This window comes from Uloborus diversus, chromosome 4 (genome assembly GCF_026930045.1).
Source record: "Uloborus diversus isolate 005 chromosome 4, Udiv.v.3.1, whole genome shotgun sequence".
In the NCBI taxonomy this organism is placed as follows: domain Eukaryota; kingdom Metazoa; phylum Arthropoda; class Arachnida; order Araneae; family Uloboridae; genus Uloborus; species Uloborus diversus.
Window position 1 is genome coordinate 81,650,147 of NC_072734.1, and position 144,179 is coordinate 81,794,325.

General features: G+C 33.4%; 2 protein-coding genes across 6 annotated transcripts in view; both read right to left on the reverse strand.

Annotated features, from left to right (window-relative positions):
- Nucleotides 1–13,716: 13,716 nt before the first annotated feature.
- Nucleotides 13,717–74,054, reverse strand: LOC129219761 (traB domain-containing protein-like). Of its 5 annotated transcripts, XM_054854055.1 has the most exons (10): nucleotides 73,957–74,054; nucleotides 73,800–73,877; nucleotides 48,376–48,798; nucleotides 41,778–42,007; nucleotides 32,185–32,325; nucleotides 24,309–24,419; nucleotides 22,621–22,760; nucleotides 18,728–18,900; nucleotides 16,045–16,150; nucleotides 13,717–14,115 (listed from the first exon to the last, which is right to left on the reverse strand). In XM_054854055.1, the coding sequence occupies exons 2-10, from the start codon at nucleotides 73,816–73,818 to the stop codon at nucleotides 13,950–13,952; spliced, it is 1,509 nt and encodes a 502-aa protein (XP_054710030.1). In that variant the 5' UTR covers nucleotides 73,819–73,877; nucleotides 73,957–74,054; the 3' UTR covers nucleotides 13,717–13,949. The 5 variants fall into 5 exon arrangements, with proteins under 5 accessions (XP_054710030.1, XP_054710033.1, XP_054710031.1 ...); XM_054854058.1 differs by lacking the exon at nucleotides 73,800–73,877 and having other exon boundaries at nucleotides 48,376–48,668; XM_054854056.1 differs by lacking the exon at nucleotides 73,800–73,877 and having other exon boundaries at nucleotides 73,937–74,053.
- Nucleotides 74,055–102,948: 28,894 nt separating this feature from the next.
- LOC129221501 (thioredoxin reductase 1, cytoplasmic-like) overlaps nucleotides 102,949–144,179 on the reverse strand; it is a 52,759-nt gene continuing 11,528 nt past the window's right edge. The window contains exons 7-16 of the mRNA XM_054855992.1: nucleotides 143,532–143,674; nucleotides 142,753–142,868; nucleotides 137,599–137,824; nucleotides 136,586–136,672; nucleotides 125,649–125,725; nucleotides 124,838–124,991; nucleotides 114,886–114,993; nucleotides 111,077–111,172; nucleotides 105,165–105,299; nucleotides 102,949–103,493 (exon numbers count right to left, since the gene is read on the reverse strand). Coding sequence (XP_054711967.1) covers nucleotides 103,431–103,493; nucleotides 105,165–105,299; nucleotides 111,077–111,172; nucleotides 114,886–114,993; nucleotides 124,838–124,991; nucleotides 125,649–125,725; nucleotides 136,586–136,672; nucleotides 137,599–137,824; nucleotides 142,753–142,868; nucleotides 143,532–143,674 — 1,205 coding nt within the window. The 3' untranslated portion in view covers nucleotides 102,949–103,430. The remainder of the gene's footprint in view (nucleotides 103,494–105,164; nucleotides 105,300–111,076; nucleotides 111,173–114,885; nucleotides 114,994–124,837; nucleotides 124,992–125,648; nucleotides 125,726–136,585; nucleotides 136,673–137,598; nucleotides 137,825–142,752; nucleotides 142,869–143,531; nucleotides 143,675–144,179) is intronic.

The window sequence follows — 144,179 nt, forward strand, 5'->3', positions numbered from 1 at the left end:
ATCACTGCAACACCTGACACTGCAACAGCTGACAAGCAATCAAAAAACTGAAGTTCTAGCAAGTACTCAATTTCGCTATTCTTGCTAAAATGAATATGTGACGCTATAGCATGATAATGAAAATTTTAATAACAGAAATAAGGTAAATGTAGCTGACCGGCAGCACCTTTTTGTAATTTTAGTTTTTATTACATTACTAATTATATTTTGAAATTGTTTATATGGAATATGGGACTCTGACAGTAACTAGAAAATGAAAAGAGGTCAACTTAGACAGGTGGTCAACTTACAAGGGTGGTCAACTTCACAGGTTTTACTGTATCATCTTTAAGGTGAGATTTTGGTTTTATTCTGAGGCGGAAGGGTTATGTCACCAGCAGAGGAAAAGTTATTCTAAGAAATTGGTAATGTTTTAATGTCATCGTCGTTCCTTCGTCCTGGATAAATAATTTGATTACGTTGTTGCAACTGCCTTTGCAATGCAAGCTTGCGACAGAGCAGTTTCAAGATGATTTTCTACAAGTGACCTTCCGGTCACTTGTAGAAAAGCAATCTGTCAAAATCATCTTCAAGATTCCGTCAGAAGCAACATCCGATTCCGAGAGTTTCGGCACGAGTTGGTCATTCCTCTTTTCCCAAACCCCAATCCGGTACTTCACCATTAAGTTCTTAAGCTACAGATATACCTGGTGGTACAGCAGAGTTAGAGATCCGTCTTGACGCTTGCTGCTTCTTTGATAAATGATCTGTAACGGAACTCGTTGAGGGACTTTTCTGTGGCTAGAGCACCATACCATGAGAGATACATATGATCCCAATAGCCTCAATGGATTCGGGAAGAAAAACTGTTGATATATACCTTCGATACATGTTTTATGATTTTAGATTTCTGGTACATTTTGACAGCAAAGTGGGTATCAAGAGAATAACCAGGAGGACTTCCTCTCAAATGATAGCTACCGAAGAATTTTGCCATCTGATGATAGCCGTCTTCGCAGTACCAACGTCAACATTACCTAAAGCTCGGAGCGTATTTGTCTTGTTTTTCAACAGCTTCATCATTAACGGATTTGCAAGCTGTTATTATGAAAGTTGGACAAACCTTTTTTTTGCTTAACTGTTTTGTAGACTAGATACCCTCAGTAACAACAAATTTAAATTAAATTAAATAAATGTCGTTATCAATTTTTTTAAAGAGTATGTATAGTGCTGACTTTCTGCACGTCCTCAGTCCACCAATTCATACCGCAAATACGTAATTTTGAAAATTTTCGTCCGATTCCTTGGTAAAGAGCTGTCTATATATAAATAATGTCGATATTTTTTTCAAACTTTTTTTTAACCACCCCCCCCCCTTTCCTTTGTTACAAAGTTCGTTTTACAAGCTACTTTTTATAAACATATTCGTATTAAAAAATGCTTGATGTCACACTTCTTACGCTTTCCTTCCCCCTTGTCACAAAGTCGCAATTTCACGACCCCCCTCCCCTCCCACACACCACACACACCTTAAACATCATTTGTGTTGTAGTAATCCACAAATCCGTCTTTATTGTCCGTCAGGGTTGTCGAATTGTATACCAGAAAAATTATTGGAAATCTGACAAATATGTGTAGAAACAATTTCGTAGGAAGTTTATTTAGCTTAAATTTTTTTTTAAACGCATTTTTTCCACCGTTTTCGACATTTTTTTGAAAAACCCAAAATTTGCTTCCCCCCTCCCTCCCACCTTTAGCTCACCCCCTAGGGGCGGGAACTTTTAGTATGTTTACTTATTAACTACTCCTAACAATATTGTGAAGTCAAAAATTATCGCATATTCCATGCACGCTACAATGTGTTCATTGACTGGACTATAAGTTTATCAAAAATATTGCCATGCAGCTGATTTATTTATTATTATTTATTTTTATTATTATTATTATTATTTTGCAGACCTGAGTTACTTTTATTATACAATCGGAACCCGATTTAACTAATTCATCGGGACCGAAACGTTTTTACGTTAAATCAGGGTTATTCGTAATATCGGGGTGCAATTTTTTTTTTAATCGCACTTTATCTAAAAGCATCAATAAGCAACTGCACAAAAATATCCATAATTAAAAAGTGTACACTTTTTATTTAGGATTCTACGATTTATTACAAACTGGTTAATTTGAAATTTTGTTGTACTGAGAATTTTTTTGATACTTGACTCGAAATAGCTCTCTTTCGACTTTATGGAGGGACATTTCATTTACAGTCTACTGACTGCATGAGATATGTTTTACAGTTTCAATTCCATGTATATCATTAGAAAAAGCAAGTTTTAATAACAGTTTCACTATCGCTTTCTGCAACAGAATGGCTATTCATTGGTTGCCCACTTGCCAGTCAAACACTGCTGCTTCGAAGAAAAATCTTTTTCTGCTTCGCACAATCATTTGGAAAATAATTCTATATATTTTCTAACTCAAATTAACAAAAAAAAAAAAAAAAAAAAAATCGGCTGTTATAATAATTAGTTAATTCGGGGTTTATTATTCGGTAAATAGGGGTTTTTGCCTTTTAGTTGGGGAAAAAGAAAAATTCCCGAAATTCGTTAAATAGAAGTTTGTTAAATCGGGGTCAGACTGTCTATATATATATTTTATTGCAGGTAGAAGATAATCTACTAAGATTTTAGCTGTATTGATGGAAACTTTTACTGCTAAGTTTAATCTAATTGGGACCTTAGTATACAAATTAATTATTTTAAATGTTTTTTTTTTAATGCATGAAATCAATATGAATTGTTTCATACTCTTTCTCTCCATTTTGTGTTGTAAAAAAGCAGCAAAAAAAAAAAAAGTTTAACATATTTTTGAATTATGTGCAAAATTGAAAGACTGACAATAAATAAAAACACCATATTTGCATTAACTCTGGTTTTAATTCTGGACAGGCCCCATATTGAGAAAGGACCCCAGACTCCTGTCCTTGTAGGTATCTTCAAAAGATTTCAAAATCTGATTATATATTTTAATTAACATTAATTAGGTGAAGCTTTTCTGAATGTTTTCCACAAAGCATTATTTAAATGGAAAGGTTATAATACCACAACTTGTTATTCATTGTCTCCCCCCCCCCCCCCCCGCAGGCCGCTTTTATTAAGTTCAGCTACGGTTATTAAGTCACTTCTACAGTATTGCTGCAGACTTTTCCAAAAAAATGCAGCATGAATATTAGAGAATTTTAGAGAAATTTTAAACAATACTGCCGTGCTAAGCGCAAAAGTTGTATCTGCAGCTGAGTTCAAAATGAGAAATTGCTGTTTAAAGTTTTGCACCTCCGTGTATTGGATTCTAATGCAACTTTTTCAGAATTTTTTAAAATATATTTCCCATTGACAAATGACCATAAAACATTGTATTTAGGTGAAATATGCGATAAAGAACCACCTGGTGGCCATAATTTAATTTTGATAAAAGGTGCAGATAGGACTTTTGTGCTTAGCGTGGAAGAATGGTGTTCAACCTTTTTTAACCCGATGGCCTCATTTTATGTTAAAATGAATGTCGCTGGTCAGAATACATAAAATTTAAACATATTTTAATTTGTTTCTGAAGAACATAGGTAAACACTAAAAAGAAAAGAAAATTACAAACCAAGAATTCTTGTTATTATTACTATTTGCTGTCTTTATCTATACAAAATTTCAATGTCTTTTAGAAATGAGTTTCTGAGCGTTTGGCTGCAAAATTAGCTGATCAGTCGTTCCGGAAGTTTCCATAACATACTTTTTGCTTCGTAACACTTAACATAATGGGGCACTTCCTTTGAGGGCTGCATATGGCACATGGGCAGTATCACTTTTGAAAAGATAGAAGATATATTAAATAGATTGAATACAGTGAAACCTGTGCATAACAATACTATCTATAACAACAAACCTGTCTATAACGATATTCCCTTTAGCCCGGACTGAATTCTCATTTATCTAATGCATTTTCAACCTGTCTATAGCAATGATTACATTTTAGGTGCACCGGCCTATAACGATAATATACACCTTTTTCTTCAAAACTTGGTCACTTCTAATTTATTTAACTATCATCACTTTTTAAGTATTAAAAACTGTCTCCCGAATTTGAGATAAGAAATGATGGAAGCACATTTATAAGAAATGATTTCAAGACAATTTGAACTAAATTGCACTGGCATCCAAGTGATAAAGGATCAAAACAAGCCAATACCGATGAAAAACTATGATTTTCTGTCAACCCTAGGTACTCTTTTTGAAAAAGATAAAATGGTATTAGGTAGGAAAAAGTAAAATGGTCAACAAACGAAAGCGACTAAGAGATGCTACTAGTGGCGATGTTGACCTATCTTTCATTGTGTAAAAATTTTCCTAATACTGATAGTAACGAAAAAAAAATCTAAGCTAAAATTACTAAAAGTTTAAATTACCTCTTATTGAATTATTAAGCATATTATATGGACACAGCATGTATGGGTGAAACTATCCAAACTGTCAATAACGATAACAGGTCAATAACAATATTTTTTTGTTGGGTCCCAGTGGCATCGCTATGTAGACAGGTTTTATTGTATCAATATTAATTCTTCTCTCCCTCATGCATGAAGTGATATGATACATTTTGCAAGGGTAAATAAGTAAAACAGAACTTGCAAAACTTTTACATGGCAAGAAGCAATGTCAGACTTGAGTGTAATTCAATAATTTTTCACAATAAATCAAAAATATATAATTTTATAAAGCTTTAATACACATAACAAAGCATGTACAATATTTGAAATACTAAATGAAATACATAATATCTCACTTTTTTACAAAATATTGAAAGAAATAATAAATAAAAATTCGGAATTTGGCTCGCTCAACAGGAGTACTCATTGATAATGAGCCATGTGTTGATGATTTTATCAATTTATCTCCCTCATCTCCCTACCTTTAGCACAAAGCCTTGGGATTGTTATAGAGAAATATAGGGCATGGCTTCATTTCCATGCCCAAAGCAGGGATTTAGCTCAGGTGGTCTTGGTGAAAGACAGGAGCCCTAACCACATGAGACTCGTTAATTTTTAAAACTGCTTTTGGTCAGTGCTAAACTAAGAGTTTCAGTATCTATGAACCATGGCCTTCTAGCACTAGAATACCTGATTAAAGAAAAAAATCTCATATGAAAAAAGAAAATCAATTAAAATTGTTCTTAAAATGATGGAACAGATTTTTTTTATTTACTTTTTAACTTTGGGAAATATAACAAAAATATTAATTAAATAATGATATTGTATATCCTAATTTTACTAAATGATGACTAATTGTATCACAAAAAATATTTTTCATGTAGTCATATTTACTAAAATCAAAATAGTAAATTTTGTTAAACTGTCGCATTTTTTATGCTTCTAATTTCTTTATAGTTTCCTTCCTATACTTGTTTATATATATAATTTTGCCATATACATGTACAACTTAATTTCAAAGAGGTTAATGACACAGAAATAATGCTCTTGTCCCAGAAAGCCATGCAAATACAAAAAATTATAATCGACTAATCAAGAAGCAAGGAACATTACTTAACTTTCATACAATGTCAGAAAAATAAAAAAATATGAAAATAAAAGTGAAGGAAACAAAACAATAACAGCATTCATTTAAAATAAATACAACACAGAAGCATTTCTCAACCTTTTTTTTTTACCCATGGACCAGTGAAAACTCGTGAAAACATTTTGCATACCAGTGAGTTTATAATACAAAAAAAAAAAACCCCTACTAGGTATGAAAGAACTGTCACCAGTATTGTATATAGACTTCAGCGTGCCTCCCCCCCCCCAAGCAATATTTAAAGATATGTCCCATGCCCATTGGATTTTTTTTTTTAATTTTAACAAAATGTTACTTTTTAGAGCCCCCCCCCCCCCCACACACACACAAAGGCGTCTATATTAGGCTGCAACCTTTCTTATCAATGGAGAAATAAGGTGAGAACAAATGAAGGAAGTAGAAGTGTGACATCAATGGCAAAAATTGATGTTAGACATTAAAACTGCGATGGTATTGATACATCAACCAAAAAACATCGATTTTTTAATCAATATATAACAGTTTTGAGTATATTACACTACAGACTTACATAGATGATAATCTATAACAAATGTCTCTTAGTGGATCAGTGAATTATTTTTTGGCATTACCCCAATTCGTTAAATTATAGCTATTATTTCAGAAATTTCTAAGTAAAGCCAATGTCAAATTATATATATGTATATACTCTCTAACTAATTACATACATTTCCCAAGACAACAGAAAAAAACAAACAAATCAGACCAGATGATACTTTGTTGTCACCGTTTATGCTTTTATGTTTATGTTGCACCATTGAAAAAAAAATCTCTATGTTTATTTTGAATGCATTCATTTTATACTTCATGGAAGCTTAAATGGTTTAGAAAAATCCAGATAATCTAAACTCCGGCAGCAGCGGATTTACTTTCTTTGATTCTTTTCTATGTTATTTTCCAAGCAATGAGAATTCAGTATATATCTGAGCCAACCTTGGAGAAACAATTGGAGGAGCAATTGTGGTGATTTTAAGAAGCATTTTGAAATTTTATGGAGCAGCTAGGTATTTTGCATAAAATTCAATTAAAAAAAAATGAGAACCACTAGCCTAAAACTGTTTTTGAGCTTTGAACATCATTTTAAGCACTAGCATAAAAATAAAAAACAACTTTAAATACTAAGTCATGCTTGAAAAGAAATGTGGAGCAAAATAACTTTTTGCGGAGCTCAGGAGCTCACAAATCCGCAAGATGCAGAGCAGTTGGCAACCCTGTTTGAGCTTATTTTGCACAGTAGCTAACAGGAGCTCAGCTCCGGCACTTGTCAAATTTAGGTGCCATCGTTTTTTTTTTCCCCCCCCCCATTTTGAAGATTAATGTTTTGAAACATTAATGTTTTTCAATCGATGTCGCTTCTCTGTGAGAAATTATTATCATTTTCAATTAAAATACAAAAACAGCAAAATCAAACCCAAAACATGGATGTTCCAAAACATCGACATTGATGTCGTACCCCTAGAAGGAAGTACTTTCCAGTGTGGTGTCCGAATTTTGGGTGAAATTCGGCATTTTGCTTTAGAAATCGGATGTTTGTTAAACTCGCGCATATATAACTTTTTTTTTTCATCATTTCTGTAAAGTGTTAAATATTTTCATTTTTAAGAACGGTGCAGCACAGGTTATCACATCTGTTTGAATCCAACGTGCACCAACCAATAACAACTCTAATTCGCCAGTAGGTTGCTAGAAAGGAGACCTTTTATCTCTTAACTCGGTTCTTCTTCCGAGCGTCAGGATGTCATTGCCAAGAAACTTTGCAACACAATTAAAACTATCACTTTATAAGTTTTGAACCTTTGATTCTAATTTTTAGTGAAATTTCTTAGCATAGTATGGATTTTTATTTCACATATTACATGTGCACAAAAGTAAACTTCTTATGCCATACCATCGAGAACTGACCTGTTATAGCATTTCTATGTAGCGTAAGGTTTGCTTATAGAATTTACTAATCAAGGAAATTCTATAACCCAAATTGGTTGTAAGCAATGCAAATAATCAGATTGCATGGACACTAGGGTGGGCCGAAATAAGCCGAAATTTTTTTTTTTTTTTTGAAATCAATTTTTGGATAGCATGCAAAAGTTGCGTAGTGAGCTAGTTAGCACTCAAAAAAAAAATTTCTTGGATATTAAAAAATATCTAGCCGGCGCTATTTGACACTGAAAAACCGAAAAAAGAGAAAAATGAATTTTTGTCAAATTTTTTTTAAAAACTAAATTTCAACTATTTTGCTGGAATGCACCGAAAATGTTATATAATAAGCCAGTTCGAGCCCATAAAATGTTTCATTGACTTTAATGAGCATTTAACCACTCCTTTCCGACATCAAAAATTGGAGAAAAATGAAAAGATATTGAATTTTTTTAAAAACCAATGTGAAAATTATTTTTCAAAATTAAATCATAGACAAATTAACTAAATAGCACTATTAATCATAGTAACTATTTTTGGAATAATATTGTCCCTTGTTATCAAATAATGGAAGTTCTTTCCTAGCTTGAAGTTTGGCACGAATGTATCCACCTCGTGCAGTTTCACTACGAACTTTTATTGCAGCTTCGGTTATTAGTTTCACACAACGTTTCACAGCTTGCGTGTGACAGGGAAATTTCTTGAAAGTAAACTCTGTAGAATGTTCTTCGCACATTTCTTTCCATTGTTGGTCTTTTAGATGCATTGTAAGAGGTGGCTCTGTTACAACACAGTTTGCCCAATCAACTAAATCAACGGCTTCAAAATTGAGTTTAGGATGCTCAAAAAATCGTATACCATCCAAGCTCTTCGTCTTCTTATTTCTAGGGTTCAGAATGCGCCTAACAGCTAATTCCGGAATGTATTTTCTTGAGTCAAACAACATTGTCAATAGTAGTTGTTCAGGATGAGCGAAATATGCATTATTTGAGAGAACTTTGAAAATTATCTCCTTAACGTCATCTGGAAACTGCCTTGCAAGAGAAATCATTTTCCAAAAATGTTGGGCGCCGTACTGGCAGTTTGGTTTCATTTTTATTTCAAACCACATTGGAGCATAAACTAACATTACATACTTTACAAGCATTGTAAGATTTTCTGATGGAGTTGGAGTGCCTATATACAAGCGTAACAAACGGTTTGCAGTTGTCAGCCAGACTGACTGAGTTTGCCTGGGCTACTGTCAGCCACGCTTGAAGGACAACTACCATCTTTTACGGCAAGACAGATTCTATACGAATATTGTTGTTCAATACTTGAATTTTTTATATCTTCCATGTCCAAAACCAGAAGATTGCAGTCAATTTTATCAAATTTGACCACCGGATTTTTTTCACAATCTCTAAGAAGTTGTTCGATAGAATACGAATGTGACCACTTTGTGCAACCGACCAATTCCAGTATAAGATGCCTCAGTGGCAACTCATTGTGGACATTGGACACAAGAGAGGACCCCTTTAATTGCTTAACTCCCAGCAGTGGAGGTGTAGAATTACAGCATTTCTTAAAGAAGAATACTTGCGTTCAATTCATTAATCAGTTTAAAGGACTTCAGAGGATTCACATTTTTTTAATACTCAAGGGCTCTATTTGTTAAATATATATAAAATAGTTATAAAATAATCTTAGGAATAATCGAAGTAGTTGAGCGCCGTTTATTATCCAGGAGAAACAATTGGAACCGAAGATTAAAAAATTAGCATCTTATGTAACTATTTTTTATTTGAGTGTGTGCATTTTTTAAAATTGGCGTACAAATGTCGCATGAAATTGATTGAATTTTCACTGTTTTTTCTAAGTAAAGTATTGCTAAACATTCAGTTTCAGTACTTACTTATTTCGAAACTACTTTTAATTTTTTTTTTTTTTTTTCATTTTTCCAATATTTCAGTCTTAAACAAGCGTAGCTAAATATTCTACGAAATGTATAAAAGTCTTTGAGGATTTCAACTAATTCACTGACAGATACTTCTAATGTTTGCTGAAACTACCTTCAAACTTTTATTTTTGACCCCCCCCCCCCCTCTCTTTTTTTTGAAAAAAGTGCATTTTTGCCTTTTTTTTTCAGTTTTTCAAGGTCAAATAGCGCCGGCTAAATATTAATCACATTTAGCGAAATTTTTTATGGGTAATAACGGCCCCATATAGCAACTTTTCTGCACTATCCAAAAACAGATTTCCAAAAAAAGTTTTTTCAGCCCACCCTAATGGACAGTTTCTATATGAAAATTAAGGAACTATTACAATCAACCTTGCATAAACAAGGCATTAAATATATAAATAAATTAATGTATCTTTGTTGAAATAGGAGGAAGAATTTTTTAAAAACTCAGCGATAAATTATGATTTTTCTTCTATTTATAAAAAAAAATAGTAATTCTTCTTGATGCACTTTCAATACTAAAAATTTTATTCACTTTCTAAAGAACTAGTGTTTTTTTACCCTTCTGTTTCTCTTGGAGATCACCTACACTATTGAATGCCATTTTGTCATTTTGGTATATTTTCCTAAATATGTTTATCATTATATGTAGATATGCGCCCGTTTATAACGCTAACATATACAGCGAATTTAAAACTTTAACGTAATAGTTTCCAATATGCTTTGTTTTTAAGAGAAAAATTGCAATAAACTGCTCATTTATGCCAAAGCGAAAATTTCTTTAACTTCTTCAACGCAATGTTATTACATTTGCAGAAATTATAAATAGAATAAAATTACGGAAAAAGTCGGAACAAAAATAACTACAACAAACTCCTGATTATCCACAATTCAATCAGAATTGCGAAATTGTACTTTTGCAGCAAGAATAAAAAACCAGTGATGTTCCTATCATTTTTTCTTAGGGTATACTCCCATTAATTTCCTGCTCACAATATGTGTATGCGATGATATACATAATATATCATACTATGAAAATTTTTGAAGCTTGAGGGTGTACGCTACATGTCTAAAAAATGTTTGAGAGTGTATGGCATTTATGAAGTATATGATGAACTATGGGAACATCCCTGGCAAAAACCAATGACTGATTTTTTTTCAAAAAAAATTTAAGTTAAAAGTTACTTGCTATGTTTCATTTTTTGTGCTTTCTTCCTCGTTCATACACTTGTTCTTTATTGAGAAAACTTGTTAAGTTCCATTCTCTATGAAATACGAAAAAAAAAATCAATGTAATGTATATATTTTTACTGTTTCTTTGACATATTATGTATCAATGCAGCCAAGGTTTTGAGCAAGAACAATTTTTACCTAATTTTTAGCTTTTTTATCAGCATTTTTCATTATCAGCGGTACACACGTTTGTGGACAATCGGGAATTTACTGTATTTTTGAAATGCCTATCGCATGCATTAGATTAACCTGTGTATTAGATTCATTCTTAAAAAGAGAAAAAATAGTTTTTTCTTGCTCAAATTAAATTATCCAGAACCCCGGCTGGGCTACGGATATTTTTGTTGCTTTTATCGTTATATAATCTATTAGTATACTATGCCATAGAAATCGTTCAAATGAACAAGTTCAGTGAACGGGTCTGAAGGAACGATCTTCTGATGAACGGATCATTAAAAAGAACGACATTGGCCATCTCTACAATTCTGACACAGATAAAAAGAAGTGCATCAAGTGAAATGATACCTACTTGATCAGTAATATCTCTGGCCATAACAAGAAATTTTCATCTCATAATGTGTAGTGGAAATGTGGGCTCATGTAGGTCACATGCGAACATGGTATGTTTTACTAAGATCACTTCAAGCAAAAAAATCTGGAAAAATTATCTATTAAGGACAGTACCAGTTGTACCTCTTGGACAAACATTTAGAGCACTGAGTCACTTTATGTTTCTGTGGTGACAACTACTTTGTTTTAACAGGTGTTTAAAAAATTTCATCACTTGTCTTCTTCGCGTGATAACATTTTAAAAACTAACTGCTAATCTAAATCTAAGTATAACGAACCATTGTACGAACATCAAGTAAATTTATGACGATGTTTGAATGTTTTTATTAAATTAAAAATTCTTTATTTTTGCAAGTTAGCTCAAAGTAGACCATGGGGCATTTGTGAACACTACATCTAGGGGCACATGTGAACAGTTCCCATAGCCGCCCTTTATATTATTATTATTAGGGTAGAAAATTGCAAGTGTTAAAAAATATGTAAATATTTATGATTTTTATTTTCCTATAATCAGTTTGTAAATTTATTGTTATTAATATTAATAAATATTTATGTTTATTTTTAAAAATTTTTACTACTAAATAGTCGATCAATAATTTCATTTTATAATACTTAAAGGAAATAAAAAGACATAAAATATTTTCATTTAATCAAAAACTGAAGTTCAAAAGCAAAATATATATAGAATAACCCTTACAGTACAAAAAAAATTCTTTGTATTGTGTGGTCATATAAGTTTTTTTCTCTTCTATTCAGTGATCAGAACAGGCTACAAGATTTTAGAATTTGACAGTGAGCAGTTATATTTTTGGGAAAAAATATTTTCTTACTGGAACAAATACTGTACAATTGAAACTGAAGCAGTATATGTTACAAAACCTTCAATATATTTGTTATATAGGTACATGTTTCATATTGAAGAATTTTCCTTTAAAATATGATGCTTCTCCTGCATTTTTTATCCATTTTTATATGTGCCTCAGGCCTGTGTTGACATGTGCCCCTAGAAGGGGGCACAGGTGAACAACTGCAAATGTTTAAAAAAAAAAAAATACCATGAAGTAAAAAAATAATTGTTTTTTAAAAAAACCATGACACAAAGAAAAGTTTATTCAATCATGGGGACTCTTTTGCGTTGAGAAATTGATAACATTTTTTTAAAAATAAAGAAATGAAAAAATTGTTCACATAAAAATTGTTCTTTTCCCCTATATGGTAAAAACTGTACAAAAAATTGATTGAAATGAAAAATAGAAATGATTTCCAGCAACACAATAAAGGAAAGTCTACAAGATTATTGGTTGATTTATAAAAAAAAAGTTTTGAAATTATATATATATATATTTTAAAGTGTTTATTGTTCACTATTTTTCACCCTTTACTGGGTACTATATACTACTATTATTTTATAACAAAATTACAGCTATGAGTAAATTTTCATTAGTTTCCTTCATATAAATGGACAATACATTTATGATTTCTGAAAAAAAAAAAGTAATTACTGAAAGGGGTATGCGTATACATTATCCCTTTATAATGCATTATCTTTTTAAAGATTGCTTTTTCTTACAGGTTTTTAATAAAAAATAATGGCTACATCAACATGATGTAATTTCTTTACTGTAATAGTTTTAGATAAAGATGTCTTTGGGAACAAAGTTTCTAGGACAACTCAACTAAGGTAAGAATAATGCATGAAATTAATTATAGAAATTGAAATATCAGTTCACAAATCGTAAGGATTTTTTCAGCACTTATGATCGAATTGTGTACACAAAATTCTAAGTTTTAATGCTCTGACAACTCTTCTAGAAAGACATGTAACATGTTTTCAGATGTTACATTTTTTAGATTTAAGACTATTTCTATTTTCCTCTAGCTTTGACTTATTCAAAATCAAATTCATTTCTCCTATACTTTCATCAACAACTTTACTGGAACTAATCAGTGTGCTGAAAAATCAATATCAGAACATATTCCTTAACTGGGGTGCCCACCCCTAGAATCAAGGGCACACCCCTTAAATATTGCAAAGATCCCCCCCCCCCCCCCCAGTGAATAATATCCCTCCAAACCACGCCCTTCTTCCCTTAAAATTTCAATGGCACAGTCTGCGCCATGACCGTCCTTAGGTGGGCACCCCTGCCTTAACAGTTCATATTGCATAAATTTAGCTAAGCTGAACCACAATAAATGGCATTCACATAATTTTAAGGACAGTTTGTCGATAAAATATTATGATCCTTTAATGTATGTGAAAGGATTTATAAGGAGCACATTTATACAGTAATGACTAAAATTCATAGTACAGATGACATCAATGTGAATTTAAAAAAAAAAAACACTTTTAAAACATAGCACGATAAAAGCAATTGGAAACAGAAAAATAACAAAACTTGTTTATATGATTCATAAAAACTCATTGTTTATTCCATTTTTGGCATGGTTCAAATTATGAATAAAATAAATAAACTCAGTTTGCATTGATAGCAGCAGCATTAAATAAAATGTACATCTAGATTATATTTATTTCTATTGAACATTAATGATTTTTTCAAAATGTAAAAAGTTAACAACAAGCAACAGAAAAATACTATTACTTACATAAATATATATATATAAAAATATGCTTACATACAACAGTATTGTCACCTCCCCCTTTAAAGAAAAGTTCATTTTTTAAAAAAAGGCAATGACTTAACAAAAGAGTAATCTAACATGCTTTGAGGAAGCAATGATCTAGGGAAAAGTTTATATATGCCATAAACACCCAGCCCATAAAGAGAGTAGCGGACTGTTTTCTTAAGAACCCTGCTATATAATGATGGTTCTGGAATCCTGAAAAGAAAAGAATATATTTTAGGGAAAAATTTACTGAATGAACTAGGAATGCACCGAGCAAGAGAAGTATTATCTTTGGATTGAAAGAAGTTAATTCAAATGAATTCAGGTTTTTAAAATTTAACGGAAAATCTGCATAGGGTTACAAAATTTTGTTGCTACCTTTTTCCAAAATACGTTTATTTTGTGACAATCAATATGCTTTTCATTTTTTCCTTTTTTATAGGATAACCAACAATTACTCTTGAACTAATGCAAGTTTCATGTCTTGCAAGTGCATAATTCACTGAACATTTTTTGCATAAATGTTTTATCATTGTTATGATGTTTTCAAACATCCTGTTTGAGTTTGAAAACATTAAGTCTATTACTATTCTTTTAAATCTTCTATTTTATTCTCCCAGCTACAGAAACTTGTCAAATAACAATGTCATTTTCAGTAAGTTACCGTCCTATAGCCAGGGCTATGGCAGAAATACATGAAATACACTGCCAGCTCAGTCAAATCCAGCTGAGGACTGCAGTTTCGTGCTAATTAGCACTCATCAGCCCGGCATAGGTGTGACGGAGCTGGAGGTGGAAAACCTCTTAAGGAAGCCTTGAGTACCAAACAAACTGGTAGCTAATACAGAACTGACCAGACGAGTGACCGAAGCAATGGTTCGGTTCAACTCTAATTTTGAAGGCAAGGCAGGTACATTCAGTAAGTTACCGCCCTATAGCCAGGGCTAAGGCATAAATACAAGAAATACACTGCCAGCTCAGTCAAATCTAGCCGAGGACTGTAGTTTCGTGCTTATTAGCACTCGTCATATCTTATTAGCACTTATCAGCCCCGCTATGCTGGGCTGATGAGTGCTAATAAGCACGAAACTGCAGTCTGAGATTTGACTGAGCTGGCGGTGTATTTCATGTATTTATGCCTTAGCCCTGGCTATAGGGCGGTAACTTACTGAATGTACCTGTCTTGCCTTCAAAATTAGAGTTGAACGGAACCATTGCTTCGGTCACTCGTCTGGTCAGTGCTAATTCTGTATTAGCTACCAGTTTGTTTGGCACTCTTGGCTTACTTAAGCAGTTTTCCCACCTCCAGCTCAGTCACTCCTATGCCGGGCTGATGAGTGAAAATGCACGAAACTGCAGTCCTCGGCTGCATTTGACTGAGCTGGCGGTGTATTTCAACAATGTCATTGACAAATTTCTCTTTCAAGAACTAAATAGCCCTGGGAACCACTTTTTACAGAAAGGAGTCTAGTTCCTTGTGGCATTTTAGATGGGATAGGACCGGATAGCCAATCAAAGAAACATTTTATTCCCTGCTCACTGCATGTGGACCAATTCTTTCAACTCTCCTAACACCCAACCCCTGATGCATTTTACAGATTTTGATAAGATTATAGCTAAAAGCCAACTAAGATTATGATTAGCATCTTTTGTACTTTGTTAAAAGTGATCTTTTGCAAGAAAGAGACAAAAAATTAGTTTTGCTCAAGAAACATTGAATATGTATGCAGTTGAGCGGGGTATAGATAAAAAAAATATTGCTTAAAGAAGGGAAATTTAAAATTATTGCTATATTATTTTTTTTTCCCATGGATTTATATTCCTATAAGCAGGGTATTCAATTATCTGTTACCTGATTAAGTGGAGACGACTGTATTAATAAGAATGAGTTTATCAAAACATTAGTCCACTTAAAATTTCATCTATTTTTTTTTCCTATCCACTTTGTTTGAAAAAATATGTTGTAGACTACAAATACTCGTCTTTACTTCATTGTGGTAGCTCATGTGTATGTTTGTTCTAGATAAAAGTTTGTTTACTTAAATTCTTTAACTTAACTATCTTCCATGGTGATAAAAATTAACTCTACTCTCTTAACATGTTACACAAAAGCAAACATATGTACTTAAAAAAAAATCTTGCCTTAGAATAGCAGCTACATCTTTTTCAGTAACTTTTCCCCAATGTTCTATAATGCCAGGAACATGACCAATTCCGACAACGCCAACAACATAAGAAGGAACACAAACTGCAAGAAAAGTAAATTTTGAGTTAATTCAAGCTTTATAAAACATTATTACTGCAATTAAAAACTCACCAAATAAGCATTGCATGGATAAAATTATACATGAATATGGGAAATCGGCAATATAATTACCAACATATTTCACTCTTTTAAAATTATTCACACTATACAATCATTTTATCAATTATTTCTTCAACAGCTCTTTTACACAATTTATAATATCAATATAAATTAAGAATATTATCAGTAGGACGCAGCGAAAAAAATATTTTTTTAATTTTTTTTTTTGTCCTTGTGCGTAAAAAATAGGTGCTTTTGTTATGTGTGCAATGTTTCGGAAGAAACAAAAAATATTTATACCTCCATTTTACAGGTAATTTTTGGATCATGCCATGTCAAATCAATCAAAAAATATTTTTCTCAACACTAACCATCTCAAAATTTTATGAAACTTTTCAACGGGTTAGGAACCAATGTTCAAAAAAGAAGCCTAAAAATTTTAACGGCAGTCTGTGCCATAACCGCCCTAATGGCCCACCTGTTTAATTCAAATACAATTTTGAAACATGCAAGCTGAAGCTAAAATCAACAAGACACTCAACCTAACCATCTGAATTTTTTTTTCAAATATTGATCTTTGACAGCTTAAATTCATATACAATTTTTTAAATCAATCATTTATAATTAATGAGCACCCAGCATCTCTTTTTTTTATCTCTTTGACAAATTGCTGACATCAATGGACAGAGAAGAAGAGCGAGGGAGGAGAAAAGATGATGCAGTCACTTGCTTGGATTGCCTTTCAGTATAGTTTGTTTTGAAGAATTCCCGAACCTATCAACAAACGCAACACTGAATTAAACAAAGAGTGATCAATAGTACAAAAAGTTTTAGAAGAGAGAGAGAGAGAGAGAGAAATAGTGTAAAGATTTGGAAATTAGGTAATGAGAGAGTATGAACGAATGAAATGAAAGAAGGGGCTCAACTGAATTAAGCACTGCAACCAGAGGTCTATTGTACTAGGAAGAGAGAGTAACATCTGGGTCATTCGGACACTTCACAGTTTATGCACTTGATAAGAAATGAAATTAAAGCACTTTTCAAGGAGTTTCAAAGACTTATTTGTTTTCAAGGGCTCTAGAAGAATTAAAATTATTTTAAGCACTTTATTTGCACTTTCCAATCTCTGATATTTTAATACTTGATTGTATGGTTTTACAGAAAAATTGTTCTAACTTTGTAAGAAGCACATATTTTAGGTTTAAAATGAAAAATAAACAATAGATTTCTCATAATAACTTTTTTTTCAGTTACAAATAGAGCTAAAAATGAAAAATTATAGAGGTACTGCAATATTTTTTCTTTTACCAAACAGATTGGCAGTAAGCAGTAGAAGATAAAAGTAAACAATAATAAAAGAATTTGCAAAACATTGAATTCAGGATTTAGAAAATTGCAAGATATGAAATAAGTGAGTCACAAAAATTAATCTCACACAGTATGTTACAGAAACACGAGAAACACTATCTTTACCTTTGTGGTGAAGGATTTAGCAAGGAGATGAATTTGGCACATTTTATCCCCCTTCCCCTCTCATACCCATGCAGATGTGAGAAGTTTTAATACTGAAGGTTTACAACTTAATTTTTCAAATTTTCAAGCACTTGGATATGAATTTTTTTTTCTCCCCTACTTTTAAATTTTGAGGAATAAATTTTGAAAGTGAGGGTCCCCCAAGAAAGTGCAGGACTTAAGCTATAGCTTGTTTAGCTTATAGGTGAACCCGATACTGTGTGAGAGAAAAATCAATCAAAACACAGACCAAAATAAAAAAACATTAATTTGAATTCTGAAATTTTGAATTCAAATTATGTTTTTCGCAATCACTAGTTGCGACACGACCTTACTTATTGGCGTTATTGTTTCTAGAGACAGCTCCTGTCCCTCCAAACCTGCCCCTCCTCCTGGGCGGTTACGTGTGTATATTAGTGTGATAAGGCATGTGTGTGTGCCTGTGTATGTTTGTGTGTCTGCGTAGACCTGTGTGTATGCATGTAGGCGTGTGTGAGAGTCTGCATGTGTATAAGCGTGCGTGTTTGTAGGACCTGGGCACCACGGGCCAGGAGCAGCGGATTCCGGGAGACAGTGCTCAGAACCGGAGGCCGGTGGTGCTGCAGAGGCCCATGGTCCAAGCTGAAAATGGAACCAAACGCCAAGGACAGTGAAATGAAAACAATAAACAATGGTGACTGCTCAAAAATAAAATTTAGAAAATGAGGAATTCAGAAGATACTGAAAAGTATGCAAAGTTAAATTTCAGTGAAAGTGTAAATAGAATGTTGAATCTAGCCTTTATGCTGAATGTAGAATAGAATTTCTAACAGGAACTTAGTATTAGAACGGTTGAAAACTAAAACTTAGCACTTTGCTCACACTAAGTCTTAGCACGTTGCTCAGACTAAAACTTACAAATTCTTTCCAGATTGATTACAAAACTATTTCCCTTTTTTATTTTCTGAAATACTTGGTATTTCTGTAGAAATCAATATCATTAGATTCAAAAGAGCGAAAATACTTTACCATCAGGAGAATGTGGAGATGGCACTGGTGTTGCAGACATCTGTAATGAGTATGCAAGATAAATATCACGTTCCTTTACAAAAACACGGCTGAGTTCGGGAAATTCTCCAGTCATTTCAGCCAGCATTTCTTCCAGCAAATCTTTTTGCTTACACCGCTCTATTTCCTCCTTACTGTAAAAAGTCATTAAAAAACATTAAATAAAAAGTCATAGTAACAATTATATTGAAAACAGTTTCACCAGAACCTTGCCAATTCTGCAGATTAAAGCGATCAATTCACAAAATATAATACTTTTTTGAAAATATAAGACAAAAAATGTAGAGTTCAATGTAAATAGCAATCCTTAAATTTTGCATGCACAATATAAAAAAATTGACCTTTTTGTATTACTTTTAAACACAGAATTAATGTGCAGTATTTACCCACCAATGTTTTTGCTGTCACAATAAAGTAAATTAAAATCCACCCCCCCCCCCCAAAAAAAAAAACACAAACACACTCACACACAAAATAATAATTTTTTTTTTTTGGGGGGGGGGGGGGCAAAAACATACAAATTTCACAAAACTGTTTATAGCCTTTTGAAGCATCTGCCTTAATATCAGTCATGTAGTTATATTTCGGTCCTAAATTCAATCTGCTATTCACTCACCTATCATTGCCAGAGTTGATGAAATGCCGGCCCGTCATTTATGGGGTCTATTTATCCCCCCCCCCCTTCCCCAAGCTTTGAAAAATGAATCTTACACATAAGTGGGCATGGTTTTGCCGCTTTCGGAAAAAAATTTGCCCTCTGCTATAAAAAAATGACGTCTGATGAAATGTTTCCTTAAAGCCTTTCAGCTTACCTTCAAATGTTTTTTTTTTTTTTTTTTTGTTATAACTGGATCACATTTAAGGGGATTTTTTCTTAATTTCTTTTATACTTCCTTTTTTTTTTTTTTTTGTCCTCAGGAAAGTACTAGTTTGTAACAACGAGTGATTTTTCGATTTACATCAATATTTTCTGCTTACTCTTTCACTCTAAGAGCAACAATAGGCTGGTATATTGTAGGAGTGCCCACATAGAAAGGGTCATGATGCAGACTGCAACACTGAAAATTTTAGTGGGGTGTTTTGAGGGGTACTTTTCGGGGGGCTCTCGATTTGGGGGTGATCTTTACGATTTTTAGGGGGGTGCACCCTTGCCCTTAGGGGGTGAGCACCCCTGTATATTGCATGCAATAGTGTCCCAACACATGCTTGGCTTATCATTTCTTTGTTGCAATTCTCTTGAACACCTCTTTCCACATAGGCTTGGCAATGGGGGGGGGGGGGAATAGGTTGGAACAACTTTACAAGTTTTGTCAAATGAAGATGTGCAGCTTTATTTATTTATTTTAAAATTGATGGGGTTATTTGCCATTGATTAATATATCAATAATGAAAATTTAGGTTCTTGATATGTTTAAACCATTCACAATAGCAACCAATGGCAGCATTGGATTGTCGTAAAATTGAGGGTTTGGAAAATAGTTTTTAGGGTATTCAAGTCTTCTTTTTTTTCTTTCTTTTTTTTTTAAATATAGGACTTTTTAAAACTAGGACTTATAGGAAATATAAGATCGCCATTTTTTTACTTCTTGCAATTCAAATTGCCAAACAATTCAAACTGATGTAGACACAAAAAAATTATAAATAAGAATTCCTTTTTCAACTCAAAACTTAGAACTACTTGTGCATGACTTTTATTCTTATTATAAACATGAGATGACATTCTGTGTCTTCAAACCATGAAGATGTATGTGCAATATTGCTTGCAGAGATAAATGGTATTTCCTGACTATAGAATGTGACACAAACAAAATATCAGATACGGAGAATGCATAAAAAATTAATGGACTACTGGAGTGGAAATCACTTTTATAGGAGATGCTGCACCAAAGCATAAAATTGCAAATCAAATTCTAATAAGTGTTAACACAGCTTTTATTTATTTACAAACGTGATTGAGTTAATTGATCAATTTTTTCGGATACTTATTTACAAGTTAATAATATCACTTTTAAGATCTAATGCATATTAACTTAATGAAATTAACATAAAAGACTTTAAATATGCACCTTAAGAAGCAATTAACCTTATGAAATTAATATAAAAGACTTCAAATATTAAATTTTAATTTTCATAATGTAATAAGCTTTTATTTTAAAAAAAAAATATTTCAAATTCGTTGGAAAACCCCAGAAATGTGTTACAAAATGTAATTGTATAAATAATTAAGTTAAGACTTAAATTAAAATATGTGTTACAATTAGAATAAAATGTGCTCCCAAATGAAGACATACTGAACCGCCTTCTACCACAAAACCATCACCCTTTCATCAAGATCCAAGCTAAATTGTACAAACTAGCACAGCTAAAGGTGCTGAGAGGATCCTCAGCAAACCCAATTTGCAATTCTAAGTTTTGGACTAGCAGTTTTGTACGTTTGAAAAGTAGTTTTCAAATAGGTCTCTAGTAACATTTTGCACTCTAGTTCCATGCTTGAATTGTGTTTAAGCCTATGGCTTTTGCTACAATAAAAACCCTTTATTATATTTAGCTGCAACATTATCACAAAACATAATGGTATTCATTTCACTACAATGATATTTCATGCACAAAATTTCTATATTTAAGAATTTGTACATAAGTGGATTGACTTTTTCAATGGATTGAAATAATGCAGGGTGGGAGATGTACAACAGACCCTTGTTTCACGCAGGTTTATTTTATATGGTTTTGATTATATGCGATTTAAGATTTGACACCTCTATTTTATTTTACGCCAATGAGTTTTAGTGTTATGCGGATGCGGCAATGCAAACAAGTAAAATTTTCCCCTCTCTGAAAATCCAAACTCCTAAAGATTGCAGATTACTTGTAATCAACTGCATTTTGGCTTGCTAATAATCGAGCTTGGGCCACTGGAGACATATTATGAATTGGTTCCAGAGCTCTTTCCAGAAGTAAAGTTATTAAACTCATTCCATTCAGAACTCAATGGAAGAAGAGCATTTAGGAATGACAAAGGAAGCAAAAACCAATGAGAATACCAATGTCGGTGAAACACAACCAAAGACGTTCACAATGAAATTTTTGAGCCATTCCTAGACAATAGAAATTATCTTTCTGCTTTGTTAGTGAAGGAAGATTCTATCATGGAAATGACGCGAGTGGTCATGGATGCGTTAATGCTCTGCAAAGAACTACAGAGAAAAATTCTTAATGACTGCAAGAAGACTATCATGGTCAGCTCCTTTTTATAAACAGAACACGAAATTAGTTTATGTTTTTTTTATGCATGTTACGCATAGAAATAGATATAAGTACACATCAAACTTATTATACAATTAGTCATCAATGGAATGAAGTATTTTTTTTTATCTACGGAACTTAACCCCTATTTTAACACTACTTATGCGGTTTTTATTTACGCGGCATTAGTGTGGAACGCAACCCCTGTGCAAAACAAGGGTTTACTGTATTCACCACAATGCAGAGAAATTAGTGTAATAGAGTAATAGTGTGTAGCTGAACATAATTAACCATAGTTTCTTTTCCTACTTCGAAATTAGAAAAAATAGGATATTTGCAAATTTCCCTTTCCAAGTTCTATGACACATACCCTCACAAGGCTACAATGAAAAACCCACTTGTCAAGATTTTGTCATTTTTCCTATGACATTTTGAGCATTAGAAATTCATGACTTTTTAAAATTTTCCAAGTGTTAGGAAATAACATGGTTGATGAAATATTCAATAATTTACCTCACCAATACAGCACTGCTTTAAAATAAACATGGCACTCTTTGTCCCCATTTAAATATCATAAAGAATAAAAGTAACTATCTATAAAATGAAATTACCTTATTGGATCTTTAGATCTAAGTATATGCCAAGCAATCCGCAACTTTTGCCACCAATTTAAAGTTGCTAAAGCTCTTTGTAAAGTGATATGAATAGGACGATCTCCCAAATGAACTAAACAACCAGGTATTTGTTTTGCCTAAAAAAACAGAAGATAAACATAAGTTCTAAAATATGTTTCTTTGTAAGCGTTCTTGAAAAACTAAGAGTATTTTTTCACATTTTTATAATTATAAATATTATAAATACGCATTTTATTAGAAAATTTACACCAAAGACAATTTTATATGTCGCAGTGAAAAGCAAAGGGATATACAATGATGAGCCAAAACATTATGAACACCCAGTCAAAAACATGTTGAGCCACCTTTGGCCTGCAAAATAGCTGCCACTCGCCTTGTCATGGATGCTAGAAGCTCTTGGTAGACATCTGGAGATAGATTGTACCAAATGTTAAAGCAGAGTTCACGCAAAGTTGAGATTTCTTGACATGGGGGTGTTTCAACTCTGAGCTGCATTTCCATGAAATCCCGAATGTGCTCTAGGATTTATATCCGGTGAATTTGGTGGCCAGGGCATTAACTGGAACACTTCATCATGCTCCTGGAATCACTCCAGCACATTATAGCCTTTTGCCATGGGACATTGTCCTGCTGGAAGATGCAATTCCCAGTAAGGACCGACGCTATCTAGGGTGCACCTGATCTGCCATAACGTTCAGATAGTCTACAGCCTTCATGGTATGTTCTACCACTACTAAGGGTCCCAGAGCTTGCCAGAAAAAAGTTCCCCAAACCATAATACTGCCACCACTAGCCTGTTTACGACCAACAGTACAAGACGGGAACAACTGTTCGCCCGCAGGGTGTGCGGGGTAGTACACGCACAGCGATGCCTGCGTTAAAAATTTAATGGAAGTCCGTTGAATAAAAAAAAATCGACTTGATTTGGGCTTTGAGGTGCAGACCCCAGGGGTAATTTTGAATTTGTGCCAAGTTTCAGGGCTGAATGTGCTATGTGGTCTTCTGGCCATTGGATACAAACAAACAAAGAAACCCTGTCTGCTTCAGACAGTTTGATTGCAAATTCTAGAATGTTAATACATACGCCATTAGGAAGAGCAGTACTTAGGGGGAGAGATAAATCTTTCTCTAAAATAAGTAGTTTATTATTGGAAAAATAATGCATACTTAATGCGAATTGGTATCAAACCACCTTTTTCAAAAACAGAAAATTTTCTGCTTTTCAACTTAAAGCTGGCTAAGTAATCTAAACAGACCTTTTTTAGACCTAACAAAATCCCGTCAATTATGCCTTCTAGTGACGGATTTACAAAGTTGCAAAATGTGAGGGACCCCCCCCCCCACAACCATAGATCTCCAGGGAGGGATTTAAACATACACTTGATAAAGGCTTTACATAGTTCTGTGATAAGACAAAGGGGCAACCAAAAATGTACTAAAATGGTGCTCAAACCTTGAAAGCTGCCACTGATAACATCTGTGTAAAATGCCAAGTTCCCTGAATATTTTTTCTCACAACAATACTGTCATGTGTAATAGGACACATATATGAGGACTGTTAGGACCAAAGGTGAGAAAATTCAGGCTCATTATGACCAAAAAACCATCGGGGATAGAATTTGACTTGGCTATATATAGTGTTGAAATTTGCAAAACATTCATACTTCTGTAAAAGCTCTTCTAAATTCACCACCAGGTGCCATTCCTAGCTGTCTTGTTAAATAAGCTGACATGCTTAATAAAAGGAGATGCACAACACTCTGAAGCATTCCATTCTAGAAAGAAAGAAAAAACTGAATCAAAGAAGGATATCTATTCTATAAAAAGTTTAGTTTGAATCATAGCTACTCAGTAAAAAGGTACTCTTTACTCAAGGTAATAAAATAAAATAATAGTTTCAAAAACCAAAAAAAAAAAAAAAAAAAAAAACACGCTTTTATAGCAATATGAACTAGAAAGTAAAAACTAACCTTTCAATATAAAGTATGTTCAGCAGCTAGAGGACATCCCACAGCTAAGTATAACTTTATTTTTGAGTTAGTTTAAAATAATAATAATAACAAATGACCAAACACATAATTTTTTGGCAAGTACTCTGCATTATTGCAAAACATTAACGACAAGCTAGCAATGAGACGCAGGACTTCCTCTCACTACTGAACATACTTTGCATAAAAGATTTTTCTTACTTTTTAGTTCACATTCCTACAAAATTTGTTTTTTCAGTTTTAAAAACTATTATTTTTCTTTTGTAGTCTTGTCTTAACAGAACTGAAGATTTTTTCATAAACTCATGAAATTTCAGCAAAAACCACTAAAGGGCTCAGACTATTGAGGCTCAATAGGGCTCAGATTAACTACACATATTACAGGATTTAAACAAAATTGTTGATTAATATTGAATAAACTAATATTAATGGTTAATTTATTACTTTGATTATAGAATTGTATGGTTGTCAAGTCTGAGGTTGCATACCAAATTTCAAATGAATATTCCATTGCACAGATAGATACATACAGGTGAAGCTAATAAAAGCATATTAAAAAATGAGAAAATTGGGAAGGGGAGAGGGATTAAACATATTTCAACATTTAAATTTAAGTCTTTTTTATTTTCTCTGCATTAAAATGATCCTTCATGATCCAATTTTGCAATGAATTGTACTTGCACAGGATTACAGAACTCAAAATCCTTATTTTTGCTAGTAATGTTCTAAGTTTCAAAACAACTTTTTACATAAAACTAAGACCATGTAAATAAAATTCTCAAACTACACAAGATAGTTAATCCCCTACCGGTTAAGAATTAAAGAAATGTACTTATATCATAAAAGTTTTTTTTTCAGCATATCAGCTTTACAAATAACACTGTACAAAACTAGAGCTAAGAAAATCCCAAAATAAAAATATAACATATTGTCTCAAAAAATAATATCATCCATAAGTTGTGCAGTTTATGCTTCAATCCTATCTCGGAAAGAAAATGTAAAAAAATTCAAATATTCCAAAATTCTAATCAACACACAAACATGCATTTTTGCAGAAATACAACAAATATACAGTATGACCACCGATTACGTGGACTCTGACAAGCGGCCAAATTAAGACGATTCCATTTGAATGAATCTCAGGGGAGAAGGAAAATTAGTGTAGGGATTTTGCTGTATGGGTTTAATAATGTCACCAGGGTTTTATTAATTTATTGCATTCCCTAAGTTGATAATGAGAAGAAGCAAAAAGACTTTTTATAGAAACAAGGAAAAGAAAAAATGTTTTATTTTGTTAGAAGATGTAAAAACAAAATGATGAGCTTAAATTATGTTGAAAATAAAATAAATTAATTTTTGTAGTGAGAATTCAGATCGAATATATTTTACATTAAAAAAATTATTGCAGTGAACAGATTTTCAACAACAGTTTAACAAAACTGGGTCTAGATAATTAAGACACAAAAGCGTACATCGGTAACCAACAAACTACCACCCCTGTAAACTAATAGATATGTCCATTTCCGCCTCTAAACTGGATGTTTGGCTTTCCATATCATTGGTAGTCAGACTGTAAGGTATGTTTGAATAGAGCAACCGGTTAACCTAGTCAACTGATTTGATGATGTCAGTGATTAGTGCAGTGAGTGTCCACAGAATTTATTTATATACCAACAGCTAACCGGTAACTATGGCTATGTTTGCATAGAGCTACAGGTTGACCACAGTTGATTGATTACATGACAACTAATGATACCAGTTGTTATTGACCGGTTGTTCACCAACCGATGCTCCATCAAACGCTTTTGGTTAATAGATTGGTTACTTGCACAGATGAGTAATGAAAATGATTTGAAGATGAGTTGAAAAATATTTATTATTGGTCATAAATGTCACAAGGTTTAATGAACAAGGTTTAAATTGCGGTCAACAGGTAGATCTACCGGTGAAGCAATTGGAACGACTTCGGCAACAACCAGTTAACCAGTAGTTCTATTGAAACACTACTTGTTAGTCACAGGTTGACTGCAGTCAACCGGTAGCTTCATGCGAACACAGCCTATTAGAATGCACCTGATTAGTCAACGGCACAACCGGGTTAACTGGATGCTCTATTCAAACATACCCAGGGTAAAGGTTTATTTTATATGTAGATTTTTCTCAACTCTGCTCGATTGACAAGTATTAAGGCACACGTTTGTGATAAGTAAATTCTACATGGAATTATTTTTAAAAAGTGTACAATAGCGGTTTATTTCAATCAGAGGTCACCAATAGCATAACACAACTTAAAAAATAAAAAAATGCTGCAAAGCCTTTTCTCTTATAGCATTACCAGAAATGCGCTGGAGTTAATATATCTCACTTATCTCAAACATGACAAATTATACAATTTTTGCTGTCTAAAGATACTGTATTTTAAAACATATTTTTGTGCAAACTTCAAGTTACAGTTTTTTTATTTACAATAAAATTTTTACTGAATTCAAAAATTCAGTTATAAACAACAAAACAATGCAATATCACATATGAATACAATTTTAAAAAATTCATTTTGAAGTTAGTAAGTGTATGAGTGAGAGGAAATGAAGTGATGGAGTTAAAATTGGTACCGGGCCTTATTGCTGGCCCTAACAGCAGCAAATAATCTCTCAAATTCACCAAACTCATTAAGGAGTTATAGACCAAGAGCCCAGGGCTGCCAGACCTTACTTATTTTTTAAGTAACAATATGTATAGGACAAAATAGAGTTAGCATGTACTTTGAACATATGCGTGTTTAACTTGGACCGAGGGTCAATTTGCAGGTACTGGGTACTGAATGTATGCAAAAACAGTGATAACCTTACTTATTTTCTAAGCGTCAATTTTTATATAATGATACTTGGGGAGCTATTCCAAACATTTTGTAAGTTGCCAGACCAATCGTATGGGTAAAACATCCCGCCAGACACAATTGAATGTACGCAAAAAACAGTGATAACCTAACTTATTTTCTAAGTCTTAACTGTTATATTATGATACTCAAGAAACTATGTCGTATTTTGTAAGCAGTCAAACCAGTTGTATGGGCCAAACATTCCACCAGAAACAGTTAAAATGTTGCTGTGAGTACGAGCGCAATGTTATTATTCTTGCGCTTAAGCACTGAAAAATATTGTCTGCATTCAAAAAACAATATTGTTAGAGCAGAAAACCTAGTAAAAAGAAGATGAAATGGGATTTCAGTGAAATCTCGATTTTACGTCTCCCAAATTTCCGTTTTCCCCACATTTCACGTTTTTTCATCAGGTCCCCCAGTTATGCCTGCTGCCTGTTAACTTAGACCGAGGGTCAATTTTCAGGTTTTGGACACTGAATGTATGCAAAAACAGTGATAACTTTACTTATTTTCTGATTGTTGATTTTTTCTCGTATGTTATACAGAATATTTTTAAGCCAAACTGCCAGACACGTGCCATGGGCACTAATGGCTGCAAGTGGCACAACCTAACATATTTTCCAAGACTCAATTTTTATACTATGATACTCAGGAAACTATTTCAATGCATTTTGTTAGTGTTTTGTATATCTAGAATGAAGAGCAGGAAATAAAAGATGCATCATTTATTATGTACTTTAAAATCATCCAAAGAAAATGGCAACTTTTGCCTAAGCATTTTAACGAAACTAAAACGACATCCAAGTATCAAAGCACAATCTCCTATGCCCCACCACATGCGAGGCACACGTGTCTTATACCGAGACCAACGCCTTCCAAGCGAGAGCCGCTGCGATCCTAGCTATGACGCACCCTCGCGGTCTGCCAATCTGTCAAAATATTTGAAAATTTTATTTATTTTTCTTGACTTTCCGGTGCTAGGGAAATGATATTAATAATACTTACCTATTTTTATGTGAGGGGACTCTCCATATCTTGATACTGCACTAGTTAAATGCAGTCCCAAGACTTTCGTTCATTCCTGCATGCGTAGTTAAAAAAAAATGTAAACAAACCACACGGTGCACGATTAATGGTTCAGTTAAAACTCACAGTGAAAAGAATCTTTTTCGTCAATGTAACGGTTTCAACGAAATTAAGTGTTGCTAATAATATTTTTGAGTTTCTTTGGAGGATTTCATCGAACTTTCAAGAAAGAATATGTAAATTGTGTGGAACGTCATCGAGGTGATATTTAAGCGGTGGACATCCGTCCATCGATCTCTCTTTCCCCTGCTTCCACAGCAAAGATGTCTCCTCCTGTATAAGCTCCGGTAGTGGGCTAGCTGCCCAGGGCTTTGTCATCCTGCTGATGATGGAATAGTGCTTGAGCTGATCCACCTGCCGAATGAATTAGGCCGGCCGGCCTTGCATGAACTTTTCTCAAGACTTCGATTGGAAATTACCTGGCTAAAGACGGTTCAAGACTACTGGACTATTTTTGTTATCAAGATGAACTTTTAGGAGCACTTGTGGTATAATTGTTTGTTTTTCTTGTTCTTGTTCGCTGCAATACTTTTTATTGCTGGATAGGATTCTACACGAATACTTTATTTTTAAGAAGCTTTTTGCTAACATGTTTTATTTTTACGGTAACAATAAATGTTAATGATTTACTTAAATATGCTTCCTAATTTGACTCAACCAAGACACATTTGTGAGGTCCACTAAAAACTTTAATTAGTTTTTCCTCCTGACACAATCACCGAGAGGCGCAAGTGCGTCAGCTATGCCGAAGGAGCGCTCCGATGACGTAATGCACCTCCATTAGGAGCAATGCAAGCGGCAATCAGCCGAAACGGTGCATTCTGTGAAAGCGGGAGAACTTACCGATCTTTGTGTAACAGTTAGCAGCCAGACCAGTTGTATGGGTCAAACATCCCGCCTGACACAGTTAAAACGTCGCTGTGTGTACGAGTGCGACATTATTATTCTTGTGCTTAACCCATTAAGCGCCAAGTCTCCCATTTTGGGAACCTTCAACTAAGATTTTTTTCTTCATCAAGTAATTAAGATATCATTTTGAAATTTTTTTAAATGAATGATAGAAAACCAAACTTTACTGGTAATTTTTTCAAAAAGGTTTGGAATGTAAATTTTTTTTTGAAAAAATTTTTAATTTTGCGAAAATTTCTTGTTTTTGCATTACACGGGGAAAAAATTCCCTAAAAATAATAAATGCAAATGCAGGAAATTAGGAACATGGAATATGAAGCTCAATAGACCTTTTTTCAAATCACAACAAACAGGGGTCAAGAAAAATAATTTAAAGGAGTTTTAGAGGACTTTATTTACTGAAGTCCCAAAATGGGAGACTTGGCGTGTTCTGATTAGCAGAGCAAGTCATGCCCAGTAGAAATCGTCTTCACCCATTTTGCAGGAATGAACTCTCCCCTTTTTTCCCACAGCCCCCTTTGTAGTTTCTCATTGTAAACACTCTTTTGTTGTTCAAGGTCAAGAGCAGGTGCTTTTATCAAAACAAGTAACATTCCATTTGTCTAATTCCTTTAGAAGAAAGTTCTCGAAAAACAGGGGTGCCAATCCTCCCTAAGCAGGATGACGCATCTCTTTGAATTTCTACAGATCACGAAAGAGATTTCCGTAAAAGGAGTTCAAATTCCCTTTAAAACTATTCCTCCCCCCTCTATAAAAATATTTTGTATCTCAGTCAGCTCCATGCTCCCCTCCCCCTTGAGGGCGCTCCCCCTTCAATTAGGGAAGTTGAATTTCAATAGAGAAATTTCTTCACCTTTTTTTTTTTTTTGAAATCAAAAATGTAGTAAGAACTTTTGACTTTGCTACGAGCTTCAAACACTATTAAAATAATATATTTTAGTTCAAAACAAGAAGATGAGTGCAGTATCACTTGTTTGTGAATCGCCAAATTCTTTTCAGATAGTTGAGAGAAAAAAAAACTGTAATAGAAATCGTTTAGATCACAGATAATGCGATAACTGTCTCGCTCTACATTTTTACCATTTATCGTAATTTGTTTGATGAAATCGGAGAAACTATGACCGTTGATAATTCCTCAATGCGAAGCATGCTAGATATTTATCTCTAAAAACATTATGATGATGAATAAATCATGTCATCAAACATGTTGTGAAGCAACCGAAATGTTGACTGCAAAAAAACCCTTGCTTATAATAACACAATTACACCATCAGGGAGCCCAAAAATATCTTAGTTCCATTTTATAAGATACAATTTATATAGTGCTTCATGTCATTGTCATTTACCATTGCTCGATCCCCCTACATGGTTAATAGAAAAAAGCTAGCTCTTTTTTTGTGTATGAAAATCCTAAGGCTTTTTGCTAAAAGGTAGTAAAATGTGTGGGAAAAGTTCCATTTTGTACAAAAATGTATAAGAAAAAGGAATGCAACAAGAATGGAAACCAGACACAGAGTGATGTACGGGCAGAGGGAGGGGGGGGGAGACGTTCTTAAGGGCCCCAACGGCTCAAGAAATTGAAAATAACTAGCATACTATTGCTTATTAATAATGAAAATATACACTGCTAGTCTCTGGGGCTGGCCTCCACAGCTTTTGTTGCAAGGGGGCCCAAAATGTATAGCTTTGGGTGTCATGAAAACTTAAAAGTTCTACATTTTAAAGCTTAAATATGTTAAATATGTACATAAAGTACCAATACCTAGCCATATTAATTACATAAAAACGATTTTAGGGCTTTCTATTTGGATTTAGCCAGAAATTATTCAAGTATCAACATAGTGGCAGGGATATGTATGTTGTCCCCATTAAACGCCAAGTCTCCCATTTTGGGACCATACCATATCTCCTAACCTAATAAATATTTTTGCGAAATTTCAGCTACATATGATTAGAGATGTGTATTGAATATCAAAACAAAAAAATAAGTAAAGTTATCGCTGTTTTGCGTACATTCAGTACCCAGTACCTGAAAATTGATCCTTGGTCTAAGTTAGCAGGCATAACTGAAGGACCTGATAACTGGGACCTTATGAAAAAATGCAGATTCGGGGGACCTAAAATCAGGGTTTCACTGAAATCCTATTTCATGTTCTTTTTACCAGGTTTACTGCTTTAACAATATTGCTTTTTGAAAGCAGACGATATTTTTCAGTGCTTAAGCGTAAGAATAATAATGTCGCACTCGTACTCAAGCAATGTTTTAACCGTGTCTGGTGGGATGTTTGGCCCATACAATTGGTCTGGCAGCTTACAAAATGTTTTGGAATAGCTCCCTGAGTCTCATAATATGAAAATTGAGACTTAGAAAATAGGTTATCACTGTTTTTGAGTACAATAAGTACGCAGTACCTGCAAATTGATCCTCGGTCCAAGTTAATAGACACGCGTATGTTCAAAGTACATGCTATTCTGTCCTACACATTTTGTTACTTAGAAAATAAGTAAGGTCTGGCGGCCCTGGGCTCTCCGACTATTAAGAAAACTCATAACTTTACTAGCACGAAATTTACAAGAGTGTAGGAATAAAAAATATTCACTCATAGAATGTATTGCAAAAAAAAAAATTTTTAATAAAGATTAAGAATTAATAATTTGATTTTATTTTCTACATACCTGCTCTATTGCAGCTCTAATTTTCTGAAAATTGATATTTTTAGTCTCTTCCAGTATAGTTTCCTCATCTAAAGTCAAAATATTAACCCTGCTTTTACACAATTCTATCATTACAACATCTGGTTGGACAGCTCGAATGGTCTAGAAAATGAAAAAATAATTGAATTAAAAGAAAGCCCAAAATTTTAAAGCTGAAACTTTAAGCAAAATTCAAGTTTCAAGTGCAAAATAAGTTGATTATAAACAAATTATAAAATTTAAAGCACAGTAAATACATATTTTGAGTTAAATTAGGATGATTGCACCACTTTGTGACCATTTTCTGCCAAAATAATTGTAAAAAAAAACTTTTTATTTATTATTTTTTTAAAAGATTTTTTTATGCATTGACAAAAACGATAAAATAGTTTCATGCAGTGGTTGGAAGTAGTGACGATACCATAGTAGCTACATTTTTTAGTAGTTTGTAGTGTGGCGCACTACTTTTCAAAAAAAAGTAGTGTAGTTCGATGCAAAAAAATAGTAGTTTGTAGCAATTTCTGGAAACCACTTTTGTATTAACTTTTAAAAAAAGAAAAAAAGAATCAAGGTTCAAGCAAATTTGACTGGAGCAAATTTTACACAAGTACATGAGCGGATGCAGTAAGAAATAAGACTCACAAAAATAGGAGCTGACCTCAGGCATTTGATTTTGACGCCATACGTTCTGTTTGACGTCATTCGTTCATTTGCTGTCGTAATTATCATATTTCGCCAATATTTGTATTGAATAGAGCTTGACTTAAAAAGAAAAATATATGAATTAGCAATAACCGCCTATTTAGTAACTCCATTGCTTTTTCTCGCTGCCGAGAATGTCCCGTGGATTAACGTTTTACATTTCAAAGAGATTATTGTTCCAATGCTATGAAAGCACTTATTTTTTCGAAAATGAAGATATCGGTGATTTCACAAGTTGAAAATTTCGTGAAATTTATATGAACAGACCGAAAGTTTAAAAACAAAAATATTTTGCGAAGCTACTGTAAATGTTATAGAAGAGAATGATGCTGAACTGCCTTGGCCGACTTACAATAAATACGAGCATTACAGTGTATAAAGAGCATATGAGAGTATGATAACGGACATTTCTGAAAAAAAAAGGAAAAAGAAATAACCGATAATTCTTTGCCATACTCCATGTTCAGATGAGCTAATTTATCAATATAAACCTCTTTTCATTAAATCCTCTTACGGAGTGTGTGTGTATTAGGGTGGCCCTAAAAAATCGAAACTTGATTTTTCGAATCGAACACTCTCTTATATTTTTAACTACATATGTAACAAAGTTGTTCGCTACAAAAAAATGTAGTTTTTTCCAACAACTGATTTCATGCATTTCTTAATCTGAAAAAGATATGGTCCTAAAGTTTATTAAATCTAATTGTAATACATTCACAGTAAAATTTTAACTAAAAAACAACAGCCAAAGAATAAAGTTCAAGAATTAAGGTCGCCTCTTGACACATCGCGACTCAAAAAATCGGCGACCCCAAAAAATTTCTAGTCTAACTTTTTTGGGGGGGTTATTTTTATTTTATACAAATACAAAAGTTACGACCAGCAACAGGCTCTAGGCCCAGCTAGACTGGTCCTAGTCAATTTACAATCCCCAGTGGAAATCAACGGCCCTCTTAACCCTAGAGAAGTCGTACTTCGGTCGATTCCCCGCCTGTTGTTAGATATTTCACTCTATCCCACCACCCCTTATTCTAATAATGGGACCCATCTGTGTAGCTGAAAGTCAGACTCTCCCCAGCCCACACACTTAGTTCTGAGAATTTTCTTCGGTATTTCAAGGTTGCATAGCTTTTGGAAATGTATGTCGGTCATTTAGACCAATAGCGCGGCATCCTAGTTAGGTGTCATTTTCTCCCCGGCACTTGCTTTCTTCTGCTTTCGTCTCACAGATCGCTATGGAGGGGAAAAGACCGAAGCGTGAGCTCTAGCGTAACAAAAGGAAACGCGACTTCTCTAGGGTTAAAACTATCTATGTAAATTGACTAAGCTAGTCCTAGTCAATTAACAATCCCAGTGGAAATAAATGGCCTTCTTAAAACTATCTACTCCCTTGCTCATTACCACCTCTTTCGGTAAGCTGTTCCAAGGTTCCACTACCCTGCTAAAATAATTATTTTTCCTAATATCCATGTTAGCCTGAGACTTAAAACAATGACCCCTTGTCCTGTTTTCAGTGCTAAACTTTAGCCCTGTAACATCTTTCATTTTAATAAATTTAAACAACTGAATCATGTCCCCTCGGTTTCTTCTTTGCTCAAGACTACAGTTTTAGCGTCCTAAGCTTGGAATCGTAGTCTAAATGAGAAAGTCCGTTTATTAGTCTTGTAGTCCGCCTTTGAAACACTTCCCAATACATTAATATTTTTCTTAAGATAAGGAAACCAAAACTGGACAGCATACTCCAAATGAGGTCTTACCAAACTTTTATATAAGGGCAAAAGAACTTCTTTAGATTTGTTTGAAATAGATCTATTGATAAACCCAAGCATCTTATTGGCTTTGTTACTAGCTATGCTGCACTGTTGACTAAACTTTAAATCCTGACTTATTAAGACGCCCAAATCAGTAACTTTTTCTGTCTGACTAATGACTGAACCTTGCAAATAATACCTTGTACACTTATTTCCATGCCCTAAATGTAGCACTTGACATTTCCCAACATTAACAGCCATACCCCATTTATCAGCCCACTCCGTAATATGATCTAGATCCTCTTGCAGCTGATTTGCTTGTTCTTCATTTTCTACAGTCCTCATAACTTAGACATCATCAGCAAAACAATTCATGTTCCCAGAAATATTTTTATGAATATAGATCCCAAGAAAAGAATTCAACATGACTTCAGAGATGCATCAGTACAATACAGCTGCGGGAAGAAATACAACACATTGCTTTGGAAGAACCCCTGGGGATTAACACTTCGCCTCAGCAAAGAAAGGGGCAAAGCTGCGAAAAAAAAAAAGTGGACTAACTGTAGTAGCTGTGGGAGGGTACAAACAAAGTTTCTATTCCTCCCCGCACTGGGAGGGGGGAACAGGCGCCGGAAGTTCGCATATTTCCTCTCAACAGACAATCCACCACGAAAGAAGTTTGAGGGGGGGGGGAGGGATTGGGAATCAAAGAAGATTGTTTTTTGAGCCAGAAATACGAGTGAACAGTGGGTAACCACCTGGTAGCCACGACAGTGGACCACGGAGTTAGTACCTTTCAACTAGAGTCCCTCACAACGTTTCTGTCTGGCGCCTTCATTTTTTTAATCAGAAAGAATTTTTTTTTTTTTTTACATTGATGCATTAAAAGAAAGAAAAACGGCGAGCAAAAAAGAAATTCACAGACAATGATTGTTCAACTCGAAAAATAACTTTGTTTTTTGTAGATAAAGACATAAGCGATAAACCACGTCGTCAGCAAAATGGCGAGAGTAATTCTGAAAGGCAAGTCAATCTAGTATTTTCTGATAACTTACGATGTTTAAACGAAAAGCCTAAGGGCTAAATTTCGTAAGTCAGTCAACAATGTTACATGCTTATACAAGCAGAGATAATACCACACAGTGGAAGGTGCAGAATCAGATGTTAATGTGAAGAAATGAACATTGGAAACTTGTTTAAAATCTTACCAAAAATTTATTGGTCCATAGAAACTAAAATAAATAAACTAACAAAATAAGTTTATAAGAATAAACCCTGGCCATAAGTGGAGGCAGAGTTCGCAACTCCCCAACACCTATCGGACCTAACTCACAAGAGGCTGATAAACACAAAAGAAGAGAGAGAGAGAGAACGATTGGAATCATTCACTATTTATACTTGCCTCATTTGCATATGATTGGGCATCAAAGGATGCCAACCTAAAACTGAAACTTTACACGTGCCGAAAGAGTTGAGAAGTTAATCTAATTTGAATAAAGTAAATTTTATATTACATTACATTAGGAATGAGAACGCGGATAAATATCGTTTACCGATGTCTATCATTTTCCTGCGTATAATCTGTGGATTATCTATTAAAAAAAGCAAAGTTTATGAGGTGTGAGTTATACGCTGCCGTGGTTTATCTGTGTTTTTTTTCCCTCAACACCAACATATTCACCGATAGAGACCGAACGTACGCCGACTGAGTGTACAGGTTTTAAACCTTGCGTGTTCTTTCTCACTGCCTGCCTGTACGTTGGTTATTTTACGTTGCTTGAACGTTCCTCTTATGCGATTCAGGTCATGTAAAATAAACAAGAATACAGTGAAGGAGGAAGCCATTTGCTTCTTTCTTGACTCTTTGTTTTTCAAGTAATTAGTGTACTATAATCATGATTCCAAGAAGAAATCCTTACATTTTAGATTATATTTCAGATTAATTTTGATTATGCCTTCAAAGTAATTACCTTTTCACATTATTAGTTTAGCTGCTCAAATGGTACATTAAATTCAAACTTGATTTTTTTACATCATATTATATGCCGCTGCGGATTATACGAAGCTTTTTCTTCTTTAGGTAGATTTTAGGACCTGCGGATTATAGGTCGCCCGTGGATAATATGCAGCAAAATACGGATTACTTTTTTTGCCTTCTTTTACTGAAAATCATCAAAATAGGCAGACAAATTAATTGAAAACTTGAAAAGGCAACTTGTTATGACTGCGCAAAGCCCCCCCCCCCCCCCCCACGCTCTTTTTTATCATTTCTTTGCAACAATCAATGTTCCATGTTATCCCATAAATCCTGTATTTCATTAAAAATCCTATACATCATTGAAAACAGAAAGAAAAAAAAACGTTTCTACAAACTATATTCTATGTTTCTGCTGTGATGTGGACCCTAATACTCGAGATCGATTATGAATATGTTCCACTGAAAATAGACTGTAGTAATTTTTTTTATCCTCAATCGCATCAGATTAAAATATAAGCCAAATAGCCAGTTCTTCGGTTGTTTTCCCTTCATAATCATCCTAACATGGCGGCTGCAAGCAGGAATGTAGTTGCCATGTTTGGTCATACTCTTAGTTCAAATAATTCAAAAAGAAGAGGTTTTTTTTTTTTTTGGAAATATTTTCTTAGTAAATGCCAAACTGAATTTAACTGGGAGGGGGGGGGGGGTCTTGAGGGGGGTTTGTAGTTAATTTTTATGCCAGAAAAAACACAATAATCTTAATTATTGAAGAAATTCAAATTATATGTTTATGTAATATTTTTCTCTTCCCTTTGTGCGAATTTTCTTTAATTCTTTTCATTAAACTAGTTAGATGAGAAAATCCATGCTGATTTTTACTGCCATTGCATTTGCAATGATTTACAAAAAGGTTTTAAAGAAATTAAATGTTGTTTTTTTAGGAAATACTTTTTATTTTTTTCTTTCACTGTGGGACATTGGTATTGTGTACATGACTTTATTTTTGGTTTAATGATTTTTTTTTTCTCATGAAACTTTAAAATGTGTGGAATGAATCATTTGCTTCAGGAGGTCCAACCTTCACCCCAACCGCCTCTTAAATTTTCAGGATTAATTTAATTTAAATTTCTTGTTAGCATTCCTTTAACACCACTTTCATAATATTTGTTAGTTCCCATCAAGAATTTTAAGTAAAAAATTCAAATTTAAATACCCCCCCCCCACACACACACATTCTCGTACTAGAGTGCTGTTTTCGAAACTCTAAAACTGGTGGCCACCAAGTTTTTTGAGTCTAGTGGCCATTGGATACTTGAAAATTTTCTCAATCTTGAGGTCTACCAAAGAAACGATATTAAAAAAAGAAAAGTCTGGGAACAACTTTGGATTTTTAATTTGAGAATCATGATAATTAGATCACGTAATTTTATCAACAATTAACTTCGAATATTACCAAAGCAGGAGCTGAATCTAATATAGAAATGGATCAAGAAATTAAGACTAAATGCTTAAAAAAATAATAAAATTAATGCCAAAAAAAAAATTGAAAACATGCTACTAAAAGATCCTCCAGATATTTTCAAGCAAATAGGCATTTACTGTTAAAGAGGTATTCTAGTATAGAGGCTTGATTTTAAGGTGATTTCACGGGCATAATAGAAAAATAAACAGCTATTTTCACTATCCATTTTTATCAGTTTTTTTTTATATACTTAAAAGTATAAAACCCATAATACAGTCAGATTCCGCTATAACGTGATCCGACTTGCGCAAAATGGCTATAACGCGAGTTTTTCATGAGTAATGATTTTTTTTTATTGCTAACGCAAATTACTCGCTTGCAACATGAAATTTTTTGGAAAGGAGCGGCGGAGCATCAGAATAGGCTTTGTTGACTCTAAATATTGGTTTCATGCATGGACTTTCATCCCTTTAACATCACTGACAGCGGAAGTTCACACACTGTATTAGTCTAAACAACGCTTTGCTTCAGTTTATACAAATTACTGCTCCGATTCTTAACGTTTTTTTTTCCTTCTTATGAATGTTGATAAAACAGAATGGTTCCCAAACATGGACTTTTATTTAAAATTAGCAAAAGTGGAAAGAAAAATAGAAAATTTCTGACAGTGCAAGAAAGGGTAAAGATTATCGATGCTTGAACAATTATAAAGTGCCTCGAAGGTAGCACGACAATTAGGTATGAGTTAATCTTCGATAAGTACAAATAAAGTTCAAGAAAGGGAAATCTGCAAAAGTTCAGAACTTAATTTTAATAATGAAGCTCGCAGAGTAATGTCTGAGCAAAATACAAACAGCATGAAAATGGAAGCCAAGCCAAAAAAAGTGGTGTTCCCACACTGCATAAACTTCATAATTTCTTAAATTATAATTAAAATTATGATATCTACTGTTCAGAACTATTATAATGCAGTAATGTTCTTTATGTAAGTACACTACTGTTTAAGTACACGTATCTTATTGACGATTGATTTTGTGCTTTATAACAGAGTAATCATGTTAAATAGAAACGCTTTTTCTAAAATACAGTAAAAAGTAGATTCTTCATAAAAGATACGGTAATATATGGTTAAGAAATGGTCTGAAACAATTTGAGGGGTGTCACACATGTCTGAAATAATTGAGTATGCTTATAAAAAATTTCCAAACATACGTTGCTCCACAACGCGAAATTCCGACTTACGCGAGGGGTCTTGGAACGCATCCCTCGCATAAGTCGGGATCCGACTGTAGTTGCAAAACAAAATTCAAAATTGAAGTTGGTGGAGGCTGGCAAAGTGAGGACTCTAAAAAAAAGAGGGTCTTCTGGTTGAAGTGATTCCAATCCTCCAGGTGATTGAAACGTAAAGTTAAGAATCTTATAAACAAGTTAATTCTTATCAAACAAGGATGTAGAATTGTCTGGACGTAGCCGATTTGAAAATAAAAAAAAATTCACACAATAATTTTTTTTTAAAAAAGCTTTTTTTTTTTTTTAATAATAAAAATTACAAAACAGCTACGTGGAGACAATTTTAATAGTACTACAAAAGTCTGTACCAAATTTCAAGTAAATCGGTGCATTAGAACTTGAGATATCTTGTCAACCATATCGACAAAACTACTTTCCAGAAAAATGCTTTTAAAGTTTGCAGTCTCATTTCAGCAAAAGAGATTATTTTAACAAATTAACTGTAACTCCAAAAATAATTTGAATTTCCATAAATCCTCTTAGAACCTTATTCTTAAAGGTCTAAACTTTGAGAATATGAAGGGGAAAAGAATAGATTTTTTTGAATATTTTCTTAGTAGCCACGAGTAAAGCTAGTTAAACAGTACGAAAACTATTGCTAAGGTAATAAATATGTGCCAAAGAAATGGCAAGCGTTAGGGTAAAGGGTGAGCAAAACATTTTAAATCATCCTACTTAGGATAGCAAATTATTTGACAACCAAATGCTAATTTCATACATTAGCAAGCAGCAGCGCCTCATATGATGATGCCATTATATCTGCTTGGAGACTGAGCTTGGCACGAAATTGCAATATTGCTAAGTTGGCACCTTTTTTGGTGCCAAATTCGGCAAGAAGTCAAAACGTGGCGGAAGTTTGAACCTTATGAGTCACCACTGTCAGATCACTTTGATGGTTATGTGACACCTGAGATGATGTTTTCAACTCAACAGTCTATTGGAGAAACAACCTTTAAGTGGACATACATGCATGCATACTGTCTATTCTCGAAAGCGAAGACTAGCACTGGGTATAGATTCCATTTTAAAAAGGGACGACAGGTTGAAGATGGGCCCTTTCCGCTCACTTTTGTTATATGTCTTTTTCGACGCGTCTTTGGAAGAACTGCTGAACATTTTATTTTGCATTTTTTTATTTCCACATTTCCATCCCTATTTCGATAAAATCAGAGCAGATCTGACGCATGTGCACAAATTCCTGGGAGGTTTTGGCAAAAGAAAACAGACAGTACATAGCTTAGATTGGTACTTTCTTAAGCAGACTAATAAAGAAAAAAATAACTTGACACATAAAACATACATTTTAATTTGCATCATTATACAAAAGTTTTGACACTTTTTTTTCATGAACATTATCTTTTTGAAATTTTAAAAGTGTGTTAAAACCAAGGTTTTGCTTTAAAATTTAAAAAAGGCATAAAAAAGCACACATTCGGTCTTTTTTTTTTGTGCTAGAATATTTTTTAAGAACATGATATTAAAAAAAGAGAGAAATTTGAAGAAAAAAGAAAAAAATCTGAGAGAATGCATTGAAATTATTTGCTTCATATAAAAAAAAAAAACATATTGTATCAATACTCTAGTTTGATATTAGTAATTTCCTACTCCTGTATTTCTAACTTGTTACAAAATTCAACCCTTTAAATGGGTACACTGATGCCAATCATGTTTAAATTGCTTAAAATGTTCATGTTGACACTGAAAAGAGAGAAATAATTTCAAAACCTGAAATTGACAGTTCAGGGTTAAAATATTATGTACATAAATTACTCAATATATCTTTAGCAAAAACAAATTTTAAAACAAGATGCAACATCCCCATTAACAAATTCAATACATTTTATTACGGAGTACATATACAAGATGTCCAAATTAAAAGTGGTCAGGAAAGTATTCGATTTAAGGTACACAGAAAAACTAGAAATTTCATCATTGTATGCAAAAATGAATGGATCTTTCCAGCAAGACAGAACAACCTTTTGTACGAGGTGTTTGGAGAGGAGAGAACAAACAAGAGGTAGTTAAATCTCCTGATTGAATAGATCATCTATTCACTCTACCTGTCATTTTTACCTATGGTTAAACTGAAGAGTTGAGTACACAAGTAATCTTAACACAGTTGACCAATTTCAGCAGAACACTGAAAACACTACAGCTGCTCCTCTCATAATTTGAAAACAAACTCAAGAACAGCACACATTAACATGGGTCATTTTCTGTGCTGGACAGTTCTGTATACGAACACCAAAATACCCCATGCCAAAGCCAAGATTTGGCATGGGATATTTTGGGTCACTTTTATTCTAGCCACCCTGTATAAAGCTGTATGTTTTAATTCAAGCAGCCAAATCCAAACTATGAAAAAAAAAGTTAAATAAATAAATAAACTCACTCTTGAAACATCTTCTTGACTCTCTGTACTAAAGTGGGCAGTTCCAACCACATAAACCTTTGAACCTTCATTTGTGGTTAAAACTGTGACAGTTTCTGGTAGATCTTGCTCCGAGATTTTAGAGCGAAATTGCCATTTTATAGCCGATGGATATAATTCAGGTTGTCCCAGTTCATCTGTTTCATCTTCTAAGTCTGATTCTTCTTCACTTTCACTGCCACTGAACCCATCTAACAGAAATAGAAAAACTATCAAATATATCTCTAAATTATATTTAAGAAATAATATTAGGTGTATTTAGAGCTAGTAATATTTTTTTCAATATTGATTATGAAAGAATAAGCTACTATTTTATGTACACTAACACAAGTGAAAAAAAAGCTGCTGAGTTCACCTATTTTCCCCCCTTAACCTAAATTTGAAAATTTTTAACCATGACAGGACTGCTACTAAGTTCTGCGACAAAAAAATAATAGCTTTAGTAGCCTGAAATATAAAAAAAAGTCTCCAAATTAGTCGCCAGATGCTAAAAATATTTTCTAAAATAGTCTTTTTTTTCCAAAAAAAAAAAAGCATTTATGTCATATTAATGCAGTGATGCCCAAGAGCCACATTAAAATGATTCTGATGGGCCAGAATACATGTACAATTTCAAAATATATTATAGCAGCATGGAAAACCATGGAAAAGGAAAGAAAATTGCAAACCAAGAATTGTTGTCATCATTACTTGATGTTTATTTTATTTATTACATTTGATCTCCAGAAACCAATTTCAGAATATTTGGCTGCCAATTTGTGACATTGGTGGTTTTTACTTTGAAACTGACTTTTGATTTTCGATCTATAACACTGAACAAAACAACGGGCTGCAGGTGTCAGCTTCGGAGGGTCGCATGTGGCCCACAGGCTGTAGGTTGGGCCACATGCGACCCTCCGAAGTATTAATGCAATCCGATGTATTAATGCAATGATACTTCAATAAATAGACATATCTTGGTTTCATGGTATCTAAGCATCTAAACATAATCACTCACAGCTGTGGGCTAGACACGGGAGGGGGGGCATGCCCGGGTTACCTAATAGGCCACTCTAGGCAGTGGCCTAGGGTTGCAAGCCGAGAAGGGCGCACATCACAGAGAAAAAATAATAAATAGCTTGTTGAAAAAAAAAATGTGGCGCAATAAGCAAAATTCAACTAGAACAGATTGCAACCAGCCGGTTAGGCAGAAAAATAAGAATTGGAGGATAGGCAAGGGGCGTAATGATTGAGTCAAGTTCCTTTTCTGGTCAAAGCAGATAATTTTCAATATCTTTGATTTGAACAATAATTTGTTTAAAATATAGCTTTGCCCAGGAGCAGACTGGGTCCTTCAAGAGAGCGTCAACCTTGACTTCCAAACGGTGCAATTGTTTGAAGATGCAAAAAAAAAAAAAAAAAAAAACGCATAGGTTCGAGGGCTGGTGGGCGCCTTTGGCGTTGCAAAGGGGAAAAAACTTATTAGAAGTAAATCACACACGGGAAAACTAGTAAACACCATGACCTAGAAAAGGTTCAGTTATAAAACTCCCCCCTTGTTACTGAAACTATTTTTTTGTTGATGTCTTTAAAATACATCAGTATGTGTTTCGCAATTAATAATTTATTAATTCATACTTGTTTATAACTGCCAACCATCAAGAGTGCCCAAAGTTAAAATTTTTGGGAGAGGGGAAATTATCAATTTACCGAATAAAACTTCAAATCTCAAAAACTTCAATCGAATGACAAAATACGAGCACGAACACGTACCAACATCTAACGAAAAGAAAATTTAGAAATCCTATTTTGCACAAAATATTCAATGTAGACTGCTTTAATTTTCCCCAAACCCCATCCAGTCACCCAGTATTAGAGGTCCTACAAATGCATAGAGTTTTCATTTCGATTTTTTTTAGGGGAAAAATCTCTATAACGCCCCCCCTCCCCTTCACATTGTATCATATAGTCTAAATCTTTGTTTTTAGGAACATAAATTCACAAAGTTGCCTAGAGAGTGATCCTAATTTCAGCCCTCCTCCTACCTTATTGAAAATTGTCTAAGATTTTGTTTTTAGGACCTAAATTTTGAAATTCTTTCCTGAGAGTGCCCCCAATTTCAGCCCTTCTCCAACCTTATTAACATGGTCCTAAATTTTGTTTTTACAACTTTAATTTCGAAACAACTGTGGAAGAGAGTAACCGAACCCTATTCCTTCTCGTAATGTCATCAGAGATGGTTTCCAATTGTGTATTTATGTTCTCAATTTCGATATCTTTCCAGGGAAGAATAGTTAAACCCCATCTATGTCTGGCCGTCATAAAGATGTCCTACAATTTTTTGGTTTTCAGTTTCGAAATGTTTCCTTGCTCGAGTCACCAATCACCCTGTATCAAAATAAAAAAAAGAGTGATAAAAGTTGTACTTTAGCACCTCAATTTCAATAAAAATTCAGGCCAGCTCTCAGGACTCCCACTGTTCCCAGCATCTTCGAAGATTTTGTTTCAAAAACTAATTTCTATGAAGGGAGGGAAAGGGGGGGGTGAGTTCCTGAATTCATCCCTTTCTCTAACATCATCAAAGATAACATACAATTACGTATGTAGGACCTCAGTTACGAAAACTTTCTGGGGCGAGTTCCGAATGCCAGTTTTTGTGAAAAAGCTTTAGATGGATTAAAATTGTATTTCTAAAACTTCAATTTGAAAAAAAATTTCAAGGGAAGACCCCCCAACCCCACCCCTTTCTTTTGAACATCATCGAAAGAAAACAAAGAAAGAAAAACAGCCCTCATTTTGTAAAACGGGGGGGGGGGGGAGCACAAAACCTTTAACTGTCACTGAACGCAACTACGTCTCTGGTAATGGCCGGGGGGGGGGGGATACGATTTCGTTAGACTTCGGATATGTGAGGTGGGGCGTAATCTCTAAGTTTGGCCTAGGGTGTAAATAGATGTTAATCCGGCCCTGGGGGGGAGGGTCTGAAAAGTTTAGCAAAACAACCCTAGAAAAAAAAACTTGAAGAAACATTTTCCAGACTTCAGTACACTCTTGTAAAGCAACACTAAAAAAACAAATCCCGGTCATTTTCTGGTATAATTTCTCATTGTCTGATTATAAATTAAAAACAGTAAAAGACTAACTGTTTGAAAAAAAAAAAAAAATACAAACGCTGCATTTGCAATATTTCCGATCGCGTGAAAATTAGAGCTTGTTTTCAAAAAATAAATGTAATATAAGGCAATATGATAGTAAAAAGCAACATTTTACTGACATTCATATGGAATGCAAACAACAGTTAATAAAAATAATAGTAGTGGAAATCAAAAAAGGGTTCGAAAATATCATAATATTTTCGAAAATATCTAATATTTCGATATATATCGGATATTTTGATATACGTCCGATATTTTCAATCCGCACAAACTCAAATCTTCAAAACACTCTTTATTTTCTAATATTGTAATTAGAATATGTAGACTTAAAAAATCAAGGTTTCTTTTATTATTTATATCTGACATTTGATTTCACATTTCAATCAATTTTAATGGAATTAATTTAGCATTAGCTGTTTTACTCGCTTTTTTTTTTCTGTTAGCTAATTTTACAGTTATATGATACAGAAATAAAAAATATGTATTAGTTGGTGCACAGTCATAAGACATTTTCTTTTTTTCTTTGTTATTTCCATTTTCTTTTATACTTCTATATTACTTTGTTATATTAATGATGTATTACATGATTAAAATGTACATAACTTCTTGGTTATTTTCAAAAATAAATGAACAGTATGATTGATGAAATCATATGATATGATTTAATTGATTAACATAATTTTTGTATTGAAAATTCAATGGTTGAAAAAATAAATATAAAATATATCAAAATATCATGATATTTTCAGAATATATATCAGATATATCTCGTGATATATATTGACTAATATATATCGGCGAACCCTGGTGGAAACTAAGTTTTTGCCAAAACAGCATTTGCAAAAACTAACCCTTTAAAAAAAAAACTGATCACAAAAACTATACTTTTCGTGAAAAATATGAACATCACATTTAGTTGCCTTTTCTCTAAAATAGTCACCAATTTTTGCAATTGATTGCAAAATAGCACTTTTTGACCATATTTAAGCTAAAGTAGTCGCCTTTGCTTCAAAATAGTAGCAATAGTCGCTTTTTTTGTCACCAGTGGCAGCCCTGCAATAATTAAATGAAATGTAATAAAACTGTGTTGTGACTATTCTCCATTCTCCTCAGTAGATACCATAGCAAACAGGGCCAAGGGACACAGAATCAAAGAAAAATACGATTAAAATTTAGATGTGTACCATCAACAAAAATGGAAGGAGTCTGTGATTGACAATTTGACAAGGAAGAAGGGGACGTAATAAATAATGGGATCCTGTATGCTCAAAATCTTTTGTATTAGATCAATATACTCTTCTAATGTCTTTTTATTTCTATACTTGAACAGCTCAGCATTCAACTCGTCTGCAAAACAGATTATACTTCCTTATTAGAGATTAATTACACGGTAACCATGATTTTGATGCAATAACCAAATTATTGTTTAAATTATTCATTATTTTTAAGAAAGCCGATGAGATTTTTTTAGGAATGAAAAATTTGATGTTATCATCATGCTATCAAAATAACTAAAAATGTATATCCAGAATCAATTTCATACAAAACTCTTAAAAAAATTTAATGTGTGAAGCAATAATAAATGACTAAAATATTTTACTTTCAATATTTCATTACTCTACAACAGGTAGGGTCAGACGGGGGAAATATGGGTCAGAAACCATAACATCTAAATATTTTCTTAAGTATAAAAGATAAAATGTTTTAATTGGCATGGAGTAAGCTTAAATAATTTAGAAATTATTCAAACAATCCCTTTACCTAAATTTGCATTATTGCTTATTTTATTTAAATTAAATGAGTGACCAAGAATTAACCTTGATCTATTCTACCCCAATTATGAGTCACACATGGGGTAAATATGGGTCACCCACATTTTTTAAAGTAATCCTTGTCAAAAGCAATTTACCATTCTAAATTATTGTTTCTTAGCCCATAAAGAGATTTTTTGAGGATAAGAAATTTTATATTTAAGAAATAATTTATTTTAATTGAAATAATTTGATGTTACTCTTACTAGCCGACTACAATTAGTTGTTGCTCTTTGCTCTAAGCCCACAATTCCGTGAAGAAATTTCTTTAATATTTGTATGCTACCTTCAACAATCATGTTTCTCTCAACTGCAAGGTTTTTTCTTTACAATCTCAATTCACTAGACTGAAAAAATGCACTTATTAGATTTCAAATTACTTCTACAAATGTTTCACTAGGACAAATAAAATTTCCAACACCTTGTTCCAGAAAATTCAATTTCTGCTTTTTCCTTGTTCAAATTTTGAGTTAGTTTGCCATAGTAGAATATGTGGCTATCATCATTCATTACAAACTCTATCTGATGTTCAAGTACAGAATGAATTCTGTTGTTGCACCATCTTTTAACATTTTAAAAGAATGAATATTTTTACAATTGCGTTATTACAGATTCTTCCCGCTTTTTCTAGTTGTAATAAACAATTCCAAAATAAGCTCATTTGGCATTTGGGAGTCTATATCCGCTTGTTAAGGTTTTTTTTTTTTTTTTTTTGCAAGCAGAGTTTTTCTTGATGACTACATCCGTGCTTTGCATTTGATTTCTCTTCTGCTTATTTTCCTCTTGCAGTTCCAAGATACAAGATTTGTTATAACTATTGAATTTATCCCCTTACTTGGTACTACTCCAGGGACTCATTAATTTGTTTCTTATTTTGGTACTTGATGTGTGCGATTATTGCATGCTGAAATTATTTATCTTCAAAACTGGAATTGATTTGCTAGCCAAAAGGGCATATTCAGCAGCAATTGAAGATAATATATCATCCAATGTTGCACTTGAAGCATTAAAATTTCTTTTTGAGAGAAAGTTTGGCACAGAAAAGGATAAGTTAAAGTTAATACTGATATTATTCACATAGAAATAAATAAGGAAACCATTTAAAATGTCAGAAAATATACTGACCAAGAATTACTCTGGTGACCCAGAATTACTCCACTAAACTGCAGTATAAATCAGTATACTTTTAATACTCATTATTTTTAAAAAGAAGAAAAAATGTATGTTTGTATGAAAAGCTTAGACTATTTGCTATTAAAAAACAGCACCAACAAAATTGTTCCTTCAAAAGTGTTTCACATACATGAATCTTCAAAAAAAATCACGATTTTCAAAGACAATCTTTTTTGAAGATGTTTTTATAGAAGTGTGAAAACTATTTTTTTTTCTATTATTTACTTCACTGTTGCATTGTTTTTGACTTTGATTGTAGGAAAATTTAATGCACCATGATGATTTAGCATAATTTAGTTTTTTTTATAAAAATATTTAACAGTAAAAAATTGGTGACCATTATTAACCCCGGAAAAAGAGTGACCCAGATTTCCCCCGGGTGACCCTAGTCCTTAAAGACAGTACATTAAAAACTAAAAGAAAAATATTGAACATATTTACCAGGGAGTTGAACTTTCACACTATGTTGAGAATCAGATTTGCATTCAGAAGTATTCATAGTTGCTATGGATGCAGAAGAATCATCGGCAGAAGACGTCTTCAAACCATTTTTATCCATAACATACACAGAATTGTCACTAGGTGGGCTCTCTTCAAAACTGCTACTTTGAGATTGCTCAGAAGAATCAAGTTCCTGTGCCCCAACAGTATCTACAATTTCATTTGGAACATTCGGTTCAGTATTGAAATTGTTGTCTGACACTGGTCTGCCTTTTGATAATACTGCTGCATAACTATTAAGAGTAGAGGAGTTAGAATTCTGAATATCAACTAGGTCATTATTTTCAACTCGAGTGCCCATGATATATTTTATTTCATTGAAGTTACGACTAGAAAAATGTCTTGATTTCAGGTTAAAAATTCCTGGAAAATATTAAATTATTAATAATAATAACAATAAACTAATTAATTGAAACATCATTCCTAACACATTTAAGAGGTAAAAATTAGCTCTTTAAATTATGAGGCACATTAAACAATTTTGCTTGTGCTGCCATATTTGCCCGAAATTACATAGAAACTACTTGTTTGATGATGTCAATGGTGGCTCAGGTTCATGGGTCATTTAAATGGAGGTTCTCATAACAAACTTTGAAATTTAAATATGCAGTACCTGAGTGACCAAGCTTCGCTCGGTTTTAAAAGAATTATTTTTTGTCAACTCGTGTTTTTCTAAGGTTCAATACTTTTTCAAATATACTTGAAAAGCATTACGTTAATGAAATATTAAGGTTCTTGCCAGTCGTTAGAAATGCCTCTGAGAAACGAGAGATATACATGTGTGTAAACTCTTCATTAGTATTATAATTATTTCAGCTATAAGAAGCCGACCGACATCCATCTAGGGAAGCTCTGAGCTGATTGCGTATAAACATTTAACGCACAGTGTTGCCAAAAAAGTAGTTTCTAAGACCAAACATGGCAACAATAAATATGAAAAAATTGTTGGGACTAAAAATGCACCGCGACCATCTCATAACACTAAAGTACCAAACAAAGAAGATCCTGAATGCAATTAAGTCAACATCTTGCTTTAAAATATCTGTTACATTTTTGTTTCTACTACACAACTTTCTTGTCATTAAATAAAAGATTTTGAACTTGGAGCCAATTTTACTATTGTGAAATCGGTTTTTAACCCAATACTTCCTTCCATACAATGTTGCGATTCACGATTTTATCCCAATTATGATTTTCATTTGGAATAAGTAATCGCAGAGTAGTTGGTGACTTTACCCCAGAAAATACCACGTACAGCATGCTATCCATAAAAACTGATGATCCACAAACCACTCCGACAAATTATAACAACAGTAGACTTTAAAAAATATTAACAGTCTCAAGACATATGTTTTTTAGAAATAAAATTTAGACGAGTGATTGAAAAACATATAAAACTATTTGAAGTGTAAAAAAGAAAATAAATAAATAATAAAATAAGACATTCAAGCAATAGTTTTGCTTAAAAAAAAGCCTATTAGCCTAAAAAGCTAATTTCAGCCAAGCCTGGCAACTCTTAGTGAGTTTAAAATTTTAAGCCAGAAGGGACAAACTTTTATTGTTATGGCTGCCTTATGTGTCAGTTCAGTTTTTTTCAAGGCTTAACTTACTTTATATATTTTTTTATGTAAAAATATTGCCTTTTTAGAGAAAAAAATACTGATGTAGATGAACTTAGAATACAAAACTACAATTAAATCCAAAATTTCATCCAAATCATTAGAGCAGTTTCCGAGATACGAATTATATATGTATATACAGTCAAACCTCCCAATAGCGGACACCGTCAGGACCAAAGTTTTTGTCCCTTAACGGGGAGTGCAGGATTCATACACTTTTGGTTAAAAAAAGTTCCCTGACTTTTCCAGGTTTTCCAGGTTGTTTTTTAGAAAACTCCAGGTTACTCGCTTCATTCAAAATTTAAGTTTAAATAGTAATATTTTCAAAATAATTAAAATTGTTTAAACTAGCAATGCAGAAGAACTGAAACTTCTCCCCTTAGATGTAAAAAAAAAGGATTTTTTTTTCCTTTGTTTTCTCTGTCAAAATTTTAAGTTTTTTTTTTCAACATTTTGTTCAAAATTGTTTTAATTTGTTTACTATTTATTGAAAACAGAGTACTTTCACCATATTTTAGCGTTTCTTTGATGTCATGCGTAATATTATAGCGTTTTGCTGTAGTCTTGCAGCAACCTTTTAGTATCCGCTTTTGGTTTACAATACTGCTTTTTATTTTCTTATTAGTAGGTTACACAAAACATACTGAGCAAAATGCAAAGCTAAATTTCAGTATAAATATGATTAACTTGTTGCATCGATCGGCATACCATGTAATGCATAGTAACAAAAATCAACATCCGCCAATCATAGGCCAATGCCAATAATCTTTTTTTTTTTTCACATATTAAAGGACACTTACATTAAAATTTCAAATTTTCTTCTCCAGAAAGTAACAGTTAATTTTCAAAAATTCATAACTTTTTGCACATTTAATGTTATTTTCAATAGTTCACATTAATGTTCACATCCAATTCTGTTTCTGGAAGTTTAAGTCTACTTCCATTGTGCAAACGATCAAATATGGCGACAAAGTGAAAAATTTAAAATAATAAGTAGATTTTTGGCTTTGCAGTATAAAAGTAGTTATAAATAATTAATAATCCTTAAAAAACTACAATAAAAGCAAAATAGTCAGTATTTAACACATAAGAGTCTAAATTAATTAAAACAAAAAAATGTTATGAAGATTAAATTTTGCATTTTTCCAGAAAATAATTACAAATTATCCGGAAAAAAAGGCACAATTTGTGTTGTTTTCAATAGTTTGCATTGCAATTAACATCCAATGCCGTTTTCGGGAACTTAGGCACTTAAAAAGTCTTGTGTACTTCCATCTTGGGAATGACCAAATATGGCGGCTATGCCCAAAAATAATAAATAACTTTTTTAATTTGTCGCATGAAGACAATAAAAAAATAATAAATCTTCATGAAACTACAATTCATTGAAAAGTTTTTTATCACATTTGCGTCCAAGGCAGTGAGGATATAATCTTATCCTTCTGTTTTAAGAACAAAATTTTTCATTTCTCAAGAAAATTATTTTAAATACTAATAATAATAGAAAAACAATTTGCAAAAATTTTTTTGTTATTTTCATCAGTTTTCAATTAAAGAAAACATCCAATTCTGCTTTGTTTTTAAAAACTTAGGCATTTTAGGATCGTATCTACTTTCATCTTGTGAATGACCAAAGATGGCGACTACGTTTCACACGTAGCTAAAATGATTTTCCGATCAAAAAAAAAAAAAAAAAAAAACGATTTTCCCCGATCGACCCTCCCATCTACAGGTTGTGCTTCCGAAGCAGTAAATTGTCTTCTCTCCTGTTGAGTTTGTGCAAAATTCCTGTTCACTTGATTTTTTTTTCCCTTGGGAACTACTGAGAGCCAAAAATGGCGGCTGCTGAAGATTTTTTTTTGGGTCGCCACTTTTTTCATTGCTATAAAATTGTTACAATTTTTTTTAAATACATCGATAAAAATGAAGATTAGATCTCATAAAACAAAATTCCCTGGGAAAAAATTGGGAAAAGAAAAACTTTGGGGACACATTTGGAAAATTCCCTGACATTTTTGACTATGTCATTTTCCCTGATAATTCCGGGTTTTCCCGGAGCGTACGAACCCTGAAACGAACAGAATGTTGTGGCAACCCATCTAAAACTTTAGGCAGTAGAAAGAAATGCGTTCCCCTCACTGACTCCATGCAAGAAAATCTTCGCTCTTTTGGCGCATTTTTCGTTGTGAAAAAAAAAAAAAACGTTCGTTTTTCCATTGCTGTTTTTAAGTGCCAGAGTCAGTTTAGATAAAAATTTACAATTTTTTTCGTGAAATCACAATAAAAAGGAAGACTAGATCTCATGGTACTTAATTCCTTGGGAAAAAAATGGAAAAAATTTTTGGAGGACAAAATTTGAAAACTCCCTGACTTTTCCCTGACATTTTCGACAGTGTCATTTTCCCTGACAATTCCCGGTTTTCCCGGAATTCCCGGAGCGTACGAACCCTGGGAGTGTCTGCTATTGGGAGTCTGAATTTACGATGGCATTTTAATTTTGCATTTTAAACCTACATGTACAGTGTATATTCTTATTTAAATTAATGAGTATTGCTTATATAAGTGAACTTAACTAATAAGTAAATAATCCGCTGAATCTTTCAGGAAAATAAAATAGGAAGGCATTTGTAAATTGTTTCCTCTAGCTGAACAAAACCAGTCAAGCACAATGGAATCAATGTCCTTGATTTTTAGCACCTTTTTTGTTTTAGATTGTAGCAAAATCTGCTACTTTTCACTTAATCTGGCAATACTGTGCCGATTCCTCATCAGCGTCAGGTGGGAACAGAGCCGGCCTTAAGCCGATTAGACCAAAAACTCCCAATAGGGCCCCACGCTTAAAGGGGCCCTGCGGTTAAGTGGCCTGAGCTTTTTCTTTTTTACAAAAAAAAAAAAAAAAAATGGAGTAAGAAAAAAAAAAGAGAGAACAAATTTTGTAACGGAAACATCAGTGAATTGAATCAAGTCCTTTCCTGCATGTCTCATGTCTCCAAATATATTTCTTTCTTTACGCCATAATACAAGACAAAGTCAAAACAAGTAAACAAGATTTCGCGCTTTACAATCGATAAGGCCGAGGGGTCCTTTTTTCCTTATACCCTAACCTTTTATTGTCCCGTAATTGCTGTCGCCGACGTCAAAGGTCAACCCTTCTTACGGAACTATGGGAGTATCTAGTTGCAAAGCGAAACAAATTGTGTGGGGTCTGATTACCATCAGAATCCTTCGCCCGATTCTGGGCTTTAGGCCATTAAGATTTATAGCCCCTATATTCCCGGCTCTGTCCTCTTGTCAACTGCTTCCTTGATTCTGATACTACGGCCGGGCACTTTCTTTCATCATGGGCTATCTCTTACGTTGTTTCGGAAGAGAGCCTATTATTTTACACTTTCGCTTCTCTTTTGTACCAATAAAAAAGTGCGCCGTTGAGATTGGCGTGGCGCTCCTTCAACAAAATGTCTGGAAACGCCCCGCTATTTTCGCTTTCAAATGATTGTGTGCAACAATAATTTTACCATTCACACGTGTAAGGAATTTCCAACCAATTAAATGATTACAAGAAGTCCTCATGTATCTATCGAGTCGAAGTACTGAATCATTTGTCACCTATTACAATTTAGTTCAACTGTCGTCAGTTTCACGCTTATCTTCAAGCAAGCGAAAAATTTAAGGATTATTATTTCTTCAGCGAAGGAATCTTTCCGAGAGAGAGAAGTAAGTTTTATATTTTTCAAAATTTATTCATTCGTTTTTTGTGTAGTACTTATTGATTTGCAAATTACTATGATTTAAAAACAAACCTGCTTTTAAACTTGGTATAAAAACTGGAGGCTAAAACTAAAAATATATTCCGTGTCAAATCAACAAATGTGCAGTGCCAATATGGGGTAGTTCCCAGGAGCGTATTTTTTTTTGGGGGGGGGGGGCTCTCCCAAAGGGGGGGATAAATTAATTTAACTACTTCATTCATTAGTTTTTAATTGAATTCTCTATAACATAAAGAAATGTTTTTGTAATGATTTAAAAAGAACATAAAGCGAGCGACAGAATACATTGAACTCACTGGTTTCGAATACAAGGGACCGATGGAACGTAATACGCGATTCGTTTATTGATTCTTCTTTGATGAAATCAATCAACATTCTTAAAAAAAATGTGTTGACATACGTAGAAGAGTCATTTCAATCCAGGAAACTTTTTGCGATTTTTTAACTTAAAAAAATGCAAAGTGAGAGAAATCACATGGTAGTTTCACCACATGGTAGTTTCAATCACATGGTAGGAAAAACCATAATATTAATAAAAACAGCATGTAGCATCAAAATATTATCTGAACTAAAACTATATTATGGTTTTAAAGTAAATCAGCAACTGCTTTAAAATTCGCAAGTAAAAAAAAAAAAAACCTACACGTTATAAAGCTATGATCTTCTTAGTTACTTATTATTTTATAGTTAAAATATAAATTAATTTATAAAAATTCAAATGTGGTAGGGATTTATTTAACATTGCCATCGTGTTATAATCATCATGAAAATGTTCCTAATTAAAACCGCTAATTTTGTTGCATCTTGTTTGGAGAATAAGACAAATAAATTTATGAAGAAAAGAGTTTTCAAAACGTCTGAAAAGATTATCTGCAATATAAAGTTTTCAAAAAATATGAAAAATGTAGGGACATTTGAATATTCTTGCAGCGGATGATCACAACTCTGTACCTCAGAGCCAGACAGACGTAAGCCCAAAAACTGCGATTTTCCGTTTATTAGTGCATTGTATGTAGATGCCTATTCCGCATCGAGCCGTATGAACGGAATTATTATTATTTTTTTTTTAAAATCTTTTTCCATTTTTTACCAGGGTTAAAAGAGCGCGCGTCCCATCCTTTGCATTCTCCGGAAAAAAACTTTTTCCTCTCCCCTGCAAAATTATCATAATGTCACTTACGTCCTTCAGACTCTGAGATACAAAACTTATGATTGCATTAAAATTTTGCATCAAACATTCTAAAAAAAAACATGCAAATAATACGGCAGATTTTTTATAATATCATTAAAAACGGGATAGTTGTTTTAATTTTTTAACCTGTAATTACAATCTATAACTTCTTTTTCCATCAAAAATTTCACTATGACACTATCTTTCAATTAAGTTTGGAAATGTGTATATTTTATGAAAATATTGTATGTTGTATGTGTATTTGAAAATATAATTTATTTACTTGATAGTTTATTATATATATATATATATTAGTTTTCAAACGTTGAGTCAAGAATGCTCGGGTCAGGGGGAGGGCTAGTTACAAAGTGCAAAGTGGGGGTCTTTTTGGAGGCTAGTCTGTTTGAGGGGTGCGTTATCGCTTTGGGGATGGTACCCCTGGTTGTGGCGATACTTTTAATTGCCAGTTATGTTAATCAAAACATTAGGCAATTCTCGAGAAAAGTGTTATTACTTGTTCCACGTCCCGATTCTTGTTTATTTGTCACCTTCTAAAAGTCCGGATCCCCTAAAAAACAAACTAATCGGCATTTAACACGGCTAAGTAATATTTATTTATGTGGAAACTGAATATTAGTACTAAAATATCATTAAAATCCCCTGTCCTAGTCAATTTCTGTCTTTAATGGCCAGAAAAAGAAAAAAAAATAAGTAAAAACAAAAATAAAATATAAAAAAAACTTTTAAATAGATTTTTACAATCTTCAAGAATCCTAAATTGAAATCTAGCTTTTTTTTATTTTTATTACACGCTGATGCTCACCAAACCCCCCGAAGATTGCTGTGCAATATTATTTGATTTGCAAAGAATTAAATCGTCAATGAAAAGAAACAGATTAAAAACGCGTTATGAGCTAGCTCCCTTTGGGACAAAAAGCACCCCTTCCCCGGGTTTCAAAATAATTTGTACCAACTTACAGGAAGATAAGGGCTAGGAGGCTTCCGAGCATTGCAAAACTGCAGTTGTGTACGTTTGAAAAGACGTTTCTATATTCGTGGTCTTTAGTAATATATTTTGCTCTTTATCTCGGGGCTTGAATTGAGTTGAGCCTAAGATTTTCCGTTAAAATCGAAACCCTTAAAATTTGTGAATAAGATAGAATAAACAAACGAATCGAAAGGACGTAACTATGGCAACGGCAGATAAAGCATCAATAATTTGAATTGAAATGACATTTTACAGGCTTTTGTGATCACTAGGTGCAATGGCAGTTCAAATAACTTTCAGTTTTAGTAGCGCCATCATAACTTTGTTAATAAAATAAGAATTTTGTGTTTAGAAATTTCTATGCTTCCTGATTGGGGGTATTTAACATCAAAGTAAATAGAAAGAAAAATGTACGACAGTAATAAGCATCCTTACTCATTATGCGTTACTTTCAACGTTATTGTGCAATTATGCTCTTTTAATGCTGATATTAAGTGAACCATTTTTTGTTCATAACATATGTAAATTTTCAACAAAGATAGCCAATTTTTTTTGTCAGGTGAAATACACCAAAATATCATTACCATCCAGCGCAAAATTTAGAACATGTAGTGGGTAATGATAAACTGAGGATGAAATGATATTAAGTGTGGTATCTTTATCTTTACTAATAATAAAGCTGAAAGTCTCTCTGTCCGGATATATGTCTGGATGCTTGTGACGCACATAGCGCCTAGACCGTTCGGCCGATTTTCATGAAACTTGGCACAAAATCAGTTTGTAGCAATGGGGTGTTCACCTCGAAGCGATTTTTCAAAAATTCGATTTTGTTCTTTTCTATTCCAATTTTAAGAACACTTTCTCGAGCAAACTTATCATAAAATAGACGAATAAATTACCAAGTTATCATAACGTGGAACCGTAACATGGGCAAGCCAATTGGCGAGAAATTCACCATACATTATTTGTAAATATACGGGCAAACCAAAAGACCTTTTAATTTTCTACTACGGGCAAAGCCGTGCGGGTACCATTAGTTTCTAATATTTCAGATGATTGATTTCTTTGAAAGGTTATTTTTAAACTTATGATGTTTTATGCTGTAAGTCGAATCAGAATTCTTTTAAAAAAGTAACTGATGAGTATCTTTAAAATTTTTGAATACCTTACACCTTTAATGTTCTTGCTTTGACTTTAGATGATGATTTTAATGAAGCATTGATTAATCAATTGATAAATTAAAACCAAAATTCAAGAAAACGAAGCAAAAAGTTGCAGAATGGCAATTGTTTTTTAATTTAGAAATTTAACCTTCAATATCTCTAAAATACCTGAAGATGTTTTATGAACTTCTGCAGTTTACAAAATTACTGTTTGACCACGGATTGTTTGGAATTGGCAAACATCCAGTTAAGGCGACTCCATCTGAATAAGGGGGAAAATAAAAACTTGATGCGCATATTCCGCTCATTTGAATGTGACTCTGCTTAATTTAGAGGCTAACATACATCTGCAAAAGCTGGCACCCCTGAAAACTAATAGATGTGTCCATTTCCGCGTGTAAACCGGATGTTTGCCTTTCCATACAATCCGTGGTTAGACAGTATATGTCTTGTCTTTCCAAAAAATGCCAAACTGCATCCCTTGTGAAAATTTTTAAAAAAAATGAAATTTTTCGAATGCGAAATACTTTTTTTGAAAAACTGCCAATTTATATATATGCACTTTAAAATCATCTTCCAAATAATTAAGACAATATTTTGTTCCGGTTAATATGTGGAGCTTTGCGTCCTCTAATTATCACTCTTAAACTCATTAGCATATTTTGTTTTCACGGTGAGTTATTTAGTTTTTTTGCATCTCGGCACATATATCTATTTTATTTTGAACATTTACTTTCTTTCACGGCAGCAGTAGCCTGTGCTGAAGTATACAATACATTTGTTTAAATTTGTTCTAAAAAGGTTCCATATTTGTTGATTTTTAAGGATTCTGTGGCTGCTGTAGCTATGAATAAAAGAGAAAGAGATATTGGAAGAAAGTATTTCAGTGGCAGTAAAAAAAGAGCTTTAGCCAAGGCAAAGAGAGCGGAAGAAGAAAGGGATAAAGGTGCATTAGATAAGTTTTTTAGTAAAACTACTTCAGAAAATGCGCAAAACCAAGTTGAAATGCAATGGAATGAAGAAGTCACTACAGAAGATATCCAACTTGAAGAAGCAGCGGAAGGTAATGAAAACAGTAACCTATTTAATGCTAGTCATGCTGAACTAGACGAACAAGTAAACATAACAATCAACGAGTCTGCCAGTTCTCCTGAAATAAATGGAAATAATTCAAATTCAAAGTTAACCTGTATAACGGAATTAACAGATGATCCAGCAACATGGCCAGAAGTAATTAGTCACTTCATCAGGGATTGTTTGGTTCGGAAGGGACCGCCAACAATTGCCACAGAGCTTTTTCCCAAGAATGCAAGCGGATACCATTTTTCCAAATTTCACTGTAAAAGGAAATTGCCAAATGGAGAAGTTATAGAGCGTCCATGGCTTATATACTCTTTATCGATGGATAGAATATTTTGCTATTATTGTAAACTTTTCGATAATACACCAAGTGCACTTGCTACAAGTGGCTTTAATAACTGGCCAAACATTCACCAAAGATTAAAAGAGCATGAAAACTCTAAAAAACATTTGCAAGCCATGCTTAATTGCTGTGAGCTGCAACAGAGGTTATCAGTTGAAAAATCAATAAATGAAGAAAGAGAGAGACAAATCAGACAAGAAGCGCAGCGATGGCGTAAAGTTTTCGAACGTCTGGTAGCGTCTGTACAATTCCTAGCAGAAAGAAACTTAGCATTTCGAGGATCCGAAGAAAAGATAGGAGAACAGCATAATGGGAATTTTCTTGGCTTAATGGAACTGCTCGGAAAATTTGATCCCGTTATGCAAGATCATCTAGAAAAAGCTCGGAATAAGGAAATACATGATCACTACTTGGGGAAGCGAATCCAAAATGAGCTGATCAGCATAATGGGTCAAGCTATTAAAAGAGAAATCCTAATGAGAATTCAAGCTGCAAAATATTTCGCAGTAATACTTGACTGTACTCCCGACATTAGTCATCAAGAACAAATGTCCCTAGTAATTAGATATGTAGCTGATGGCTTGCAATCAAATGTTCCCGCCGGAGTATATGAACATTTTATAGAATTTTTAGTGGTTGAAAATAGTACAGGCGAGAATTTGTATAAAACCCTTTTGCATGAACTTGAAGTATTGGGTCTGGATTTTAAAAATATCCGCGGTCAAGGCTATGACAATGGTTCAAATATGAAAGGACCCACGTTAGGTGTACAGGCAAGACTTCTAAAAGAAAATCCACGGGCGTTTTATACACCATGTGCATGCCACAATTACAACCTACTTCTTGCAGATATGGCTAAAACGAGTGCAGGAACTCTGACTTTCTTTGGAACTCTTCAGCGTATTTACACTCTTTTTGCATCATCTACTAAAAGATGGAATATTCTTAGAAAGCATGTTACAAGTCTCTCCGTAAAACCCCTCTGTGAAACACGATGGGAATGTTGCATGGAAAGCGTAAAAGCTGTAAGGTACCAAACAAGCGAAGTTTGTGATGCCCTCGAAGAATTATCAGAAACTACTTCTGATGCACTCTCAAAAAGTGATGCTGAATCTCTTCTTAATCAGATGAGAGATTACAAGTTCTTGGTCTCTCTAGTTTTCTGGCATTCAATACTATTTCAAGTCAATTATGTCAGCAAAGAGCTGCAAAATGAATCAATCGACACTGCTGAAGGGCTTCGCTCATTTCAAAAGCTTTGCGATTGGCTAAAGGAGTATAGGGAAAAGGGATTTGAGGAAGCCTTAGTTGATGCCAATGAAATTGCAAGTCAAATAGATGCTGAGTCTACATTCAAACAGGGTCGTTTACGTAAAAAAAAGAAATTTTTCGATTATGAGTCTACAGATGAACCTTTACAAGATCCAAAAACATCTTTTAAAGTGAATTGTTTTAACCTCCTCATGGACAAAGCACTAAAAGCACTTGAGTCTCGATTTGAACAGCTCAAAAAACATGAAAATTTATTTGGATTTTTGTACAAATTTCAGGATTTATCCAAAGAAGCCTTAAAAAAATGTGCAATAGACCTCGAAGGGGCATTAACAGAAATCACGTTAATAAAACAAAACGACGAAATGAAAAGTGTAAAAGTGTCTGATATAGATGGACTTATGCTTTGTGAGGAAATGGAGGCACTGAAACCAATACTACCGACGGGAATGCAAAACCCTATGAAAATGATGAAGTTCCTTGCTTTGAACAACAGATTCACTGCTTTTCCAAATTTATTTATTGCTCTTAGGATTCTGTTGACAATTCCAGTAACTGTCGCATCTGGAGAGAGAAGCTTTTCCAAGTTGAAATTGATAAAAAATTATTTGAGGTCATCAATCCAGCAGGAGCGTTTAAACGGTTTGGCAATTATGTCCATCGAACCGGAAATAGGCAGACATTTAAACTTTGATGAAATTCTGAAAGACTTTTCAGAGCAAAAAGCTAGAAAAATAACATTTTAGTGTAGTAAAAGTAATTATACAAAGGATACTTAAAAAGAAGAATTTAACTGTTTCTGCATAAACCATTTTTCAAGATAATGATGTAAAATTTATTTTACCACATGTTCCATACCTCAGCAATGTTTTCTTTTATCTAATCTCCGGTTGTAATGAAACATTTGTAACAGCGTGCCATCGCGCCTTTTCGAGGCCTTTTCCATACTCAGTTGCATCCTTGAACCAACACACTAAAGTCTCCTCACCCTTCGTAGTCACTTTCATATTCCGTAATGGGGCATCTAAGTTGACTATAAGAACTTGTTTGCTTGAAAAATTTAAAACGGAAATTTCAACATATCCCCCCTATAGCCATAAAGGAGTTCCCAAAATTTCCAAGATCAGAAGTTTTTGCGAGTGGTAACCCACTGTCTATCTACGATGCGTAATTCCATAACAGAGCAAAATGAAGTAAGTTACATTTTAGTAAATAAGTATTCACACAAATAAACTTGTAAGTAATGAAATTTGCATATTGTTTCTGAAAAGCAGCCTTGATCCATGTAATATAGTGATTGAAATAATTTTTTAAAAGCAAAAATTTATTAATTTTTTTTTTGCACCTTTTTTTTTTACAAAAATAAATAATTAAATTACAGCAGGGTTTTTTTTTTGGTAGAATATTGAGATTTCTTCTTAAGCAAAATTTTTTACTCAGCAAGTATGCAAAAATTTGGGTGACATTCCTCTGAGAGTAGACGAGGGGGGGGTGAAAATAGAAACAAATCAGAAGAGGGCCCCGCCAAAGTTGCTTCCAATCGGGCCCCGCAACCTCTAAGGCCGGCTCTGGGTGGGAAAGGACGCGGCGCTGACGCTTGTCTCCCAAAATCTGTAGGAAGGGGGAGGGGATTCCATTAAGTTGCACCAGAGTATTTTTTCTCTCCCATGCAAACTGATAAAGCAAGGTACTGTGTAAAACGAGAAAGATTTTTTTCTTCCGTTTTTTTGCTGGAATTTTGTGCATGAAATGAAAACAAAACTTTCATACGCTTCGACTAAAAAGTACAACTTGAATGGCTCCTGTTTTCGTAGAAAAAGGGGCGTTAACCCTCTTATCGGTACTGGTTAGTCCCAGAACGTCGTAAAGGAGTAGAAAAAATGCTTGCCACAAGAGCAGTGCTGAGCAAAAGCTTACCAGACACAGAAAAATAAAACGAAACTCGGCTGATTTACTGTCTGCTAATGGGAGTGTTTGCTAACGAGGAGTGAAATACAACGCCTATCTCAAGAGGCTGGGGATTCAAAAACTGTCTGCTAACAGAAAATGTCCGTTAAGGGAGGTTTGACTGTATTTAGTCACAAGAATTGCTCGTTTAAAGACATAAGATATACAAAGTGACTAACAAGTTGTTTTTTTTTCAGGGGGGGGGAAATAAATCAGTAACATTTTAACAGAGTTTGAGTATCAACGACGGATGCAAAGGAGGGGCACCCCTCCCTTGAGGGTCCCTGCTCTAGCAATTTTTTCGGAATTAAGGTCCTAAAACGAAAGTGACTATCATTTTTCTACCTAAATTTTCGTGAAGACCATTCTGTTAATGCATTATTTTTGCGAAAATGGAAGAATAGTTTTTATATCGCTATCATGATTATTTTTTATGATGGGGGGGGGGGGCAGGGGCATCGCACCAGCATTTTCTTCTGCATTGAGGTCTAAAACGAAAGTGAAGGCTAATCATGATATTACGTAAAGGAAAGGAATCTGGTTCGAATCTCCCTTCCGGAAACTTTTTGCAAATGAAGTTCCAAAAGTCAATTTTAGACATCTTTTGGTGATGTTTGGTGATGGAGTTTATAGGTCTTCCCTTGGGCATTTTTCAAAATTTAAGCTTTAAATACGTGATTGTAGGCATCTCAGGTAGTGTTAGAGGAATGAATTCAGTTACTTTCCATCGGTAATTTTTGAAAAATGTAGCAGAATTTTAGACGACTTTTGACGACAGTAAGCATGGTAAGTTTTGAAAGATTTCTCCAGAAATATTACATAATTGAATTTCTAAAACGCAATTTTAGAATACCTTGATGAACAGAAAAGGAAAGAAATGGGTTCTGGGCATATTTGGCGAAATCTCTAAATTTCAGCTGTTTTAAATAAAAATGATGTAGTAATCCTCCCCCCCCCCCCTAGCAGGTGTGAATAAAATTCATAGCAAGAGTTAAGGTGAAAAACAATTGTGTCCTCCTTGAAACTTTTCTGGATCCGTACTTGTTGAGTATGCAATGATCATGCTTTTTTCAATTAATTGTAGAGTTAGAGCGCTTAGTCCCTATTTGCTTTGCTCATAGTGCTCTTTAAAAATAGTATTTTAATGACTTTTATATACATAAAAATTATAACAGTGAAAGAGGCAATATGTACCTCCAACAATGCTTGATGTTATCAACTGAATTCATTTACCATGATAAAATGTGTGCTTCATGCTTAGCAAAAAATTTAACTGTGACCCAAATATCAAAAGATTTTGATGAAAAGCAAATATAGCAACTTATCTACCTTCTATCAAAAGCAAGAGGAAGTTCTACAATCAGAAGAATATGCATGGTGATTTAGAGGTAAAAATTGATATTTCATCAAACATGCATGGAAACACTCCAGACTTCAAGTTGGGGGGGGGGGGGGGGGTATCCCAAATTTACCAAAATAAACTTTAATTCCTTCTTGTATAGTACAATTTGAGCATTCACATTTAATGAAGAGGACATTAGGCGACATGAAAACAAAATCATCGTTAAAATTTTAGCACGGTCCCCAAATTAGCCAAATCGTCGGACAAACCTACAGAATAAAGAGATTTTCTGGAGGTCACAATGACCTCCTATCAGGCCCTTGATGAACAGGTGAATATGTACCACGGTAGTACTTATGGCAACATAGGTCCCCCATTCATTCGTCAGTACTTTTCATACTATGGACCAACATAACATAAGCATAACCAACATCTTAAAAACTAAACACTTTTACAAATGAATTGATTATTTCGGAAAGGGCATAAGTCCAACTTATGCAACTTTTCAGGAATCAATAAAAAGTGATTATTTCATTCAGAAATGAACTAAATTCTACGAAACTTTTTATGACTTATCTAGCCACAAGTAGGATCATTACCTCACTTTAAATTAAGTGTCGTTTCATCACTGAAATTATTTTTTTTTTTTTTACTTCGACTTATGCCCTTTCTGCAATAAATATCCTGAAAGACTAGTTTACAATGATGAAAATGTAAATCAAGTGAAACAGATTTGTTTTAAACTGATTTATGATAGTAAAAAATAATAGTTGGTTCTCTGTTTAACCACGCTCTATTTAACGACGGCTTTCCACGGTCCCAGATGGTCCACTACAGTGTTAAAAGCATTCTATTTAAGGACACTTTTTACTTAAGGACAATTTTGTGTGGTACCTAAACAGAGAGCGAACTGTTTAACAAAGTGACAAAAATAATTAGAGAAGGACGTAGTCATAAATTCATTATATTAAGAAAATACATCGTGTATTTTCCTCTTTCTCTCGCATTGGTTTTGTGAAATAAAAAGGCTGAGGTGAAAAAATCTACAAAATATAAAAACTAACAAACTGAGATAAAATGTAAAGTACATTCATATTCATCAAATACATCCTCCATGAAATCTTTTTTTCTATCCTTCTCTTGTCTAGTTTTGTGCACCAAGTTCGATGTACCTAGTAGTATGACTACGTTGAAAATTGCACTGAATAATCATCTTGATATTTGAGGAGTTTACTTTCAAAACAGATTACATCCACTTTTGGAAAAAAAAACTTTTTTTCTTCGTTTTCAGAATTTCTAGTATAAGCCCTACTGACCCATGAATTTCTTTCTTCTCGAAGAAATTTATGTCTACTGTTAAAAAATTTGCAAACATTGGTTTTACCACCTAAACTGTGTATATCCATCCCCTTATTTCTCGCCAGGTCTTTTACAGCAAAGTGGAACCAGGGATCGCACTAAGGATTTCGAATTGTTCGCCAGTAAATTAGCCAAATTTTTAAAGTGTTAGCCAAATTACAAAAGTCTTAGTCAAAGACTAACTTTTACTCATTTTAATGTAGTTTTGTCAGCAGAAATATTTAATCAGAAAGTGAAGTATAACTTAATTTTTGACAATTTTTTGAAGATAAGGGCAGGGGTATATCCAGGAATTTTCGTCCGTTTTTAGGAATTTTGTGAGAAAAAAATGCAAATTAAGTAGTTTTTCCACAAATCATATGTAATTTTTTAAAGGAAAAAATGGCTAAAAACAACTTTAAGTGATATTTATCATTCTTTAATAAATTTGAGAGTAGAAATAAAAGCTTTTAACGAAGTAAAGACTGTATTCCTATCTTACTCCAATGTTTCAGACATCAAACACAATGAAACAAACGCGCCATTCAACAAGGCGGCATCCGCCAACACTTTCTACTCGGTAGCCACGTTGCACACTCGATATCCAATCAGCAAGAGGCGCAAAAAGGCGAGAAGCAAACGTCACCCTTCCTCCGATCCAATGGACGGCAACGCTCCGATCCGATGCTAACGTGCGCGTGCGCACCTCAATTTGCTCGGAGTGGTCCTAGGATAAAACAACTTTCAGTGATTGCTAGTCTGGGAGTTTTGTGAAAGGTTCATTTTTAGGGGTCGGAATTTTGTGAAGGGTCCGTTTTTAGAGGTCCAGATTTTGTAAATGGACCTAACTTGTATCTAGATTGACATCTGAAGGGAGATTTTTTTCCTCTGTGTATATTTTAGAGAATTTTCTGCTGGCCAATAAATTCGCCAAATTCGAATTTTGTTTGCCGATTTTACGATTTTATCGCATTTGGCGAATGCTTAACGTGGTCCATGGGAACTTATCCCTTATTTGCTGGTATCCACTCACTCACTTTCATGACAAAAGGGCACTGAATTTGCCACTTCTAATTCAAAAGTAGTTCATAAATAAAATAGAGGAGCGAGGCACTGGCTCAGCATTTCCAATCAAGCTTGATACCCGTCCGTATTAAGAGATCGCAGCAACTTGCGCTTTGTGCGAGTTTGTTATCAGTCGAGCAAGCGAGACCTCAAATCGTGACTACTAAATTAATATTAAATAATTGATATTGCTGTTAAATTGTGGTTAATTAATGATTAAATTGTGATTAATTGAAAAATTGTGATTGTTGAATATTTTGTTTCAATTTTAAAGTTTATTTCCGAAGAAAATGCGTGTTTTTTTTTTCTCAAAAGTGATGATAACCAACCACTCTTTTACGTCAAAAAGGAATATATCCAAAATAAAATTGGCAATTTAGGTCTGATAAAACTGTGGAAAAATTTCTAAACTTATGCCAATAGTCACTTGGTTTTCTACCAAAACATGGGGGAAAATTCGAAATTCTAACAGTTAGTGTTTGTGCATAAAAGGTTTTTTCGTTTTTCCAAAAAAATATAAAACTGAATATAATCTGTTTTAAAAATGAACTCTTCATTTGTTATTTCTTAGAACAACATGAAAATTTTCCCTTCATACTCAACATTGGCAAAGGTAGTTCTGCTGACAAGCGTTACTTTGCAATATTCTCTTGAAAATAGTCTATGAAATAGCAAGCCTGAAACCATTCCTTTGATGTTCTATTGAATACTTAAACATCATGAATGTTGATTGTTTTAGCAGTTACAGATTTCATTGTTTTCAACAGATTTGACAGTGAATCTTGATGTAATGTCAGGATTTCACTTATGAAAGATTGGATTTTCCTTGGTTATAATTAGAGACGTACCGAGTACTCGGTAATTACTCGGTACTCGGCATACTCGGCCAATTTGCCGAGTACTCGGTACTCGGCCAAATTCTGATCAAATACTCGGCCAATACCGAGTAGTTGCAAAAAATTGAATATTGTCCAAGACAGATACCAAAATTTATATTAAAAAAAAGAGCAAGCATTATATTCTGCAATAATTTACAATTAAAATTTATAAGTCAAATTTAAATTTTGAGAATAATGAAGTTTGTAATGCTTCAATGGTATAAATCTTTCTTTTACTGTCCCCAAAGTTTATTAAACTTGTTTATTAAAAATTATGCAAAAAAAGGCAAGTATAGAAAATATGGAATTTTTATATTAAAAATGGATATTTGCTACAAACAAAAATTAGTTATAAAAAAATATAAAAATACCTTTGCTTAAAAAATTAAAGGAAATAAAACAATGTTAAAAGCACAGTGTAGGAACACTGCAGATACGTGTTTTGGAAGTTACAAGGAATTCCTTTTTCTATGCACAAAATGGGAGCTCGTGGATTTAAAGGCATTCGACAAAAGTTAGATTTTTTTGTTGAATGTCTTTACCTTCTCTAGCTCACATGTTATGCACTGAAAAAGACATTCCTTGTAAGGGGGGGGGGGGCGGAAACATGTGTCTGCAGTGTTCTTGCACATTTGTTTTATCTGCTTTAAAAAAATATTTATGTTTGGCGGACTAGAACTATAATTGATTGGTACACAGTGAAACCCCTCCTAACGGATACCCCTCTTATGTGGACAATTTTTAATTCCCCAGTTCCAATGCAAATAACATTATTAACCCCCTGTCCTGCGGACACCTCTCTATTGCGGACAAAAAAATTGTCCTGTTAGTGTCCGCATTAGAGGGATTTTACTGTAATTTGTTTTAATTCCAACTTGATTAATCATACCTTTTATTTATTTATTTTTAATTTTAAAAATCATTTTTTGGTAAAATTTTTGACAAACAAAATTGTTTATATAATGCGTAATTAAATTTCACCAGGAATTTAGTTTTAAAAACTATTATATGGACAAGGAGGTCTATACTACTATTCCAATAAGTTCAAAATTCATCACATGTGTGTCGGTGGTTCTTGTTAAAACGTAATTTTTTTTTTTTTTTTCGGCCACTAGAGGGCGCCTGTGATGCAGGGAGTGTTTTTTGCTGCTAATTTGATAAGTGTTTTTTTACTATAATTTTTCATTATTACTGTCTAGTTTTAGGTATTTTTACTTCACTTTATCATGTAATTTAGTTTTATTGTGTTTTGGGGGCTCATTTTTGCTGTTATTGTATTCTTGAAGTGTTTTTGCATTTTTTGGAGCTAAGCCTAACATGTGGTGATCTCCTGGTTTTTGATCTTGTGTGCTTTATTGGGTGTAGCAACTCTGTTTATTTACTGCTGTTTTTAGTATTTATTCTGTGTTTTTTTGCATTTTTATCTTACTGTTTTGCCTTTTGGAACATATTCACTGAGTAGAAATGGGTGTTATATGCATTATGAAAGAGGTAAAGAGTGGGAAGGGGGACAGGTGGATCTCTTGTGATTTATGTCATATGTTCTGCCTGTATAAGGGGGAAAATGAGTCTGTTTTTGAAGAGGATTATATTTGCACTAAATGTGCTGAACTCTCAGACTTAAGACTTAAGATGCTAGTTTTGGAAGCCCAGTTAGCATTAGGGTGTAAGCCAGTTGTAGAGGGTATAAATGTTCCAGAGATTCAGGGGGAAGTTTCAAATGAGGAGTTAGATTGGGAAACTAAGGGTGTAATTTTGGGGGACTCTATGGTAAGGGAGGTAGGTAACACAGTTGGGAGAGTAAAGCGTAAGGTGGCTAGGTGTTGTTTACCAGGGGCTCGGGTAAAAGACATTAATATGGTTGCTGAAAAGAAGGGAGTATTGAATAAGGAGGACATGGTTACTTTGTGGGTGGGAACAAATGATGTAGGCCACAGTAAAAATGAGGAGTTTTCTAGGGAATGGGAATCCCTGTTGGATAAAGCAACCAGCTTTTCGACGAATGTCCAAGTGGTTGGTTTGCTTCCCAGGTATGGAGTGCATAGGAGCTGGCTAAATCAACGTGCGAGGTGTATGAACTTGCTACTGAAGTCAATTTGCGAAAAGCGCAGTATCAGGTTCATTGATGTATGGAGTCACTGTAAACGGGATTGGATTGCTAGGGATGGCCTGCATCTGAGCTCTACAGGGGTCAAAATGGTTAGTGGATTAATTTTAAGGGCTTCGGAGTCAAAAAACTAAGTTGGAATGGGGGGCATGGTTCAAGCACCAGGTATCGAGAGAATGAAATGTTTTTGGGTATTGCTAGAAATGGAAATAAAGTGACAAACAAGAGTAGTAATGTTAACAATTGTAATTTAGGAAATTTCAGGGTGTTAAATGAAAGCAACTTAGGCATGCTTAAAGTTTTCTATACCAATGCTCGCAGTATTAGGAACAAGATGGATGAATTGAAAAGCATAGTTATGGATGAGAAGTTGGATGTTATCGGAATTACAGAGACATGGGCTACCGAATCTGATGCAGAGTTATTACATATTGCTGGGTATAATTTATTCAGACAGGATAGAGTAGGTAAAAGAGGTGGTGGGGTTTTATTTTATGTTAGAGACAATTTTATTTGCAATGAATTGGTCATAAATGATAAGCCTACTGATATTGATATGGTTTGGCTGGAGTTGATGAGCAGTAAGGGCATAAAGCTACGCTTTGGAAACATTTATAGGCCACCTAATTCAAACCAGGGACAAGATGAACAGATGTACCGTATTATTAGTGACATGTCTAGTAAGGGATCCGTTATCATAATGGGGGATTTCAATTTTCCGGGTATTGATTGGAATAATTTTTATCCTGGTAATGGCAAAGAAGAGGAATTTTTAAAAGTAATTGGTGACTGTTTCTTAGATCAAGTTGTAACTCAGGGAACTCGAGAGGAGGCCATTTTGGATCTAGTTTTTTGTGACATAGGTAGTTTTGTTCAGGGGTTGAGTGTAGGGGAGCATATTGGAGATAGTGATCATAACAGCATTAGGTTCCGGGTTAAATTTGAAGTGTGCAAAGATGATAATTTTAGGTTTGTGCCCAATTTCAGAAATACCAATTTTGTTGCACTTAGGCAGAGCTTGAAAGAGGTTTTTTCGTCAGGGTTGGAAAATAATGACGTAGATCAGCAGTGGACGGAATTTAAGGATAAACTTGCTAAAACCGTTGGGGACTATGTTCCATTTAGGAGAAAAGGTGTTAGTACCAAAATTTGGCCCATGTGGTTCTCCAGGGAGACTAAAGTAGCTCTTAATTATAAGCAAGCCACTTTTCGTAAGTTTAAAGAAACTGGTCAGAGTGCGGAGAGGCTCCAGTATGGTAAGGCAAGGCGAAATTTTAAGTATTTGGTACGGATTCAGAAAAGGGAATTGGAGCAAAGGCTGGCAGATGACATTGATGGGAACCCTAAGAGGTTTTTTGCTTACGCTAATTCTGGGAAAGCTCGAAACAGTCAAATTGGGCCTTTGGTTGATGAGCATGGAAATTTAATCCAAAACGATAGGGATATTGCAAATGTTCTAAATAACTTTTTTTTCCAGTGTGTTTAACGATAACTGTATCTCAACAGTTGACACTAACAAGACACAAGCTATTATACAGCTTGAGGATTTTGTATTTTCCAGGGAGGAGGTTTTATTTCATTTGAAAAAGATTAAAGCAACTAAAGCTCCGGGACCAGATAATATTTATCCAAAAATTTTAGCTGAATGTGCAGAGGAATTAGTGGATGTTATTTTGAATATTTTCAATGCTTCTTATAACTCGGGGACGGTGCCAGAGGACTGGAAGCTGGCTAACATAACGCCACTCTTCAAGAAGGGGTCTAAAGGTATTGCTGGGAATTATAGACCTGTAAGTTTGACTTCGGTGATTTGTAAGATTTTCGAAACTTTGATCAAAATTAAGATCATGATGTTCTTAGAGACTAATAGTCTGTTGACTAGTTTGCAGTATGGTTTCAGGAAAGGTAAATCCTGTACTACTAATTTATTGCATTTCTACGACAAGGTTACCTCAGCTTTAGATAACAAAAAATGTGTGGATGTTGTTTATATTGATTTTCAAAAAGCTTTTGACAAGGTACCGCATGTTGCTCTTCTCAGCAAGTTAGCTGACATTGGAATAGGAGGAAAAACTTTACTTTGGGTTAGAAATTGGCTTACTGGTAGGAAGCAAAGAGTAGTTGTGAGAGGAAATCATTCTAATTGGAGTGATGTTTTAAGTGGGGTTCCTCAGGGATCAGTTTTAGGGTCTCTTTTGTTTATTATATTTATGAATGACATCAATGAAAATATTTCTGGAAGAATGAATTGTTTTGCTGACGATGTAAAAGTTATGGGGATTGTCGAAAATGAAGAACAAGTAAAACAGCTGCAAGAGGATTTAGATCATATTACTAAGTGGGCAGATAAATGGGGTATGGCAGTTAATGTAGGGAAATGTCAAGTGCTACACTTAGGTCATGGAAATAAGCGTATGAGATATCGTTTACAGGGTTCAGTCATAAATCAGGCAGAAAATGTTATGGATCTGGGTGTCTTTATAAATCAGGACTTCAAGTTTAGTCAACAGTGCAGTATTGCTAGTAACAAAGCCAACAAAATGCTTGGGTTCATCAATAGGTCTATTTCAAACAAATCTAAGAAAGTTCTTCTGCCTTTATATAGGAGTTTAGTAAGACCTCATTTGGAGTATGCTGTTCAGTTTTGGTCGCCTTATCTGAAGAAAGATATTTTTGTATTGGAAAGGGTTCAAAGAAGGGTAACTAAATTAGTAAGGGGACTCTCAGATTTAGATTATGATACCAGACTTAATAGGCTTAACATGTATAGCCTGGAGCAAAGGAGAGTCAGAGGGGACATGATTCAGTTATTTAAATTTATCAAAATGAAAGATGTAAATGGATTAAATTTTTGCGGGGAAAGCAGGACGAGGGGTCATTGTTTTAAGCTATTTAAATCTCAGGCTAACTTGGAAATCAGGAAAAACTACTACTTTAGCAGGGTTGTGGGCACTTGGAATAACTTACCGGAAGAGGCGGTAATGAGCAAGGGAGTGGATAGCTTTAAGAGGGCCATTGATCTTCATTGGGGACTAATTAATTGACTAGGACCAGCCTAGCTGGGCCCAGTGCCTGTTGCTGGTCGTCACATTTGTATTTGTATTTGTATTTGTAATTGGTACTTGGTAACTCCGCCGAGTCGTGAAAGGCCGAGTACTCAGTAACTCGGTACTCGGCCAAGCAGGGTTGGCCGAATCGGACCCAATTGGGTTGGACCCAATGGGTTTTTTTGAAAAAACCCATTTAAAAAAACCCATTATTTAGCCCACTTTTGGGTTTTTTTAATTTTTCTGAGAATTTTTTTTTAAAAAAGATAATTTAAATACTTTCACAATTTAAACTTCTTTCTTATTTGTTCTTCACCGCAGACAATGTAGATAAAAAATGAATTTTGAACTTTAATAGTATTTCTTAACTCTTAACGGCATTAAAAAAAATACTTCAAAGATTTTAAATAAATGTATTTAACTTTTTTCTTTAACTGGTCTATAAATAAGTATAATTATCTCGACCAAGTCCTGTCACGTCTGATTTTCTCAATATGTGTATAGAGGAAACTAATCTAGTTAAAAGGCTTTCATGTGAATTATTTTCGGAAACCCAACACATCACAAATCTCGAATAAACACAAGGTATATTTTTTAGAAATAAACAGATTTTTCAAACAGTCGACAGAACAGGTACAGTATTTTCATTATCTTACGAAAAAGTTGAATATTTCTAACTCTGCACACAGAAATAGAAAAACAGGCAGCATAAAATTCAAAGAAATGTCTCGATTAAGCTGGAATTCAGTAAAAAGGGATTTAAACTACTTGAGGTTCTACAGTAGTTTTGCATAACAAAATAAATACAATAAAGTAAAATGCAAAAAAAAAAGTAGTAATTAAAAATGAACAATAGATTTTATCACTCGAGAAGTAACTTTGCCTTAACTGTTGGTAATAATGAAAATTAAAAAAACCGAAACTTCACCATACTTAGGTTTTTCGTCTTTCATACTTTTCTTCAGAAAATGCTGAATTTTAACTAGTTTTCCAGCTTTTTTTCCCCGAAGACAATTTTTGCACTTTGTCCATATACTTACGCTACAATATGCTACAAGTATCCCACATTTTCCCTAAAAAAAGACCAAAAAAAAACCCCACATTTCTTTTTAAAAAACCCAACTTTAGTTGGGTTTTTTTTGGGTTTTATTTAAAAAAACCCAAAAAACCCTGGGTCCATGGGCTTTTTTAAAAAAACCCGGGTTTTTGCCAACCCTGCGGCCAAGTAGTGAAAGGCCGAGTACTTGGTACTCGGCTACTCGGCCAAAGTGCTACTCGGTACGTCTCTAGTTATAATCTGTCATATCTGTTTAACATTCGCTTCACTACCCCAAATTCCCGGTCGCAAAGGACAAACAAATATCTTCTCAGAGGAAAGTTATAAGCAATCTTGTTAAATTTCTTCAGCGTCATTTCTAGAAAAAGTCCCCTCCCCCCAACAAACTGATGAACCTACCATTACCGAAATTATGCTAGATCAAAGGAGTTACTTGTTTTTATTTCATTATGCCAAAAAACCTAGTTCTTCTATGATCTTGCCATTGCTTCTTACTATTTCTTCCTTCGGGTTTAGTGACAGAACGCGTATAAATCCGAGACTTATGCCCTTTCTGCACTAAACGAAAAATGTGATCCCTAAATGAAGTGCTTTCTTGTACAAGGATTTACTTCCCTGCTACACAAGTCGAGGCTCTACATACAAACATGGAAAAACCACAGCTAACTTATGCTCTCTCTGCAATAATCGATTCAAGTATGGATGCCATAAAATTTGAAATCAGTGGGGTGTTATTTCCTAATTATTTTAAATACGCATTTATTCAGAATTCGAATTTAACTATTTCCGTGAAAACAACTGAAATTCCACAGCTATTGGAAAGAATGGATAACTAAGTACCTTTTTTTTGGGGGGGGGGAACAGATGCAGGGGATATGTTATTGTTTGTTAGGTTTTAAAAGTTTCGCACATTTACAATGATTATTTGGGTAATATATTTTTAAGTAATCCATAAACTGTTTAAACTGAAGCAACTATCATTAATGGTCTATTTGCCACATTTACTCAACTATAAAAACTGCGTCAAAATTTCTCAAATGAAGCAAAAGAATTTGTAGGTTTTCCTTAGTAAAATTTAGTTTCAATAATGTGCATACAAAAACAAGACGAAGCAAGAGTATTTAAGCACAAATAATAAGTAAAGCTTAGGAAGGAGATTTTCACATAAATGTGAACATACTTTTACAAGCAATCAACATAAATACCGGAATAATTTAATGAAACATCTAACTAGAAGATGACATCTGATGCAGAATTTCTGTAAAAAAGAGAAAGAAATGCTGCTGTTATTTACAAGAGAAACAATTATCTGCTAACCTTTAATTTATTAAAAATACCTTGAGCATTGACAGATTCAGCATTCAATTCAACGTCACTCACATATCGTTTCAAAATAGCAGAAAGTTTTCCAATACCGTGTGCGCTTCGATTTAACGACACAAGTTTTAAATTCATCAAAGTTACAGTTAGTTAAGCCTGTACACATGGCAAAATAGTAAAAGAAAAAACAAGGCAAACATCAATGAGCTCTATTCTCATGACGTCATTAACGGTGTACAAGCTGAGGAGGAATGCTAACGGATGAAGAAGTTCCAATCATTGAGAAGCGAATCTCTGTTTTCAAATAGGGACTCTGATTTAAAAGGTCGAGATTAGAACCTATCGATAGGTTCTAATCCCTGGTATGCTCTGGTTTCACTTCTAAACTCGTGCCAATCCCGGGTTTTTATTAAAAGCAGCCATCAACCTGCGTAATGTTTTGGCCCCCTAAGAGCAAAACGCAGCCACCCAAATATTGCAAGGAGCCCCCCAAAAAAGAAGTTTAAATACCCCTCAAAAAAAAAAACCTTAAAAAATTTAACGCCGCAGTCTGCACCTCCCCCCCCCCCCCTCCCCGCTAGGTGGTCACCCCTGCCATTTGACTTCTTTTTGTTTACAAAAGACGTTCTGAGACTCTTAGAAATAATTTTAAAGAAAGTTGAATTATCCATTTGGCACGAAATTCTTTCAAACAAAGCTTTTATTTCCCAAGTTTAATGCCGTGTTTTTCCTACAGAAAATTTCTTTCAGCATTTTCTTCTCATTTATCCCTTTTAGAGCGTTATAAGTCTTTATCAAACCTACTTGTTTTCAGGATATATGTAGTAGCAGTTTATAGTTATTAAAAGCTAAGTTTTCGTGTCTTATCTTTAAGACCCCTTTTACACGATTCCCGCTTTCGGACATCGGACGGCAGACATGTGACGTCACAAGTCAGAGGAAAATCGTTGCTCATTTACACTAGAGTCCCTATAAGGTTGCGTTCGATGAGCACGACCGAGAGCGACCGGTTAGTTAATCACGTGACAACTAATGATCACGTGCTCCAATCAACCAATCAACTGCTTAGAATGGTAACCAGTGAGGTAACCGGTTGATCATAGAACGCTGCGGTAAGTAACCGGTTACTTACTGGTTAACCGGTGAGGTTCGTCGAACGCACCCTATGAAAACGTAGTTTTCAGAGTTGCGACAACGCGGTATCATTTTCCTATTGGTCGAAGACCGCCGGAGGCAGTGTTTCTTCTTCTCCCGTAGGATTAACATGGAGCGTATGACAGTGCTGTGGAAAAACCCAGAATCTGGAAAATTAAAGGTGAGTCCAAGATTTTAATGCTCATATTACTGTTCTACAATGTTCAAATTATAAGTGTGTAGCTTTACTTGAGTGAGTCCATTCCTATTTCTTTAACTATCGCGTAATTATATCAAGAACATGTGTTCCGGTGTGCTAAAATTCCCTTCTGACACTTTATTTGGGTCTTTTATAGTTAGTTTTACTGTTAAATCATTTAATCGAATCACAACATTATTCGGAACTCCAGCGCTCGAATACGCTACCTTGCGGTGATTTATAAAACTGCGTCTGCACCTAAAACATTGCCACGTTGCGCATCACGTGTGTCTGTTGACGTAAACGCGGTCAGTTTGTTCTGAGTAACGCATTCAACATGTATAAGAACGCCTTCAACAACAGAAATTAATTCGTCCCTTAGTAGTATTCTCGAGCTTCTCAAAATAATGTTAGTTTTCCTTATTTCTTTCAAAAAAGTATTAAATGGTGGAAGCGTAAACAAGAAAACTCTGGATTAACAAAATTGGATAACGTTATACCAGGTAAAATTTTTGATTGTTTTGTATGAATTTGAAAGAATATGGGGTTTTTTTTAATCTTAAATTAATTAAACTTACCATATTTTACAGCAGCATTTAGTTGGAATGGACAGTATGCAAAATATTTTCTTGAATATATTATCGTAAAACAAAATGAATAACCGAGAAAGAATTTACTTTATTCCTTTTATTCTCAGCTGAAAGGTTTCGCCAAATTTGTTTAGGGTTATTAATTTTTAGTATTGTGCGAGCAAAGTAGCCTTGGCGAGATTTCGCGTTTTTAGTTAAACCATTTTTAATTTTTATCATGAGTGGAATAAAATGGTAGTAAGATCACAGAATTCGATAAGTGAAAGGAAATAATGTTCAATCAACTGAAAAGAAAACTACCACCATATATCCGTGAGAATTTTGTTGATGATTTGCATAACATGACACAATTAAATCGTAACTCAGAAATTAGAAAAATCGAAACAGAAAATTTTTTAATGAACCGATTCGGGAATTCGAGAGAAATAACTCAACTGCAAATGGAAAAAAAAATAAGCGCTAGCCAAGCAAGGCAAAAAAGTATCATCTTCTTTCGATAACAATTTGTAATGTCACATTGAATTTTCTAGCATTAATTGTTGTTCTTGTCAGGCCACAATCATTATTTAGTTTTATCAAGAATTGATAAATATCGAATTCAACATCGTGAAAATGGCTGCTTAGAACTATGAACTACGTAGTTTGCATTAATCTTTGACGTTTAGTAATGCTTCTTGAGTTCTCATTTCTTTCTACGTGGGTCAGAATATCCACAAGACTTTGAAAATTAATTTTAAAAGAATAAAGCGAAAAAATCATACGTACGAACAAAAATCACAACACTTTTATCATTTTCTTCGTTACCATGTGCGTTTGTTGTAGTTTTCAATTCCGCCATTAGACAGTGACTTCAGTGCCCCCTATAGTTCGTTGGAGTTGCGAATTGAAAAACAACACTTTAAAGCGCTTATCACACGATCCAACATGAGACAAGTCCAAGCAACGCTGAAGTTCGAGCTATCCTCTATACCAGCCAACACTGGCAGAGCTCAGACTTGTTTCTAAACCATGACGTCATCGTTACTATTGTGGGTTGCCGTAAAAGTTCGGATCGTCTGCTCTCAAAACAAATACTTGGTTTGCTAAAATAAGTTTTTATCTCTTCATGCGGGCTTTTTTTTACTTGTTTCATCGCCGATAGTTTTAGTAAATAATGTTTGAAAAAAAGGACTTTATTTTGATACATTTTTTTTTGTTCCGTATGCTATTTTTTTACTTCCTTCCTTTTTTCAATAAAAATCTTGTCATTGTTCACTTTCAAGTAAAAAAAGGTGCTAAATTTTAACTGCATAAAAATTGTCTTTTTTGTCTTCATTTGTTTGGTTATTAATTTTTCCCTATGCAGATTCAAAATAATGCCTTATGAAAAATGGCTTTTATAATTTAGTTCCATGATTTTTTTTCATCTCGTTTGTACGCAGAAATGCAGAAGAAATTTATTGAATTTCCTAAAGAAGTGCTATTAATGTAGGTTTAATTAACTAAAGACTAACAGCTGAAGTAAATTAATTTTATATCAATTTTTATATAATAACAAAAAGGCTTTTTTTCCCACAGAATACATTTAGAAATCTGCTGCCCCCCCTCCCCCCCCCACACACACACATAACTTTTGAGTGAATAGTCAGATTTGAACAAACTTTCTGTTTGAAAAATTTCAGCGAGCACACCTCATTTCCAGATTTTACTTTTTGATTTGAAATATATTTTGTTCCATTTTTTACGCATCAAAGGAATGTAACATTAGCCTCTAAGGGAAAATTTAAGGCAAAGATAAATCCCTAACTTAAAGGTGAATTTGCTTCAAACAAACAGTTGGAAAAAGTTCTTGGTGATGAACATGTATATAGAAAAGGTATTTGTCAATTTAACTATTTTAAAAGTATTTTTTGAACAACTGAAAATTTTTTAACATTCAGAATGACAGAAAACATTATTTTTTATCACCTAAAAAAAATTAAGGGGGGGGGGGGGATTTGTGCAGATTTTGAATACATTCTCAATTTTTGGTATCAAGGAATAGATAAAAAAGCTATCACTAAAATTGAAATGCCATATCTCATAGACCTGAATATTGACACAAGAGATAAACATGACTGAACCAAAATGAAAGGAATATGAAATGCAAATTACTATGGTTTTACTAATGCTGCGGAATTGAAGGGAAATGCCTAGCTACCAATTCTGACTCCTGTACCATACAATTAGTCGTAATCCGACTCCCCAGCTGTGGCAGAAATTCATTACTTCCATCTTTTTTTTTTTTTTTTTTTTACTTCATAAGTTAATTTATTATATTTTCCCAATTCAGATTAAAAATGTACATTATGAAAAATTGTTTGAATAATTTAGTTTTATGATTTTCTTTCTCCATGCATGTACAAAGAAATGCTAGAGAAAAATTTTAGGGCCTCCAACTCCGACTCGTGCACCCCCAAAATTAGTCGTACTTCCACGCTGCAGCTTCGGCAGAAATTCCTTATTTTCATCCCTTTTGTCTTACTTTATTGAGTACCGGTACTGGCACGGCTTTGCCAGTAGTAGAAAAATAAAAGGTGGTTTGGTTTGCCTGTATATTTACCAATAATGGATGATGAATTTCTTGCCAATTTGCTGTGTTCATTTGCTCTCAAATGTTACGGTTCCATGTTATGATAAATTGGAAATTTATTTGTCCAGGTTATGATAATTTCCTTGGTAAAATATTCTTAACATTGGAATAGTAAAAGAACAAAATGGAACTTTCGAAAAATTTCTTCGAGGTGCTCACCCCTATGCTACAAACTAATTCTGCGCCAAATTTCATAAAAATCAGCCGAGCGGTCTAGGCGCTATGCGCGTAACAGACGTACAGAGATCCAGAGACAGACACAGACTTTCATCTTTATTATTAGTAAAAGATTATTTTTTCCCTATTCAGGTCAAAAATTTTACAAAATGAAAAAGTTTAAATTACTAATTCAATGATTTTCTTTCTCCATGCTTGTACACAGAATTTTTTGAAAACATTTTTGGTCCTCTGACTCCTGTATCCCAAAACTAGTTGTACTCCGACACCAGTACGTAGTGTTTTCAACCCTAATACTACCCTAATATTAATATCTGTACCTCAGGTCAGAACAACGTAAGTCATATAATTGTAACTTTATAGGCGAGAGGAAAAACTTTTGTCTGCCGCATGCAAAAGATTGAACATGCGCTCAACACAGACACAAATGCCTACATACACACACAGCACTGCATACACAACACGCACACACATGCATACATACACATATACACGCACCCACATACATGCGCCTACACAAACACACACGCGCATTCATACACACACACGCTCGTGATTGCGAAAAACATAATTTGAATTCAAGATGCCAAAAATTCAAATTAATATAATTTTTTTTTTAGAATTGCATTCACATGGCTCGATGCGGAATGAATAGGATTCTACGTACAATATAATAATGAATGAATTGAAAATCACAATTTTTGGACTTACATCAGTCTGGCTCTGAGGTAAAGGTATTATGGAAGAGGTATGGAAAGTGTTCACATATGCAGGAAGATGTTATATTCACAAGTAACCCCATCTTATCTACCTTACAGCTGACTTTCAAAAGAAGTTGACTCAATTCAAAAAGTTATGTCATAAATTCACTTGCATGTTCATATAATGGTTTGCCTCCATAATTAGTTTAAAATATGTTTTTACAAGGAAAGGACATATTGGTAAAATTATATACAACACCCGCTAAAACAAAGATTATGTCACCAAGAGGTAGGACTGGTACTGTCATATTTTGAGAATTTTAAATATTTTTTGCTTGAGGTTATCTTACTAAAACATGCCATGTACACATGTGACCCATGTTCAAATGTGCCCCTTTTTCCCCTAGCCTACATAGTCATAAAAAATGCAAATTAACATCTAAAATACATCATTAAGAGTTGCGCTAAAAATGTTTATTTTTTAAAAAAGAAATTAATAAACTCATAATTAAAAAATCAACTTTAAGAAATCTTACTGTGTTCAAAAAATTCAGGTAGAGTCTTAAAAAATGCAAATTATTATCTTAACTACTAAAGGCAAAACTTGATGAAGGAAACATGAAAAGTTATTACATCATCCCATTTACGTGAAATACACCGCCAGCTCAGTCAATTTTTTATTGTATTTCACGTATTTCTGCTTTAGCCCTGGCTAATGGGCGGTAATTTACTGAATATATCATCCCATTTAGTTGAAAATTTTCCATCAAACCCCACTTCATACCGGATAATCCCCACATATATACCGGATAACCCCCATATCAATATCAGATTAACTACTGGATATCCTGCAAAAATCTGTCAGATATCCCATATGGTGTGGGCTGGCTGGATCAGATACCGAATTGTTAAAAAAAAAATAGCCGGAAACCGAATAGTTCCCAAATAATTGGTGCAACATTGTTAACATATTCGCAAAGTAATGACATGAACAGCAAGTACACCAAATTGAATAACAATGTTTATTTTAAATATAAAAACTATAGCAAATGTTCCAATCATGCTTTACTCAGGTAAAGAACTATTCGTTAAAAAAAATAGCATAAACTATAATAAAAGAACAGAATAAAAAAAATACTATGAAATCGTAATAAAAATTGGTAGAGGGAATACATTTCTAGGTTTTTCAAAGTAATGATGCTTGGGTTCAAATCTTCATTTCTTCTTGGTTATATGCAATGAATTCTCTTCAAATGGGAAAAACTTGGTTTTTTTTCTCTTGAATTAAAACATAGCCATCACCAACTGAACTATTACAATTGTAAATGCCTCAGTGACTTGTGGTTTTCTTCAATTACTTTGGCACCGGAACTCAAAGGATGAAAAGATTAACCAGCAAGTTAACCAATATGACAGATAATTTAATTTATTTAACCTGTCAATATCGACAAACCAGCTAGCATTTAATGGTAAGATTTCACTAAAAGGTCTTTCTCATATCCTTCTTCATTCATTTGCACAGATGAATGGCTGAAAGGGATCCTTGTAACTGAGAAGCAAAAATTATGTACAGCTCTCTTACAAAATGATTCAGAAACTCACTTTTAAATCATGATAAAGCAATAACATAGATTAATTTTAATTTTTTTTAACACTAAAAGCAAGATAAAATGATAATTATTTACAAGCAGGATTAATACTGATTTATTAGCACTGCAAAATGAAAAGTTGTTTTTGAATCTTATGAAATTAAGAATTTCTCACTATTCTAGAACACCTCAAAAACTATTTTACAAACATTTAATATAAAAAATATGTATCAAGCATCAGCCTACTTTTTATATGATACTGTTTTATGTAAACAGTTTTACATTTCGCACATACGCACTATGAGAAATAATACGGCAAATAATCAAATTAAGATTGTTATTTTTTCCAGTAATTTGACAAGGATTCAGTAAAATGTAAACAATCATTTGGCGTCGATATGTACCGGTACTGTCGCCAATGTACCTTTAACCAAAAGTACGAATTAATATAAGAATTAGCCAAATTTACAGGCGAAATTTCAGCACGAACAACAATAAAACTAAAGGTATCACAGTATTTAAGATTTTTCTTTCACGCACTATATCAAGCAAATAAATAAACATCGAAAAGGATATCTTTACCGTATGTAAGGAGTATGCATGCTTTCGGCAATCGCTGATTAATCAATTCCTTGAAAATACTCCCTCATTAACCATATCCTATAAATCTTCATGCAGTACAAGGGACTTTTAACATCCCATAGACATTTTTTCTCGCTAATAAAGTCCATTATTTAATAAATTTCTTAGTCTTCTACTTCGGATTCAAGCAGTCAGCCATGTTGGATTTGCCCGTGCACTCAGATGCTTTCCTATTGGTCGAAAGACCAACTCTACCCAACTTTATTGCTCGGAAGCTATAATCTTGGACTAAACTCGCGTACGGGGGAACAATAGAAATGATGACGTCGATCTTGGCCGAAGCACCTGAGGTATATTGGACTAGTCCGGTATTGGATGGAATAGGGTGAAAAGTTGCATCGTGTGATAAGCGCTTTAGACAAGGCAAAAGTTTAAATTGTGTAAATTAAATTTTTTTAACGATAGATCTCTGTATTCGGTTTGGCGCGATCAATTTCGTGCTTGGCGACGAGTGGAAGTAAACAAAACACACACTTGTGATGTACGTGAGGATGTCTTAACTTGTGATTTGTATTATAAATGCTGTATGTTGCAGAATTTTTTTTTTTTAATAAATGTGACTTGATATTAAAACCCATTTGAACTTATGTTTTAATTTTAGGGTTTTTATTTTTCCTGATCATTGACAAAAATTTTGTATCGTTTTTAATATTCCTTCAAGCTATAAAACTCCAAGTTAAATCTTCACTTTATGCGACGGTAAGTATTTACAGTGTCTAATTTTTGTTTTTTGAAAGGAGATGCAGAGGAAATAAAATGCTTATAAATTATAGAACTGAAAAACGATTTGTTATGATTTCTTGCCAAATATTTATTAGTTAAAAAATTGTAAAAAAAAAATGTCAATTTGATTATGAAATTAATGTCACCACATGAATTTGCCAAAGCGTTTGAAGTGGATATGAAGTAGAACACTTGCTTGACACACGGCAGTTTTTATCGATTTTTCGATTTTTTAGGTTGAGCGAGCCAATTTAAAATGTACTATTTTATTAAAAATTTAATGAATTGGAGGCAGTTTTGGTTATTTTGGTAATTTACTCTTTTTTATTCAACAAGCATGTCACTCGCTGTGTGTTCCATCATAAACAGAAAACTTAGATGTTCTAAGTTCGTTTCAAGTATTGTGTTGGTACTTTTTATTATGCTCTAATTAGGGTTTGCTAATTTTTAGGTTGCCTAGTTATTTCCTTTACATGCTACTCTTTCTTTATCACCTGAAGAATAAAGTATATGCTATCACTCCGCTTCAGGTTAGTAAAAATTTCTATTTTTATTGAGAAAATGATTTTTAAATAATTATGGCCATGATTGATACATAATTAAGTTTTAACAAGTGTTGAATTACCTTTGAGATCAGGACCGTTATCATGGGTTTTTGAGATTGTAAAAGTCCTCCCAGCCACAGCTCTTGTTTGTCAGAAATTAGGTACATTTAAAGTTTTGCTGGTTGAAATATCAATACTTTTATGATAAAATGCTGAATCAAAGATTTTTTAAGTGAAACTTTTTACGCGAGGGCTTTGAAGTTATGATCCTTCCTTTTTGTGTGACGAAATGTGGAGGGGATAAGCAATGTCGGTTAGAAGGAAAGCAGTGGCTTGCTTGCCTTCAGGTATTGGAGAAAAGTGAGACATTACACTCTTCCCGCTTCCTTTCTCATTTTGTATGGTTGCATGTACTGCGTTCAGGCAGCGCAGAGATCAATATGTACATTTGTTATTACTTACTTTAGTTATCGTAAACAGATCATTTCTCTTCTTAAGAAGGAAGAAGATGATCATTATCAGTGGACACATGTATATAATTTTATGTAAAAATATGAATAAGAAACACAATCTGTTCAAAAGTATTTGATGAATAGTTAAAATGTTTCACGTCTATCATGTGTCATTATGACACAACCTGTTTCTTGGGATCAAACTTTAGAAGAATTCTACTCTTCTAGATCAGCAGAAAAATAAAGTACATGAAGCTCTCACCCCACATCAAGTTCGTAAAAATTTCGATATTTGGTTCGAAAATGATTTTTAAATAATCCTATCTCAATTAATGTGGAGTTAAATTTTAACTAGTGTGGAATTGCATTTTAAAATAAAGGCTGTCATCGTGGGGTTTTGAGATTATCTGTAAAGATCAGGGTTCAAAAATATCCGATATTTTGATATACAGTTGAGTCCAGACTTACGCGAGGGATGCGTTCCAAGACCCCTCGCGTAAGTCAAAATTTCACGTCGTGGAAAAAGGTATGTGTAAAAACTTTTATAAACATAACCAATCATTTTAGACACGTGTAAATACAACCTTAAACAGTTAAAAACCTTTTCTTAACCATACCTTACTGTTTCTTACATAAAGAACTGAATTTTTATTTGTATTTTAAAAAAAGCCGTTTTATTCAACATAAAATACTGCTATGATGCACAGAAACAATGATCAGTGGGAAAGACATAAAATAAACCAGTACTGTACGTACGGCATGTAGTAAGGAGAACAAATGCCCTCTAGCTGTACTGTACGGTTGATTCAATAATGATATTTGTAACTTTAAAAAAGTGAAAATGATGATTTATGCTGTTGTTATTCTAATATATTTTTAAATACAGTTGCTTCATTGGTTCTTTTATAAAGTTTCCATCTATGGCATTACCCCTCTTCCTGGTTTCTTTAATTTACAATATAAAACAGCTTCCATTTTCATAATTTTTGCATTTTGCTTGGATACTATTACTCGGTGAACTTTTATGGATTTCCTTTTCTTGACTTTTAATTGTACGTATGGAAGATTCACTCATACCATCATACCTAATTGTTGTGCTACCCTTCGAAGCATTTTTTGGTTCAGCTTCAGCTTTTCAAGAAGCTTTACCTTTTCTTTAATTGTCAGAAACGTTCTCTTTTTCTTTCTATCTTCACCAACTTTAGATAAAGCAGCGCTCCTAGGTGTCGTTATATTTTGTTAACTTTCGCATTTAGAATGAAAAAAAAAATAATGGAAAATGAGAAGTAGTTATTTATATAAGCGACAAAAGACTAATACAGTGTGGGTTCTTCTGCTCTCAGTGATTCTAAAGGGATGAAGGTCCATTCACGAAAAACAACTTACTCACTGCGGTTCCTTTCCGAAAATTTTCATTTTGCGGGCAAGGAATTCGCGCTAGCTCAAAAATTCTTTACTGTTGAAAAAATTGCGTTATTGCCATTTCGCTTAAGTCAGATCACTTTGTAGTGGGAGTCGACTGTATATTGGATATTTTGATATTTATCCGATGTTTTCAACCAATAGCAAAAAAAAGTGTTTAGTAACTGCTTCCTTAAATCAGAGTTAATTACTTTCTTATATTATAATTATAATGCATCAACTTTAAAAGTAATTTTTCTTTCATTATTTATATTCATTTATTACATGTTCATGATTTTACCTCACCCACTCAAAAAGTAATTCAATAGCATCCGAGTTCATTTCAACCACTCATAAAAATAAATATATATATAAATGAATATTCAATTTATCAGAGCTTATCTTAATTTGTTGAAGTCTTTAGAAAATCAATACTTTTGTCAGGAAATAGAACATTGAAATTAAGGGGAATTCAAATGCTCTAAAACAGTGGTGCCCAACATACGGCTTTCAAAACTGATTCATGTGGCCAGCTAAAATATCAGGTACAGATAAATGAATTTGCTAAAAAATGTGGCTTTATTTTAAAGAATTTAAATTCAAGCATCAGTATATTGCATTCCCTATATTTTTACTTCACTTAAATTTATATATTAAAAACAAACAAAAACAGTTTATGGTTAATTTCTTTAGTATGCACTCACATTTTTTCCAATCACAATCACAAGTAAGCGCTTTGATGAGGTAGTGGCATTCATGTAAAAGTTGAATTCATTGAAGTTGAAAAATTGAAAAAATTGAACTCATGTAAAGACAGGAGTTCAATTTTTTTTTTTTTTTTTTTTTTTTTTTTTTTTTTTTGCAATCTTGACTAAAACCATTAAAAAATTAATTCATAGTTTTCTGTAAAGTACTGAGGACTGCTGAAATAACACTTTCTGGAATAAAATTTGTTCAATATAACTACCATGTGATTTCATTATAGGATTTGTAGGACCATAGGAGCTATTTGTTGGTCAAAAAATAAATGCAGAGTAGTTGAAATACAGTTCTATTTCAATTAAAGTGTGTTTATTTATTTTCCATTTATAATTTTATGAACTAGTTTAAAAAAACATTCCTACCAATTGTGTTTAGCCGTATTGATGATTTAGCACATTTGAAGAGTTTTACTTCTGCTTTTAAATTTATTTGCCCTTAATGTTTAAGTTTCTTCCAGATATTCTGCAACTTGAAGAAAGCTCAACTACTAGCTGAATGGCCCTGATGCAGATGTTCTAGAAAACTCATGATAGTATTGTACTGTTCGCTTAAAGAGTTGTATAATAGAATGATCTCCAATATTTAGTTTACAAGGATGTCCATAAATCATTTTCCAAGTTTTCTTAGCTTGACAGCTTTATCAAAACTAATGAAGTTGTTTAAAAAAATAATAAACTTCCATACATAATATGCCATTCATGTTTGTTATGCTTCTTATTATGCTGATGACTTCAGAAAATTTGTTGCCGAAATGGTCTTTGGACTTTCAACAATGACACACAAACCAACAAAAATTCTGTGTTTAAATGCTAAATAGTGTAATTAAATAAAATTTTGATCTTCTTCATACAAACAGTGCTGTATTTCTGATTTGTCACGCTTATTATCATATTTATTATCATTCATTTGTATAATAATATTGAAATGTAAAGAGGTAAAACAAACAATTTTGCAACAAAAATTGAGAAATAGCTGGAATTCTGTTTTGATTCTCTAAATTTAGAGTTTTGAATTTGTTTTGTAAAACAAATGCTTTAAGGTTTATGCTTGTTTCTCATGTAAAAATATTGTTTTCAATTTAGATTTTTAATAAATTTTTCGGTATTCAATTGAAGTAATTTAAAGTATACATAAAATTATGAAAGATATATTTAGGTTTGTTTATTTCAGCATTAAATGAACAGTTCATTAATGCTTATTCTCTTTGTGTAGTTATCCAGAAATCCCCCCCCCCCCTCTCAAGAAGAGATTTTTCTCCCCACTTAAACTACAGGACAGGATTTGAATAACTGCAAATAACTCCAATTTTGAAAGGGATAGGTAGCAACTGTTATCTTAGTCCACTTCCGACTGTCAATGCACCTTCTCTGTTTCTGACTAAATTCTGGAAGCATTTTTCAAGATGTTGGAATATAGGTCATGTTCATCCATCCATGATACAGGGTAATGAATGGAATTGCAATCTATATGAAAAAATCTGAACAAAAAATTCAATTTATTTCAATCAAGGGTTTTTTTTTCACAAATAGTATAAAAGAAAATAAATTACAAGCATCAGTATATTTTGCCCTGTCTAATCGAAACTCCCTAATTGAGTAGATGGGAGTCAAGCCTATAACAAAATTTATTTTCTTTATGCTTATAAATGACTGAAATTTTTGATTAAACTTGTGTTTTGTCCATAGTTATTAGTTTTAGGAAATGATACTTTAGAGTAAAGAATTTTTAAAAATTGGATAATAATAACCACATTTTGAACAGGTGAATATTTTAAAGTTACGTTGCATTTCAAAAAACACAAGGATTAATCTTTGCTTATTTTGTTACTTAAGCAGTTATTGACAATAATAGTTTACCCAAAATCTATAAAAACTACAAATTCTGTTTTGGTACCCTGAATTTGATTTTAATTGCCTCATTGAGAAAAATGTCTTTTTTTTTTTTTTTTTTTTTTGTAAAAATGTTAGAAATTCTATGTTTGAAATAAAGTTTACAGATGTAACAACACCAAAAAAATTAATTGAACACTAGAGACTTTTGTAATCTTTATGTGGTAATGACCTGAACTGTTAGTATGGGATGAATGAGTTTTCTTCATGCTAAGTTGTATTTAAAATCTCTGTCAAAATTAAATGTAAACATTGCTTTTCCACGAACATTGAAAATAAGCACAAGTCCTTTACTGGTGCTGGGAATGATTTTTTTCTTTGCTTCATTAAGAAAGTGTCTACTTTCTTTTCTTTATAATATTGTTTTGATTTGAAAATATTGTTCAAAATGTAAGTAATAGATGCATGATGTGCTACAGAGAAATAAATAACAATAGATACATTTGTTTCTTATTCATATGAGTTGAAAATAAGTAATGTTTCAAATTACACCCCTCAACTCCTTAATTTATTTCTGAATATTTCTATCAACATCAAATTAAAGTAATAATTTTCAACTTTATTCAAATTAATATTTTAACCAAGAGTGCCTACTGAACCACTAAAATATTTAGAAGTTCTTGGTATTCTTTCTTTCTTTTTTTTTGGGGGGGGGGAGGGAGGGGTTACCTCGTTTTGACCATCTACCTATTCCTAGTATTAAACTTTCAAATTTTCCTTTGCATATTTATCTTTCAAATTTTATATTTTAATGTTTAACTTAATCACATTTAAATCAGGAAATTGTACAGGGTAAACCAAAACATGCAATTTTAATTAGCCTTTTTTTTATAACAAACCATTTTAATTAGTGATATTGCGTTTCAGATGGTTACAGGAAATACTTTTAGATTTAAAACTCTTTACAACGTTTGCCTTTCCGAAACAAAAACAAGCAATTTCTAATGTGCATTATCTGTCGTTCATTTATTTATTTTCATTTTCTTACCTTTTTTTATCTCTTTATTTATTTTGAATCAATTAAATTCTAACACATGGAGGTGAGAATTCACATGCTGCGAACCAAAAAAAAAAAAACTGTCGGCAGATTTAAATGAATATATTTTTGCTGAAATTAAAAAATAATAAATTATTCCTTAGTTTTATCTGTAAAAGGCATGTGATAGCAAAGTTGCACTTTTTGAAGATTAGCCCATTAGTGACTGAAGTTTATAATTAAACTAATGTTTTCTTTTTCGGATGAAAATGCTGAAAATTTTGTGTTTTAAATAAAGTTTATAGATACAATAACACCAAAAAGTAAATTGAACAACAGAGATCTATGTTGTTTACAACAACAACAAGATTACAACAATAAGATCATGCTCTTGATCTGAAAACTTAGCATGAAAGAAATGAGTTTTCCTCATGCTAAATTGTTTTCAATTTTTAACCGACTTCAAAAAGGAGGCGGTTATCAGTTCATACCGTATGTATGTTTTTTTTTTTGTTTGTCCACTCATAGCGTCTCACCTAGTGAATCGATTTTGATGATTCTTTTTTTAATGGATAGAGGATGGCTCAACTTAGGTCCCATTACTTTGTTTGACCATATTTGTTCTTTAGGAAAAATGTTATGGGCAAAAAACAGTAAATTTCCCTATTAAATGATTAAAATGATATTGTAGCGAAGTTCGCACAGTTCATCCGTGGATAACGGTGGCTCAGTGGTAGAATTCTCGTCTCCCACACGAGCAACCCTGGTTCAAATCCCGAGTAGGACAAAGTGAATTTTACTAAAATTTCGTTTTTACTGTTTCCCGTATTTTCTCGAATGTTCTATTAATTTCTGTATCTTTTCAAGTCTGGAAAGTTCCAGCACTTTTTCAAGTTGTATATAAGGAGATGTAACGTTCATTCGTGGTTCTGAAAAAAGATCTCGAGTTGAGACTAACGAGTATTCGCTTCATTTGGCTTTCACATTGTCTTCGCTATCTTCATCTACGCGACAATATGAAACTCATTGTTATAAAAGTTTGGTGGCATATAACTGTAACAGTAATTGTAATGATAATTTTGAATAATGGCTTTTCTAAAGCAATACAGTGATATAGAGCCGCACGTTTTACTAGGTAACTTCTTACTTTTACTGAAATATCTACATTTACACTAAAAAGAATCAAATAAAAAAATTTTGAAAAAAAAATAGAACCGACTTCAAAATTGCTCTAAAAAGTGAAAAATAATTTTATTCTTTAAACACCATCGATAATACTTTTAAACATAATTTTTGAAGTTGGCGCAAAAACAAAAAGTAAAATCCATTGTAACCATGCTTCGTTCATATTTTTATCAAAAAATCATCCAAACTTAGGAACGAAACATTTATATCATTACTCAAATATGCTGTCATTAATGCGTAATGCATGTGGTAGTGAAGAAACTGGACGTGGTTAAATTTATACTTGTAGTTGAGTTATGGCTGTGAATGATTTTATCGATCGTTTTTGCGTCAACTTCAAAAATTATGTTTAAAAGTATTATCGATGGTGTTTAAAGAATAAAATTATTTTTCACTTTTTAGAGCAATTTTGAAGTCGGTTCTATTTTTTTTCAAAATTTTTTTATTAGTTTTTGCTTTGTCATAAAAATTCAAAATAAGTACAAGTCCTTTTTTGGTGCTCTGAATTGTTTTAATTTTGTTTCATTAAAAAAATGTCTACTATCTTACTACTTTTCATTCTAGTTTTGTTTTGGTATAAAAATGTTGTTGAAAATTTTAAATAATAGATAGTGTACTTTCAAGAAATAAATATAAAATAATGGAGACATCTGTTTCTTATGCATATAAGAATGTTGAAAAAATATAATGTGTTGAAATACACCCCCCCCCCCTCCTTAACTTCCCAATTTATTTCTGAATATTTCTATTGCATCTAGTTCCAAATAAAAATGACCTCTGATTAATATAATTTCAGTTTTCAACTTTATACAAATTAATCTATTAACTAGGTGTGCCCACTAAACCATTAAAATATTCAGAGGTTCTTAATCTCTTTTTTTTTTTTTTTTTTTGGAGTGGGTTGGGGCGAGATGGGATCCCCGCAGTGTGGGGTGCCCCACGTCTTAAGGGGTCCAACGGCCTCTGAAATTAAAGACAAAGATTGACAAAACCTAGCACTAAGACTTATTTAACGTTACAAATATACACTGATGGCTTCTGGGGAGGGGCTATACAGATTTTGTTGTAGGGAGGCCTAAAATGGCCTGGATAGGATACCTTGTTTTAAGCTTCTACATATTTCTAGTATTCCTCTTTCAAACTTTCCTTTGCATATACATGGGTGCCACACCCCTAACACCCCCCCCCCCTGTAGGTGGGCATCCCAGGCATATATTTCCTTTCAGAATTTTTAAGCTAATGCTAAGCTTTGTTCCATTTAAATCAGAAAATTGTATATTTTTCCTTTTATAGAAAAAAAATAAATAAGTAATGCTTTTGATATCAATATAAGAAATATTTCTATGTTCAAAAATCTTTATAAAGCTTAATTTAATGTAGCAAAAACAAGCAATTTTTTATGTTCGTTATTTGTTGCTAATTTATTTATTTTCATTTTCTTAATCATAGTCTTTATTCTTTCATTCATTTTGAATCAATTAAAATTATAATATAATTTTCGTTGTCTCGGAATCTTTTGATTAATTTAAAATTGATCGTATTAAAGAGAATAAGGTTTAAGAAAAAAAATCTGCTCTTAATTCTGCTAACAGTCTTTCCGCTCCCGTTTGCGACTATTTTTTTAAATGAAGCTCAAAAGCGAGCAAGGAGCCAATCTTGCAACTCGGCGGCAACCCTATCTTACCCCTGTAACCGGTTGCGCTTTCCGAGCGTAGCTGTTGTCGCAACTCTGAAAACTACGTTTTCATATAGGGACTCTAATTTACACGAAGGCGGAAAGCGGGAAGCGTATGCAAATTTCGTAACCGGTTCGGTGTTTTGACAGGGCGTCTGCTCCTGTTTGTTTATATTCGTTTCCGTTGAATCTTCTGTTATTTCCTACTTTTTTTTTTAATTGTTAAAGAATTGAAGTGTTTTTCGTAAATGTTGAAGGTTTATTTTTTAGAAAACATGTCCTGGATAGCGCTGATTTATTTTTTAATCTTTCTTTGAGCCACGCTAAAAAATAGAAGTAAAAAATTCTAAATTTGCCAAACAGTGCTTTCCCGTGTTTCGCGGTAATGGTTTACCGCTGTTTTTTTTTTTTTTTATCTGTGTGCATATTCGATAGATAACATGTGCACAATTAAGCCAGGCTAAAAAAATAATAGAAGATAATTATGGGTTCATCGAACAAGCATTCCCTCCTGCCCCCCCCCCCCCGAAATTCAAAGATTAAATTAAAAAATAGAATGGTGTATGTTCTAGGATCTTATCACATCATGCTGCTGTTGTATGCATGAAAAAATAAAATTGCACAAGGATTTCATAAATAAAATAATTTTTAGAATACTGAAACATATATTTATTTATTTGCTTATTTAATCAATTTCAAAAATGAGGTTTTTGGCTTGTGCAAATTATTCTCATACAGTGATGTTCCCATCTATTTTTCTGAGGGTATACTCCCAGTATTCCATTACGCACAATATTTGTATGCGATCAAATCGTTGCCTCAGAGCAACAGTAGGATATCTTAGTGTTATTTCGGGGATTAGATGTCTTAGTGTTGCTCTGAGGCAACGATATACATAATATGTCTTTATATGGAAATTTTTGAGACTTGAAGGTATATGCTATATGTCTAAAAAATATTTGAGAATATACGGCATACATGGAATATACCCTATGGGAACACCACTGTTCTCAGTGCAAAAGTTTTTCTTCCTGTTAGCCGCTCGGAAAACAACATTTGATAATTTTTGCTGTGTTATTGCTATTACATTTTCAGAATTTGATGAGGAGCATTTTTTCATTTAGTGATACAGTGAAACCTGTGTATGTTGACCCCTTTATTTTCTTGAAACATCATTAAAAATGTTGAATTATATAATTCATAGTACAGCTCGAGTTCAATAATGAAAACTCTTAAGTATGGCCACCCCTTCTGTGTCCACGTTTTCACTGAACGAAGGGGTGGCTTCTGGGAGAGGTTTCACTGTATAATAAAATGCTTGTAGTGATGTATCAAAATGTATATTTTTTTAGAACTGCTTTGCATGTTATTGTGGAATAATACTAACTGGTGTTGAAATATTTTTTCGGGGGGGGGGGGGGGAGGCTACATTTAACCCATGTGCAAATCTACGTGTATGCAGGCCCGCACCAAGCCTGATCGGCGCCATCATGCAAATGTCTTTTGAGCGCCTTTATGCATTAACGTTCGAGAAAATTCTAGTTAACTCCTAGGGTGAGGTTTTATAGACAAATGCAGTATTGAAAAAATGCGTTTGGCATTTATTTGATGTATCAAAAGGAAAGCAATGTATATATATTTCATTTTGGAACACGGTGTACGTTTTTACCTTTGAGCAGGAGTTATCTCTTCATCTCGAAGTTGTTTCGAGTAAGGGTGATGTAAGGGAGGGGTGATCGGAATTGACTTTTGAATCATGGCTTTTTCTCTTGGAAACCTTGCATTGAGCTGTTGATAAAAAAAAGATGGCCATTTTCAGTTAATCAAAGCATTTCCCCCCAACAATTAAAAAAAAAACATCTTGGAATTTGTTTGAAATAATTATTGCTTACTTTAGTCTGATAAGTACTTTTTTTGAAAAATGGGAAATGGCTAATATGCAGCCGTTACAAGAATACGGAACCGTTACAAGAGGCATTGAATTTAATATCTAAAACAAATAACAAATATGTAGTCCTTCCAAAGTTTTTTTTTAATACACAACTAGCAAAAGAAATAAAGGGAGGGGGAGGGGAATTGAATAATTATGGTCAAGTCATTACTTTTCGGAACTAAAAAGTTAACCTAAATTATTTTCCGAAGTACATACTGTCCAACCATGGATTGCATGGAATTTTTATACTTCCAGATAAGACGAATCTATGTGAATAAGGGGGAAAAGTAAAAATTTGATGCCCGTATTCCACTCATTTGAATGAGAATCTGCTTCTGCAAAAGCTGGCATCGATAAAAAATAATAGATTCGTCCATTTCTGGCTGTAAAAAAGATGTTTGTCTTTCACAGTAAATGTTACGCACATCTAAATAATATACAAATGAGCAAACTATTTTTTATGTATGATAACATGAAGCAGAGGAATTACCACAAATTAAAAATCGCAAAAAGACGCCAAATTTTGCAAAGATCTGTTGTAAATTATGGAGCTGTAAGGAAAACTCCTTATGGGGCTTTCTCCCCATAGGTAGACGAATACCCTCCTATGTGTATTCCTAAGCATTGCACGAGCTATGCACAGTGGCGTAACTAAGGTGGGGTGGAGGGGTTGGTCCGCCCCGGGGCAGCATTTTGTTGGGGGGGGGGGGGTGGCAATTCCATGCTCTTGATGTGAAAAAAGTTCAACATTTGCCAATAGGGAAATCATGCTTCTGATCAATTACTGGAGGTAAAAAAAAAATCGTTATAATATGAAACTAGTACTTGATTTTAAGAAAGTTACTCGAAAACTACCTTATTAAAAAAAAAAAAACTATTTTTTGAGGAAAGTTACAACAAGAGTAAGAAAAGAGAGGTCTGAAATGGTGGGCAATTAATTGCACATGTTTGGGGTAGCATTATCTGTTTCAGAAATTGCTTTAATTGGTCACTTATTACAAAACTTTTATTCAGACCAGAATTAGTTTTATGTTTATCTTATAAAAGTACTTACTCACAACTCAAATAATAACTGCGACTAATCTTACTGCTTTATATCAGTAAAATTCCTATAAGCAGCGAATTTCAAACTGAGACATTCATTAAAGCAGAAGGTTTTTAATTAGTGAATTGATTTCTAAGTAAACCTTTCACATTCAAATGGAAAGTAATAATTTTCGATGCACAACTTTTCCTTCTCATGAATCAGTATGGTTAATCGAACTTATAGGGCTCATTAATCTTATCACCCTGTATCAGTGAAAAAGAAAACCACTCAAATTCTGTAATATAGCAGTATTGGATTTAGGAAAGCGGCAATTTCCGAGTTTTTCAACATTAAGGCAGCACCCCAGCACGGATCCAAAAGGATGTCATTATCCCCTTTGACAAGACCAAAGAAACCATAAAATTGCATACCTAGATCTTTAAATTAGGAAAATTTCCTGTGCAGAGCGTCGGCCTCTAAGCTCCTGCCTGGTGTCACCAAAAGGTTAAAATGCATTCTTAGGGCTAATTTAGAAATTTTTTCTGAATAGAGCATATTTTTATTTTTGTTTGTAATTAAGTTCTTATTTTTCCTTTAAATACTTTTGACTGTTTCTCAACCAAAGGGCGGCAAATTGAGGAATTGCCCCCGGGCGGCAGAAAATGTAGCTACGCCACTGCCTCTGCACAAGATTTGATAAACTGTATTTGTGTAAGGAACCCCCCTCCCATAGTTGTCCACCGTGGGGTGAAACCCCTCATGTAAATTCTCAGGACCTTTGTGACAAATTTGGCAAAAATCTGGCCCTAATTGTGGATTTGTATAAGGACATAGTACACACAATCACTAACATACATCATATTTTGTTTAGATATATAGATTTTACTTTTATTGTTTATTTAACTTTTTCCATGATTTAATTGAAAAATAATCAGTTTAAATTTTGAAAGAAACCAAAATTTAAAAGTTACCTGAAAAAATCCAGGTGCTCCTTTAAAAATCCAGTTGGGGTTTTTACAAATGCTAGTTTTACCGACCGCCTTGTCTGGTGGTCAAAGAAGTGACTATGGATAGGAAGTTACTGGGGGGTCATGACGCAGTCTGCACCATAGAAATGTTCAGAAGTGTATCTTTACGGTTTTTTTGAGCAATCATGATTGCTTATTGCTTTCATTTGACTGTTTTGATGTCCTATGATTTTATTTTCCCACCAGCACCCTCTGCAGCATCACCGTCGACCGGCTCTTCACGATGCTGCTCCCCTAGCGAAAACCGTCTCCAGGTTGCATCCATGTCATACATACACAACTACACGCACACATAAATACCCACACACTCATGCCTGCACACAGACACCACGCACACACAGACAGACTATACACACACCCATACACTCATGCCTGCACACAGACATATACACACTTACACACATTCACACACATACCCACACTCATGCCTGGACACAAACACACACCCCTACATACACACTCGTGATTGCGAAAAACATAATTTGAATTCAAGATGTCAAAATTCAAATTATTATTATTTTTTTGACTCTCGCTACTTGCAAGCACAAAAGGAAATGAATATAGAAACAACAAACACGAAGATAAATATTTTACCCTCAGCTAAAGTTGATTAGCAAAACCAGAGGTTTAAATGTGAAGGATGTGAGAGGAAAGTATTTTAAACATTGAAATTTTAGTCAGATGAAAGATGTTTATGGTTAGTTTTTATTCAATGATGGCAAGGGAAAAAAACCCTTGAAGATACCCCCCCCCCCCGTATATAAACAGAAAAATGTCAGATAAATATAGCTTAAAATGAACATGCGTAACATGCATTGAGATTGTTTTCCTTTCTTCCACCCACCTTTCACTCTAGTTTGGCACTCGCAAGTAATGCCTATCCTTTTCCAATGTTGATGTAACTTTGGAAAGAAAGATATCAAACAAAATTTTTGCATTTAATATTCTTATTATGTAGCCAACTAATGAATAATAACTTTCTTTTCAACTCCTGTTGAATGCTCATGAAAAACATTTATCAGGAAATTAAATAAAAAAGTTGTAATTAACTTGTACACATTGTATTTAGTTTTATCATTATCATTAAATGTAAAATTTATACCTGTCTTTTTTTTCCGTAAACTCTGATTTTTAATAGAAGACCGCATAAACCGAAAACTATGGATGCACTGAATACCGAACATTCAGTTAAAATTCTATTCTCATCTTCAGCTGAATACTGAATATTTTGCCAAAATTTGTTGTTGTTTTAACATTAAGTACAATTGAGCAATGATTAAAAATAGGAGTGGAACAGAGCTTCAGCCCAGCCAAATCATGAACTGTTTCAGCACATAACAATTTGTCGTGAATATTTTTTTTTACAATAACTAGCACATAATATTATGTCCCATAATAAGTTACGCACAATTATGCCCAAGAATAAAACACAGTAAATATATAAGAATCCGTTGAACTATAAGCAGTCTCATAATTGAGAATACGTACTATACTTGGAAGTTGCTAAGAAACAAACTTTACAACATTTTTTGTTGATTATTATTTAAAGATTTCATTTGTTATGAAATGAAGCTATTACAATATTGCATAAAACATTGTTTAAACACTTTTAGCTACTAATGAAAACAATAATGTCTTAATTTTTATTACATACTAGGTGTAAGTAATATCACAAAGTATTTGTATGATAAACAATCACAATGATACTTACTTGAAAAGGTTTTAGGTGTAACATTGAAAATCTAGTAAATCTTCTCATTGCCTCCATAAGCAAGAATAAAATTATTATATCTTCTTTTTGCCAGCAAGATAATTTTTATGACAGAATATACAGAAATGATCCTGCCGATAAGAATTACCCAGCTAATTCGTATAGATGCTCGCTGCAGTTCCTAGCATGTGTAAAATCGCTTTTTTTTTCCAGTGCATGATGGTCCTTCATAAAAAAAGAGGCTCATTTGTTTCTAGCGATTATCAACGATTTACGTAGTTGTTCAATTTCGAAGTTGCACTTTGAAATTTACTTCATCGAAATCAGTGCCGTAGACAAGACACAAAGATGGCTACCTTTCCCCTGATTTTGGAAGGTTTATTGTTACTATAGAAACGAAAGCATGTGACATCAATAGCCAATCACTGCACGTCGGACTTCGCTTTTCTGACTTGGAGCACTTGGAGTTGTGGACGATCCACAACCCATTCCCGACGAAGTCAGGCAGGTTTTAGAGGCGCGAAAACTGGTTTTCGAGCTCAAAATGACGTCACATGTCCGAAAGCGGGAACCGTGTAAATCGGCACTATGTAATAAAATTAGTACAATAGACAAAGCCCAATGAAAACCTTACGCCCCTTCCCCCCCCCCCCCCCTCTTTCACCTTTCGCTGAAAATCTTAAAATTCAAGGTTTAAAACTATATTTTTCTGAATTTTCGTGAGTTTAAAAGTAAAAATTTTTTTTCAAGTCCTTTTTTTTTTTTATTGCCCTCTTTTCTTCCCCCCCTCCCCACCGCAACAAATTGGTAGGAGGGCTAAGCTGCATCTTGTTTAGTTTATAGTTAAATCCATCATGAACTTAATTTATCCTGCACCTACTTTTACTTGATTAAATAATGATGCAATCTGTAGTTACAGCTTATTTTACAAATTTCAAAACCTCTCCTCACAGCTAATAGCTTTTCAGTCTATTCTAAGTTTTATTTTTGAATACAACTATAGCGAAAATATATGAACCACAAACGCAGACATAAACGGTAGAAACTTTTTTTTTTAAAGAGCTTCGACTCTGCACACTCTGCATGACTTTAGTTTTTCCAATCTCAACCACTAAATCTATGTGGAAGCAATGCAGCTCATAGACATAATTTAATCCCATGTAGAGAAAAATTAATATTTTCTAGCTTTGATAGTTTTTACATCTGAAATTAAATTTATTTGCTAAACATGATTCTATTTGAAAAATGCAAAATGCTGATTGTAGTCAGTAGACTACTTGGGGGGAGGGGGGGGAGGCTTTGCTCAGGGAAGTCTTTTTTTTTGGGAGGGGGTGCACTTTTTGGCGATGGACACTCTTGTGTAAACTATGAGTTGGCCTCTTTTTTGTACATATTTAGAAAAAAACTCATGATATTGGAACACTTCTTCAGTTTATTTATTTTACAGCGGCTATTTTCATTTGAACTTAGAAAATTTATCATTCTGCAAAATCCAAAGTACAACCATTTTCATAAATCGGGTTGGTTTAAAAATAGCGCGAAAGCTGGAACTAAAGGACAGTGGCGGCGCTAGGCGTCGGCGACTGCCGACGGCCTCGCGCAGATAGGGCCTCGCAAAATTCTCAGAAGTAAATTCTCAAAAGTTTTAAGAAATTTAAATGTTTTCAATTGAAGCTCTTATTAAATGCAACAGACACAAAAGTAATCAAAATAGTGCGTGCAGCGGAGACTACACAGAGCCAGCTTTAGCAAATGCGGGGCCCAATTCTGTAGGAACCTGAATTTAAAATATTCACTAGCTACAGCTTATTGATCGGCTAACTCTATTCCCCCCCCCCACCCCGTTCTATTTCTTTTCTTTTTCTCTTGCTGAAAAATTAGAAAATATTCAAAATGCTGCTCCTCCGAACACACACCCCTCCATACACGCGCGCACCGATAGCATTATGGAGCATCTGAAATTTCGTTTCGAGATCTTAAATTTCGCGATATTTCCAGCTTAAAGCTAAAGCCCCCAAATACTAAACAACATCGAAAATCGCTTAAAACTGTTTTTGTAGCTTGAATTTCAAAAATTACCGAACCTAATATTACAAAATATGGCCTTAGAATCGCATTTTTAAGCCTTGAATATCAGAAAATATTCATGCAAGGGTCCCCATACCGCCTTTCTTTTATATCATTAGCAATTAGGTTTTTTAAACTACATCAACAAAAAAGTTTAGGTGGACTGGCTCCTGAATGTAAATTTTGCTAAAGTTTTTAGAAGCATAATTTTCAAAATTTTTCGAGGGAAGAGCTCCCTCCCTTTCCGTAAAATCATCAAAGTTTGTCTAAAATTCTGTTTTTGAAACTTCGATTTCGAGAATTTGCAGGGGATTGATTTTGACCTATTTTTTTTTTAAACAAAAGAATCGATCTGGGACACTCTCTGACCCTTTAAGTCAATAAAAACGGCCTATAATTGCGTTTTTAAGGCTTCAACTTCTAGAAATTTTCACCGAGACCTCTGTAAATTTTTTCCCCTAACATCAGCAAAGAAAGCCTAAAATGGCGTTTTTAAACTAAAAATGTAAAAAATTTTCCACCTTTCTATCAGGTCATTTTTCCTTTTTCAATGTGCCGCCCCCTCCCCCCCCCCACCAAAAAAAACTTTTTTATTGCGCTACTAGTCACGAAACGTTTTTGTCCTAGCAATTAAGTGAATTGGAAACTATAAGTGCCAATAGTTAGTGCAAAAATTCCGTGAATTCAATGATTTGTCTGAAAATATTTTATGATTAATAGGACCTCGCAAAACTACATCGCCGACGTCTACTTTTGCTCTCGCGCCGCCACTGCTAAAGGAAGGAATAAAAAGTAAATGAACAACTTAAATGATCAAACATACATATATTACAGTAAACCCTCGTATTACGCGGAGGTTACATTCCACGGAAATGCTGCGTAAATTGAGACTTAATACTAGTGTTAAAATAAGGGTTTGGTTTCGTAGATAACAAAATACTTCATTCTAGTGATGACTAATTGTATAAGTTTAATGTGTACTTATATTGACTTTTATGCACAACATGCATTTAAGAAAACATAAATTAATTTCGTGCTCTGTTTATAAAGAGGAGTTGGCTATGATGGTCTTTTGGCAGTCATTAAGAATTTTTCTCTGTAATTCTTTGCAGAGCATTAACGCATCCATGATCATTTGTGCTTCATTTTCATGATATAATCTTCTTTCACTAACAAATCAGAAAGATCATTTCTATTGTCTAGGAATGGCTCAAAATTTTCAATGTGAACGTTTTTGGTTGTGCATCACCGACGTCGGTATCCTCGTTGGTTTTGGCCTCGTTTGTCACTCCTAAAAGCTCTTCTTCCGGTGAGTTCTGAACAACTTGAGTTTAATTAACTTTACTTCTGAAAAGAGCTTTGGAACCAATTGCTTAAAATGTCTCCAGTGGCACAAGCTCGATTATTAGCACGCCAAAATACAGTTGATTACGTGTAATCTGCAATCTTTAGGACTTTGGATTTTGAAAGAGTTAAATTTCATCTGTTTGCATTGTACCGCATCAGCGAGGGTTTACTGTATTTACTTCCTCTTGTATGGGCTTTTTCCGCTTTTGCGATTGCAAGCTTTGTAAAGCGTAGTTTTCCAGAATGAGTTTCAAAAGGGTTCGAATTAGTGACAAGTATTTTTGCTCTTATTCAGAAACAACGTTTCAATTTGTTTACTAAAAAATAAGATTGTAATTTTGCATTATTTCTTTAAGTGCATTTATTTTCACAAATCTTCTGATTTTTCATTTCTTGTAAACTTGCAGAGGTCGATATTAACTTTAGGTCCGCATTTTGTGAAAAAGAGAAATTTGTCTTTTTTTGAAAAAAAGAACTATTTTTAAAGCATTTTTCTTTATTTTTTGTGAAAAAAAATCCTGTCACAACGTAATGAACATGTTTAGCTATCACAAATTTAATCTGAAATCCTTTTGCGTAAAAGACTTCACAGGAAATGACTTAGAAGCTGGAGAATTTTATTTTATTATTTTTTTCTTTTTTGATGACGTTCCGCTTTCAGACAAATTGACTGATCTTAAAATTGATAAAGAACTTTTTAGAAATGAAATTTTGAAAAAAGGTCTAATTTTAAGATACGAAATTTTGTGAAGCGGCCACGGTTACGATACAGAGTTTTTTGTGAAGGGGCTGTAAAGCAGACATAATTTGTGTCTGGATGAACCCCTGCATTGTTATGTTCAATATATGATGCATTTTAAAGTGCTTAAATATGGGAAAATTCGTGCATCCGGAATTAGGAGATTGCAGATCGATTGTTAGTTTTCACAACGCTTTTTGCCATTTTTGTTTAAAAGCCTTTTTGCTAATGCAGCTCACTAGTAATTAATGCTTTTATTAAATGCTTTCATTTATTCACTTATAGGCCAATTTTTGACACTTTGTTACTTGCTCTTATAACTCATGCGTTGTGCTTCAAAATCTTTAATTGGATTGAAAAACATTACCTGTCAATACATGGCTAAAGTAGTACTATAAAGAAAGTTTTAATAAATATGAAACTAGTGAAATTCTTCCCTCAAACTTAGAAACCCCCCCCCCTAAATTCTGGGCTAAAAAAAGACATTTCCCCTTAAAATTTGAACCCCATTTCAAAACCTATTCCTTTATCTGGAAGTGTTTACTCAGTCCCAAAATAATGTAAAGATGTCTCCATATCTCGAACGTGCTCCTTTTCAGTCGAAGTGTTTGCAAAAGTTTAGTTTTCATTTTATGCACAAAAATGCAGCCAAAATAAGAAAAAAAAAAAGCCTTTTTTCCTCTCTAAATTGATCACTCAGCTTATCAGCTTGTGTGAGAGGAATACTTTATTTTCAATTGCGCTCCTCACTACACATAATTTTGCAAGATTATATGAGAAGTAGCCTATTGGAATCCTTTTTGCCATGGCTGACGATTTAATATTTATTGGTGGCTACTCTTTGAGAGACTTAAAATGTTGGCAAAAATGAAATAGGTAACCATTATTTTCTGGATGACTGAAATAATCTGTTTTTGAGACAAAAATACATTTAAAAGCAATACAAACCGAGATCAAGAGAAAAGAAATTGTGGCGACAAAATACAAATATAATCAAAGTGTTGTGGTGACCGAAGTTTCACTATAAAACAGTCGTAAAATCAGGAGCCACTTAAAATTAAGATTACATGGCATAGGTTCGGGACTTTGAAAACCTGACAGGACATCTGGAATATCATGAAATTCAGGTGTTGCGATAACAAGGTTTAACTGTACTTATATTTTAATTGTGTTGGAAAGCAAAGTGTAAATGTTATGCTATGATTTGTAAAAACACAGAACGAAAGCTCGTACAGCTTGAAAAAACACTATGCACATCTTGCAAACAACATATAAAATTTTAAACCCGTGTTAGCCACAGCACCGCTCCCCCCTCCCCCCCAAAAAAGATGTAATTGACAGGAGTGTAAAGTGGTGTAAGTCACAACAAGCTGCGTTTCATCTTTCAGTTAGTATTGATCACACGAATGTCAAATTTATTGTGTTTGGATTGCTTTTCACGCTTGTGATGAAAGGGACCTAGGGCCCATGTAAAAAGTTAGGTTTCGCATTTTTTCAAAAAAAAAAAAAAAAAAATCTTCCTTTCAAACTTGGAATATATAAACTCTGCATCTCTTATTTTGAGCATTTTTGCAACTGTAAGATGCACTAGGACTAACGGTTACGAAAGAGGTCTTGCAGGTTAAACAGGGACTTGCACACATGAATTCACATTTATAACTTGATAAAAATTCAAAGCATGGGAATGCAGAGAAATATTGTCCTGGGTGAAATTGGGGACATCTCAGAGTGTGTGAATTATCAATTTTCTTCACTCTTATTTGAATACAAAGAATACATTTGAAAATTTACAAACTGATGAATTTATATACAAAAAAAGCCTTTCATTACGTTTAATTTAAATATTTATTAAGTAAGAAATAACTAACAGTAAAACACACAAAATGGAACATATTTCTGATATACTTTCAAAAGCATTTTATTACTAAAATAGGTACATTTTCTCATTTTATATTATTTATAACAATTTAACAAGTTCAAAGCATTAGTAAAGCATTAGGTAATAAATAGAGCACTTGCTAAAATCATTAAAAAGTAACACTAAAGATATCACATTTTGAATTCCAGAACATGAATAACATTCAAATTGTTTTTCTTTAAAAGTATTTTTACAAATAGAATCTGAATCTTTGGATCTGAACACATCCGGCTTATTCTAGCCACATTAGCGGTTTACAGAAAAGCCATCATACATATAGTTACTCCAAATCCAAGATTAAGATAAATAACATTGTCCTACTGCTGTGTGTGGATTATCTTGAGTCTGAAAACAAGGTTGATTTTTAAAAATTAAAAAGATTAAGTAATTAGAAATTTCAACCAACTTAGAGTGTTCTTAGTTCAGACTAAATAATCCACATTTTAGTGAAACAGCAGTAGGATTTAACCTCAGCAACCAGCTTGCAAAGTTGACTTTCCAGAGCTTTTTGTAACAGTGAGAGTTGAGAAAATCTGGAAAAAGGGCAAAAATATTCATTAAGTACTAGTTAATAACATACCAGTGAAGTATCAAATTAGAAAATTCAAAAATAGGAATAATTTAATAGCTGCTAATAAATTACAGAATGAAAGGGATGCAAATGGTTCAGATTCCTGGTCCACTAATTTAAAAGATAAAGTTGAAAGAAAAACAAGTAGCAAACCTCCATGCAAAATAAGCGCAGCAAGGATTTGTTTATTTTTGCATGTTTAGCATTCAGTGATTTTTAATGAGCAATCACGAATTGCTTATTGTTTTCATTTGACCCTTGAATGACGTTCCTATGATTTTATCCCCCCCCCCACTCCTCACCTTCCTGTGCAGCACCACCCATCTACCGGCCCCACCCGATGATACTGCTCAAGCGAAAATCATCTCCAGGTTGCGTCTATATCCTACACACACATGCATACATACATACACACATGCATGCCTACACACATGAATGCCTGCACACTGTTGAATGTCAAAAATTCAAATTTTCTTTTTTTGAAATAATCAGGACAGCAGGGGACAGCAAATCCTTGATTGCAAGCCATAACTCCAAGCTTATAGCCTATTTCTTTAGATAGTAGGTGTATCAAGGGCACGCCTCTTTCGTTTTCTCCAGGGAAACAGTAAAAAATAATACCTCTACTTTTGTTTCCATGCACTGCAGTTGCAGTTAAAGATTTATATTTCTTTCCTGCCACATACAATTAGTTTCAGTGAGTTTCGATTTGTATGCAATTTTCCCTTACATACTAGTTATTTCTTTAGTATTTTACCACTAAGTGCAAACTTGTCAAGCAAGACTTGTCATCACGAGTAGCCCTGATGTAAAAAGACAATCAAATAAGGAGTTTACAAGGTCTACATCTACAGTGTATAATACTCTTAATAATTATAATAATATTTAGAAAGTCTTTCACTGATTAAGAAAAGTAATTGAAAAACATAATTTAAGATTTGTACACATTTTTTTTTAATCCTTAACTCATCGAGTTTTAATGTTAATAACCATTTTCGAAAAGCATTCATTTTACAAACCCAAAAATAAGCTAATACTATGGCTTGGCTTTGAAGTAAAAATATTCCCTACAGCGCCACACAGATCCTGTAACTGTTTAATGTTGTCAAAGAACATAAACAAAAATGCACAGCATAGGAACTGAATTAAATAGCTTATAAATTGGGCTATGAAGTGATAAAACAGCATCCTATTACATCAATGTTTTGAAAACATAGATGGTGATGTTGTATCCCAAGTAGAATTGCTGAAGAAAAGGTCGTGACATTTACTCCAGTTTGATTTTGACGGTGCAAATGTGTGTTAAAAGAGGCAAGGGTGAGAAGGGAGGAGACTATGACAGCAAAATAAGAATAAATAGAAAAAAAGGTCCCCCTTCTAAAAGTTTCTAATGTGGTTACATCTAATGCTAAAAGATCATTAGATATTGTAATGTAAATTTAAAAAATGCTTACTAGCTATTTTTTTTCCATTTAGTAGCCACATAATGACTACAAATTTTAACTTTATCTAGCAAGTAACTTCAATACTTTTAAATATATTAACAAAGAATAAATTTAAAAAATTTTACTATTTCGAAATCTACCAACTTTGAACAAGTTAAAAAAACATACATATATACATATCTATATACCTCAGCACATGTTGGATGTATTCCAATCATAGCATCAAAATCCGCTTTGGTAGCACCCTTTTTCAGACCTAAAGAAAAGCCTTGTGTAACTTCACCTGCATTTGGTCCCAAGTAATGAAAACCTATTACTCGTTCCTGCATAAAAAAAAAGTTGATTTATTTCAAAAAAAAAAAAATTCATAAACATACAAAAATACCAAAATAAAATTATTGAATTATAGTAACATTCCTTACAAGACCTTTAAAAGGGGATGCCGAAGCTAAAAATAAGCGTGCTAAACTTTGAGACCACAATTGAAAGGAACTGGACTTTAATGCTACCATTAGCAGTTACGAAACATTCCATAGTGGTTTAGTCAATACATTTATTTTTAAAATAATCAGAGCAAAAACTCTTGTGGATTAGTAACACTGAGCTTTGGTTAAGTTACCTATACCACCATACAATATGTTCCTATGCATAAATATAACAGGTCATAATTTTAAAATAAAGGTATTTTTAAAAGAATGTTCAATGAATTTCAGAAGAATTTTAAGAGCCCGTATAAAAATAGTTTTACAGTTGGGCTGAAAAGTTCATAGGCTAGCATTGTAAAACATATTTTTTTGGTAAGATTCGATTACGTTATTTAATATACTTGCCTTCGAGGGCGATGCAGTGAATATAGCTTTCATGTAGTTTTTCAATACCAGTTTTATTGTATGATTTCTCTTTCGCCTCAATTTCGGCTATTTCCTCTGCAGAAATGCTTAATTTCTTTCCAGCGAGAATTCTTTTGAGGTCTGCAAAGAGGAAAAAGTCACTGATGGGCTAGATAAGGAGAATACAGTGCTGGGGAAGCAATTCGTAGTCTAATTCATGCAATTTTGCCATAGTTTTCATTGATTTGCAACATGGTGCATTGCCTTGATGAAACAGAATTTTTTTCTTCTTTAGATGAGGTCGTTGTTTCATGATTTAATCGTCTAAACGCTCCAAAAACCTTATAATAAATGCTGTTGATGGTCTGACTATTTTTGAGGTAATCTAGTAATATAATACCATGTGCATCCCAGAATACTGATGCCATAACCTTGCTACCCGACTGTTCCGTCTTTCCACGCTTTGGATTCGATTCAATCGCGTTTAGTCCATTCGGCTGACTGTCGATTGGACTCTGGAGTGTAGTGATGGAGTCATGTTTCATCCATAGAGTGATATACTGACAGAAAAATTCGATTTTATTACGGTTGAATATTGATAAACACTGTTCTGAATCATCAAAACGTCATTTTTTTGTCAATTGTGAGCAAGCGCGGCAAACACTTCGCACACAGCTTTCGCATACCAAAATATTCATTCACGACATGTCATTCACGTTTCTTTAATATCTTAAAGGTTTTGACTATCTCAGTCAACTTGACTTTATGATCATTCAAAATTATTTTGTGGACTTTTCTGATGTTTTCATCGGTATCTGCCTCTTTGGGGCGTCCACTGCGTGCATCATCTCTGACGTTTGTTTTGTCCCGTTTAAATGTAGCAAACCATTTTTCAACGGTTGAGTTACCTTGTTCAGAGTTCAAACAAGTTATATCAAGCCAAACCTTAGCTTTAACGGTATTTGTTTTCGCCAAAAAACCATTGCTTCATTAACACACGAAATTCTTTGTTACTTTTTTTACACAATAACGAAAGTTGCTTCACTTTCAACGCTATGTCTCAAAAACCAGATGTCCAACAACTGTGAAATTAATAAGTATCTCTTTTGAAGGTTGGTACTAACTAAAACTATTGTGGAGTTAACTATTAACATCCTCTATATGTCAGTCTAAGAACTTTTCAGCCCACCTGTTAGTATTAAATTAAAAACGAATTTCTATGCATCGTAACAAGAAATGGTCATGAATGAAATGCAACAAACAATCTTGAAATTACAATTGCTACATAAGCAGAATAAAAATGAATGTGCATAAATTCTAAAACCCTATTCAAGTATTTTTTAGGAACACTTTTCAAGTATTTTTCTGGAACTCGATGGAATTCGCATACCTGCCAACCTCTGACAATCAAAAACCAGAAGATCAAAAAACAGAAGATTATGAAAGAAAACAGAAGATCTTTGACCAACATATATTTGCATTAAAATCATTTTTTCAATGTAAAAATTTAAAGAATTTCATCAAGAAAGAAAAATTGAATTCATTAATATCATTTAGCATTAAGTTTATTTAACAGCAAACAATACTTAATAGTATGAAAACAAATTGTGTCTTTAGCACTATCATAGGTGGTACAAATATTATAAAAGCATATGAAGTTAAAATTTTAGAAAACCCTACATCAATTAAGTTTGTTTAAAATCCCAATATGGCTAAATAATATAATTTATCACTGCTGAGTTGGTTAACAGTTGCTTTGTTGGCCTTCAAAAGCATATCTTTCTTAAAGTCCATAGCAGGTAATGGCACATTATTTTTGCCCTTCAAAATCAGCAAATTTTCAAGAGTTTCCTCACTTAATGAAGCCTGAAATAATGTTCTATTTTTTTTTTCTACAATGGAAAATAATCTGTCACACTGGACAGATTATTACTGTGTGGGATTACTAAAATACCTGAAAGGACATTCGCAATTCTGTTATACTTCAAAGCTCCATTTACATTTTTAATTTGCTTAAGAATATGAATTCGCCGATCGACTCTGTCCTCTTTCAACACATTTGTTAGATCTTTGCTTTGGAAAGCATGAAATTACTCCTCTAGCTTGTCCCAGGCATCTTCATCTTTTGCCAACAGAAATGGAAATTTTTTAATGAAAAATCTGATTTTGTTAAATGATTGATTCTCAAGTCTTTAAATTTACTACGCTTGCACTATGAAGAACTTCAGATGACAAAGGAAACTTCCTTGTTATGTATGAGCAAGCTGCTGTGTAATATTTTCTTACATTAACATATAATTCTTTCTGTTCAGCAGGTTTCAGGTGTTGAACAATTTCATAAGCAGAGTTACTGATGAAAACATCAGCATCTTTTTTTTTTTTTTTTTTGGTTACTTGTATCTTTAAATTTTATTTGCAAAACCTCAAAACTCTTTCATAACATAGGGCTTAACAAACTTGATTAGAAGACTCTTCAAAAGATCTAGCAAAATGTCTTGCAGTTTGTGTACAAGTGGCGCTGAGGACTGCAGAAGAACATTTCTCATATTAAATTCTGATGCAATTCTCAATAAAAAGTATGAATAAGCTTTGTTTTTTCTGAAGACAAAAAAGTAAAAAATTCTTTCTTCTCAAGTGACTGCTTTCAGTTTTTTTCTTCCTTCCCCACTCTTTTTCTTCTTTTGAAGGTTTTCACAGCTCTTAGATTGTTTTTTTTTTTTGAAGGAACTTGTTTTTGCTTACTTTTGCTTTGCTTAGTCACTGACACAACCTGTAATGCATTGTTCTTAAAATGCTTGACTGTATTCTGTTCAGCTACTACTTTTCTCTTCTTGCTCTCTTTTACCAAGTCATTCAACAGTCTAAAGTTCTTACTTGCCACAAGGTTGAGTTTCTTTCCTTCACTTATAAAAAAAATTTAGAAGAAGGGTCCATTGCTGAAGTATCTTGTCCAAATACTTATGCAAAGACAACCATCTAGTTGGCACACATGTTTTAAAAATTTTCTTACTTCTATGTTGTGTCAAACTTGAAATCTCTTTAATGCTTCCTTTGGATTTGAACTTTTCTCTAAGTAAAAAAATATATCAATTATTTTTTTGTTCAACATCAGCTGGTATCAGGGTTTCTGCTACGGTCACATTTTTCGCATAATGCGAAAACACTATCTGAATTGCGAAAATAAAGCAATGCATTTTCGCTTTTTTGCTCAAATAAAAAATAAATTAGTTTTTTAAATAAAGAAGAAATGTATGCTCCTAGAGAAGAAGCGTGCATGGCGATAATCAACTTAATCTTTTTTAAATCTTAGCTAAGATGTTTAAACTACAATTAAGTTCAATAACTATTAGTCTTATCTGGCATTATGTCCCCCCCCCCCCAAAAAAAAAAAAAACTGCTTTATTAGGAGGAGGGGACTGCAACGTTCTAAACACCAATCATGTTTTCTTTTTTTATTTTATGTTTTAAAAAAATTGCTGTTGTACTTATTTCTTCAAGGATGTCACAAATGAAATATGAATTTTATTTTCAACTGGAGATGAAACACACTGAGGCATATACAAATATATGAGAATGTGTAACATTTTAGCATTTTGCTAACATTTTTCCATCAATTTTAGCTTTTATGCTAAAGAACTTTTGAACCCAGCTTAAACCCTGGCTGGTATAGTTGCAACTGCTTTACAAGCAGCTAAATTAATTAAATGGCAACTGCAACCTATTTTAATGATTTCATTGTTCACTTCCTTTAAAAAGTAGGTGACTCCCTTATTATCACCAAGCATTACATGAGCATTATCAGTCCCAAATTCATTGCAACTTTTTAATGGAATTTTATACTTCTCAAAACCCTCTAACATACTTTGAAATATATTTTTTCCGGTTGACCTTCCTGTTACAACATTTAATGAAAAAATATTATGCTGTATATCACCAGTCTCATCATTGTAAAACAATACAACGATCGGATGCATCTTGCAATCTGTATCATTGCCACCATCAATTCCAACTAAAAATGGCAATTTTTTTAGGGAAGTTAGAATTTCTTCAATCCTTTCAGAGGCAAAAACACCAACTATTGCAGAAGTTTTAGTGTGTCCACAAGCACAATTTTTAGCAATATTAGAATTACTAAACATTTTTTTGAATAGCGGACCAGCGTGGTCGGCAACACTCAACGGAATATTGTGTTCCACTAGAAAACTAGTAAAGAGGCATTCCGCATTAATTGCTGAATTGTCAACATTAGTAGTTGCACAGGAGAAAAAACAAATTATTTTCTGCGACTGATTATCATCATCAGCTTTGTTTTATCTACGTACCTTTGGCAGTTCTGGTGCTGTACTATATCACTTTTACTGCCATAGCATATCTTGGAAGTCCGTGGAACATATTGTGCAGTACGCGTATGAATCACCACAATTTGATTTTTTTATCCAGCTAAATTCACACGCTTATATGTCTCTGTAATGTTGCAGATATTGCTTTTTTTCTCCATGCTTAAAAGGATGCTTGAACACACACAACAATAAAAATAAACAAAACAGTAGCGTGGGGTAAACAAAACAGCGCACAGCTCTGCCTCTAAACGACTGTCGTACAGGGAAGCGCGTCGCTATCTCCCTGCTCTGTGATTCGTTTTCTTCTTCTGAGGCATGACGTAAGGTTTTGATTGCAATGTTTTTATCTTCCTTTGTATCACTGCCATCGCTTGGTAAAATAATTTTGCAAAAAAAAAAAAAAAAAAGAATGAGGGAAACAAGTTAGGGCGTTACCGAAAATTCAAAAAATGGAAGATTTTATTTTCTGGCCAGAAGGTTGCAACGAAAAACGGAAAAGTTGGCAGGCATGAATTTGATAGTTATTCTTTAAAAGTTAATTAGCATTAACACCAGAATGGAAGGCAATCAATTAATAAATGACTTTTCAAAATTTATGTTGCATAGATGTCGGTTACCATGGTGTGTAACTGGATGTCAGGTGCTCCACCGTTTCGATAAATAAATGGAGTTTCAGGGGGATAGCCATAATTTGATAATGCACCTATGTGGCTACTTTATAAGCATATTTTTTCTATAAAAAATACCTGTTTACACATGTATGAACATCATAACTTTCCAAAAAAATATATGTATAGCTTGTGCGTGAAAATATGACACACATGAGAAATTAAAAGTAATATCTTATCTGCCGTTAGTTGTGAGAATCCTTTTACTTTCAGAATTTACATGTTCATGAAGAAAAATCAATAATAAAAAATAAATTCTTACATTTTCAGGAATTAAGCATATCAGCTTGCAATAACATGCATTAGCTTCTCGCTTAGGTACAGTCCATTCAAGGGGCATAATGTTAGAATGATACACCTATGTAAAAGTAAAAAGTTGTTATTGATACTGCAAAGGTGCTTAAAGCAAATGGAAACAACATTTAAAAAACATTACTTCATTTCAATAAAAGGTCTTCAAAACCTTTGCACCATATTACTGTAAAAGCACTTTTTCAAATGCTTTAATTTTCGACAGCCTAAGCTTATCACAAAAATTTTAACCTTGTGAAATATTTGAACTTTACGTATATAACCAACTTTCAGCTCTGTTCATATAAAGTTAGCGAAATTTTCAGTTCTTGAAAAAAGATAGTATGAATTTCTCAAAAATTACAGCTTACGAAAATAAGTGCTCTTACAGTAATTAAAAAGTCAATGTAAAATGAATACATTTCATTTAAGAGCTTACATCTATAGTTTAAAAATCATACTAAAATATAATTTTCATTGCTATTTCAGCTTTACCATTGTATTTGTATTTATTAAAAAGAATAACTATTTCTAAAAGGACATTTTCAATTTTATATTTTAGTGGAGCCCATTTGAACATGTATTTTTCTTTTATTAGGAACAAGCCTTTAGAATTAGATCTGAAAGTATTTGTTGTTGTGTCCAATCCTTCAGGATCTAGCGACAGCTAAATCAAATCCATAATTCCATGCACCCTCGCAAAGTCGAGCACCAGGAGTGGGTTGTCGCGGACATCCTCAAGAGTGAGCCCCAAGCAATCCAGTAGGTGTTGCGGGGAGGCCGGCAGCAAATGGCACTTGGGACACGTTGGGAAGACTTTACGGCCGGATTCAAATGACATGCATTTCAGGTGCCCACTGAAGAGTCTTGAGATGGCCGTTTGGTCCTGTCTGTCGGCCTTGAAACGTAATGCACCTCCTGGTTTTGGTCTACTGTACCAAGAATGAGCTGGAGGAGCTAGCCAGACATGCCGGTCTCTATTTTTCGCCGCAGAGAAAATTTCTTCAAAGGTTAGGTCGTAATCAGTCGTGGCCATCTCAGAGCAGCCTCTTTTTGCCAAAGCATCCGCGGTTTCATTTCCCGGAATGTTGACGTGGGAGGGGATCCACTGAAGGTGGACGTCTCTTCGCTTTGAAATAGTTTTAAGCATATTGATGATTTGAATGCTTACTAGGTCATTTACTTGGTTCCAGTCCTGTAGATGTTGAATTGAGCTACGGCTGTCTGTAAGAATCCAGATGTCACTACAGTCTGTGGAGTGGAGAATTTGATTTAAACCCTCCTTAATAGCTATTAATTCGCTCTTAAAGACCGAGCAGTGGTCTGGGTTGCGTCGAGAGAGACGTACAGAAGGATTCTCAATATATATACCACTCCCAGTATGATTTGACTCGTCTTTACTCCCATCTGTATAAATAAGAGTAGCGTAACTCGGGATACTATTTATGACCTCCAGAGCCAGTTGTCGTAGATATTCAGGGACATCAGAGTTTTTGTTGGTTTGAGACGGTAGTTCAGAGTGGAAGTGAACTCCAATTAGTCCCTCAGTCGGACTAACACAGGGTGTTAGAGATGAGTACTCCACTGAATGGGATATAATATCCAGTTTGTCGGCCAGACCAAGTGGGCTATTCCTTTTGAGTCTCTGGTTGCTACTCCAGCTGGACAGATATTCAGATGTACGGTTCTGATTTTCATAGCTTTTTAGTTTGTTGAAGTATTTCACCAGTTTCGAGTTTCTAACGAGGCCAAGGGGAGGGAGATTAGCCTCATAAAGTACTATATCATTTGGGCAGCTGTTTCTTAGGCCTGTTATGATGCGAGCCGCACTCAATTGCACTCTCTCCAACTGGAGAAGGTTAGATGTCGAGGCGCAGAAGTATACCGGGAATCCATACTCAAGGATAGGCCTGATTAGTGCAATGTATGTTGATCTGAGTGTTTTGGCGTCAGCACCCCAGTCTCTGCCAGAGATGTACTTAAGGATATTCAGTCTCTTACGGCTCTTGATCACCAGATTTGAGATGTGTCCGTTGCTCGTAATCTCCTGATCTAAAACAAAGCCCAAGTACTTTGGATGTTTAACATATGAAAGAGGCTGATCTTGAAAGAGGACTTGGGGGTGGTACGAGTACAGGTGTTTATTGGTGGTAAAAAGTCCAACATATGATTTAGTGACGTTAAAATTCAGTTTGTGGTTGTTTGCAAACTTCCACACATCCGTTAACGTAGCGTTTAAGGTCGATTCAATATTTTTCACATCAGGGCCAGAGCACCACAGCACAATGTCGTCAGCAAATATTCCGACATCACACTCCGGAGCGATGATACTTTCGAATCCAGCCATAAACAATGAAAACAGAGTTGGGCTAAGGACGGATCCCTGAGGGACCCCCTGATACGTTTTGAACCAGTTAGATAGGGTGTCTTGACACTTAACACGAAAAATTCTGGCTCTTAGAAAGTCAGCAATACAGGCAAGGGCACTGCCTTTGATTCCAAATTTGTCATGCAGTTTCAGGATGAGTAGGTTCCACCACACCCTATCAAACGCCTTGGAAAGATCCAGAAAAACCGCAATGGTGTGATTTGTTGGTTTGATGTTTTGGAAATCTCTGATATTTTGACAAAAGTAAAGAACTTGATCTGTGGTACTATGTCCTCTCCTAAACGCAAATTGTTCTTTAGGTAATAGGTTTTTGGAAGTCAGATGGTAAGAAAGTCTGGAGAGGATCATTTTTTCCATAATCTTGCATGGAATGCTTGTTAAGGCAATGGGTCTGTAGCTGTCTGGTGAGTTTGCGCTTTTAGCAGGTTTCCTAATTGGAACAATGGTAGCTTTTTTCCAATTTCTTGGTAGCCGACCCTTGCTCCAGGAGATATTAATGATTTCTAGCAATCTCTTCTTTGCCTTCTCACCGAGATGTAGGATCATGTGTCCGTAGATGCCGTCTGGGCCAGGAGACTTGGACAGTTTCAAGTTTCCAATAGCGAACTCCAATTCTTGCAGAGAGAAGTAAGCGCTGAATAAGGGGTCACTTACTTTCTTGTTTCGGTGTCTGTTAGCAAGGATTCTTGCCCTACGTGCAATAGTCTTGTCTGGGTTAGTGAATGACAGTTTACTGATATTACTGTAATGCAGGCCTAAGATGTCCACTGCTTCTTTGTGACCACTAGGGACACTCCCGTCCGTGAAAGTATTTTCTTGCACTATTTTATTCTAGTACTATATCTAAGTTGTTTTCCATTTCATAGTGAATAACATTTGTAAAATGGAGGGGCAGTGGCAAGTACAAGGGGAGGGTCATGGAGGTCATGAAAAAACAACAATAGTGTCCCTCCCAATATGTTCAAACACTTTATGAATAAAACGTAAATGATTTTAGTATTCTTTCAATTCATTATCTTTGAAAATAAATATTTAAAACACTATCTCTCTTTTCATTGTTTGAGAAATTTATTTGTAATGTTTATACCTTATTTCTGCTGATTTGGTGCTTTGTATTAATACCTACACAATTTCAGAAATTGTTCGCGCCTAAAACTGCGAGTTCGTTCTAGGGGGAGGGGGGGGGCATCATTTTTCAACGTGACCCCTTGAAATAGTAGTCTGTACTCGCCCCTGGGTGGGGGCTTACTTTCAATTACTCGTCCTAGACTACTTGCACAAAAGTACTTTTAACAAATTGAAACAAATAAAACTATCACAATGATTTTAATTAGTAACATTCTGTAATTGATTTCAGTTAAAATCAATAACATATGTTTCAAAGAACATACCTCAATATTTTCTGCACCATAAGTCTCAAGAGCTTTCTCTTCTGAAAACCCGATGCAACCATATTCCAAAGGTGTAAATACTGTAGTTGGAATGAACGTGTAGTCACACTAAAAGCAAAAATCACAAAATTAGCAACTTCTGAATAGCAATATTTAAATACTTGTCTTATTTGTCTAATTAACAAAGAGGTTGTAAGTCCATTGTCATAAATTTAATGGTGCACAAAATTCTGGAGCAATTATTTTACACAGACAAACCTTCTTTATTGCATCAGTTTTAACTCAGTATGCGTAAAAAAAAACTCATAAGAAAATGCTACTATGGCATTTAATAATTAATATTGCAGGGAAGGAGGATATTTTTTACATGGTAGAGAGCAATTTAAGATTAAGAAAGTTTTACACCTAAGATTCTAATTTTTAAAATTGAATAAAAATCCTAGGTAGAAAAGGATGCATCAGGGTTCATACCCTTTAGGTAGAAAAAATTCAAGCACTTTTTAAGTACTTTTCAAGGCAAAAAAATTTTTTTTCAAGGCAATATCATAATTTCATACTAAAAATATTGTACGCAGATATCATTTAATGCAAACAAATAACTAAGTAATAATATAAAAAACTAAAGGAAAACAAAATTGCTTTTTCTACAACAAGAGACTCTTTGATAAAAGATCTACTGTGTCGAAAGTTTTTCTGCAAATGTCTGAAAAGCTCGGTCATAAAGAGAAGCAGGTCCCATGAGGTTTAATTTTGCAATCTTCACATTCATAGTACAGGGTAGTTATAAAATAACGCGAGGTGTTCAGAACCTTCTAGCAAGTGAAGTATTGAACGAAGCATTGCCAAATTACATGGGCGTAGGTAGCAGACCATGGAATTTCGATTTCTACAATAAAAAAATAGTGCCAAAAGTCAACACCAGGGGGAATTTTGGTGCTGCAAAAGTGTATTACTTGCGAATGCTGATGAATTAAATGCCAAAATATACAGCACACATCAAGTTTTTTGCTACAAAAATTTGTCTTTTTACCAAAGTCGTCAAGGAGAAATTTTGGTGCGGTTGCAAGGATTTCTTTATGAATAATATTCATGTAAGATGGTGCACCACCCCATGTTGAGTTTTAAGTACTGAGTGTAAGGTGGCAACATTTCTTTGATAGCAGTTTTATTAGTCATGCATTTCCTACGATATGGTCACCGTGGTCGCCCAATCTTTCACCTTGTGACTTTTGGCCCTGGCGATTTCTTAATGGTGCTGTGTATCTACGACACCTTTCCGATATCTCAACTTTGAAAACTAGACCAATGTTACAAGTAGGCGAAATTAATCCCCCTCCCCCCCATGTGTGGAAAATATTGGGTATTGTACGCTGTACCTGGAAAATCTCGACGTGAGTCATATTGAACCTTATTTGTTAGTAAAAATCATATTTTGTGAATGGAATTGATGCATATTTTATCAGTTAGCATTTAATCCTTTAATATTCACAGTAATACACCTTTTCAATGCCAAAATTTCCCCTGGTGGCGATTTTTGGTACTATCTTTTTAATTTCAGAAATTGAAATCCCATGGTCTACTGTGTATGGCCATGAAATTTGGCAGTGTTTCGTCCAATACTTCACTCGCTAGAGGGCTCTAAACACCTTGCGTTATTTTATAACCACCCTGTATATTTTATAGAATCTGCAAGCTAATATTAATCTTTAGGCTATGGCAACTATACAATTATCTTTTCCCTCTCCCAACGGCTCAAAGCTTTCTTAGTTCCTTCCCCCCCCCCCCCGAATAGGACAGCATAAAGGGGGCGACCGCTGAGCTCTCCGCAATACAGGGTTACCATAGTAGGACACTATACTTGGCAAGTCATCACTTATTCAATGGTTTGAAAATATTTTTTTTTCCCCTCCTTGTTCCTTATGGGGTTCTCTAAAAAATACTGCTGTAAACACGTTTTTCAAAAGCAAGTCGACATGCTTAAAACGTAACTAGTACAATAAAATATCAGAAAATATTAACTAACTTACATTCAATATGATCAGCAGTAAGTAGTTTTATCACAATAATGTTTCAACCATATTAGTTGATAAAATACATGATCATATTCCCTTTTTAATAACGCGAATAACAAGATATACAGATTTTCAGGAAATTTCATTCGAGACAAACATGGGGGAAAACATTGAATTAATACTTTATGCGCAGGGAAAATGAAAACTTTGACATAGAGAGGTTTTCGAGATAACCAGTTTCGACTGTATTAGTGAATATGCTAAAATATGCTTAAAGCTAGTCTTACTCATTACAAATAAGCCCACCTAATGGAATTTTCCATTAAGCTAGAGATTCTTTTATCCGAGATCACAGAAGCAATTTTCAATGGTTTAAGACATTAAAATACTATTACATAAAAAGGGTTCAACTGTAATTCATCAATAATGTTGTATATGTACACTGGAAAAAATTTAAAACATTTTAAGTTTATTGTGCAGACTTACTAAGTTATTCTGTGTAATCTCTCTTTTCTCATTTTTTTATATAATATTACTGACATTAATAGTATGAATTTTTTAAGTTGAGATAAAAGGAAAAGTGTTTCTACTGTATGTGCTCCTCTCACATAAAATTGAGCCTGTGAAAAATCAACCACAAAAATGCGTTTATTTTTTGACACATATGTATGCTTAAGACAGAGAAAGAAATATATTTCTATAAATTATACATTTTATTAACGTTCAATTCTAATACAGGAAATTATTACAGCTTAACACAATTTAAAGAGCACTAAGTTCGTATTCAGGTACAAACGAATAAACATAAACACTCACACAAATATTGATACACACATATATATTATAGCCCCCCCCCCAGTTCCGTTTTTTTTTTTTTCCAACTCTAAATTTGACCTGGTGGACGCATTTGCAAAGCTCTGCGTAACTTCCTAAGCGTCTGTTGAATTTTCGTGATGAATTTCAAAACAATTAATATCAACGCATAGAGCAACATTGCATTTTTTGCATATGATGGTTGAGCGCCTTTGCACATTTTTTTTAGAACAGACAATACATCTTCGTCAATTTTTAATTGCTTGTGGCCAATGTCCTTCGTTAGAATTTCTTATACAAATATTCTTCCTAAGTGGTGATTGAATGGACATATTACTGGTTGAAGGGCTTGTTGTAATGCTTGTTGAGATAGTTAGAAGTTGTCTGATGAGGTTCTTGCGAAATGTTTTGTGGGTGCTTTTCGGAAATTTTAATTTAAACAAATAATGACAGTACAGTTAGATCAAGGAGATGGAAAAATAACTTCTTAGTCCACTTCATTGTTCTTCTCCCAAAGGTATACGAATTGGCCATCCTATCACTTAAATCCATATATCCCATGTGCTGATTATAATCTTCTACAATTTCTGGTTTTTTATTATCTTTGCTAGTTTTCAAATCCGGACAATGTATGTTGCTGAGCATATAAACATCACATTTATCTTTCCAGCGTAATGCTGTAAGCCCTGTTGCATTATATTTTAATTTTACTTCCCCTGCTGCAGTTTACATTTAGATTTTGACAATTCTTTTGGGTAATATTTTCGATTTGATCGTATGGTTCCACAACTGTTAATTTTATAGTTGAAGAAAAGATCTGAGAAGAGCAATGGGGAAGAAAAGAAGTTGTCCATGTAAAGCTTGTGCCCTTTGTTCTTGAAATGCTCACACATATTTACTACCACATTGTGTGATGATAAATTAGTGGTACTTCCTTGTGAGTCATCTTTACCAAGATAAACTTGCATATGACAAGTATAACCAGTTTTATCACAAATTTTAAAAAATTTTATACCCCATCGCTTGTGCTTTTTTGGAATATATTGTTTGAAAACAACACGACCTTTGAATTTCACAATAACTTCATCAATGGACAGTTCTTCTGTGGGATCATACAGGCTTCTAAAATATAAATTTATATGATCAAGTACTTCTCTAACTTTCCACAGTCTGTCATAATTTGGATCGTTTCGGTCTGGCGAGTTTTCGTTGTTGGCAAAGTGTAAAAATTTAAGGATCTGTAAATACCTGTCTCGGGACATGCTTTTTTCGAAAATAGGCGTTTCAATCAGTTCGTCTTTCGACCAATATTCACAAATATCATCTTTATCAATATGACCCATTAAAAGGGTCAAAGCAATAAAACGTTTTAGTTCTTCAGTGGTACAAGGCTTCCATTCTAAAACATGTTTCCTTTTTCCTAAATGTACTGGCTGCAAAGTCTGAGAAGCATACCTGTTCGTCTCTTTACATAAAAATTCAACAAAGTCATTGGTAAAAATGAGATTGAAATAGTCTTTCTCTTCTTGTAGTTCCTCCACACTTACTTTCACGCCAACATGCGAAGTGAATTGGAATTTCATTGGAGAATCAGAGACAAAAGTGGGTTATCCCACTTTTCTAAGGCTCCAACTTCAAAAGAATTTTCTGGAAATTCCGGTGCAACGATAATATTTTCTTCATTTCCGTCGATTAGCTCAGATTGCATAAACGATTCATCCTCCTCCTCGCACTCTGACTCACTATCAGCACAGTTTTCATCGGCTAGTTCTTGCATCAACTTTTGTATTTCTTCATCTATGAGTCCTTTTCGACGATACATTTTTATGAGCAATAAAATTAGTAATTACATTAGAGGTTTAGTTTTTCTGTAAGTATATTTGGTTCAGTTTTAAAATTGAAATCACTGAAATAACGCTTCTCATCTAACCTAAGGCTAACGACAACAAAATAATAAATATCAAACTATTTGTGAGGTAGACCACTGGATTCAATAAATTCCAGATGTCCTTATCTATGCGCTAAAATGCGGAGGTAAATAGCGTTCAACTGAGACCAAAGCCATTGTAAATACAATGTAGAATACCTTAGATTCAAGGGAGGCAACTTTGCTTTTCAGCTTGGCTATTCAGAAAAATGATGACACTAATACGTGTGTCCAAGAAAAAATCCACTATAATAGCGAACAATTCCTTGCTTTGCTTTTCTGAGCAGGTGCAAGCGGAATATGCTTGAACACCGTATTCATTTACATAAAGAACGTTAGCGCTTATCTATCTTTTAGAGCATGCAAGGCACCCTTTTTTGTATATGAAGCTGTTAGATGCGTTTCAAAGTCAATCACTGTCGAGTGAGATAATATGGAGAGACAGCCTACAAATCCCCTGATATCCCCATTCACTCTTTCTTATAATTGTGGTTGAAATACCTCTAGTAATTGTTGAAGGATTAAGTTCCGCTCCCTTCACAATGCACAAGAAAAATATCTGGGCAAATTTGTTTTAGATTCCAAGTCTTTCCTCTTTTCAACATTTCCTATTTATGTACTATCTTTATAATACATTTTCACTACCCAGTACGTTGTTATTTGTGAGTAAGAGAAGATAAGTAAAAAAAAAATATGCATGAGTAAATAGAAAACCAACCTCTTTCTTCCATTTTTTACTGGCATAAACAGTTCCAAATGTAAGAATTAATTAACAGAAAAAAAATAAACAGACATTAGACTCTCATTGAAAACTGAGTAAGATATATCAGGTGCTCTTATAAATCTTTTCACTTAACCTCTTTTTTTTTTGCGCAAGAAAGAAAGAAGAGCAACCGACTTTGACTTAAAAATTAACATTTTAAGCCCCTTAAATACAAACAGGGGGAAAACTGAATGCACAAATTTATACTTTATTAACTGCTTTATAAGGCCATAACGTTTAAGAATTCCTAAGTTGAACCCTAAAATTAAAAAATTCAGCGGAAAAAAAAATCCTCGTAAACGTGCCCCAGTGTACCATACTTATTTTGTTTCATTCAGCATATCCTTAGTCCTTTTAACTTTCTACTGAAATTATATTCACTATAGACAAAATATCAAGGAAATACATTTATGTTTTCTAAAATATCAAAATTAGGTTTTTATGCTTTTCACTCAATAAGTGATCAATTATCACAGAAGATTTTGAGGCGTAGCGAAGGGGAGGGGGGGGGGTAAAAACACCCCTCAGAGCCCTTGATTTTAACATTCTTGCCATCCCTAGTGCAATAACTTTTACATATGAAAAGGCTCGTTTTGAACAGAAAACCCCCTCCAGAAGATAATTCTGGCTGTGCTAGTGACTCTTTTTATTAAAAAAAAAAAAAAATGAGCATTTAGTCTAACTTTCAATTTTCAAACCAAAAGATTCAAGACACAGATTCTTAATTGAACCTCTCTTTCAAATTTATTGATTTTAGAATGTTTTGGAAAACAAAACTATGCCAAACGCCTCTGATTGACAGACCCCCAAAAGGGGTATAGTGCGTTTCATTCATTTTCTCCCTGCGTAGGTGTGTGTGAAAGGATTATCAGCTGCGGGAAGTAACTGGAGGGGGAAGGGAATGACTGGTTCAGACGTTGTACCACAGCCGTAGGAAGAGAGCACTTTTTGTCGGTACAGCATATGTACCGCCATTGGCTAAAGGTTAAGGGGGAAAAAAAAACTTTTCATGAATGCTTTTAACCTTTATGGGAAGAAACCAAAATACCTAAGTTCAATCAATGAAATAGCTAGAGAGGAGGTTTTGAAGTCACCCCTCCCCTCCTGGTTTCAACATTTATTTCCAATATTATACGCATATAAGGGCGGTTAGGATCAAAAACACCACCCAGAAAGTAATTTCCAGTTGCCCAATCAAGTTCAAAAATATTACAGGTTCGCAAATTATTTATAAGTATTCAAAATATAAATCAATTATTTGTATATGTATTAATTGTTCAGGCAATAAGGCATTTCAATTGACCTAAAATAAATGTAAAAATTTGTAAGATAGAAAACATTTGGTGAAAGTCCACAGTTCAGTCTCCACACCTCAAAATTCACAAAAGCTGATTTAAGAAGTGATAAATACTCTGAATGTAAACTTAAGCATGCTTTTATTGAATAATTTGAAATAGTCAATAAATGCGCAAGTTCAGATTCATAGAGCCATATTTCAAAATTGAAAAGTTTTACAAGAAGTTGACATACATTATCACAAAAGTAGTTTTATTTTGGGAACAAATGGATTATTGTTGAAATTAAAATTTAAATTTAGAGAAGCGATAATACTCAAGTGTGATTGCGATTTCATAAAAAGTCACCTGTAAGTTTCAAAGAGCTAATCAAGGGGAGAGAGGGGGGAGGTAATTTTTAAAACTAAGACCCCTATTACTTAAATATATATATGTACAACAATTACTTTTGATATACATACAATTCATTTCTTATGTTAAAATAATTTATTAAGTCAAAATATTGTGCATAAAAATACCAGGCCCAGTGCTTGTTGATAACCAGAAACAGGCACTGGGCCTAGTTAGGCTAGTCCTAGTCAATTTATTAAACCGCAATGAAGATCAATGACCCTCCTTAACTTAAGCTATCTATCCCTTTTCTGCCTTCTTCATGTAAGCTGTTCTAAGTACCCACAACCCAACAAAAGTAAATATTTGAGGTAAAGGGGGAAAATCGGAAGTAGGAAGGTGAAAGCATAACGATCACAACTAGATTTCTAGGTAATAACAAAAACACAATCGCCCTTGTTATATACCTTAATTATTTTAGCAGACAAAGAAAATGTATGTGATGCACTTATAAATTCAACTCTATAAAATTATATAATTAAACTTTCGTGTCTCCGATTTTTTTCGTTATTTTTTTAAGCTGCATTTGGTATCAATTTCAAGCTAATACTTTTCTCTTTCAGTGTGAATGACAGGAAGTATTCTGCGAATAGTTGGGTGTTGCCACTCTTTATCTAAAGTCATTTTTCATGCTTTTTCAATTGGGAGATTAAATAAGTCATATCTCAGGAGTACCTACTACGATCTGCATCAAATTCTTTGATTAGAATATTTAAATCGTTCTCTTGCTGTGTAGAAAAAAATAAAGTTTGTTTTGCAGAAAATACAAGTTTTCTATTACTTTAAATCCCTTTCAAGCTTAAAAATGCCAAAAACTTTTCAGAACAATTAATACTGGACTGTTAAAGGATTTTAAATCAATAGTTAATCGCTAAAAAGTTGTTTACTTGGGAAAAGAATTGTGCAAAAACCTCCTTTTCAGACTTCACAAAAAACACTTTTGATTGAAAGTGTACTAAATATTAAGAGTAATAATTTGAAGAATAGCATAAAAAATAAAAAAATGCTTCTGATGAGCTCATTGCCATTTTTTTTGCCGACATTAAAAGATCGGGGGGGGGGGGGGGGGGGGGGAGGGGGGAATTACTGATGAAAACTTTTCTTAGCATAAACTTGTTTAGATTACGTTACACCTGACACTGAACTTCCACACTTACAGTAGTCATTGTCAGCTGTTACGTAATCCAAACAAGTTTAGGCTATGAAAACTTTTCAATAATAATTATTCTTTTTTTTTTTCATCTTTTCCTGTCGAAAAAAAAAGCTAAATAATGCTACAAGAAATACTTTTTTACACTATTTTTCAAATTATTCTTAATATTTAGTACACTTTCAAAAGTTTTTTTTTTTTTTTTTTTTTGTGAAATCTGAATAGGAGGTTTTTGCACAATTCTTTTTCAAAGTAAACAACTTTTTTAGTGATTAACTATTGATACAAATCCTTTTTTAGTTCAGAATTAATTATTCTGAAAAGTTTTTGGCCTTTTTCAAGCTTAAAAGGGACTTAAAGTAATAGAAAACTTGGATTTTCCGCAAAACAAACTTTATTTTTTTATTTCAAAACAAAAAACACTCTTCTCCTTTTTTCTACATAGCAAGAAAATGAATTAAATATGCTGCACAAAAAATTTCATGCAGATCGTAGTAGGTACTCCGGAGATATGAGTTATTTAATCTCCCAATTGAAAAAGTATAAAATTTGACTTTAGATAAAAAGTAGCAACACCCAACTATTCACAGAATACTTTCCTTCGTTCACACTGAAAAAGAAAAGTATTAGCTTGAAATTGATACAAAATTCAGCTTAATAGGTTAAAAAATAAAGAAATTAGAGAGATTTTCTAAATTCATGCCAAAATGGCAACTCCGAAAAGCGTTTAAAAATCGTATTTTTGAAAACATTCTCCAAAGCGTAATTTTGGTTCAAAAATCTAAAAATAATAATTTGGGCTTTTATCATAGATATCTATTTGTAAAAAAATAATGGACAAAATCTGTGACATGACGGCACATGGCATTATTTGATTTGACGTGAAATGACCCATATGCGAAAATAACATTCGATTAGCCAAAATATTTAAATATTTGCAAGATGCAAAAAGATCGAAATTTCAAAAACAAGATCAATTTTCCGCAAAATCCGAGAATGTTCAATGTCGTCATGGTTTCCAAAATAATTCATTTTTTAAATATCTAAATTAAACAAAAAATAAACTAATCTGAGATACCATATGACAAAATAGCTTCCGATTGAAAAAACTTCAAAACATTTACAAGATGCAAAAGGATTGAAATCCCAAACAAGGAAGCAATTTTTCGCATTGTTGCCAATCGATGATCAGAAAATTGCATCAGTGAAAAACTTTTTAAAGTTTTAAGCACAATCAGATGGTTTTTAAAAGAATTTAAGAATTTGAAAAATCAACTTTTTTTCAAGCACTTTTCAAGATTTCTCAAGGGCGTACGAACTCTGTGCATTAAACACAGAAAATGGTTATAACATTTGATTTGAATTTTCAATTAAATATTATAAGCTACATCACAGAAGCATCTTTGAGCTTTCGGTGACTATCTTCAGACACTTTTAAGATGAAGTATTTAAAATCACAAGTTTGCAAAGATACTAAAACCAAACACAAAAAAAACATGTCCAATTAAAAAGATAAAATAGAAAGCACATAATCAAACAATTAAAAACTAAACAGTATTATAATAAGGAAAGCGATTTTGCTTTCAAGTATTACAAATTCACCTGAACATTACTATTAGCATATAGTCGTTTAGCCAATAATGATCCAGCTTCAATTGCCACAGGAGTCAATTCAGGCTTTCCTTCTAAAATGTCACCAATAGCATATATATGAGGAACATTAGTTTGCTCATTTTCGACAGGCACTTTTCCATTGCTGTAAAAAAAAAAAGTTTATTTTGTACAATTGTTCAGCCAGACAATGAGAAAAATGATTATTGACTGTTTGTAAGGAGTCATATTCTCAAAGCTCAGCCAACTTGCAGATAATTACCTCAATATCCGACTATATGACTTTAATGATATTATGTGCTCAAAACATAGTTGAAAATTTTACAAAAGTTATTTAATTAATGTCATGATAAATGTCTCTTTGTTAAAAATCAAGTCTAATTAAAAATAAATAGATTTTCTTTCTCTAAAAAAAATAAATAATTAAAAAAAGTAAGTAGTCAGGTCCCAATGCAAGCAGATTTTATACCATTTTTCGGTACTTTCACAAAAATCACATTTTAAAATCAGTATTTACACAAAAACCAAGTAATAAAATCAGCAGCATAACAAAACTAATTTTAATCCGCCACTGAAACCACTGTAAGAGGAATGGCAATATCATATTACCAATCTCGTTGATATTGAATATGTGTTAAAACCAAAGGATCTGATGGGTGTGCATGTGTGTGTGGGGGGGGGGGTTAACTCTTAATCTCTCCTTTATGCTTAAATGGTATAAATATAATACATTTTATTTAAATAATTTGCATCCATAATGCATTTGAGAAGTGAATATAATATTTATTATGAATTTATTTACCTTGAATTTACTTTTACACCAACTTTATCTAATCCAATATTATCAGTACAGGCATTGCGTCCAATTGCAAATAATACCTGGAAAAATCAAAAGTCATGTTACATACAAAAAAGATCATAAAACACAATTTAAATGGCATTTCAAAAAAAAAAAACTTGACTGCTGGTATTTTGCTTAATTTTCCTTTTTGGAAGTATCACATATTTTAGCTTTTTATTTTGCTATCTAAACTTGTTACATTGAAACTTTCAGCTTGAATTGATAAGTAATGTATTTAAATACAAGGCAACATACTGTCGTAAGATATCTGCTGTTGTCGGCGATTGGGGCTGAAAAGTGAAGAAGGGGGGCAAAAAAAGACAACAAAAAGCTATTAGATTTTAAGCGGCTGCAAAAAAAGGGGGAGGGGGCGGGATAGGGGCTAGTACAAAATTTTTCTAAGGCTGGTTTTGAGGGCATATGAGTGGTAATTGCTGTAAATCTATCAGCTTAACTCATGTTTTTAAGATTTTGATGAATTGTGTACATAATAACTTTCCCCAAAGAAACACTTAGACATATTCTTTACCACATGAATTAGACATATTCTTTACCACAAAATATTTTGAGATGTCACAAACACTTAGTAATTATTTCATTAAGCAAGTATGGCTTGTTTACGTAAAACAATTTGATTAAAAACTAAACAACGAATATATACACTAAATGTTACTGCTTGTACTAAATAATGTTTCGTAAACAGATATACAAAGTAAAACAAATAATTATGATCTGAAAAATTAGAAAATGCAGTAAATAAATGAACCATAAAAAAGGGGGGGGGGCAAAATTGTTGCTACTGGTATCTGCAGAAATGAGTTTTTGAGGCATCTAGGAGAAACGTATTTTGGGAATTGTAGTAACAGTAGGGAAATGTTGAAATTTTCAGCAAAAACCAAACAAGCAAACAGGTGCAATAAAGCTAAAGTACAATAGATGACAAAATACCAAAAAAAAAAAAAAAAGTGAAAATTCACAAATACTACCCTTTACCTTCCCACACAGCAGTAAAAATATTAAAAATAACTCATCTTCATTATTTTTCTCAAGAAATATATAATAAAAACACCTTATACAGTAAAACCCCTCCTAACGGACACCCCTCAAAGGCGTACACTAGGGTGGGTCGAAAAACAATTTTTTTTCCTAATCAATTTTTAATAGCGTGGAAAACTTGTGCATAGGCATCCTCATAATGGGCAAAATAATTTTTAAAAATATTTTGAAAAATTGCTAAAGCCCTCAAGTTGAGAAAAAATAGGAAAATCTGCAATTTTTAAAGACTTATATTTTTTCAAAAAATAATATATTTCATTTCTAATAGTAAAACAATACATTTTGTAGTTACCAAAATGTATAGAAGAAACTTGGGGGCACATTGTCGACCATTTAAAGTCGCCCAGAAAGCCTTAAAACGCCATTTTTAAAGTAAAAGTCACATTACAAAAATTCTTAAGCTGACATAAAGCTATGAAAATATACTATTAAAAATCCGTTTTGCTGTCTATTTAATAAAATCATTTGGGTTTTCATGCCCACAAACTTTTAAACCAGTCTCTGTCACAAGTTTTATACATCTCTCTACTGATTGAGAATAGCACAAAAATTTCACATTTTTGTTGAAATTTCCATACCGCGAGCACAGAAATTTCAACAAGTGATACAGAATTAACTGTTAAGAATCTCAGACTCCTCAGTTAGTCCCAATAGTTAACTGTGCTAATTGGGTGTGAGGACTTTAATGATTCCCAAATTAGTCCAAAAAGCGCAATGCAGATATTGGTAAATTATAGTAAAATTATAGTAAAGCCCAACGGTTCTTTTTGGTTTGATACTAAGATGCATTACACCATGAAAGACGGTTTGAAGCATATACTGAAGGCCATTCAAAGACATTTACCGAATAACATTAAAAGAAATCTTTGATCCGTCATTAATAGAAATTTATTTTTTTGTCATCCAGAGAATGTGATGTGGCAATGATATTGGATTACACACAGCACATTCGAGAATTAGGCTACAGGAGCGTACTGAAAACCTGAAATGAGCCGTCAGGATTCTTCAAGCTTTCATTAAATAATTTTCAAGCCACAGATTATCCTGAACTTATTGTTCGGCTGAAGTGTAAGCGGATACCACTACCATCATTGTCAAATATGGCAACAGAAGACACTGAACTTCATTCAAAATCAAAATCTTGCCATAGCTTGAATATTTGATGCCACTCAAACGGTAGAAAGATGTGCAAAACTTGTGAAAGAGGCCTGCAAGAAACTATTGCGAGCTTCGAAAATCCAGAAGGTTTTTATAGTTATAGCAATCAGATCAAGAACATTTGATACAAAGTCAGAATTTAAAGAACTTCAGCATAATTAAACGCACCCAAATTGGTTGGTTGATTGGGTAGGGTGGTGAGTTGTACTTGATTTGCTGCCACCCGCCAGCTGATTTTGCCCGTCATTTAGGGGGTCAGGGGGGATCCATTTCCCCCCTCCATGGCTTTGAGAAAAAATAAACTCACATTTGGGGTGGACGTGAGTTTTGCTGTTTTCCATTGAATTTGCACATTTTGCCCCCCCCCCCCCCCCGGAAAAGTTTGAAATGGCGGGCCTGCATCGTGGTGAGTCCTGAGTCATTTTAGGATAAGAGAAATGTATATAAAACATTAAAACGAATGTTTTATAGTATATTTTTATAGCTTTATGTCAGTTTAAGAATTTTCGAAATAATATGACTTTTACTTTAAAACTGGTATTTTAAGGCTTTCTGCGCAAAGTCAAATTATCTACAATGTGCCCCCAAGTTTTTTATGTACATTTCGGAAACTACAAAGTGCATTTTTCATACTATTAGAAATGAAGTAAATAATTTTTTGAAAAAGTATAAATCGTTAAAAATTGCCGATTTTTTTTAATTTTTTCTGAACTTGAGGGCTCTTGCGCGATTTTATTTTTTAAATTATTTTTACTGTTATTGTGAGCATTAAGTGTAGTGAATTAGACTTACTACACCGCTAGTAGAAGTGAACTTGCAAAACATGTCCACAGCCTGAAGTTGAAGAAAAAGAAAAACACGTAGAACATTTTTCCTCAAGGAAAATCTGTATTTATTATCTTCAAAAGATTTCTCAAGTTGTTGAACAACATCTTCATTGATATTTAAAAAAATATTTTGAAAAATAAACAAATATTAGCCGCTATTATACAACGAAACATTCAATTAACGAACATGCTGATTCCAAGGAATATAAGGCATTACCGTAACACACAAAAATAGGCGTTTTATAACTTTAAAATTGACATCACGTTGTATTACGCCCTGCCAGGAGTAAAGAGCACTGGCAGACATCATGAAATCACGATAAATTACTACGTGCAACACATTACAGCTATGAGAAGTGAGAGAGAGAAAGATCGCTCAAAGTATTTAAAGTCTTCACATGTCTTTCAAATTAAGAATATACAAAACACAAGATGTGTTGCCAATGCAAGAAAGTTAAAGACATGTTGCCAATCAAAAAGTAACGCAATCTAAAAAAAAAAATCTCGCGGTTATAAGATACAATGAACTCGTGACACGATTCACCCAAAAGTTCATTCATTTGACTGAGTTATCACAACCGATCGCACAAATGACGTCACAACGTGATGCAATGTTTACATCGAAAAAGGATTGATTCTGCATGATGTAAAAACCTATTTTTAATGTTTTTTTTTTTTTCAAATTAAGTGATTCTTTCACTTTTTGTGAAAGTTTAAATTAAAAATCTAACAAGCGGCCCCATTTTTGCAACATGCACAACAATCAGAAAAATTCACAATAAATTCAAATTGACAAAGTCACTATTGAATTTCACAAAAAATTTACACACCGAAAAAGTTCAAATTTAGTTCATATATTTTCCCCCAAAAATAATGTCACAAAAATGTCCAAGTTGAGATTTGGTATAAGGTTTTGTCAAAGAATCAGCTAAATTTAATTTAGAACTCACATACATTAATTTAAACGATTTTTCATTTACTAAATTTCTCAAAAAATGATACTTGATATCAATATGTTTACTTCTTTGATTTTGTATAGGACTCTATTGCAGCAATGTTGTCACAAAATATTTCACAATTTTTCAAAACCAAATTCAAATTTTCAATTTAAAAAATTCTCATGATCCAGACAAATTCTTTAGCAGCCTCTGTTAAAGTGACATATTCGGCTTCCATGGCGGAAAGAGCAATACATTTATACTTAAATGTTTTCCATATGATAGGTGTATTATCTAACAAGATGATGTAACCTCCCATTGAAACCCTATCATCTCTACTAGCTGCCCAATCTGAATCAGAATAACATTTAATATTTAAATTTGAAATACTTGATAGCTTCAATTTAAGATTTTTCGTATACAAAACATAACCAAGAAGACGAAGTAAACCATGCCAATGTTTTTCACCATAATTAGATTGAAATTGGGAAAATATATTCTAAGCATATGTTATGTCGGGGCGTGTTCTACTAGCCAAAAATGATAAACAGCCAATTAAATTTCGATATGGTAAAGAATAACATTTATCTATTCCTAACTTACTAGTAGGCAAGTCAATTTTTGAATAATCCATCCCAACCGAAATAGGAACATTACTAATTGGAATATTATAACTAGAATACAACTCGACAATTTCATTAATATACGTTGTCTGATGAATATACCAATTACCATCAATGTTTTGAAATTCTACACCCAGAAGTTTTCTTATTTCACCCAAAATTTTTAATTCAAAATGATTTCTTAAAAAATTTACAATTTCATTCAAATCAGATTTTAGTTTGCCAAAAAGTATGATATCATCAACATAAAAAAGAAGAATAACCCTATTTTTATATATGTAGCAACAATTACACCATCTAAACTAGTAAAGTTCATTTTCAAAAGTGTTTCATGGAGTTGATAGTACCACATTCTACCACTTTGGTGTAAACCGTACAAAGCTTTCTTTAACAAACAAACTTTACCAGGCTCTAGCACATATCCACTAGGTTGTTTCATATATACATTAGTATCCAAATCAGCATACAAATAAGCATTATTTATGTCTACATGCAGATGACACCATTTAAAAAGACATACAAAAATACAGAAAAACAATCTGATTATAGAAAAGTCAATGACTGGGCTAAAAACTTCTTGAAAAGATTCTCCAGCTTCCTGAAGATAACCTTGGGCACATAATCGAGCACGGTATTTCACAATATTCCCTTGCTGATCTTCTTTTACAGTATATACTCACCGATTTCCCAAAATTTTACTATGTTCAGGTGGATCCACTAACTCCCATACACCGCGATTATATATGGTTTGTATTTCCTGATCCATCGCGTTAATCCAATGTTTAGATTCCCTAGAATTAATGGCTTCGTTAAAATTTAATGGAAGTTTAATTTCAGCAAGATTTCTCTCTAAAATTTCTGTTACCTTTCCCTCTTTTAAATTTTTGCCCGAAAAGTCAAAATATGATTCATCAAATTCAATTTTGTTATCATTACAATATTTAATTACTTCATTTAAAGAATGTAAGCGAATATTTAAACCTTCAATCCTATAGTAAATATCAGTTCTATCACCTGATGGTCTAGGAACAGCTTGATGCAACCAATTAATTTCAGAACAAGGTTTTAATTCTTCACTAGGACTATTACTGGAAAGCTCATCCACTCCCTGATTTGAAGTTACAGGCTATTCATCATCAAAATTGTCAGGTAAGTATTTGATAACCCTTGGACTACTTGATCCAGAACCTAGTACAACATCTGCCCCTTTAGTTTCCTCATCAAAACTGACATTACATGTTTCTATGATTCTTTGTTCGTCTTCCAGCCAGACACGATAACCTCTAGTATTTTGAGCGTAACCTAACAAAATTCCTGGTTTAGATTTATCGTCCAATTTCCTTCTTTTCTGGCTTGGAACATTTACAAAAGTTAAACAGCCAAAAGTTCTGAGATGTTTCACGTTAGGCTTTTTATTGAAAAACAGTTCAAACGGGGTATGATTGCTCCCATGACAAGACCTATTCCAAACATAAGAAAAACAAAATGCAGCTTCCCCCCAGATTTTTGAAGGTAAGTTACTCTCTTTTAAAAGTGTTCTAACTCCCCCCATTAATGTCTGGTTATATCGTTCAATTATGCCATTCATCATAGGTGTGTAGGGATTAGTTTTCTCATGCCTAATGCCACGTTTATTCAAGAAAATTTCAAAATTTTGATTGCAAAATTCTTTCTCCCCATCTGTACGATTTGATTTAATTTTCTTCCCTAAAAGCCTTTCATTACGATTTAAAAATCTTACAAAAATATTGAAAACATCCGACTTCAATTTCATAGGGTATACAGCAACGCGTTTTGAAAAATCGTCCATAATGGATAAATAATATTTCTCTCCCCTCAAAGTTAAATTTGGGACTTCACCTACATCCATGTGTATAAGCTCTAAAGGTTTAGAAGATCTCACGGCCCCAATCGATTTAAAAGAAATACTCCTAGCTTTAGTATATTTACAAATTTTACAATAGTTAACATTTTTATTCAATTCAGGAAGACCTCTAACACTATTGTTTTTGCTAGTTCTAGAAATATATTCATAATTAATGTGACAATATCTCTTGTGCCATAAATCTTCAGGTGAAATTTTACCAATTTTTTCAGAAATGTTACAAACAGGCTCAGAATTATCACAATGTTCACTATTTTTCAAATACAAATATCTATTAGGCTTAAAGAAATATAAATTTATGTCATTTCTACGCTTTGCATAAAACAATTGATTCCAATTTTTATCATAAACTTTAAGAATGGTATTATGACCAACAAATTTGTTACCTTCCTGTTCAAATTTAGATAATGACAATAAATTACGACGGATTTCAGGATTGTACAAAACATCTTTCAAGATAATTTTCCTATGTCTACCATTAATTTTGACCAACAATTGAATTGTATCAACCCCTAAAATATTGCTTTGTTTACCGTCAACAGCCATAGACATTTTTAAGTTATTAACTGGCCTAAAATCAGAGAAAAGATTTTTATTTTTAGTGACATGTGACGTAGCTCCAGAATCAGCAATCCACGTTATATCTGAATCAGATGAAATAATATTCAAAGCTTCTGACTCATTAATTTCACTCACATTATGTTGAGAATTAGAAGACCCTTGAGATAAATTTTTAGAATTTAACTTTGCCTTAAATTTAAAACAATCAACCTTTTTACGTCCAAAAATCCCACAAAATTTACATTTCCCTTTAAATCTATTTTTACTAAAATTTGACACAGGTTTACAACTACTTTTACAAGGATAGATCTTACCGGCAGGTAGCGAATTGGGAACGGTCACATGCACAGCAGGTGTCTGTAGTGGAATGTTCATTTCAGAAATTCTATTTGCTTCGAGCAACAGTTCTTGTTCTATTTTTAATGGAGTAAAGTCCACGTCAGACCATCAGTAGATTTGCTGTACTATGGATGCGAATTCAGCAGGTAAACTCCGGATATACTGGAAACCTATGTAAAGGTCGGACATTGCATGGCCAACTTCTTTTAACTGTGACGCAGCTGCTTACACTCGGCAGATGAAAAGACCAACAGCCTCACCTTCTTGAAACTTGACTTGAAAAAATTTATCCAACAGGGATATCAATCTGGCACGGGTGTCAGGTTCAAAATACTTGCACAGGATTTCCCAAGCTATCTTTCCTTCAGTAGTGCATTCGATGAGAGGCTTGAATTCTTCTGACAGGAACTGATAAATAGTAGTATAAGCTCGAGTTCTTCTAAGATTCATTTCGGCTTTATCTCGGAACGTCAATTTTTCTTCTTCAAGTTTCTTTTCTTTTTCATCTTTTTCGTCAACTTCGATGAATTCCCAGCTGCCCGAATGATGCAGGACAACTTGTATGTTTCTCTTCCAGGTATTCCAATTATTGGCATTTAGTAAAGGTATTGTAGGGACTTCCATACTTTCAAAATTTCACGATGTTTAAAAATTCTTCAGAGCATAAAAATTTAAATTTTCCAAGTTCTTCAGGTTATGGCCAGGAATTGCAAAGTCCAGGTGACCTGGGCCCATAACCACTTGTGAGCATTAAGTGTAGTGAATTAGAGTTACTACACCGCTAGTAGAAGTGAACTTGCAAAACATGTCCACAGCCTGAAGTTGAAGAAAAAGAAAAACACGTGGAGCATTTTTCCTCAAGGAAAATCTGTATTTATTATCTTCAAAAGATTTTTCAAGTTGTTGAACAACATCTTCATTGATATTTAAAAAAATATTTTGAAAAATAAACAAATATTAGCTGCTATTATACAACGAAACATTCAGTTTACGAACATGCTGATTCCAAGGAATATAAGGCATTACCGTAACACACAAAAATAGGCCTAAAGGCGTCTTATAACTTTAAAGTTGACATCACGTTGTATTACGCCCTGCCAGGAGTAAAGAGCACTGGCAGACATCACGAAATCACAATAAATTACTACGTGCAACACATTACGGCTATGAGAAGTGAGAGAGAGAGAAAGATTGCTCAAAGTATTTAAAGTCTTCACATGGCTTTCAAATTAAGAATACGCAAAACACAAGATGTGTTGCCAATGCAAGAAAGTTAAAGACATGTTGCCCATCAAAAAGTAACTCAATCTAAAAAAAAATCTCGCGGTTATAAGATACAATGAACTCGTGACACGATTCACCCAAAAGTTCTTTCATTTGACTGAGTTATCGCAACCGATCGCACAAATGACGTCACAACGTGATGCAATGTTTACATCGAAAAAAGGTTGATTCTGCATGATGCAAAAACGTACTTTTACTGTTTTTTTTTTTTTTCAAATTAAGTGATTCTTTCACTTTTTGTGAAAGTTTAAATTAAAAATCTAACAGTTATTAAGATGCCAATGCTCAAGTTTTCCGCGCCTTTAGAAATTGATTAGAAAAAAGTGTTTTTCGACCCACTTTAGAGGACATCGCTCTTATGCGGACAATTTTTAATTCCCCAGTTTCAATGCAAATAACATTATTAAACCCCTGTCCTGCGGATACCTCTCTATTGGGGACAAAAAAATTTGTCCCGTTAGTGTCCATGTTAGAGGGATTTTACTGTACTTTTACGAAATTAAATCTATATTATGCCTACATCCTAATTAAATTTTACAAATCTCTTGATCAATCAAAAGTCTTTAAATCTGCAAAACATATTTCATAAACTGCTGTAGTCAACTGAAATTTGCAACTTCTTATTTCATTATGTAGCTTAAGTATGGTCAATGTAGGTACAAAGAAACATAATTTCAGAATGTCTCAACTCAAGATCCTTCCTTTACTTTTTGGATGAAATGAGACAAAATTTTGTGCATTATATCCAAGACACTCTAGACTTCTTTTTGTTTAAGATAAAAATCGGGTGTGAGAAATTTGACTTTATAACTTTATAACTGTTTGTTGGCAAATGAACTCATGTTCCTTTTATAACAGAGACTTGAAGATGAATGGCAACACCTCATTTCTATCATTACGAGGTTGAAGTAGGAAGATAATTACATAATACACAATCAATTCAGAAGCTTAATAACTTCTACAGCAACAAAATGCAATCTGTGACCCATAAGTCATATGAGACCCACTGAATTCTTCAAATGTAATCTAAATTCATTGAATTTTAAAAGAAAAGTCATACAAAAAACTAAATTTGAAATAAATGTATGTTGATTCCATTCATCCCAGAGTGAAGAACATATGGCTAAGGCGCCCACCGGAGGGGGAAGGGGGGGGGGGCAGGGTCATGGTGCAGACTGCACCATTAAAATTTTCAGGGGGGTTGAGGAGTAAGTTTCACCTTTTGGGGGGTCTTTGCGATATTTAGGGGGTGCACCTATGCTCTTGGAGAGGGGGCACCCCTGCATATGGAGTAAACGGAAACATCTAAATTTCACATCAAATATAGCAGGGAAGGTGAAACTCATGCTTGATGAAGGTTTTTAGTAAACCTCCCAGTGACAATGTAAAATTAGTTTAAATCAGTTAATTTGCATTTGTAGACCTGCTGGAGGGGAAAATCTAAGAACACTAAACTTTAAAAAACAACTTTTTCCAGAAAGTCAGCTTCAATGATGATCCCTATGCTGGAAACACATAGAACTCTCAGAATCTATTTTATGGGTTGCTTAGTCCACTTGATAACAGTTTAGCTTCATAAATTATCACAAGTGTTGCAATAGCGTATGTTTCTATAAACCCTGTTTTTTTTTTTTTTTTTTACTCTAATTGATCTTATTCAATTTAAAAGCTATATCAGTGAACCTAGTTCAGGGTATAGGCTCTGTAAAAACTTTAAAAATATTTTTCATTACGATATAAAAGTTAGTCGCCACCAGAGTTTTGGTAGTTAGATTTGGCTATAATTAAGTTTGTAACAGAGCATTTCATACCCCGGCAGCAAAATTGCAACAACTCAAAATTTTGGAAAAATGCACTAACTATTGATTCAAAATAAATAAACTCCATGCTTTTTCTTGCCTCAAAACTTGCAAAGTTAGCTGGTAGTTAACAAAGTAACTGGTGCACAGCGGCATAAAAATAACATAATCTATAGTGACACATCAAGAAAATTTCATAATTTAGAAGAAAATTTTTTGCATGGTAAAGTATGCATTATTAATTTAGACAACAACAAAAATAAGAAAACCAGCAAATATCCCATCTTTTTTTCTTTCTTTTTCCACGCATTAAATCAAGTAAAACTACTTTATGTATCCCTCGATTTTCTCCAATGTTGATTTTTTGAGTTGTGTCACTTCCATTGCTAGGGTGTGATATAATCAGTAGATAAAAAATGAATACTAACTGTATCATACTCTCCAATAATCTCTTCACCTGACTGCATTTTTGCATATACTCTCAATTTATGCTCTCCAGATTCCAGTTTTTCAACCTATAGAAGTAAATAAATTTTATTTTTATACACATTGTCACAAAAATTAAGCAACTAAATAAGTTCAAATGTAAAGTAGGCCTCATTTTTTAAAAATAACAATGCAGCAGAAGCTTTATTATTCTACTTTTACATAGTTATCTAAGTTTATTTCTTTGGAATTTTTTTTCCCCATTTTATTGTAATTATTAATAAATAACTGATTTTGGCGAGATACTAAGCATTTTGTTTCGACTAGTTTGGTAAAAAATGTTGAAAATGAGCCGAGATATACCTATTACTGAAATCTTTACATCCATCTTTATCTGGGCTTTTGTAAATATTCTTGGTTTATAAAAATACAAATTATTTTCCACTGAAACTTATCCTTTTACCCTAATACAATATTTTTTTTCAAAATCATAAATTTGAAAATATTTATGTGAGAAGATACATTAGGAATTGGGGTTTTGAAATAACTAGTTATTTCATTTATGACTTAGAAAATGGAACCTCGAAACAAAATATGTAAAGTAATTTTTGACAGCAAGTAAAAAATGGAATACTTTCATATTATTGAGATTCAAAGGAAAAGTATCTCATAAGTAATAATGAATGGAGTAAAAAATACAGCAAAAGAGAGCTGAAAATTCATGGCATGGCATAGGAAGTGAAACTACTTTTTGAAAATCTCTTCCCACTTTCAACTCCCTAACTAAATAAGTCCTATGACAGAATAATATAAAGTTTAAAAAAAAAAAAATCATTATTTAAGTTTTTAGCACTTAAAAAGAAATTTTGAAATGAAACTTGGATATAATTTTCAAATACTAAAAAAACATTTTAATAGTAGCTTTTTCTCAAGTGTTAAAAGCATAATTGAAGTTATTCGAAGTTAGTGATTAAACTAAGGAAATAAAACTGATTTTCTTAAACATAAAAATTACTTTTTGAGGAACACATGGACGGATGAATTTAATTCCTTCTTTTGCCATGTATTCGCCAATCCTTTCAGCCATGTCTTGATCAAAGCCTCTTAACAGTATGGAGCGAACCATAATAGTAACATCTAAACCAAGAGCAGACAAAAATCCAGCACATTCTAAGGCAACATAAGATGCACCAATAACCAGGGTTTTCCCAGGAGAGTTTTCCAAAGAAAAGAGGTCATCACTGAAATTGACATATTATGCAAATTTAATTACAAAAAATTAACTCATCTATATATATAAAAATGGACTTTGGTAAATTTGTTCCCTAAGATCTCAGAAACTACCTGGCAGATTTAGCTGAAACTTTCACCGTTTGTTCTTTTTGGTACTGGGGAGGTTTATATACCAGTTCGAAAAAAATCCGATTGATAGTTCCTTTTTTATTCTAATTTGTCCAAATTTTCGCATAAATGCCCCAATATGACGGTTAAAAAATATGTGCACATATTAAAATTATGTGTCCATCGAAAGCGCTTATTTTTCTGCTGAAGATGGCATCTGTTAGAAAGTTCTAAGTTGTATGAAAAACGAGTTATGGGCTTTTTTTGTTCCATTTTCGAAGACTTTCCTTAGCCCAATTCATTATTTAGTGTATCATCTCAACTCCCAGTTAATAGTTAGAATTGTTGAATGTTTTTGTGTTTCGTCTGACTGTTTGAGGCTTTTCTCAAGTCAGATCTTAAAATAACGTTTTTTCCCCAAGATTGGCTAATAATAACTATAGATTTGGTTGATTATTTTCCATTTAAACGGAACTTTAGTGTAATTAATGTTTTTTTTTTATTATTATTTGTGCTGATTGGTTTTTTTAATCATTATCCAATCTAACAGCAGAAACCTCGCCAAAATTCATGCAGAAAGATTTCAGTAGCGGATGCATTTGGCAGTTTTTTCCACTGTCACGGTTTTTGAAGTCAAAGACTACGTAATAATAATTGTCAGCTTTCACCATGTAAACAAAATATCATCAATCAAAGAATCTTTAAAAACTTTTTTTACTGTAAAATTAATCCAGCAACTAAATTAGGCAAATCCATAAACAGCACAAAAACTTTCATTGATGTGACTTTGTGCACAAATTCAAAACATCGCCAAATTTTACTACTTATTTTGGAAACATAACGGATGAAATTGTTTAGCGCCATTTTATGGTAACCAAAAGTATCTTAGCATTTGGCGACAATATCTCTTTAACAAAATTTAGTAACATACCGTTTTACAAAGTAAGGAGGGGGAGCATTATCCAAGGTATCCCAAAACGATTCCCGCAAATTCGGTAATATTTTAAATCGCACCTAGAACCCACAATAATTGAGATTTTCCAAAATAACTAAAGCAAGTTTAAGGGGATCACGGGCGCGCAGTTACATTCTTTTAAACAGTTCGTTCTTCAATAGACATACAGAGAAGGTAAGACTCCGTGTAAAAAAAAAATTATTATTATTAACTGATAAATCTTTTTAAACATGTGAAGTTTAATTTCACATATTTCGGAAATTCTTCAAATTTGTATACGCTTAAATTTCGTGTTTTCGTTTCTAGATGAATACTATTTTGCTTTTTTTTACTTACTGCTTCTTTAGTTTTATGAGTACGGAAGAAGCTAGATTTTAAGTCACGTCAAAAAGATGTGTTTTAGGTTCTTCCACTTAAAACAGAAAACAAATGCAAGTAACGATTGTTTCTGATAATTATTGCTAACCCAGGCAACGCCGGGTATTTTTGCTAGTTTATGATAAAAATATAGCATATCTTGATAATGTATGAACAAAGAATATTATTCCAGAGCTAAAATAGGAATGAACACTGAGCGCCTAAGTTCAGTGGCGCAGCCATGGGAGGGGTTTTGCGGTTAAAACCCCTCCCAGAACTAGAACAAATTTATTTCCCCGAACAAATGAAGGGGAAAAAAGCATTTAAACTTCTCTAAGCAGGATAGGGTTCAATAATATTATCTTACTACTTTTAATGATAGAGAAGCAGTCCCAAATTACTTTCCAATTCTTTAATATGCAAGAAACATCTCATGATGAGCACCCTTAAGGTTTTAAGAAAGCTAAACTGGTATTGATAAAGCTCAACAGGGTATCATGGTCATTTAGCACTTCCAGAACTGCTCATATCGTTTTTAGGGAAACCTAGAGAGAGGAAGCTTACCACACCGGATCTTCTGAAGGGGATAGCACACGAGAAAAATTACGGGACATCGTAACCGCAATAGGAACCGTCAACTCTATCTGGAACTGGTTTTTCGGACGGGAAGTTGTCTACAGGGTTACTGCCGGTTGCGGGGACGGTTACTCGATTTGTTCACAACGGGGGGCTGCCATTTTTTAGCTTACATCCATGTGCTTGCGCTTGTTCATCGCTTTTCGTCAATTCTGCATTTGGTTATCACGCTGTGTCGCGTTAATTCGACACTTATGGATGAAATTAGTAATCAAATACTTAATGCAGCTCTTGCAGCTTTAATTGTATGTGGATTTGTGAAAAGATGGCAAAAAAAGGGGGGGGGGAATGATCAAGGCAATGATTTCAGAGCTAGAGCATCAATTGTTATTTCATGCAGTCACCAAAGCTCCTCCTGTTAAATTCATATTTGAGTTTTAACATTAATTTGAAGAACTTATGGTGAAAATTTCAGAAAAACAGAAAACTTTTATTACTATTAATTGAATGTTTGATTTAAAGTGATACTCTTGTTGCATTTAAAGAAGACATACAGAATATATGACTTCTCTAGGCTTATTTTTTCCCATAACTAATAAATTAAATCTTAATTTTAGATAGGAATTATTAGTCACTTATTGACAGGTAAGAAGAAATTTTAATTCTAACAAATTATACCTAAATTCATAGCTAAAAACAAACATGAAAAGTTAAAAAAAAAAAAGCCAGCAAACAAAAATAGGCCTTTCATAATTATTTTTTTAAACTTCGAGTTCATAAATATATTGGAGATGTGCCATCACTTTAACTTACACGAATATAACGCCACTAGATACATATTGCACACAGGAAAATCTGTGGCCGAGTTTATTAAAATAGTTCCAGACATTTAAAAATAAAGTGACGCTTTAAAAAAATGTAATGAAACGATGATGCGCATTTATACAAGCTATACAAGCATTTATAATACAAATAAGCTTAATACTGAGCAAATTAACACTGCATTGAATATTAGTACGTCTCAATCAATATTTCAAATGTTAATAAAAATAACTTTATCATTTAATAATGCCAAACATAATTTTTGACATCTCAACAAAATATTACAATGTGCGTATCATTTTTAAAAAATTCTTTGTATTATCATACTCTTTGATTTTCAGAGGGATTATTTTTCTTGACTAGAATAGAGTACATGTGTTACTACACAGTCAAAATATTACTAAATAGGTGGAGCTAAAAGTAGAGTAAATATTTCACCATTTCACATTGCCTCACATTCTCCTACATTTTAAGTATTTTCAAATGGTACATACTTTATGTACCCATCAGTTTGAATTAAAAAAGAAAAGTACAGCTTCAATGCTATGATTTTTAAAAAGGAATTTTCACGTAACTTTTTCAAGGAAAAAATTTACTGTAATTGTTCAAGTATCAGAATGGAGTGGTTTCCTCCAGTGAAAAGTAGTACTTTTATCACTGAAATTGATAGAATAAGCAAAAAAAAAAATAATAACTTGGACCCAAAAATACTTTTATTTTCCCAACTGTTATTTTTTAATTAATTTTTTTAAATGTCCGATTTTTCAAACAAGGCGTGGTCTTGATGACGTCACAAATACACGTGAGTAAAGATGCAAATTAAATATTTTGCTCTGTGAATGTCAACATGAATGGCATTTCATTATTCGTGACGTCACACGACAGAAATGTAAACAATGAAAGCGCCATGATTTAAGTAATATTTTAAAAATATTAAACAAAAACAAATTATTTAAAAAATGGTCAGATCCTATGTTTTTAAACATGCTCTTTCAGAAAAAAATACGTTTAAAATTTTGGAAACGACCCCATTGTAACATTTGTGCAAAACAATTTTCAAAAACCTAATGAAACGAAAAACACCAATATAAATTAAGAAATGCATAAAATTCGCACTGATGTTAACTAACATATAAGTAGCAATTTAAATTCAAAATCAGATGCAAAACCAAAGATTAAATGTCGCTCATCCGTTTTTTAAAGTAACTGAAAATTTTTGAAACATAAAATAAATAGAACAATAAAAAGGAATCCCCACATTTCTGTCGCCACAATTGCAAATGTATTTTACAGTGACGCTGCCTGACGTCACGAAATCCCAGCGGCCTGGTTGGTTCCTTCGTAACGTGCCCAGAATTAAAGGCAATTTTTTTCTAGCGGAGGAAAAAGTTTGCCCCTATACGAGCAACTGCCAATTTCCATAGCACACGAGAATTTTTGAGCAATCGTTTTTGGAAGTGAGTAGAAAAACCAGTTCCGGATAGCGTTACGGTTGCTATTGCGGTTGCGATGTCCTGTAATTTCTCTCGTGTGATATCCCCTTGAGGCTTCTTCCCAATTCTCATCAAAAGATCAAAACCCTTACTTGCTAGCATTTGATATTCACAAAGACATTGATTTAGGCATTAATTTAAAGAGGAGGTTTTAAATGATCTTACCAAAACTAGAGTAAAACTAATGATAAATATACTGTGCTTTTCCCAGATTTCCTTGTTTTAAAGTCATAGTTATATCAATATGAAGTATTAATTATTTTTAAAAGAGTGTTATAAATGAATAATTACTAATTCATTGTCACTATTGGATTAAATTTATAGAATATTTTAGCAATATAAATGAATGAGAGAAACAGCAACATTTTTTAAACTTGAAAACTCCTCTCGGAATTTTTTTCTGGCTGTGCCACTGCCTAAGTTTATTGCAAACCAAAAAAATAATATATCCCAAAACATGCACTGCCAAAATTGTCATTCAATGAAATATTTGGCAATAAAAAACAGTTAAATATTTTATTAGTAAGAGAAAAACCTTTTCAAACATTTCATATCATGTATTACCGTAAAGCATTTTTATAGTAGAAATCTCAAAATCACATAACATGGATACCTAGAAAATTACCTAGTAATGCCATATTCTTTAGCTCCTTCAATATCAGGATACCTTGGTCTTTCACCGGTAGCTATAATAAAATGTCTTGAAGACATTGGTGTTTCTTTGCCCTTTTTATCAACAGCCTAAAATTGAACAAAGCTCATTAAATCAAAAAAACCATAAAAAACGTTTTTTTTTTCTTTTCAAATCTAGACTATTTCTACCTAAGGTAAGGTCACCAGTAACCTTTTTTTCAAAATTTAGCAAATAAAAATTCAATTAACTAATTCAATGGGTCCAGAAGCAGCCAAACGTTACATGAGATGTAGTGGCAAGTGAGAAAATAGTTTTAAAAGTTCAAATACATTAAAAGGCTCGGAAAATAGAGTTAACCTGAGAGCAATCTCTTAAGCATGTCTGTTACTGGAGCCATTGCCCTATATTCCCCTAGATTCAGTTTACAACAATTGGCACAAATCAAAAATTTAATCGTACTATATAATACCTGAAAAGATACGGAATGCAGAAATCACTGAACATTGGAAGAGTAATAAAACAACTTGAACTAAGAATGCAATTGATTCTAGAGACCCCCCACAGATTGCCATCTCAAAGCAACAGTAGGATATCTTATTGTTACTTTCAAGCTTAGATGTCACACTATAACTCTGAGGCGACGACACATACTTAACAATAAGTACTTCATCCTTAAGTATTATTTCCTCATAGTTTAAAAAAATTGTCTATCAAATGTTTCATTAAGAACATTTAGTATTTTAAGCAAAAAACATACATCAATATGTTACCTTAATGTGATGATCATCAATGAATTGTCCATATGCATTAACATACTTCACTTGTTCTGTTCGAAGCTGAACTTTATAGTTCCAATTCAATGATCCAATATGATTCTGAATATTTTCTCGCATCACTGCCCAGTTGTGTTCAACTATTAACGTACATAGAAATTAAAAAGCAACATCTTAATCATATATATAAACTATGATATCATAATAAATTGTCTAAATAAATCAAAAGCGTGTTAATTGGTTTACATACTTTTGAAAAGATAAACTAAAATGCTAATGTTGATTCATATGGAAATTGAAAAACAGAGCATTTCTAAAGACTACAACACCTTCATTAGATTTAAGCAAAACAAGATCAATTAAATCTCTAACTTACCTTGCTAAAGTTCAGATATTTTAGCAAAAACTTCTTAGTTTCTTTACATGTTTATACATCTATAATAATACAGTCGGACCTTTATATACCCAAGTAGCAAATCTCCAGAAAAAATTCGATATATAGAAACTATCTTATTTTATAGTACAAATCTCCTGAAACACTAAAATTAAAGCTAATTTTTGTGTATAAAACCCAATTTCTAATTTATACAAGCATCAGATTAAACAAAAGTTGAAAAGTTACATTTTTGTGCTGTCTGACATCTT

Bases quoted from the DNA above. Each gene is read 5' to 3' on its own strand.
- LOC129219761 (XM_054854055.1), bottom strand. The intron at 42,008-48,375 runs GTAAATATGTTC...TATTTCTGTTAG, and splicing joins TGTGAAAGTTCAACTCCCTG to ATGGGTTCAGTGGCAGTGAA. The intron at 18,901-22,620 runs GTAATTTCATTT...GACTTTTTACAG, and splicing joins AGATCTAAAGATCCAATAAG to TAAGGAGGAAATAGAGCGGT.